The sequence below is a fragment of the Pyrgilauda ruficollis genome, unplaced genomic scaffold (genome assembly GCF_017590135.1).
Source record: "Pyrgilauda ruficollis isolate IOZ18807 unplaced genomic scaffold, ASM1759013v1 scaffold3, whole genome shotgun sequence".
NCBI classification, from domain to species: Eukaryota; Metazoa; Chordata; class Aves; order Passeriformes; family Passeridae; genus Pyrgilauda; species Pyrgilauda ruficollis.
In genome coordinates, this window is record NW_024524377.1 from 16,350,596 (window position 1) to 16,472,491 (window position 121,896).

The 121,896-nt window shown below is 36.6% G+C and overlaps 2 protein-coding genes across 5 annotated transcripts; both read right to left on the reverse strand.

The window, feature by feature from the left end:
- Positions 1–10,087: 10,087 nt before the first annotated feature.
- On the reverse strand, positions 10,088–44,244 carry TTC21B (tetratricopeptide repeat domain 21B). Of its 4 annotated transcripts, XM_041473320.1 has the most exons (29): positions 44,164–44,244; positions 43,851–43,980; positions 42,760–42,870; positions 41,416–41,582; positions 40,525–40,647; positions 38,934–39,091; positions 38,458–38,542; positions 36,889–36,987; positions 36,117–36,309; positions 35,105–35,202; positions 34,365–34,565; positions 32,421–32,550; positions 31,784–31,941; positions 30,653–30,877; positions 29,673–29,911; positions 29,306–29,378; positions 28,207–28,317; positions 27,672–27,810; positions 26,152–26,258; positions 24,653–24,841; positions 21,618–21,728; positions 20,356–20,437; positions 19,469–19,619; positions 18,911–19,072; positions 18,315–18,510; positions 16,433–16,657; positions 13,713–13,833; positions 11,354–11,421; positions 10,088–10,422 (listed from the first exon to the last, which is right to left on the reverse strand). In XM_041473320.1, exons 1-29 carry the CDS (start codon positions 44,242–44,244, stop codon positions 10,345–10,347), a joined length of 4,011 nt encoding a protein of 1,336 aa, XP_041329254.1. In that variant the 3' UTR covers positions 10,088–10,344. The 4 variants fall into 4 exon arrangements, with proteins under 4 accessions (XP_041329254.1, XP_041329255.1, XP_041329257.1 ...); XM_041473321.1 differs by lacking the exon at positions 13,713–13,833 and having other exon boundaries at positions 44,164–44,200; XM_041473323.1 differs by lacking the exon at positions 43,851–43,980 and having other exon boundaries at positions 41,416–41,617; positions 44,164–44,183.
- A 3,937-nt stretch (positions 44,245–48,181) lies between these two features.
- On the reverse strand, positions 48,182–109,291 carry LOC121356707 (sodium channel protein type 1 subunit alpha). The gene is made up of 26 exons (XM_041473403.1): positions 109,028–109,291; positions 102,225–102,343; positions 97,839–97,928; positions 97,190–97,318; positions 95,495–95,805; positions 91,145–91,208; positions 90,632–90,773; positions 90,278–90,484; positions 89,524–89,829; positions 88,386–88,766; positions 87,079–87,211; positions 85,994–86,232; positions 83,551–83,724; positions 82,565–82,921; positions 81,379–81,861; positions 78,421–78,538; positions 76,840–76,994; positions 73,896–74,069; positions 71,251–71,373; positions 58,800–59,081; positions 52,050–52,103; positions 51,583–51,720; positions 49,802–49,906; positions 49,182–49,452; positions 48,949–49,039; positions 48,182–48,866 (listed from the first exon to the last, which is right to left on the reverse strand). The coding sequence occupies exons 1-26, from the start codon at positions 109,289–109,291 to the stop codon at positions 48,182–48,184; spliced, it is 5,595 nt and encodes a 1,864-aa protein (XP_041329337.1).
- Between the last annotated feature and the right edge of the window lie 12,605 nt (positions 109,292–121,896).

Below are 121,896 nucleotides of genomic sequence, written 5' to 3' on the forward strand. Positions count from 1 at the left end.
CAGGCTGCAGAGTGCATACCTCCTCTGGGGTGGTCCTTCACGGGCTGCAGAGAAATTCTTTGCTACAGTCTTCTCCATGAACTGCAGGGGGAATATCTGCTCCAGTGCCTGCAATACCTCCTCCCCTCCTTCTTCACTGACCTTGGGTTCTGCAGAGTTTCACATTTTTCTCACTCCTATTTCTCACAGCTGCTGTGCAGTATTTTTTACCCTTTCTTAAATACCTCGTCACAGAGGCACCACCTGCTACAGTGGGTGGCTCAGCTTTGGCCAGCAGTGGGTCTATTCTACAGCTGGCTGGAACCAGCTGTATTCAGCCCTGGATGAGACTGGAGGTGGGGTCAGCCCCAGGTCTCTTAGCACAGAGGCCACCTGTGCAGTCATCCTCACCTCCTAACCTGGCCATGAAAATGCAATATACAATGTAAAACACCAACTATATGGACAGATCACCACTTAGCATTGCAGGGACTACTGTCTCTTCAGGTTGCTAACCAGGAATGATTTCCTAACACCATCAAAAAGAAAATCACATTACTGTTTTGCAGTGCACCATGCACAAGCATGTAAGATACTAATAAATCTGAAAGCTTAGAAATCAATAAGCAATATAAATATATCCTCCTCAAATGGAAAAAAACAAACCAAACAGCTGTATATATACCTCTATCTATCCATACATATATTTGAAATACATGATGTCATAAGAGGCATTCGAAACGAGACATGTGGAGAATGCTGCCACAACACTCGTATGAAATGTGTCTGTCCCCAGAAAAGAACCTTCCCTGGAGTTAGGTGGGTTGTAGAAGACAGCAACACAAGTTAACCCTTTCAGCGTGGATTAGAACACTCTACCAGCATGCCATGCACAGAAAGAAAAGACGTTTCTTTAGGAAAGGATCAAGTGACAGCCTTGGAATATTATGTGCAGCAAACACCAGGTGGACAGAGGCTTGATTGCCACAAGCATACAGCAAAACCTTTTGATATAGACAAATGCTGAGTGTAGCTTTGTTGACAAAATATCTGATAGGGATATTGCTTACAATAAGAGAAGAGTTCTTTGTCCCACAAAAGAGTAGCAGTTTCCAGAACAGAAGCTGCATTGTCCAAAGAACTTTTGCCATGAAAGCTGTATTTAACTTAGGGTTTTTACCAGGATAATTTTGTAGTCAGAAATACAATCTTTATTCCCCACAAATGCCTCTCACATTTTCATGGCATAGCAATGTGTCAGCAAACACAGACCAAGCTACTATTCAATGCTCCAGGACATGATGAAGAAATATGTCGCATGATTAAACTCCCTGGGGTGACTGTTTAGCAAAGTGTTTAATCTTCTATTCATTAGTGTTATTTTCACTAATAGTAGTCTGGATTCCTACAGCCCTTTGAAATAACTAGCCCTAAACATCTGCAGTTGGATTTTTTTTTTTTTAAGAAAATAACCAGAAAACTAAAATGTACTACTGAATTCTTCTAAAAGTGCCAAAAAGCAGCTGCCACACTACTTCAAACCACATCACATGGGCAGTGTGAGAATTCAATGCAGTCTATGTTACACTATGCCACCCACTGGTTCTGATGTCAGACTGCCTGCAAAAACTCTTACAAGAAAGCCTTGCTAATGCAGCCAACAAGTAGAAAACCCTGAAATTTTTGTTAGCTTGATCTAAACAACACTGTAGAGAATAATCTTTTATAAAAAAGTGAAGGTATCATAATCCTAAATCATCAGAAATTCTTTCCAATCATAAGAGACAAAATTCATTTGGGTTAGTATCAACAATATATTTGACCTCAGGTTGTTTTTTTTTTTTTTTAAAAGTATTTAAAAATCCACTTTTCTTCTACCCGAATGTTAAACAGGTTTCAAATGTTTCCTGACAATACTGCTTATAGAACATAAAAATCTAAAAGAATAAGTAAAAATACTAAAACCAAAACAAAAAAAAAATCCTAAAAAATTTGGAAAAATAGGGGAAAATGGTTCAGAATTATTCTAATCAAAATCAATTAACTACATAACTTGGCTTCAACTTGATCGAATTCTTCTATAATTCGAGAAGCACAGTCTCACAGAAAGTTTGTCTATTTCTCCTTGTTACCAAAGCATACAATCCCTTCCTCAAACCTTAGAGTCCCCTTAATCAAAGGTGGGTGTGAATAAAAACACTGACCAAATACTTTAGGAAAAAACCAAACAAACCTGACAATGATGATCAACTGCAAATTAGCAACCAAATTAGCAAAAGTCTGACAAAGATATTCAGGGTATTTTAACTGTAAGAAGTGGTACTTCCACTACTGGCATTTCTGAATTTAAAATTCTGAACAGGGTTTTTTGTTTTGTTTGCATGAGTATCAATGTAGGTGCTACTAAAACATTAGTTACTGAAATAATCAGTTTGGTAAATGATATTTTCATCTTCTACCACCATGGAAATTGATGCTTTTTTATACTGGCAAATAAATCTAAAAAAAAAATCACTGAACCAAACTGTACTTCCTAAAAGTTCATCTCAGAGGAACATCCATTCACATAAGCACATTTGGTGACAGACTAAGAAACATCCAATTCAGAGTGAACCCTTCATAAAGGTCTAGCTTTATTTGGAATACAAAGATTCTTCATAGAATAAAAACATTCAAAAGTACTTCAGAAACTTGGGATAATTGAATAAGTTGCTTAAGTTTAGCAAACTATGCTACTGTTTACAAGAATATTAGCTCATGAAATAAATAAAGGAAAAAATGATAAAATGAAATGTACAGAAGTTAAAAGATTAAAGACATGAAAATGAGAAACAGAATCAGCAGTTTAGTTTCTATCTCCACACTTGCTTATCTGTTTCAGTCAGAGCTCCTACTGAATGGACTCCTAAATAGGGTACACATACCTGAAAAAGAAATTCACAAACCCTACCCAGGTTCTGTTCCTCCAGGTACATTCTTTGAAGCTCAGCCAGTTAAAAAAAGTTGTTAGAGGAATTCTGCATGTTCTCAGTTCCTGAGCCTTCATTTTAGGAACACTAAGAGCACAGGTTTTTCTAGCAAATACTGGATGCAACCTGCCTCACTGATTAGGACAGAGAAAGCAGAAGCTGTATCTTTGGAGGAGCATACTGAAGAAGCTCTGAGCAACAGCAGCACAGAGCACCTTACTGAAACAAACTTGGTCAAGTATCTCCTTCAGCAGTTTCATTTAGATTAAAAAAAATACATGAGGAAAAACCCCAAACAAACCATCACCAAACCTCCTTCTACGTATTCTAATGGAAATGCTTCAAACTCAAACTGTCACATGCTCTTTCAAAATTAGCACTACTACCAGTTTTCCACAGCCAAGCTCTGCATGTGATAGGCAGAGATAGACAGTTCCCTTTGACAATTAATAGCATAGTAAAAATACACAGTAACCATATATTATAAAAAATATTTATGGTTTATTTTTACAGACCTGGGATATATAAATGACAAGCACTTATCTCAAATTTAAATTTCACTCAACTCTGTATTTTCCTTTTTTTCCTTGGTCAGATTGTTTTGGGCCTCTGTTAAAATTATTTTAGACTATTCCTAAAAATGCTATGATGAAAAGTGAGCATGATAGCAGCTGTGAAGTGCTGTTTTAACTTAGAAGGATTAGTGTATCATTTTCATTTAAGCACCAGAAGATAATGTCTGGACCATAACTAGAGGACTTTTGTTTGTTTTCCTGATTGTAGCAACATTTCTAAGATAACAAAAACATCCAAGTATCAAGTGCAGGTCTTAAAATCACAGTTTTCTAACTGGCCTTAAACTTTTGTTTAAGTGATAAGCATAAAGCAAAGAAAGTTACCTCATGGGAGATTTACTGAGATTTACTGGGTTAGTGACTGCTAAACTAATCTTTGTTGGAAGCTTCCAAAGCTGTCTTCACTTTCCTCCTCTCCCCACTTCAGCGTCTCTGTATCTTTTCCAGATACATTTCACTGCTGAATAATGTCAGTCCACTGTAGTTAGTCATTGATGCTAAAATTTAATTGCTGAATCACTGTCAGTGGTTTTGTGATATGATTCTCTGTAAGTAGAACTATTTCCTATGGTACATGATCTCAGCGAGTCTTAGGGAAAATCAGACAATAGTAAGACAGACAGCAAGTAAATAAATCCATGTTTTACATGACTGCAAAAAATCTAGCGCTTTATAGTTTAGAAACTTGAGGCACTTTCTGATTTTGTAGAAGACAGGCACAACAATGAGCAGATTAGGATGAGAAACTCGTAAGTGTTCATAGGCAACTGATCAACATTTCATATCATGAACATGATTCTCCACACGGATTCCAAAAGAGGGAAAACCTTGGACTAGGTAACAGCTCTTCGAACAGGCAAACCAGGCAGCAAACTTGGCAAAGCAAAAAATAATGATCTCAAAGCAACACAGTGTGTCACCTAGAACCACAGACACTGGGGAAATGTCACAGAGAGGGCAATTATAACCTTGTTCCTATTTTGACAGGGCTCAAGATATCCAGGCTGCTTCTGGTATCACCCCACCCCAAAAAAGACACAAGTTAAGTGGCAATAGCAGTTACAAGGAGGAGAAGGAGGAACGCTGCCCTTCTGCTCCTTCCCACAGTGCAACAAAAATAGCAATGCAGGCTCTCCGTAACTAACTTAATTTTTACTTTGCCCTGTTATTGAGAAGCCTCAAGATGACAGTAGCAGATGCCAAACTGACCAGGCCATGGAGCAAACCTGGCTAAAAAAGGAAACCAAACCCTGTAAGTTGGCTGCTTTGTTTCAGGCTCTGAGTCTGGCAGCTCAGCAGTGTACCACTGCCTTGAGTCAAAGCTGAATTGATCAATAGAATTGATAATCTTTTAAACAAAGGGGGTCTTTTTGTTACAGATGACTAACATATACAACACTACTGAGATGCATACATATTTGTATTTCCAGTAAGACTTTTTATTTAACCAACTAAAATTTTTATGAATAAATTCCTCCTTGTAAAAGAATATTTTATACAAAGTTTAAAAAAAATAAAAATCCATGACACTGAGGTTATAAAATTTAAAGTACACTTCTTCTGTCAGTTTCCAGACCTAAGCAAACATTGTCTAAGTATAGTCACCTGCTGTGCAGAAGACTAACAAACTGCCGGAGGGCAGAGACAATGCGGTAACTCTTGAAAAGCCCTCTGAGCAGGATGAAATACACCAGAGTTATCTGGCAATGTACACAACTGGTACCACCCTGCCGCCCCGAATCAATGCGGTACTGTGGGCAAACCCTTGGGCGGGATCCGTACGTGGCACAGACACCTCCCTCGGTCAATACCTTCGGTTTGGACAGTGCATCCGGCCGGCACTTCCCGGAGCCCTGTGTCAGCACAGGCGGCAGCCCGGGCTCCTCTGCCGCCCCCCGTTCCCCCGGAGCGGAGCTCGCAGGGCTGCGCTGGCCCGGCCCCGGGCAGGCCCCTGGCGCCGGCGGCCTCGCTGCGAGTGAGGGCACCGCGCGTGGGGCGTGCGCGCCAAGGGCAGGCTGAGGGGGACCCCCGGGGCAGCCCCGGCCCCGCGCCCCTCAGGGCCGCTCCCGGACCTCACGGCTCCCGCCCGCCTGCCGAGCCCCGCCGGGCGCGCCCGCAGGGGTGCGCCGAGCGGAGGAGAAGCGGCACCGGACGCTGCCCCGCCGCCGGCCACAGCCCTTGGACAGGCCAAGGAGGAGCGGAGCCGCGCGGCGCCTGCCGAGGCTCCACCACTCACCTCGTCCGGCGGGAGGACGGCGAAGGCGCTGCCGAGCGAGCGGCACCGGAGCCCCGGGAGGCCGGAGCCGGGCGGGCTCTGCGGCTTCCGCCCCGCGCCCGCCAGGTGCGCGCGGCCGGCTCCGCGCCTGCGCCCTGCCGATGTGCCCATCCCGCTGTGCCCATCCCGCTGTGCCCAATGCCGCTGTGCCCGTGCCGCTGCCGCCCGCGACACGGGGCTCCGGCTCTGCGCGCACCCAGCGCCGCACGGCCGAGCCAGGGCCGCACGACAGCGGCTGCGGGGATCGCTTCTACCGGCCAAGCGTTACGTTGTGCTAGATGGGATCGACCAAGCACTCCCAGTGCTGGGAAACAACACACAAATCCCTCTGAGGTGAGATCACAGACTGAGAGAAGGGATAGCACACTGAGCTCGCTCCCTCCACAATGCAGTTTCCCAGAGAGATAGGAACAAAATCACTTTTCTACAGAAGCATGGTTTGATGTGGGGCAGAAAAAACTCAAAGTAATATTTGCACTCCCTAAACAGAGTGTAGAGTCTCCCCTTTGTACACTCAAATATAGCACAATCAACTCAAATAGCAGCACAATCAACGCCTCACTCCAGCACTTCAAAACTTCTTTCTTTGAGCTGCTGAACCGCAGGTATCTAAACGTGCTCTGCAAGTAGAAGGGAACTTGGCAGTACTTGTACTGATTTGTGTCACAGCAGTGCCAAAAATGGTGATGCCAGTTCTTTTAGGAAATAATATTGCCCAGGAACACTTAATACAGATTCAGACTAGAATCTCTCACAATTCATGGTTCTGTTATTTCTAGAATGCTAAAATCCTTCCTTACGACTTTGACAGCTGATGCCTAAACCGTGCTAAGTACTACAGCACCTGAGACAGGCATAGCCAGTGTTCAACATTTGTAGCACAAAATTCAAGTAAGGCAAATTTCTAGAGCGAACTTTAAAAATCTGCTGCTTCCGAATAAAGTCTGCATTAACAGGCATACGGACTCCTTAAAAAACCCAAACACCCAACCCCAACCATCAAGAACAGTATCAAAGGAAACCCCACCTCAGAACAAGACTTAGACCACTCACACAGCTTCTCTTTTAGCAAGCACCATGACACATAATTAGCAACAACTTTTAGCAGAGACAGAAGCATGAGATTTTTGCAGTAATGGTCCAATTCTCTACATTTTATGGCAGGTCAATGTTGCAAAAACCAAAGAGTTCTAATTTCATTGCAAGATGACAGAATTAAAACCACAGAGCAAATGAAGCTAGAAGCACCGTTAAGATCTTTGAGAAGTGGCACAGTTATAAGCTGATGGAAAAGTACTTGCTAGTGAAATATTTTCTTATTTTCCTATTTTCCCCCTGTTCAGCACTGTATATGGAACACATTAATGAGTTCTTTATCATCAACTTCTGACGAGCCAGAATCCACTGCCACTGAGACTCCTGAAATGTCACCTTTCAAAAAAAAAAATCTTCAGCAAATTGTCTAACATTATAAGCTCTGTTTAAAGTATGTTTCTAAAACTACTCACTCATTTAATGAATAACAAGATTAGATTTTAGGTTACTAAACCAGAGCTGCCTGATTTTAGAAAGTCTACAGCCTTTCTAAAAATTGCTGTAGCCATATTTGAGAAATTATTTGCAATAGTCAAACCTAGTCGAGAAACAGGAAAAAACCCCTTCAAATTCCTTCCAGTCTATTTTTGTTAAGAATCTTACTAGATTATTTTTAGCTATTTACACTAATTATTTTTGCCTAATGATACTTCCTAGACCATCTTTTTAGCATTCTAAAAATCTAAAAAAATGGTTGCAAATTAAAACAGAAAATAGTATTTAGCACAGGGTTACCAAAAATAATTTCCTCCAGAAGATATTCTAGGCATTCTGTACCTGCAGATGAAAAGGGGGACAAGAGAGAAGAGGAAGAGACACCTATGGCTTATGTTGCTATAGCTACAAGATGCTTAGATTTTCAGTTCCAGTGAATGAATCAATAGAAAGCACAGCTTCACTCTCCTCTTTTATTCATCAAAGGCAAAACTGGAAGATGGGTTGCTAAGCAACATCACACTGAAGAGCGCAGGGCTTTGAAATTAGCATTACTGACTCCCTTCCATCCTAGAAGTCTGTTCCATTCAAGAACCACTTATTAAGGAGCTAAAACGCCTCACCAAATAGCAGAACATGCATTTTTAAAGTAAGAAACAGTGAGGTTTCTTACTTTAAAAAAAATAAGAAAAAAAAGCAGAGAGGTATGACACCAAATCATTTTTTCTGCAGATAAAGTAAAAAAAAAAGAAAATAGAAAATAAGCACAGGAAAACTTAAACTGTCTTATATAAACCAAAAGGGATATAGAAAGGATATTTATTTCTACTGAGAATATTATAGTAAAGCAAGATTTTTTCTGAAAGACTACTCAGAGCCTTTTTGAAAAAATTGAAATCCAAAGACGTCTCATTTCTACACCTATTTTAAAAACCTCGCACACAAAAAGACACCAGTGCCTAGATGGCTAATGGGAATTCAGAAATCTTACCGGTATGGTGTATACATAGAACTCTTTACCAAAAGTTAGCCACAGAAAGCCTGAAGTCTCAGTTCAATTTCTATCAACTCATTTCTGTATCCTACCATTGTCATGACTTAATCTGTCACACCAACTTATGAAAGGCTAATGTCCATCTTATGAGAAAAGCAAATCAGATGCAGGTATCTTGACATTTTTGAAGACATCTTGCACCTATTTTTATTCTGAACTTCAGCTAAATGTTATTCCTATGCTATCCAGGAAGTAACAACACATTGATACTGCATGAATAAGGCTGTGTACAAAGAAATGTTGTTTTACTAGAAGCCGCCTCAATAAGTACTTTTTAATAGCGAAAAAACCCCACCAACGAGCATAGTTTAAGAATTTATAACCTACTGACGCCCCCATCCTCAGCATTCCCCAGATCTTTCCATGTTCCTCATTCTACTCCAATACCATCAGTTTTTCCCTAGTATACTAAATCTTCCTCCTCTAAGCTCTGTCATGCTGCAAAACTTACATGCAAGAAACAGGGGGCAGCCACATAGACACTGGCTGATAGTGCTCACACACAAGGGACAAAGCCACACCGAAATTTTCAAGGACCCCTAGGGAAGAAGAGGCCACTTATTTGAGTCTCTTCTCCATTCTAATACCCACACGAATCTTGCAGAAGTGTTGTAGTCCCGAGACACATCTATTCATTTTAGTTTAGCTGACCAACAGCTCCAAAGTCACTGGAACGCAGGACCTAGCAACCACCAGCAGGCAGCGTCATTGTCAAAGCGATGCACCTCAACGTAGTCAGAAAACAGGGCTAAAAATTCCCCAAGATACAGCACTCAGTTATTGACAAGCAAGATTAGACACAACAGCAAACACCTTGCTGTTGTGTAGCTTTAACATTGAGTTGTCCTAAAAAGAAACCCAAAAATCAAACTGAAAGTGACTTTACACAATGTCAACAGGAAAAGCCAAAAACTCAAATTGCTTATAAAATATATAAACTTAATCACTACCATTAAGAATTCCCTTTTCATGCCAAAATATTACTTTTCTAGTAAGACACATACAACATCAGGTGCTGTTTGAAAACCAAATACAGCAGTGCAACAAGGTTTTTTCAAAAATTCTGCATCAGTGAAAAAAAACCTGATCTTTCTTCTTCCTTTCACTCATTCATGATACCCTACTGCTCCCCTAAAGATTCACAGGTGTATTCTGTATGTGAGACAAAACCATAATCCCCTGTAATAAAAGTTATTTCCCTAAAAAGATGTTTTATAGAGATCAAACAAAATGAGTGTCAATTTCTGCATATGACTATATTGTCTACACATACAGTGTTGAAAGACTATCCAATACAAATTAAGAACAGTTCTCTTCATGGAAATGTGACAGGCGGATAATAGCATGAGCAGAAAGTAAATTTTGTGTAAGAGCTGCAGGATCTATAAAAGTCTTTATTCAGCATTTACACAGAATCTGAATTTTAACTGTTACATTTTCATTAAAAATATAAATTTAATTGAGAACAATAACCACAGCAGTTTGTTTTCAAGATTTTTAAAAAATAAAGCACGTCTTTAATATATATAGAAAAAAAACCCCTTATAATTTAGAAATACACCTGTACTAATAAAGATTGCACAGTAATTATGAAGTAATGGTTTATATGAACTAAAACCCAGCATTTTAACAATACACCTCCAGTAGATAAGACAAGTTGTTTTTTTAGTGTTGTTTCAAATAAACACAAAAAAAGAATGAGTTATATGTTTAAAATGTTTTTATAATGCTGATAACAATTTACATAACACATGTGGAACGGTATTCTATCCTGAATGAGAACAAATACAATTTCTTTCAGGGTTGCAGATTTTTCATAAAAATAATCCAGATCTCTAATACAGTTAAATTCATCATATCCACAGTATTTTTTTGCTGATGTGGTCTCTGTCACTGCAGTATTTCATTCATAGCTTCCAAAGTCTGGTTAACAGAACTCCATGAATCATACAAAAAACAAATTCAGTTTCTTAGAGATGCTCGGGCCTTGTCCAGTATTTCCTTCCTGATCTTCGGATAGTTTGGATGTACTTTAAGGACCTGTCAAAAGACAATACAACCTGAAAGTTCTGAGTTGGTAGTCCCCCTCATCGCTGAGCTGACACATTTGAAAACGAAAATAACAACATAACAAGTTTGTTTTCACAATGCACAAACATTTGATTGTGGACAGAGACCACCACACATGCAAGTCAAAACCACCTCTATCAAAGACACTTTGCTTCATTTCCACTGTCCTTTCAGCTTGGTGCAAAAGACATGGGGATCAAGGGCTAAGGCCTCTGAGTGGCTTGAAATGCCATGAATCAGAAGGCACCTCTGGAGACATTTCTGAGGTTTTAAGCATACTTTTTGCCATGATGAACTGCCTCTTAATGTTTTCATTCCCTTGGCTCTTTCTTAGCATATTCTACCTACTTCATCTTCTCCCCTTCAATTCCCTCTTCTCTCTTACCCTTCCATTATTTTTGTCCTTCCTAATTTATTTCTCCCAAAATGAGCAAATTTAATTTATTTTAAGATGAATAATTATTCAGTCATAATATTTCCCCTACTTCTTTAATAGTAGCCCTTCCTCTTACTCTGCATTCGCTCTGCTGATATTTAGACCATAAAAGACAATACTTCAAGTTACTTTCTAACAGTGTCTTCTGATACTAATATTTGATTTGATAATTTTTTTCAGCTATACTTCTGTATGGATTCACCAAGTTGCAACGGCATGGCCAAAAAAAGGTGGTGCTACTTGAATATCCCTTGACAGATGACAGCCAGTCACCTTCATTTATCTGATTCCATGGATCTCAACACAGAGCAGATTATGAAGAAGATATTTAACTTTTTCAAGAGGGCACTTTTCTGACATGAAGCTATGTATTTTAGAAATGTAAACTCAACCAAAGAGAAGGGTCATTATGTAAAAGAATGTTGCTACAGGAGAGAGAGTATTAAACACATACAGAAATTCTACCTTATGGCAAACATCAACTGCATCAACATATCTCTTTCCTTTCAGGTAATTGAAGGCCAGCTTGTAGCCTGTAATTAAAGGGGTGAGGGGAGAAGGGGGAGAGGAAAAGCAACAATTTCAGTTTCTGTACTGAATAACAAAAATATCACATTTGAATTTATTTTGGGTCATCATGTGTTTCTAAAGCTAGTATTTTTTTCTTCTGTTGTCTCATATAAGCCTGGTAATGATAAAAATTTCTACTGAAAGTCACTTTAAGTAGTAAATAAAAGTCCTTTACACACTGATAGCCATGTCAGTCTCAAAAGGAGACACTATTCTGGAGAGCATGTGCTACTAGAGAGAATACATAATGGCTGAGTTCTTTCAATTACCATGGTATCCCACAGAGTTGCTCACTGTGGCCTGCACTACACTGTCCCTCTGTAAAGGTAATTCCATTATTAAAGGAAAAAAGTGAAAAAAAAAAAGGTCCAACGAACTAGGGCATTAAAATGCCATTCAGTACCAGTGTCAGCAGACCACTGATATAAAAAGTCACATGGAATAGCTAAGTTGCATAGCAACATGCCAGGCTGATACTTGCAACCTAAGAGGTAAAACTCAAGTATATCAGCCTGGACAGAGACTAGGCCTGAGAAAAAAAAAAAACATTATAAGCATGCAATTTCCAAAATTTGAAATTTTAAATCTTTCATTTGTAAACTTATCCTCACTGGCAAATACAAGATCTGACACCGGTTTGTATGGCTTTACTTGCCAGATGGAAATTTTCCGCTTTAACCATTTTGATTCTGCTGCATGACAATTCTCACAATGCCATAATGCAAAACTAGAAACAAGTGCACAAAGTACCTTCAATATCATGCTCTCTTTTGTATGCAAGATTATTTCACAGTTTAATTTCACTAAGGAACTCTCCTATCTAGATACCAAAAGGTTTTGTAATTTGTTGAATTACCACTCTCCAGAGGATTTCAAAATAAAAGAAATGAAAAGTCTTGATCTATGTTCTGTACAAACTTAAGAAATCACAACTCTTTACTATTGAAACTTCTTTCTGATATATTTAATTTGATTAACAACTGCAATATTTTAGCAACAACCACCATGGCTCAGTCTACAAGAACAGGAACATCTAGTAAAAATTACTGCACCCAAACTCAGATATATAGAGGTTTTTCCATTTAACCTATAGTCAGACTTCTATCATTTTTATTTCTGTTTTGATATAAGCCTTCCTCTGGTTTGACCCTCCTAATTTTTTGACTCACAGTACATATGACTCACAACACATTCAGTTTTGGTAATCCATTCATGTATATTGATTTTCAGAACTATGTAATAAAAGCAAGAGCTAACCCACAAACATTTAATCCCATTAATAAAAATACTACTTCAATCTACAGATTAGATAAAACCATGAACTGAACCACTGCAGTTACAGTTAAAGAAACAAAATGTTTGGCAGTCCATGCACATGACAGTTAAAATCTTTTTTTAAAAAGATTTAAAGATTTTCTTTAAAAATATTTTTTTCAGCTGACTGTCTCATCCTAACGCTAAAAAAAACCCACAGGGCACAAAGAGAGAGCACAGATGAAAGAACAGAAGTTGTATGTATTTCCAAGGGGCAATAAACACGTCCCAAAACCTGGAACAGAATTTGTCAACCACCAGCCTTGGGACCTATGGACAGATTCCAGGTGTTGAGTAAGAAAATGGCATTTTATCCTACATATCCTTTTCACAAAGCGTTTCCTACACTGAAACGGTGACGATTTAGTGCAGATTTTAATTTATTATCCAAAATAGAATTTTACTAGTGCCTCAAGTTTTCAGTTAGCCATCTTTTGTAAAATATATATATTTAAAGAAATTCTAAATAATTAATTTTTTAAATCCTCACTCATATACATAAAACCTGATCCATATAGATAATTTGAATCAAAAATGAAATAAACAAATCAGTGACCTGCCACCATCATACACATAGGTATGTAATTACAACAGACTCTCCACTAGAAACAGTATATAGTAGATTACTATAAATACATTATTAAAGTTCAAGCTGTACATACAGAGCAAGTTGTTCACAAACAGCCAAATGAAACTGTTTCAAATCTAACCTTGTACTAAAACAGTAAGCAGAAACTTCTAAAGTATCATAAAGCTGCTACCTCTTGCCATGAGGGCTTTCCATGTTCAGTACACCTTTAAACATTTGTGGTTTTATGTGAGGAAAACCAGTGATACTTTATTTCTATGGAAAATTAAAGGCAGTCTTTCCAGTAAATGGTAGTTGTTTCATTCCTACCATAGTGCCCAAAATCATACTTTATAGGTTATATATACGTGCCTACTGTGGGATTCGTCTGGTTTCCATATTTCCAGGCCATCTCATAATTTACTGCTGCATCCTTATATGCCTGTTCCTTTTCCATTATGTATCCCATGTATTCATAAGCCTTGCAGCATGACTGCAAAATATAAATATTCATTCAAAATTGTATTTAGGTAAGCTTGCATATAATAATATTGACAACTTAATTGCTAAAATACTCCAAATCCATACAACTGGAAAGCACAAGTGATACTTGTCCTAACTTTGATGACACAATAGTCTTGATTTGAAGTATCTGTGTTACAAATGAGTTATACAGAATTATGCTCTACTCCAGGTCAAGTACAGAGTTCATCACAGAGGCCACTGCCAACAACTCCTACAAAAGTAGATATCTCTCTCAGTTAATAGTAACCCCACACAGCTTCATTTCAAGTCTAGTGTTGTACCTTCCACAAATATTGTTTGTTTTTTTTCTTAAGAAAGTAGGTTCATAGCTTTGTTTTTGAAAATGTTTTAACATTATTATTTTCCAATTAAAGATTAAAGACAGTCACAAGTAACCTAAAGAGAAAAATAACCATTAAGTATTTCATTTCTTATGAATACAAGTGGCAAGTCACAAGCATCTGAAAAGCAGGTTCCAAAAAACTATTAAGCATTAGTTGAAAATATTAGCCTTACTTATATTATATACACATAGAAATCCATCTAACTCCATAATAAAACTTCATATAAAAGATATAGTAATTAATGCAGAAATCTTACATTTAGTACATAAAGCAGGAAAATATTTTATAAAAAAACCTAACCAGTGCATGTCCTTACCATGAACCATTTATATTATCACACTGCCAACAGGTAAAACATTTTCAAAAGAAAAACACATGCACCTTTTCTACAAAGACAGTGCAAAGCAATATTGGTATATAAATTACTTTCCATCTTTAAATTTACTACTTCCAATTAGGTTTTCAAGATCTATTGATAAAATGCTTTCAAATCACAGGATAGTGGGATCAGTATGGAAATGCTTGAAAGTTGAGGATAAAAATATACTTTCCTTCTCATTTGTGAAAAACAAAACAACAAGTTCAAAATCAAGAGGAGTAATCAGTAAGAAGCCCCAATTTCAGAGAAACAGTCTGCTCACTGGCATCTTACTAACCAATCCTAAGTCTTTTAAAATCCAAAAAAATCCTTATTGAATTACACTAGGCTTTTATGAAATTTTCACTCAACATATTTACTTAAATTGTATATATATGTCATTCAATTCTGTTAAACTAACAGAAAAACTAACAGAAAAACATGTTCTCTCAATCCAATCAAGCCTTCCAAATTGGAGAATACCATGTAAAATATTGTCTTGTGGATTGACATGATATGTGAAGATGTAAACTACTCAACATCTCTTTGTATAGCACAATTCCTGCTTACCATCTTTCCAGGCAAGCTGGAGAGAAGTCCCTCTCTTTCCTGTGCTACTTTGCAAGGAGCCAGATATACACACTTCTAATCTGCCATCCTCCTTGCTATAAGCAGAGCCTGTTTATCTAAGTCCCTCATGGGTCCCTAACTTTTTAGAAGAAAACAAATTACTTGGTAGGCTATGTTTTTAAGGAAATTACCTTTGGTAAATTTTAAGGAAATTACCTTTGGTAATTTCCACAACAAAGCAGCATTCATGGTATACACCTGCTCAACAGACCATTTCTTTCAAGATAAGTCTTGTTTTTGGAGATGACTCGTGTTTACCCTCCAACTTTATGGATTTTGAAACTGAGCACATCCTATTTTAAAGAGCCCTCTCCGCAGAAGTACATAATAGCATGATACCAAGAACTGTCATAGCTGTCTCTCAATTTTATGTTTAGAAATAAAGTGTTCAAAAAACATCTCTCTCAGAAGTTGCTAAAATGTGAATGAATAATGAACCTTACCTTCTATGCTAATGAATTAATAAAAAAGTATGGGCATTGTGTCCTTTTCTAAACCAAATCTGTGCTCTATAAACAGTACCCTGAACCTGCAGCACAGTGTGTATGGAACACCAGCCTAGTGGACTGCCTCACGTGAAGGAAAGTCAAGACAGAAAATCATGATCACTTTTTGCTGATCAAAATAAAAAATAAGCAGAAGCTAAGATCTCTGCTTGTTCCTGTAGGAAAAGCAGGGTATTGTACAGTTTGCCTGCTCAGGAACCTTGAGGTAAACAACGCATTAGACCTTGTCCCCTGACAATCTACTAGACAGTATTGCACAGAAAAATATTAATACCAGCATTAAAAAAATAATCCTGCACTGTAGCACGCTTATGAACATAAATGTTGAGAAACATAAAATATGAAGATAGCATGTCAGTAAATGGAGTAAGTCTCCAAAATTTACACAGCCACATCTTTCTTCATCAGTTTTGTGAGACTGTAAAATGCATCTCTGACATTTCACAAAAACTCCAAGCTTTTAGAGTCCCCTCAGCTGAAACTCGCAGAAGTTGCTACTGAACATGAACAAAAATGACTAAGCAGCGTTCACAGGTTTGTTTACCACCCTCCAGTGTGAAGTTGCTGGTTTCCTGTCTTGTTTTGGTCTACACTTCTCCTTAGTAAGTGAAATACCAGGCAGGTGAACAAATAAATACATTTCAAAATCCTGTTTCAGAGGAAGAGTAAACATTTTGATGAATTAAAATAGAAAGGTTCTAAGGTTACTTTCAATGTGCACTGACTTACCCTGTTATGACGAAGGCATCGTTTTAGAAGTTCACCTGCCATATCATATTTTGCAGATTGAATATATATATCTGCAAGCAGAAGCCAACTCTTTTCAAACTCCTCTGCATCAATGGGATTCCAGCTCATTTTTGAAATCCGTTTTAACTGGTTTCTGGCTCGTGGAGTCTGTTTCAAGATCATGTAGGCCGTGGCCATTCCCAAAAGTGCTGGTATATGATCCTTCTGCAGTAAAAAGTACAGTGACTGCTTGATGCTTTCTTAATTTTTAATTTTTTTTAAGTAGGACTTTGATCAGGTATCTAAAAACTAAACTAAAAGCTAAATCTCAGGAAATAAAGCATCTAATCTTACAGACGTGTTTTGCACCTAGTGCTATAATTATTTCTCTAATCATGAAAACCAGCAGGCACAAGGAATACTAAAAAAATCCACAGGTATTTCATCTCACAAAAAAAAAAAAAAAATCAGATACCACTAAGAGCTATACTTTTGATATACAAATAAACAGTTCACATAAAATCTGGAGTCACTTGGAAATTACAATAAAAGTGATATTTTTCACTTGCAGAAGCGCCTGTCAAATATTAGCAAAAGGGACTCTGATTCCTCTTGGGTGTACAGGTCCTAAAAATTTAATGTCTAAACTGTGTGCATCCAAGCTTTATACAAACAGGATTCTTAAAAGCCACCATTCTAGGCAAGAGCCTCAAAAGCAAGCAGTAAGAACTCCTGGCACAAGTGCAATTTTTGACATCTTGCCTTCATTAGTAAAGGATGAGAATGGGGGTCACATCTTGCAACTGCAACTCTTACATGCAGAGAGCAGCTGTATCAGGAGCCAACTGAAATGCTTCTTTCTCCTTCTCAGTGCTCCTGACTCACTGTTGGTATTCTGCCTTTACATCTCTTTCTAAGGTTGTGCTGTAAATACATTTGTCATAGTGCATTGAAAAAAAAAAGATCCCACAAAAAGCTCCTCTTCCACATAATAAGCTCATCTCCCTTCTCCCTCAATAGCCATACCTATCATGGATCAATAGGCTCAGAAATATGAAGAGATTAAAGCTATCTTTTTTTATACAACCCTAGAGGGAAGAATAAATAAACTGCAGCATTCTTCATGGTGGAACTGTCACCATGTGAAAGAGATGCCACATTCACAGAATCTCAGATCAATTCCAAGCAGGACTGGGAAGCCAATACTGGAGGCAGAGGGACACCTCGTTTGTGATTCCCAGAACTGCCTTACACGTGAGATCAGACTCAGTGTGCTCGCCTCAGACAAGGTGCAGTTCAGCACACAGTTAAAGAGTAGTAGCAACTTATATATTTTATAGCATTCTGGTGGACTACATCTTTCTACACCTGTTGAAATAAAATCTGTTGAAAGCTACTGGTAACAGGAATATCTATTATTAGTCATAAAACTAATAACTATAAATAGTTACAAAAACATTGAAGATTTCGATCCTAAGCTTGAATTTTAAGGCAATGGATAATCTTGTTCTGCAGTCTAAATTCTGTCAAATTGCCATGAAGCACTGCAATAGATTTACGTTATAAGACACGCTGTTGGCAAGCTTGGGAATTAAAAAACAAGCCCAGCAACAAAACAGCCTACTCACATTTCAGCAACTAGCAATATCAGCATTTAGTTGGTTTCTAAATTTGCAATTCAACCAAAAACTTCTAAAATATATTGTTATTTCAGAAATGCCTTTTTCAAATTTTGTATAAAATCTTCTTCGATAGGAGAATAATCCTTAGAGCAAATAGCACTAACATGCGCCACTGTTGCTGAATGTAAACTGCAAGACTAGTTAAAAAAAATGTAGCAACTATGAAAGGGAAGAGTGAGGAAATGAGACAGGTTACTAACCTCAGCCTCAACTATTTCTGTGAAAGTGCTCAGTGCTTGTTCAACACTTGATTTTTGTTTGGTTGCCATGAGACAATAATTCTCCATGATTCGCAGTTGAATGTGACCCTGAATGGTTTGAGGCTTGAGCTCCTTCAGCAGGTTTCCTGCTGTTCTTACAGCCAACTGCACAGACTCCTGCTTCTCTGTTGAATTACTATTATCAGAAAAAAAAATGTTCATAGAAGCTTATTTTTTTACTACACACCAAACCAATTACAAGTTAGAACTGCTTCTGTGCTAAAGACATGCCATTTTGTAGAAAAAATGGTTCTGGTACATAGGCATCCTACATTGATTCTCTTCAATAATAGCAATTCCAACCCAACAAGCTGATTGTAACACTGCAAGTGACCAGCATTCCACAGAAAATCTTTGACATTTTCTGCTTGAGACTCACTTATTACAGCATAGAATGGTCTCTCACAATAACACAGATACTCAAAGCACTAGATGATCTCAAAGTTCTAGCAATTTAAATTAAGGCACATTGTCAAGGGGCAGCAGAAGAAGGAGACAACAGAATAACCCAAGCAATATTTATTTAATTCACCTACCCTATGTCAGCATCGAGATTTTCAAAGACTTCTCCACCTACAGTTTCATTATCTGGGTTCAAACAAATTTCAATCATGTTGTACACTGCATTCTGTCCCCAGTCACTGTCCTTTCGAGCTTTATTAAAATGCCGCAATGCATCGTTTGGTTCACCTGTGTACCTACAGGGATAATTAAAATATTTAAAACTAGGCAAGTAAAATTGTCTGTTCCAAATTCCACCCAAATCCCAATAAACCCAAGTATTTAAAAACAGATGACTCATTTGCACACACTGATATTGCAAGGTTTGGGCAGCATGTATACTACTGCAAGGATCTTGTTTTCGCAAACTAAAAATAGTCTGACAAGTTATAAAATGTGAAGATAAACAGAATTACATTATTGAACCTGAAAGAAAACACTGAGATATTCAGAGAAACTGAGAATTTCCTTAAATCCTGACACCTTAATTAAATCAACATAGCACCTTTAAATGACAATGGATGACAAGAAAATTAATTTAAATCTATACTACATAGTCAAATAAATCTTATCTTAACAATAATTGCAAGTACCAAAGATACAGTCCTTTGCAGTAGTGAAATCCTGGTTCAAGCTTTGTTCGGGAAGAATGTTTTTCAGCCATTAAAAGAAATCTTGGGACTTCTTCTAATTTTCCAGCTCTTCTTAACAGGTCAATTAATCGAGAGAGGGTTGCATAGTTATCTAAATATACAAATAATTAGAAGACTGTAATTCTATTTACTGCTATATGAATAAGATTAAGAAATAATGAGCCTGCCTTCATTTTTTCACATATAAAAATTTAATACATAAGGCATATTACACAGTAATCTCAGATACAAGAATGCAGATGTCAAGTGATACTTGCAATATCAATTATAGAAGTATAATTGCACCTCACTTTCAAAAGCACTCAAAACCATTTGCTGCACTCACATGACTTCATTCAAAGTCCATTAGAAAGCTTTACATTCATTATAGTAAAATTTTAATAGATTTTAGTAGCTTTCTCTCTGGTCCCAACTTGAAAATTGCAAAAAAAAAAACCCCTACTGCTGTCCAAGACAAGTTTCCTTTATTAGTCTTCAAATAAAATATTACCTTTGTGCTCATGCACTTGACATTTTTAATGCAAAAGAAAGTGCTTTACAGTGAACAAGTAAATAACACTCTATTTGTATTTGGCTTGAGGTAAACTATGCACATTACATTGCAGCAAAGTAAATTACTCTATCTACAAGAAATACTTTTTATCATATTCCCTTAAAATATCTTTGTTTTTATATATGGTAATGGTCTTTGGCTTTAGTATCCATTACATTATAAATAAAACATTTCTTTTTAATCAAGCAAATAATTTTTCTTCAGCTATTTATTAATCTCTTTCGTTAGAACTATATATCAGAACAAATTGAAAGTATCACTGCTAAGCATTCACCTGGCTTGCGTTCCAGGAGCTGCTGGAAATGAAAAACAGCTTGTTCATAATCTTGCTTCCTGAACATGAGATCAGCCATCATCTACAGTATTGAACAATTTAGAGAAAACAAAACAAGGTATTATAAATTGTGAAAATGTTAAATAAAAGTTAAAAATAATTGTCTTGGTTTAGGGTAAATTTGGGAGAAAACATTAATGAACTCTGATTATCTGGAGAGATAAAACTATAGCTTTAAAGTGCTACAGGAGCTGCCCAAGAAGCAAAATCACTTGGACTTTTTATTACTCTCTGGAAAACAAACACAATACACAGCACACATGGGTAATAATGAACAAGTACATGAACACCTTTTCACATAAGGTGAAAGTGAAAACGTAATTAAGTAGTCTGCCATATCTTTCAAACATGTTTTTTTAGCATTGCATAGTTTTACTCCTAATTTTATTTCCAGTAATTGCGGATTATGCACATGGAAAGCTAAGTTAGTTTACAGTTAGGGAAAAAGAAAGATGATAGCTCACTTCAGCAGGGAAGGTAAAATGAGTTTTTTAATTTCAGTTTCTCTCCACTGACAGTTAGCTGATATAGAGTAGATTTAATAACATATTTCAAGAGTGCTATTACTTCTGTTCATGCACCATACTAGAACACATTTCAAATGCTGGATTGCTATGAGAAAACAAGTTACTCCCATCTTAAAATAACTTTTGCTCCTAGTGTGTTACATCAAAAGTTGCTCATCTATTGAGCTGTCTTTTAGGCCAAGAAGTATACAAGTCCTGGACAAGAACCTGCAGCTGTGATTAAAACTTGTTAAGTAGGAATATGAGTAACTAAGGTTGAATGAGGCTATAAAACTACCTTAAATAAACAGCTCTTATTTATTCTCGCACTTTAAAAAAAAAATATGTTTTCATATTACTGTGCTGGAAAAATAGCTTCTTCCTTGAATATTAGCCAATTATCAAGAACATGCACTGAGCCATACTTTATCCAATCTTACTTCAACTACTTTTTCCTTTATTTCTAAAGACTCATTTTATATTGAGATAGAACAATGGCTATGAGTGCCAGAAACTTCATGTTGAAACATCAGCTGGCATAAACAGAAAACCATTTTGTTGCCATGGACTTTTCACTTTCTTTTTGAAATCACAAAGCTGTAAGCTCTTTTAAAAGTAGTGCTTTATGAATATATCATATTGCAGGCACACAAACTTCAAAAAACATTGATGCAGGATTAGTGTAACAGCACATACCATCGTTGCTGCTTCATTATCTTGGTCGTTCTTCAGCAGTAAGGAACACTGATGTTGACAGGCATCGGTGTCGTCTTGTGCCAGATACAAACGTGCAAGTTCCAACATTGCCTGTATATTAAAATATTTAACTCTATGTAATTGAAAGATGAAGAAAGTTGGTTCAGTTCTGAGTATCAACCTGATTTTCTAGGGCTCCAGTGAAAAATTATAGCTCCACTGAAGAGAGGGCATTTTCTGTTTTTCCTGTGAGCTCTTGGTCAATTAATGTAATCCATTTTCATTCCCTCACCTTTTAAAACCGAGAAAACTGTCTTCTTCTGATGGATACTCTAAAGGTACACTGAAAACAGGACTGCTCACATAGTATTGCTCTGAAGACACCAGTATTTTGGTATGAATAATATTCTTGGGAAAATGTAAGTGAAAGTAGTTTTAAATATATTGAAAAAACAAATACCTTATTAACATTCACCAACTAATTCTGGAGTACAAGTAAGTTCCAGAAGAAACTATTTTCTTATTTGCATTTCCAACCTACCACATCAAAACTCCGTGTGAATCCACTTTTGAGAAGCCACCACAGAGTAAATATTGACAAATTGAAATGTACACTAGCATACATTCTTAAAGCTGAAGTCCATTCATAGACTCTTCTGAATAAAATGCCACAGAAAACTTTCTAAACACGAGTTACCACAGATTTAATCAAGTTTCTATTGAAGCAAACAGAAGGTAAATTGATCACCAAGCAGAATTAGCAGTATACAAACTGTAAGTCGCTTCTACTTAATTCTAAATGGTGTTTTGATTTTGTTTCCAAAAGGGAGACATTTTTAACTGCATCATAATTCTTTTGCTAGTTACACTTGTGAAAGGCACTTTTGAATCAGAACAGTGTTTGGAACATCCTGTTCAGAACATGCAGGCTTCTAGCACAGTTTTTAAACTGTTTTTTTTCTACTTCCTGTTCTGTTCATGCTCAAACATACACCATGTAATTCTGAAACAGGAAGGCAGGTGGGTAAGCACTGAAATGATACAGAGAATGCACGCATGTCAGAACTTTTAACTATGAAAGCTTTCCTTAAGCTGCTGCTCTTATGTGCACAACTCAGTGGAACACCAAAAGGGTGTCTTGGAATCAAGGAATAGCTCCTGCAGGAGAGAAAAATCCAGCTAAACTGGAGTTCTCCACTAGATTCTAGTGAGTGGAAGTGGTCTCTAAATTTTCAACTCCACCACAAACAACGATACTAGGAAATTATGTGCATGATGTAATCTTCAATACCCTTCAAGTCTCCTCCAGGAAGCTGCATTACCTCTTACCTGAGCAAGGAAACAAAGAGAGGGTACTACCTATTAGATTTCACCATGTAAAACAAAACAACAAAACTCCCCTGCGACATGGACTGCAATCTCTTCACATTTACCTGAATAAATGCAGTATTTCAATCCATCTGGTTAAAATACAGAAGATTTTGTTGTAACAAAACAAGGTACAGACAGTTTCAAAGGAATTCTCGTTATTTCCACATATAATTTTAAGGAAAGTAAACTCTGAAGGTGCCAAGAGACAGATGGACTTTTAACAGCTCAAAATAATGTTTTGTAATCTAAAACAATTCAATTCTAATCTCCTACTAGAAATGCTTTTAAAAATGAAGAAAACAAGTTCAAGTCTACTGAAACTATAAAAATAGATTGAGATAACTCCTTTATACTAGTTGTGGGTAACAAAACCTTTTTGCTTTAATTAATTTTGCTTTCATTACTCAATAAGTAGGCAGCAAGTTATTAATCAGAAATTCAGACTTATTTTCTAAGACGTCACTGTATTGTGTGTTGCTAGCAAAGCAGGATTAAAGCAAAAATCTTCAGTAATATCTAACAGATATTTAGTATACAAATGTCTACATCTTGTAACAATGGGAATCTCTTAGAAGTATGATTTTAGCAAGAACTGAAGAGAAATGCCATGCTGGTATTTCAGAACTGGTATGAAAGACAAAGTAAGGCTTTGATACTGACTAAAAAGCCTCAGCTGTACCTGTACCATGACAGGGAGTCTCCTTGCTCTTAATGGGGAAATCATCATTTTAAGGATGTTTTTATTCCCTTCCCAATTTATTTTTCTTCTCCACATCATTCTTAGAAGATGTCTTGAGAAAAGCCTGTCTCAAATACGCTGAAGTTGTAGCTTTGGGAAGGACATAGATTCTTGGAACCATAACACACGAGTTCAAAAATTAAAACTAAGATATATTTAGCAGCTTGTGCATGTGACAGCTGTTCAATTACAAGCATCAAAATAAGAAGTCTTCAAATACACCTAAGTACATAACATCATTATGATAGCAAATCATGGCAAATTAACAAAAATTGTATTTATTGATTTTTAATCTAAAATAAACCTCACTAAAGATAACACTTAATCTTTGTGCTCATTATAATTATAAATTTCTTAGATTTTTGCTTCTCCCTCTCTTATCTCCAAAGCCCAGGGTTACAAAATTATAAGGAAGAGTAGGATAAAAATAAATCCAAATTTACCTGTGCAGAGAAGAGAGAAGCAGTACAATAATCCTGCTCAAGATCAGCAACATTTTGTAACTAAAATCAATAAATTCTAAATTCCTACCAAGCCCAGATAAAAGTCTAAAACTCCTAAATTAGACACAGAAAAGACAGCAATTGTCTGTATTGACCAAAATCACTGGGAGTTCATTTCAGAGGACAAGCGCCAAGCAAGATTGTTTCCCTCTCCATCATTACTGTTACCTGAAGACAGGCTCACTGTGAGTGCATGCAGACACCACCTGAGTCAGGAGTTCTTGTAACGCACAGAAGTTAGCAGTGCATGCAACTATTCTACCATGATAAGCAACAAAAGGGAGAAAGTTCAAGGTTCTATGTATATAATGAAGCAGAAATAATTGCAAATTATTCTATTCTGTGGATAACTGGAAAAATGTTTTGCTACATCTAAAACCTGTCTGGAAAAACAATGCAAAACAGTCAGAGGTAGAACTGACCTTGTTATTGGTTTCACAGTGAACAAGGGCTTCTTTGTAAAATTTAATTGCTTTTTCATAGTTTCGCTGGGTTGTTGAATGTTTTGCAATCTCAGCACAAATCTCAGCTGCTAACTGCTTCTGTGCAGGAACTGCATCCAGCTGTTCAACTTGAGCCCGTTTTAGCACTCTGCCTTGTAATTCCCGAGCCTGGTGTGGGGAAAGCAGTGAGCAGTCAAGAATTGTCAAAGGAATTAATTTCATTTATCTACTATAAAATAGTTTACTTGTCTTTTTTTTTTAAGAAAAGGAAGCATTAGTACTATTCTGCTTCTTACAGCCCTACCACTTTGCCTAGCAGGAAATTAGAACTAAAACACAAAATAACATCTGGGGAGAACTTCCAGCATCTCTCTGAAAACCAAGGGAAGAGACCTGTTTAAGACATTTAAGTTAGTCCTGCTGAAATCAAAATGCAGGTATTTTTCTGTAAATGAACGTGGCAGCAAAAGAAAAGGAACAGGAAAATACTGCAAAGAGAATGGGTACAAGGAAGGACAGTTTTGAGGGCAGCAGAAAAAACAACATAAGAACCCCAAAAGGACAGGAAGTTTTTTGAAATGTGATATAGTGAGAAACCTGGAAGAACTAAAGAAGTAAAGAAAAGAGAAGGAGACCACTCAGGCGGAATCTTACTAAAAGAGAATTGGGGGGAAAAAAGTCGACTTTGAGAAAGAAAGAAGTACATTATAAGGGAAAAATAAGTAAGAATTTAACAAAGATACATCTTACCGATACTGGTATTTAAACCCTCACATACAATTACCTTTCTAACCAATCTGCAGACTTTTCTTGCTGGTCAGAAGATGCTACCACAGCTTACCATTTCTGTTACCTTCACTTTCACAGAGTGGAGGTATAATAGAACAGAAACTACTGACCACATCTCTTGCTAAACCTTTTTGTTGAGAAAGCATTTTCTAAGGGATTTAACCTCTAGCGTCCAACTTTATTCTTTCAAGCCTCAGTCTGAGGGATAATATTGAACTGCAGAATGAACAGAACTTATTATTGCTACTTAATAATAATACTGCTGTTCAGCAGTACAACAAAACAGCAAGTAGCCATTGAAAGCTGTTCCATTTTGCTCTGTGAATGGTTTTCAATGTTGAATGAAAGATATGTAATCTAGCTGCCCTCATGGCCAATTTAATTTTCACCTGATACACTAAAACTATGCTCCACACGCAAATGAAGACAAAGCAAGACTGCAAGCTTGCAGTAAAAATCTGCATTCTGATCTAAAATTCAGATAACACTGAATTTTGCAAAAAGCTCAGACTGTGCAACACCTTATGTACTTTACACTTCACAGCAGTCACTGGTGCTTTATCCCCAGCATACACCCATTTTCCACATTCACATGGATATTATGGTTCGAATATGGGACAAAAGTTAAACCAGAGGTAAACATGAGGATATTGCAAGTTTTCACAGGTATTTTTGGTTTTCCTCTTTACCTGCTGTAATGAAACTATAGCTCTGTCAATCTTCTCCATCTTGCTGTAAATTTTTGCCAGAAGTACCTGGTAACGTACATCTTCCATCAGAGAAGACAACTCATTAACTGTGAGAATGACATTAAACAAACATTATTCTTGAAGGAGCTGATCCCAGTAAAATCAAAGGAAGAAGAAACTCATCACATCCTCCAGGAAAGAGCTTACATGAAAAATGCACAGCTCCATCTTACTTATTTGGAATTGTGATCTGACTTGGTGCGTTGCTGGTGGGCAGAGTATGTTGGTAATAAGCAGAGTAAACATTACAGACTACAAACAAAGTGAGATTTCAAAGATACTGAAAGATGCAAACAGAATAAAAAAAATTGACTCTCTGGTCTATTAGCATTTTCAGAGACATGACAGAAAATATTTTGATGTAAGTGGACAGGAAATAAAACCATTCCTGACATTTCTTGTCTAAATCCTCCTAGAAGTCAACAAAAAACATCCAAATTGATATAATGTGCTCTCTACATGCAAAAAGTATGAGACTGTTCAATGAAATTTCTAGCCAGACCTCAAACTATGCTTCTTTTGCTAGAGTCTGGAATAGACATGAACACAATAAATATTTCAGTATCTACTTAAAAGCAGCAGGCTGCTTTTGAAAAATGGTTAAAATAAATATGCATCAATTAGTATTTGAAGAATTCAGGTGTTCCCTGGCTTAAATTTATTTTACTCTACTGACAAAGCAGTATCTTGAGCACAGTTCCACATTAAAATATAGACGCCACCAAAAATTTTGTTATATCTTTATTCAAATTAAGGAGTTTCTAGAGCTATATTCCAGAAAACTGGTCTCTAAGGTGCTGTGATTGTGACATGCTATTTTAAATCAGAAATTAGACTGCGTAACTTAGACCATATAGGATCATTCCCTTCAGTGTATTTCCTAAAATTCATTTTTTCCCCACAAAGGATATTCTAGCATTTCCATAAAAAATTATTACATCATTCAATAATTTTCCCAATCAGCCAAAAAAACAAATTTTCTCTTAGAGAATGTATATGTATCAAGACAAAAAAAAAAATATCAAAAAAATACTTTTTGCTTCATTTTAAGACAGAAGATTTTAAAGTACATGGGGCAAACTGTATTTACTGCTCATTATTTTTCCACACTAGAAAAATCAAGCTGCCTTGAGCATGACTGTTGAATTAGCCAGATCTCAAAGGCTTATCTAGGACAAGAATACAATGTTAAATCAGAGGACTTTTTCAGTAAGAAGTAAGCGAGGTGGAAAACCAACATGCCCCTAACACAACATCAAAGTGATACAGTGACATAAGAAAACCTTATAGAATGGACTACTAATAATACTGCTTCTCTACTCAGACAGCCACAAAGGTTAACAAATTAATTAAACCAGCAAAAAAAAAGTGCCCATGAACTCATTTATTCCCTAGTCATGCAGAAAACACAAATAACAGTAGAAATTGTATGTTTTCCTGTGAATTAATACCAGTCCTACCAGTCTCATGATTTAAAGCTTGCTGAAGTACTTTTTCTGCCTGTTCATACTGCTTCAGTTTCATTAAAAGCTCAGCCAAATCATAGCAAAGGAAGTTCTGTTGACCACTCCTCACTGCAGCCTCATAGTAACCAATTGCCTTGAAGAAAGAAGCAAAAATTTGTGCATAAATTAAAGGCAAATCTTAAAGACAACAACCTTGTTACTTAGGTATTCAATGGCATGTTGCTTTACTTTTTTTTCAATGGAGAAGTAATAAAATATGGGTTTCAGTGCAGGCCCAAACCCATTGCAAGTCACCAGAACTACAATTCAATTGGTACAGAACTACCGAACTATAATTCAATTGGATTAGAATCCACCAACGTGTGGATCTACCAACTGTGCTTTGTCCAGATGACCTGAAGGGAATTTAAGAACTTACTTTCAGGATAAAATGTCTATTTTAGCACTCTGAAATATAATACTTTTACCCAAGCAAAGCCCACATCCTGAAACAGTACTAAACTAACCTAATACATTAATTATAGAATACCTTTGAGTAGTTATGTGTTTTGATTAGGGCTTTTCCAATTTTACTTGCTAAAGATGGATCTTTCGGATTTTTCTTCAAGGCCTGCTCGTAGGCTTCTATGGCTTCATCAGGCTTCAACAGTAAAATATAAACACATACATAAGTCAAAGATTAAGATAAATGGTGTATGAAGAAAACAATATCTGGTAAAAACTCCAGGAATGACTGCCAAGCAGAACTGATTCATAAGCTACAATACTTCTGAGAGAAGAATACTATAAACCTGCAGGAAATGTAAAGCCCATGTAAATTAACATTGTCATGCTAAAACAAAATATGGCAAACAGACAAGTTTGAATAAACATTCTTTTTCACTGCAATTTCTCTACTACTATCTTCACTGGTTAACAAAGAGGTAGATGTAGTAGTGCTGTATCTGTTTTTCTCCTCTAGCCACATTAGAGCAGATTAAACAAATTCCACTTTGTGTGATAATTCTTCATTAAGGAGAGGACTACACACAAACATTAATATGAAAACAACCATTAATATCTACAGATCTCCAAACTAGTAATCTAAAGTATCAGTTGCATGTCCTAACTCAATCTATTTTTTAGATATGAATTTAAACATGTAGCCTTCATTTCCTATGTCCACTTGACTACTGCCAATACCAAACAGCACTTCCAGTTCATCAAGAAAGCAAAGGATGCAAAGAATGTATAGGAACTAGAAAATTATAACATTTATGTAGAGCCATCAGCATGAAAACTAAGTTACCTAGAATTATTCTAAGTTTCAGAACACTATTCTAAACATCTCCAGCTTCTTTGTGATTTCAGTTTAGCTCTCACTCTAGATATCTGTTCGTCTTATGAGACAGTGTTGCTCTAGAAAATATTCCCTCCTTGACTCTCACCAAGTAAGCTTTTAGAAGAAATGTATTTTCAACAGTTTTTAATTTAAACAGTTACTTGTAGTCAATATTTATTGTTTTATATCCTAAAGCAGTTTCTGTTTGACAAACATCAATCAATAAGAGTCAGCATGCCACAACGTTTCAACTAGATAAAGTCAACAAACTACTCAAATATTCCATTCATCTCTAGCAAGCACTCACCTCTTGAATATTCATGTATGCATCACCAAGAAGAAGAAAAGTATGAGCACTTGGCAGTTTTTCCACTAGGTCACTGGAAAAAGAAGACAAAATCTTGCTCAGTATTTAACATGCCAATATTAGTATCTAAACAAGAGAAGGGCACAACAATTTTGTCCTCTGCAGATTTTAGTTTTTTATTTCTGAAAATAAACCAAAAAAACCCTGAAATATCTTTTCAAAATAAGACTTCCAATTATCACTTTAATATTTGCTCAAATGAGTTCATGTCACTAAATATTTCTCATTTCTTGCAGTAGAAAGAAAAAATGAGTTCACCACGCTATCAGTAAACATCTAGAAAACTATGCACACCACAAACTTTTACCTATAGCAGGCGGCATACAACTTCTTATCTTTCCTATACTGAAGATAAATATCTGCCATTTTTTCTTTAGCTTGTACAAAGTAAGGCTGTTCAGGTGTAATATTGCGGAGCATAGTCAAGGCATGTTTCACATCTCCTTGAGCAATTGCCAGATCTGCATTTGCAATCACAACCCTTAGCTCCTCAGGTGTTCCAGAAAATTCATTCATGGCATCTTGGATGACTATAGCGGCTTCATGCTGCAAATAATAAAAAGAATAGAATTAATTTAGTTCCTGTCATTGAACAGCCAAAAATAAAGACATTATAATAATTTATGGGCATTATGCAAACCAACTCAAAAAACCCCACAAAAAACACAAACCATAGTATCCACTTATTTCACCATAGTGTTTTTGATTTTTTTTTAATAAAACTCCTGTGATATGGACTACTATAGAAAGTTTCAGTACAGAAATTTACATTTGTGTTGCATATAAACAAGTACATACTCAAACATCAGCTAGAGAAGGTCTTTAGCACCTTGTTCCAACAGGTCCTGCTTGGAGCAGGCTGGCCTCCAAACCACAGGACTGTATGGCTTCTCTTATATTCTTATACATAGGTAGTGTCCTATTTCTTATCCAGACACAGCTGATAGTAGGGATGATGCTACACAAATATAAGGACATGATCCAAAACTACTGCTAATAGCATTCTGACAACAAAACAGGGATCTACATCCGAGCAAATGAACATCAACAGTGTGAACTGGTTTTTGTAGTCTCAAAATCGAGCACCTGTCAACAGTTTGTTTTCCTTTGCTCTGTACAATTTAAGGTACTTAAGTTCTCAAATCAGATATTCACATGCTGGAAGATTTACTAAGCAAATCCTCTTGGTAAAAGAAGTGGTTTTCTATTCTGAACTAACAGAATGGGAATGGGAAGAGGGAATTGCTTTCAGGTGTGTTTTGCATTTTAGCAGGTTTGCCATCTTACCGGTTCTCCATTCAAGCGATGAGCTTCTACCAACTCTAGGAACACTGACACACGATCACTTGCATCAATTTGAATACTTCTTCCTTTTGTTTTTGACGAAGCTGTAGGTTTTCTCATTCCAGGCAAATTCCTTGCCATCTGTAAGGTTTTAATAGCTTCTGATATTTCTCCCACCTTCTTTTGGGTTTGGGCCTTAATTAAGTGATACATAGGATGTTCTCTCACCTAAAAAAAAGAATAATATAAAGAGTTTCCAAATTTTACTTGATGTAAAGTATTCAAACCCCTTGCAAGATTTTTTTTTTTAATAATGACTTTGGTTTCTTTTTTTCCTCCAATTATACACAAATTCAATTTCAGAAATTTACTTACAAAAATATAAGAATTGTCAGAGTATGCAAACTAGTAATTTAGTAAGCTTTTAATTACAAAGTAACTATTACAAGGGATGATAGAACAACATCAATCGCTGCTTTATTTTAAGCTAGACTGAATTTTAAGGTATTCTCCCACACTGCTGTGTGCACACTTCACCAGGCTATTAAGTAGAGGAAATATACAATCGTTATTTGGCACAAGTCCTCCATGCCATTCTTCATCTTCCTAAAACATACTTCACAGGAAACAAAAAGTCTGTAAGAGAAAAACAGCTCTGTGAAATGGCAAGGACCTCAATTAGGTAGCTAATTAAGATATTAAACTTCAGCTTTCTTGTATCACTTGGAGAAAGAAAGTAAGATGGGACATGCTTCCAAAGAAATGGTAGTTTCCAGCTAAGTGGTCTCAAGATGTTTGGGCACAACTCAGACCTAATGAATGGTGTGTGTGTGTGTGTGTACTGTGTTCCCAACTCTCTGCTAATCTTACATAAAGTTCCACTGAAGTCAACAAATCAAAAATCCCATACTGTAATGTTTAAGACCCATGAAATGTGACTTGTAAGGTGTTAGTTTTGTCTTCATGGTCATTTCTTTGATAAATATTCAGATATCACATTCATATAAACATTTAAATACTAAATTTGTAGTGGAAGAGTTATAAAAAGTTCAGTTGAAAATTATTATACACAAAAACTTACAACTTCAGATGACTGACTGAAATAAAATCATTTCATTCTTTTGTTAAACTCACCTCAAAATTATGGCTTAGACAAAGTTCCAAGGACTGAGAACACAGCTTGATATTGTTTTGAGCCAAATACACCTGGGCCATCAGTAAGTGTGCATCTGCATAAGAAGGGTTCCTTTCCAGACAGTAATGTAAATTACTGTGGGCTGCTTCAATATCCCCTAGGAAGTGGAGAAAGAGAGGGAAAGTGAAAAAGCAGCAGCTACGAAATACAGCTATATATATACATACATACATATATATATATATATATGTTATATACTTAACATTTTTATTTGTCAATTTTTTTAAAATAAATGTCAGCATCTAGTGAATAAATTCATATATAAAGTATTGTAAGGTTATGACATGAAATTAAAGGTGAAAGGTATGGTATTTTTCTCATTGCTCCCTCTGTAAATCATTCAATAAATTAACTTTCTGGGAAATAGTAGATAAAAAATACTGTATTTATAGGTCTGTACAATTAAGATCCTCTCATATAAAGGACAAAGAAGTGAAGAGCAAATGTTCTTCACTTAGTTGTAACACAGTATTCTGCAGTGAAAGAATAAATTCATTACTATTTACAAGTGTGAAATTAATTTTTTATATTAAATAAACTAAGTAGTTTATTGCATTTAATTCATATAACTATTACCCGACAAGTACTTCACTTTTGCAATTAAAAAGACAGCTTGTTGAAGACCAGGCACAGTTTTTACAACAGTTTCAAGAACTGAAGCACAGTGCTTAAGAAGTGGTGAAGGAGACTGCCCAGGACTTGCAGGCTAGGAGCAAAAAAACCAAGTAAGTAATACAAAAAGAATGCCAACAAACTAACAAAAACTAGCATTTGAGTCAAAAGATTTTAGATTTAGATTTATTTTTAAGTCTGAGCTTCACTTTAAACTCAAATGAACATTAGCAAAGCCTTGTTATTTCCTTCAGTCAAAGCAGCTGTAGTTGAGAAGAATTATAAAAACAAGTTTGAAATTTAAGGGGGCAACTTCTTGATATCAGCAGGAACACAAGACAGTCTCAGACTTCAAGGACAATGAAACACTTCAGACCTGACAGACACGGAAGAGTCAGGCCATGAACATTTGGTTACACATTCTGAATTACCAGGCCAACTCAGCCAACACAGCAGTACCGTGAATTACATTTCAATAAAGCTGAAGTTGGAACGAATGATGAGAAGTTTGAGAAGAAAAGGTTCTGGTGCTGTCATGCCTACCCTCATCCCACACCACAGAACACATCCATACTGCTAGTAACAAACTGAAAATAGAAGCTGAAAAATAGCTACTTTCATGCAAACTGCTACTACAATACATCACGTTTTATTACTCTTTATCAAAAACATTACTCCTTTCCCTCTATTACTTTAGCTAGTTGCTGGTTTATACATCAAAAAAGGAAAAGGCAACCTAAGCATCATTCTGTTCACAAAGAGTATTTTCACAGGACCCAAAAACAAAATGGAAGTCTCCCCCACCCAGCTAACTCCACATTTTCAAACACCATGCAATATTTTAATATTGCAATATGTACTTCAATAAAGAGATAAAGGGAACTTGAGCAAAAGCCTATCTTTTCTTCTGAAAACCCTTCTATGGAGAAAAATTCAGAAAAGCAGTTTAAACTCCAAATTAAAAACCATCATTGCTGTTCAATATTTCTGGAACGTATCCCAGGGAAATCTTCAGATAAGAGCAAAACCTCATAGAATGTCACTTCCTATCATTGCCATCTGTGACACGAAAATGTCACTGCTACTGATGTTTCAGACTTTCAAATATTGCCATTTTCTTACAGATGGTGAGGCGCTTCATAACAATGGAAAGCTACTTGTTTTCCTTTTAAGATTTCAAAACTCTACATAAACATACTCATGGAAAGGTTCTATAGTCAGGCTAGAAATAATGACAGGATAACAGAAGTCAGCTCCCAGTTATTTCAGAAGAATAATCTATTTAAGGAAGACACTATTTAAAGAAACTTGAAATGTGTTTCTTCTGCTTTAAAGATGTCAGGTCCCCATTCAATTTATTAAGTTTTACATGCCTTTGTTGCCAAAACTAGAGCACACAAATTCAGCCACAGAAAATTAAGCCACCTAAGGAAGTGAGATTTTTCACTGGAATGAACAATAATATAAAAAGGCAGTATTCCATTGAATTTTACCAACACACAAAAGAAAGAATTTATGTATATTGAAAAAATGTCCTAAGCCAACAAAAATATTTCATAAATAGTGTGGTCAGTGTGAACATCCTAGTTTCATAATGTGATAGCTCTATTCACTGTATCATTACAGCTTCCTAAGAGATACTAAGACAGTGCAACTACACACACAGAATGCATTGAATAAATATCCCAAGTTTCCTCAGGTGGCATTGCTGCCACTTGCTCACATCACAAAATGCATATTTTTATCATTACTTTGACTAAACAGTGGTGTAACATCCCAAAACATACTCTTACTTCAAATATGTTCACATTTTAAAAAGGAAAATTTTCCATTTTTTTGCCTCAGGATTAACTGTTCTCAAAATGAAAAATTCCCATTCTTAGACAGATGCAATCTACAGATGCTTACCTGTGCTGGACAAAAATTAAGATATTCTCTAATAATTTCTAGCAAGAAATCAGGGTTTAGTTTTTCAAAATATTCCACACCAAGAGGAAATCCATGCAAAGATGAAAAGTGAGTATCCAGAACATCATTCAATAAAGCAAAAACATCTTCTTGTCTCTTATGTTTTTTCATAGCTAGGACTGCATGCAAGAAAGATAATTCCTACAGAAAAGAAAAAACAAACACAAAGCCCTAAACATTCTTCATATTCTAGATACATTCATCTCTTAATCATACAATACTACATAATTATTAATGTTAGCCACTTCTTCTTTATATTTAGGGATACTCTAAGACATTTAGTATGTTGTAAAGGACACTTGATGATTATTCTACCAATTCATTCCTTTAATTTGTGCAAGAACCTTTACATTTGTCTGATCACAAAATCCTGGAAATAATTAATATTTGTCCCTCCCTGACATATCAAACTTACGTTCAGAGAAAAAACACAGCTAGAAAGTGATGATGTTTTTGCTCTGCAAGCAAACAGCCTGGTTGCCAAGTTAAACACCACACTGACTTAAATAGAAAGAAAAACTGAAACTTAGACTTAACAGTACTCCAGTAACAATGCTCTACTCTAGTGACTGAAATATAGAACGTGTAATAGTTAGAAGGCCACAGTTCAGATTCAACAAAAGCAATTCATCAAAGTATCAATTAATCAAAGTATCTCAGTAAAGAAAGATGCCTCCTACCCCAGATTTCCCAATGGACTGCTGAATTTCATTAAGAAACTCCAACTGATGCTCTGCATCTTCTATCTGCCCTTGTATTAGCTGGCAACGGATAATTCCTGAAACACACAGAAAGACTTTACTGCCAATTTATCTTCCTAGTCAAGTACATGCTTTCTTTTCCAGAACTAACTTTTCCTCTCCTCAACCTCTTCATGTGGCAGGAAAAGAAAATGCATCAAGACTTATGGTAATGCAAATTTTACATAGTCAGAAAAACCTAGGGTAGATGATACATGATTGATACATTAATATGCTATATAGCAGTTTGAAATGGTAAATCTTCAACTGGTTCTAGACTAAACAGAAGCACCATGAAGTCTGGCTTCTAAATTCAGAAAACGTACATGAAGGAAAACAACCTCAAGCACACACACAAACCACTCCTGCAATCTGAAGTTTTAATACTGTTTAAGGCCATGGCAGAGTGAAGGAGGAAAAAAACACAGGGAAAAATCGGACAGGCAAACATGACACATTTACACCTCATTTTCTTGATACAAATGGGACTTTATAGAAAGTGGGGTTTTTTTGGATGCAACACATGCATCCAAAGTATGATGTTTGACTTGATTATGGTTTTCAAGCTAATTTGGACAAAATGAGGACATGAAGAGCTTGTTCTCTCATGCCCTTGATTTTCTTATTTTTGTAATGCCTAAGAGTTCTCTAGTTCTTTGGTACTACAGAAAATAAATAATAAAGTAAGTTAAATACAGCAAAATGTCTGTTCCCAGTATTACTTTGAGAGCTCTAATTTAGAACAGAAAAGGTTAATTTTTCAATAGGGAAAACCAAAAGACATATTCAGTAAAGAGACATTGTAGCCACAAGGAAGAAAGCACACAATGAATCTGAAAAAACAACCCAGCGCTCCTGTAATAACAGTTCTAGATTTTCCTAGCATCAATAATAGAAAATTTGACCAAAAAACACTGTCTAGTAAAAATCAAGAGGAAGTGTAAGACCTTACCAGTTAGTGCAGAAACACTTGTTTCATCAAGTGTCATAGCAGTCTTGTACCATTTTTGAGCTTCTTTCACTTTCCCTTGTAAAATCATTTGGTAGCCAAGTTCAGTAGCAAATTCTGCATTGTCAGATGCCAAATCAAATGCTCTTTGTACTAAGGTTTGTGTATGCTGAAGGATGAGCTGGTTCCGGCCACACTAAAGGTAAGAACAATCTTTAAGCCTTAAGCTTTTCTTTGTTTTTGGATTCAGTCAGACAAACACACTGAATATAAATCAGATCAGCAGAGACAACAACATCTCATGGAAGAATAAATTAGCCTGCAGTAATTCTATAAAAGTTGTGACATTAATGTGGGATGGATTCAAACATAAATATACAATACCACACAATAATGAATAATTGCATTGAGTTCTTCTTTATAGCAATTTTACAGAGATTAAAGAAACCTTCACTTTCAAGGTTATGTGATTAACCTTGTCAGTTTCACACAGTAAGAAGATGGCTGGTGAACATTTGAGTGTATTTTCACTGTTTTTCACTTAAAAGCAAGGAGTAAAACAATTTTTAGAATGAGACGGCTTAAACATTGTAATTCATGCCAAATGTAAGTCTTGAAAAATGTGGTTACCAAGGCTACACGAGTTAATCTATTTCAATTGTCCACAATTTTCTACTTTTTAGTAGATATTTAATGTCTGCCTACCAAAAAATAGAAGAAAACCAGGATATACAGACAGCCGTATGCTGTTTAAGGGGAAAAAAAGCATACTCACTGTTCTACTGAAAGCTAAAGCCATTTTACAGAACAGCTCAGAATTTCGTGGTTCTAACCTATCCAGTGCTTTAATCAGGTCTCCCAGTCTTGCTGAAGCCTTGGAGAAAAAGGAATAATATAAAAAGCAATAGAAAGAATTAACAAATTAGGACAATCAAACAGTTTTCACTATAAACTGCTCACATTTTTACTAGGCACTAATATCCTGAAATGTAAATTCTGAGGTTTTCAGGCTGAGGAGTTAGACTTGAGAATTCCTGTGCCAATACTTTGGAAGTGACAATAAAGCAGACCATGCATCCTTTATCCATGCTCTAGAAAGGTGAAAGGCTGGAGCTAAGTCTGGTATAAGAAAGGAGTCCCACAGAGCAAGACAGTCTGAGGAATCTGATCTGTGAATCCTGTTTGGGCTTCATGTGATACAGACACACATGCTCAAAAGCAAAGCACTTCCAAGTGCTCAGAGCTTTAACATAAGTTTCTCAACACATCTAAGGGGATTTTCTGGACATACAATAATAAGGTACTCAGGGCTTTTTAATACAATTTTAAGTGCAGGCACCTGAAATGCATAAATCTAACAAGCCTTGAAATTTTTCCCTAGACATGACTCTTAGTTACATATGACATTTTACTCCAGAATCTTTGGTTAACACTCTGCTATGTCCAGCAAGGTTCCTTCATGGATGGATTCAACTGGAGGCATCAATTCTTACTACTTCTTTGTATTTCCCATGTGCACAAGACTTAAATTTGATTGTAAGGAGGTTAATGACTGAGTTCTTTGCAATAACTGAAAATGTGTTTGGCAACATAAATACCTTTTCTCCTACAACTGGAAAACACCCACAACACAATAAAAACACTATTTTTTTTGCTAACTTTCCACTTAAATTATACGAGTTTTTGCAAAATGAGAAAAAATAAAGAATGAATTTCTGGTGACAATTTAGATTGGCTATTTTAGAACTTCCTGAAAAATGGCACAAGCGCTGTACATACAAAATACATGCATATGAAAATGGATCTTAGGAGTAGAAGGCAAAATAGTGTAGAATGCTCAGAGCTGAAAAAACCCCACAGTAATTGTCAAAAAATGGTAAACAAAACACTGGTGTTAACAACTATGACCTGTTCCCAAAAATCTATCACTACAAGGCCTCATAATTTCCCTTATTTCAATTAATAAAATATTTAAAAATAATGAAAGGCTTACAATAACTTATGAATTTATCAAAAGAGCATTTATACAAAAAACATCACTTTGATGATTGAAATCATCATGATCCAGTCAGCTGTCCAGACCAGATTTCTGTTTGGCTTGACACCTGTTCTCTGGAAAGATGAAGGTTAAAAGTTATAATTTCCTTCTCATCCAGAGAACACCTCAGCAATAAGCCAGAGCAGCCACTCAAATCAGAACAGGTGAATATATCTCCTGCAGATTAGTGCAGCACAGGACCAGCCAAAGTGTATGACAAGAATCCATAAAGAAGACAACCTTTGAAGGGACTAGATGCCACATGCACTATGTTGTGCTCAACACTCTGCCAAGAAAAAGACTCACCTCAGATATATTTCCTCCCCTGCACAGATGATGCAGAGCCTCCATTCTTATGGCTTCTAAATTGAGGGGATCTTTCTGCAATAGCCTAGAGCCAAACAACTGGTGAATGTAAAGAAACTAAACCAAACACTTGTTCAATCATCTATTTTATCCTAAAAGAGGAATAGAATTACTTGTATTTTACAGTCATTTTACATCATGGATCTCAACTGAAAGCACAGGTCTTTTATCTCAAGAAAGATCCTCTTCCATCCAAAATGGAGTCATGTATATATGTAGCATCCTCATACAACTGAAAGCCTGGTTTCTAATAAAACTTTATTTACTTGAAATTTATTTAAAAAAAAAACAAACTGATGCAACTAATTCAGATTCATTAACAATGAATGGAAACCTATTTACTTTTGTTTCAAAGTGTCCTTTGGTTGTAAACACGGCAAGAAAAGAACTTAGTGGTGTGCTACTTCATACTCAACCTATGTGCTGTTTCAATTGTCTGCTCCCAGTCCTGCAAGGCGAGTTGTAGCTTCATTTTCTTTACGAAAGCAGGAATGAAATTTGGGAAGTTTGCAATTATCTGGTTCACAATTTCCAGAGCTCCTGAATAATTCTGTCGGACCTCAAAATACTGCGCCTAATGGAAGGAAGAGAAGCTGTATCAAGAGCCTGTACACTCACACAGGATTCAGAAATTCTTTCATACAGAAACCAGGAAAAAGAGCTAGAGAGAAAGAACTCTTTCCTGAAGTAATAGTTTCACCTGAATATCAACCACAACTAGACATATTGCAACAATCAAATAGCAAAGGATCATGTGGAAAGCCTGTGTGTGTGGCAAGTGCTCTGTAACAAAGGTAACCACAATTTGGCCAAATTACTACTCAGTTGCAAGCAAGACAAAGAGAGACGTAGCTGAAGAGTAAAACTGTTTTATTAGGTTTCAAATACCTTTGTATGCAGTATCCCACAATTTTAGGATATTTAACACAACCCACTGATGAAACATTTGTTCAAGCTCTGAGGCACATACCATTCAAAAACCCACACTCACCAAGTAACTATTGTTGTTGCCAAAATTAACAATTTTCTAACTGTAATGCAATTTACAGGGTATTCCAAATACAAAACTTTCAGAAGTCAAGGATCAGAAGTTTAAATTAATTCAAGTAGAAATAAACTTAGGAGTTAAACCCGGTTTTGCTTTGATGCTTTGAATTTACTTACCATATTCCAGGTGACTGTACGTGTGCTGTTTTATTTCATCTTTTTAAGACAGAAATTATGCATACACAGTAGATTTTTGAGACTTCATTTTTTAAGCCCTAGTGAGATTCATGTCTGTCTAAATACTAAGTAACTACATTTGACATATACTCTTAATCTAATTCAATGGTCCAGATGGAGCCAAGTATACACACCTAACCAAATACCATTGTGCACACTCTCCTGAACTTCAGTCTTCTAATATTCATTGAAAACACATTTAGCTACATTTAGCCTTGGAATACTAAACAAACATCATGTTAATGAGTAACAGTGTCTGTGATATACAGAAATATGCTCTGAAACAGAAAATGTGCAAAGAAAAGAATTCATGCCACTCCTTTACTGAAATATAATCATTGATGATTATATGAACACAAATGAACACACGATCTAGACTAACGACAACTTAAAAAGAGTGCTAACAATATCAAAAAAATCACACTACAGTGTTTAACTATTGCATTTTGGCACACAGCAATTCTGTAATGTGCATAGGTGTCCCATGCAAAAAGGAATTTTTACGTTTCCAAGTGATTTGAAACTCAGTTTATACATATAAATAGAAAGGTTTTCTTGTGTGCATAGCAAAATTCTAACAACAGTACACATTTAGATTGAATTTAAACTATACCTTTCTTTTCACATTGGTGTCTAAAGAACCCAGAAGTACCTACAGAGTCCGAGCTGTATCTCTGTTCCTTGGACAAGCTCATTACACACTACTCTTATCAGCATCTCTCCAATCACTCTACAAGACTAAGATGACATTTAGGAAGAGTTAAAATAGTGAAGTAAACTTACTTTACCAAGCAGTGCAAAAACATCATTGCCTTCCTGCAGTGCTTCATCAAAGTATTTCAGAGCTTTTTTAATGTGAGTTTCTTTCCCACAGGTGAGATCAAGCCATGCTTTCAAAATTAACCCCTATTAACAAAACACAAATTGAAATTCTTTGCTAACTAGGTAATAGAAAATTACACTACATACAATAAGCAGAAATAACCTAAATAGAGGACTTAGAGTATCTATTTTAACTGCTTCAGAGGCATAATTATAACCAGTATTTAGCACAACCTAACACTTGGGTAATTTATTCCAGAGTTAAATTAACCAAATAGTATATTTACTTACAGAATTAGAAAAAAACACTAGTGGCACCTAACAAGTCTAACACGCTCAGTAGTCAGAACAAAACCTCACAAATGTGACCACATTAGACAGAATATTTTCTGCAAGCATTTCAGCACAATGTTTTCTTAAGATTTTGTTCATATGAGACACTGAGAAACATACTGGTGCTGCAGTATGTTTCTCAGTGTCTCATATCAACAAAATCTTAAGAAAGATTTTGACTATGATGTTTATTTTTTTTGCTAAGAATTATGAGGCTTGGCATCAAGTAGCAATAGTGGCTTAACTGAGTATTATTTCCATTTATTGATTTATTTTCATTTATTAAGCCATTATTTATTATTTACTAAGTGAAAATTAATATTAGTCAACAAAAACAACTATGGAAATTTACTCAGCTGTGTCGAATGAATTTACGACAGTTAAGAAGGAACGTACTAAAACACAAAATAGATCAGGACAACTTCCCAACAGCATTAATGCCATAAGTCTAGCTTCAGAGAATGCCCTATTAATTGTCCTATTAATCTTTTACATTACTGAAAGGTAAGTACCAGTTACCTCTTTACCACCACCAGAAACTTTGATCATTCTATCAACATATTCACGGGCTTTGTCCTCACGACCAAGATGCCACAAAAACAAGCCAGCATAGTACAGGGCCTGCTGTCCTGCTGTTTTACGTTGTTCCTTCAATCTTGCATCCAACTCCAGAATAGCATCTCGATCTGAAAAGGTTTTGTTCAGAGCTCTTGTTCACAGCCTCTCAAAATATTATGAAAGAACAGCATATAAGCCAAGGGCTTCCAGAGCAAACACTGTTTTTGTACTGTACATTGATAAACATGCAGACAATCCCACCCAATCAGTTATATTTATCAGGTACAGATGGAAAAGGCAGAAGAGGGTTCCCAACAACACGGTGATGGGGAGATCCCAGAAGTGGGGAAGTCCTGGATGACTGGTGGTTAGCCAAGCTGATGTTCATCTAGAAGGGCAGGAAGATTTGAGAAACTACAGGCCTCTTAACCTGACCCTGGTGTCAGGGAAGGTCATGGGTCAGGTCACTGAGTGCCGTCACACAGCACCGACAGACACCAGGGGATCAGACCCAGCCAGGCACTGGGAAAGGCAGAAGCTGCCTGGCCAACCTGATCTCCTGCTATGACAACGGTGACCCACCTAGTGAATGAGGGAAAGGCTCTCACTCTCAGAAAGTCTTGAGATCCACAATAATTTTGCTGTCCTGCAATATTAATCCTCAGGGATTTGAATCAGAGTAATGTCATTAGTCAGAGCTGTTTCACATCAAATTGTTTAACAAACTGTTAGCAGCAGCTATAAACCTCCATAGTGAGAAAGATACTGCAGCAACAGTTTAACAACCACTCAATGCACCTGATAAATCAACTCTTATTTTGAGAATGTAATTCCTAACAAAATTGTTCCAGCTTTTAGGCTGGAGAAGGGAATACCAAAACTCACAAAATTCTTTTCTCCATTTGTATGGCCAGGATAATTTAAAAGACAGAAGGCATGGCTTTAAAGACTTTTCAAGGTGCAGTTCTACTCAAAAGTACAAATATCAGACATGAGTGAACAACAATCACCAGAAGCTGGATTCAATTTTTTTTTCCTTCAAAGATTCTTCATCAGAGCAGATAAGTCAGATTTTGCGTGTGAGTGTGTGTGCTTTATTTTAACATTCACTCTTATGCTTCAGAGTTTCGTGATTTGGTGTTTCTGTTTACAATCTTGGTAAGCATCACTCAATTCAGTAATAGATCCTATGTCAAATGCAAAACCACAGTAAACCTTTTTAACTTAGGCAGAATTAGCCTACCACTCCCAGGCCTTCACAGAGAGCTCTTTAAAACATGACCCAGAATTTCTTAATAGGCATACCTGGATTAGGGCTCTTTTTATGGGCATAAATCAGAGCCATCATTGTACAAAGTGACACCTCTGGTTTGTTTTTAATTGACTCCAACTGTCGAATACTTTCTTGGACATCACCTAGTTAAAAAAAAAGCACAGAATAAGCTATCACACTTTTCAAGACAAAGAATATAAACATCAAACTTCAATCTGACTTAAATTTTCCCTTATATTTTTTCTTCTGTGCTTTTGTTCCTTATGCATATACCCACTTTCATTTGTTTGTGCAAGTCTTTCCAACAGACACAGGAAAGAAATTAGCATCTCAATGCAAAGGATTTGAATTATGTGCTAATTCTGCCAACTGTCAGAAAGCTGAAAAATCATATTTATTGTTTTATACAGGGCATTGAGCAGCTCTTTTTGCTCCTGTTTCTTTATATAACCAGTGTTTTTGCCTTATTTGTGTGAATATTTTAAATATTAGCAAAATAGCCAGTATCTTGAAAAACAACAGGATTCTTACATAAGAACATCTGGGTGTTTGGGAATAGACACACTCTCCCAAAACCAGCACACCTTCCTAGACTTGTCTCAGCCCTTCCCTTGTTGGGTTACTTGTTACTTGTTAATATTTCTGACATCCCTGGAATATACATGCTGCTAAATAAACTTCTCAGAACAGTGTAATTTACACAAAGATCCCCCCACTAGGTATTAGCTGCTAGTTTCCCTGAGAGAGAGGATTCAACAAAACTAACACAGCTGCTTTGAAGGGAAGAGCTGTTAGCTGGGAAGCACTAGTGAGTTTCCGATCAAATGCAACATGCGTCTGGGCAGGGCTCAAATTCCCTCCAAGGAACCCATTCACCAGACCCATGGTCGTGAAACCACGAAAAATACTTGCTATTTCTCACTTTGGTAGGAGCTATCCAGCTCACTTTCACTCAAACTGGGGAGGAGCGGTGACGGACGATAACACACCGGTAATGCACTCAACACGGAGCACATCCAGACTCGCCAGCACCGCTCCTCCCTGCGCAGCGGCCTAAGGGCTGAGCTCCGGGAGGCGAGGCAGGGAAGCCCGGCGCTCGGGGAGGAGCGGCCCCGCCCGTTACCTGCCCTCAGCGCGCCGTAGGCCCGGTAGAAGAGCAGCACGGGCTCCGCGCCCAGCCGCGCCAGCGCCTCGTCCGCCGCGGCCCGGGCGTGCTGGAAGAGCCCCTCCTGGCAGTAGTAATTGAGCAGCGCCTGCGGGGAAGCGGCCGCGGGTCACCCGTAGCCAACGCTGCGCCCCGGGACGGCCCCGGGGACACCGCGCCCACCGCCCCGTCCCGCCCCAGCCCGGCCAGCCGCCGCCTCGGCCGCTCCCATCCCTCCCTCCTTCCCAGCCGCTCCCTCCCTCCGCCGGGACGCGACGGCGGTAGAGCCCACCTGCTGCACCTCGGCGTCCATCGTCGCTACCCGACGCCACTGCGGGGGGGCTCCGGAAGGGTGAGGACGGCGCCCTGCCATTGGCTCGGGCGGGAAGGAGGCGGGAGAGACACGGGAAGAGAAACTCCTGGAAGGCGGCGGGCGGGAGCCGCGGGCCGAGCCCGAGGGAGCGGGCGGGAGGCTGCCGCTGCTTTGGCGCCCCCTGCCGGCGGGCAGCCGGCCGTGCCTCGGGAGCGCTCGCCGCCGGAATGGCCAATGGAAGCTTTGGGAATGTGTTTGTTTCCTTGCTTTTCTTGGCTGAATTTACGACTAAGTGGCTCACATTCCATACGTTTCATAATGTGACTGAGCACTTACAGTTATGTGGCACTTCTCTTAGAAATGCAATAGCAATAGGGTCAAATCAGATAGAGGAATTTCAGTTTTCCGCTCTCCTTCTTTCCTCCTGGAGAATTAGAGTAGCAAAGACTAGTAAAATTAGAGTTTTCCTATGGAGGCGAAAGCACCCTCAGCCATAATTTCTAGACACCAGAAACAAAGGTTGCTAAAGAGCATTCCTTTGGAATGGGAGCGCAGTCTGCCCACCAGGAAAGCCAGCAGTGATGCCACCAAAGACAAGGAGCAGAACCCAACCTGCACGGAGTTTGTAGAAGCTGCTTGACTCTTCTTGCAGAGAGTGCTCAAAGTGACCTTTCCTAGTCCATTACACGTGCAGCTCCTTTGTCACAAGTTCTCGTCCCAGCATCAGGAAGGTGCTAAAGAAGCACTGTGCAATAAGCATTCTTGGGTTTCCTTGTTGGCCAAGACAATCCTCTGCTTTTCCTGCTGTGTTTATGTTCTGCTTGTCTTGTTCTGAAGCAACATTGAGGCTTCTGTAAAATTTAAAAACTATTAGAGGTATGAGAAACAAGTTGGGGTTTTTTACATACTTTTTAAGGTAACCATTGAAGACATATTCTGTCCACATATTGATCTGAAAATACTTATCGTTTCATTTTGATACTAGGCATTTTGAATCAAATTGTAGACCTCTTTGTTCATAATGTATTTGACAACAATTTTACAGAGAAAAATTTCCCTCTCTTGAAAAATTGTTGATGAATTTCAGGGACAATGCTATGAAATTTTATTTCTCAATTAGCCACTAAGCAAGCTTACAGACTACAGCTGCTCATCAACTGGTTTCAGTATTCACCGATGATTGTTTTCATTGTAAGTTTAGGGAAATGCAATATAAAATTATGTAAACATGTAAAATTAATACTTTTGGAAATTCACTGAAGCAGTTGATAAAGAATAAGGAACAGGCCCACTTTCCAGATGCATTTGCTTTTTCCCCCTATTGGTATCCACAAATGGTTGCTGCTAGGAATGGGGTGCTTTCAGAGAGATTTTGAAAAATTCTTGAGGAAAAACCAATGATTTATTTATTCCAGCACCATTCACCTTTTTCAGACATGCACCCACATATGAGATGCTCTGTAGCCTATTTGTGAGCAGCACCCAGCAAGAATTAACTGGCTCTCAACCCAAGCTGGGGAATGTCATGGATCTAGTGCTATTTTCTGCCCTCATTTTGTCTTTGTAAACCCTTGAACACTCAGTTCTCATTGCTGTGACTGCTCTGAGCCTCCTGGGACACACTCAGGGCAGCTCTGGTATTCGATGGCTGTGCACCCCCTGCATGGGGCTGCTGCATGCAGTCGCTCGGGGCAGAACTCCTGATACGTGCAGAAGCGTCATGCTCACTGTGTAACACACATCAAGTGAGAAATTCCTAATTAGTGACTAACAAGCAAATCCCAAGAATTTTCTTAAGTGGAAGAACAGTATAGCTGCTGTAGAGGTTTTCAGTATCCTCTCATTCTGTGGTTTAAAAGCATACCCTTCTTTATATTACTGTCAGATAATAAACACAAAAGGAACGTACAATAAAAAATGTAATCTTTATTATTTTGACGCATTAATAATGTTCTTTAGCATCAGTTAGGGTAATAGCATTTTTCTGCATGCAGTTCACTAATACAGATTTAGTCAATAATTTTAATAAAAGTAATCTATATTTAATTTTCCTGTGTAAGAAACATAAAATGTCCTGATGGATTGGCTTATTCAATTTTGCTACTTTCTCTTTGTGAAAAAATATCGTGGACCCTAGATAATATTTAGAACTGTTCTAGTGCAGCATGATTGGAAAAAAAAATCTGTGAGTAAACATGAGAAAAGATTCAGGATTCTCTGAAAGAAAGGTTGTATCTGAAAACTGATGATGCAGGCACTGCTTAGACATTCAATTTGAACTTTAGACCATTTTCCCATCTGCAAAAATAAAAAAAACAACTTAGCTTTTTAGAAGCAAATTATGAACTTATTTCGCAGAAATTATTTATATGTTGGCAAATACTGTAAAAAATAAGATCCTACAGTTATCCATTCATTTAGTTGTATCTTGTTCTCTGGAGTTCTTCTGTGAAAAAGTGCTATGGACTGAAAGTAACAAAAATGCTGTGACATCAACCTGAAGATAAAATCCAGCTCTTGTTTTATGTACATAATGCTGAAAAATAAAATAAAATGATTTTTACAGTATTTATATTTGCTTATAAAATCCTAACATTATTTTCAACAGGTTTAGTAGTTTTCAACATCTGTACAGTTTGGATATACACTATATGCTTTTCACTGAAAATTCAGAAATGTAAAACAAATAAGCTCCTAAATAGCTGCAAAGTATTGCTTAATGGTATGGAGGAATGAGGTCTTTTTGAGTAGTTTATTTCATTTAGCTCTGATGTATGGCTTCCCATGTTTAAGAATCCTGGACAGTCAAAGGAATAGCAGCATAGGCAATATAAACATGCACTGATTGCATCCAAACTATCTATAATGGTAGATAATACATAATTTTACCTGTTGAATGCTTGCACACTACACTTATTGTGGTACATATTTGATGCAATAAATGTGCTAAAGTCATTATCTGTTTGCTCAAACATGCACCACAGGTTAAAAATTATTTACATAGCAGAGGGCTTTTCATTAATGTGTACAACATCAACCTTACTGAGAGCTGAAGATGGCTAAACAATACTGCAGGATAAAGCAGAACAACTTTATAGAGGGCTCTTTTTGATCAATTTGGTGGGCTGAGGCAGATTCATTTAGTATTTGTATGCAGAAAGACATTTGACAAAGACAAAATCTGTGACTCCAGACCTAGGGAGAAGTTTGCACCTTCTGAAACTTAATGGTCTGTGCAAAAAGTAAACCATATTTACTGTTCTTGTGACTTGTAGAGGACTTTACAGGCATACTAAGACTTGTTTGAACATGATACAAAATGAATACATTAATTAAGCACCTCAAAATCTGTTATTCCTTTCCAGAAACACTGTGCTAAAAAAAAAATCTGTTGTTCTTTGTGACTTAATGTTATTTTCATGCATGATCTATAAGTGCAGCATGCCTTCATGCAAATAATTTCTGTGTGTATATTAGTTGTATAATAGAACACCTGGCCCTTGTACCTGTAAAGGTGTACTTAATTCCCTTCCCCAACAGAAGCCCCATTTACAAAAATAGTCACATATAATAAACAACATATGAATAAAAACAAGATGAATCCACCAACACAGATTTTGTAAAAATATGAAGTATGTGGCAGTTGAAATGCAAACAGTGGATAGAGTTACTGTATTGTTTTATGCTAAACACACAAATACTTGGTTTCACACCCCTTTAACTGGTCCCTACAGTCTGTGTAGCCATTTTTCTCTCCTCTTCAGCAGTGTCAGCTGGTAGTGAGAACAGTAACCTCCTGTCAAGGTTGTTTCTTCTTATCACAGTCACAGTCACTGACAAGGGGTCACTGTCTTTTAATAGGCACTGACCTTTAATGTATTTGTAAAAATTGTCAGTTTGGCATAGACCTCCTTCAGGAGTCCTGTTGACACAAACACATGATCCTTACAGGCTATGAACTACTTTGCACATATATGATTTTTCTTGCTATTTGCTCTTATTTCTGACCATCTTTATCTTCCTTTTCATGCTTTTCTTTGACTGGCCTTATTACACGATCATAAGAAGGCGGACAAACTGCTGTTGATGCGGTTATATCTGTTTTCTCTGTAAATGAGTTTTCATTTAACTTGTCAATAAGAATTTCATCTTTCATACCCTGACCAGCCCCACCTTCAGTTTTATTTTTGTTATAGATAAAGGAAGCTTGTTTTACTGTTCGTTTTAAAAGGTGACGTCTGTAAGCACGCTGAATGATGACAGCAGACACCTCCTCCTGCTTTCGCTTCAGTGTGGTTGTAATTGGTTCATAGGAGACTTTAGAAGGATTGGCTGCCATAAACCGATCTTCCATCTGTATTCTGAGGGCGTCCATCTCCCCACTTTCCCCCAAAACACGCTTTGTGAAAGCAAACAAGATGTCAAGGCAGTGAATTCTGTCACCGCTCACCATGGGCAGATCCATTGCAATAAGCTGGACTTTGTTAGGTTTGGGTAGATGAAGAGGAGGCTCAAGTGCTGCTGCAAAATCAGACAATTTCTCAAATTCCATGAACTGTGTTGCATCGGGATCAAACTTCTCCCAGACTGGAGATACAAAGTACTTCTCAATCATCTCAGCCAAAAACATTCCTAAAAAAGAAAGAAAAAGAAAAGAAAACGAAGGTACATTATCACTTAATCTTTGTATCACAATAGAAATTTAGAAACACAGTTTTAAAACTGGCAATTTTATGTAGCAATTGAAGATATTCTGTAGATTACACTGGCATAATTTCTGTTACAGCAGTTATATGTAATATTTGCAGATGCAGTAAGTATTGGATGATTATAACAATTTTGATGGTTGTTTTAGCTAAATTACGAATTAAAATGTCAAGCTGAATGACTTGGCAGTAAATCTCATGGTGGCAAAAGCTCACCATACAGCTCTATTCAAGTAAAAGTTTACCTCCTATTCATTTTACCTTCCTTTAAGTTTAATTAACAAGACTTACCTACTATAGAGAGAATGACAACCACAAAATCAAAAATGTTCCAGCCTATAGTGAAGTAGTAATGGCGAAGTGAAATTAATTTCAGGACAAATTCTCCAGTGAAAAGGACAATGAATACCAGGTTTATCCAGTATAAAATATTTTCCATTTCTTTGCTCTGGTCATCTGTTTCTACCATCATGGTAACCATGTTAAGACAAATAAGAATCATGATGCTGATATCAAATACTTGCTGTGTCACAAAATCAAAGACCATTCCTTGGAATTTATTCTGAGGAAGAAAGAGAGAAGAAACATCCAATACAAACTGTAATTTATTTACATTTCCTGTTAGAAGAAAGTAGAAAAAACACATGCAGTAAGCCTTATGAGACTTCAATAAAATTTTAACTAGCGTACACTAGTTGCTAATTGAGTACTCAAATACAACAACTTAGTTCAGCCTCCTTTGTTGCATATCAATATATAAAATAGTTGTAAGTGAAAAATTTTTTTTCTTTTATTTTTGTTTTCCATTTCTGCTGACTAAAGCCCCAGTTACTGATAACTTTCTGCTCTCCCTGTATCAATAAAAACTCTTTGTAAATAGCTATTTGTCTGATGTGTATAAATAATGTTACCCCTGGTCTTGGTATGGGTTTTTGTGGTTTTTTGGATCCCAGCTTTTTCATTGCATTGTAGTATTTCTTCTGCTCTTCTGTCATGAATATGTCTTGACCTCCAAAGTAAAAACATGAAATCAGAACTGGTTATAATCACATTTATATGCAGTGCTGAAAAAACTGAGTGATTCAAAAATCAAGAAGACTAAATCGGGAAAAATCTCTTAGCTATCAACTGGATCTGTCTACATTCTAAGTATTTTTTCTAGAAATCTGGACATCCAGTACTGTATCTCTCAAAAAAAATAAAATGCAATCAACATCTTTTTACAGTTCTTTTCCTGGAACTCCAAGATATCATTTCTCTTACCTCTTTTCTTTTATAGTAAGAGATACAGTAAAGAGTATTTGAGATAAATTCAGATAGTCTGGGCTGATCAATACTGTCACTTCTGAACTGTGATTTTAGTACAACAAAGGAAAAAGACAAAGTCAGGTTTTCAGTACAGAAATGTGCTTTAGGTATCTCTAGTTTAGCAGTCACATTAGTTAGCAATCACATTAGCATTTGGGCCCAAAGTCTTCAAGGTTCTTGAGAAGATGGATTATCAGACTTTGGAGAAACTGCTGAAGATTGAAGCACCCTTGGTGCTATTAACAGCAAAATGTTCTCTTTAAAATCTTTGATTTTGATTAGTTCTGTATTCAGTGAAGTATTTAGCAAAAGCATGAACCTGCCTTTGAAGTCGGACTGAAGATAAAGAAGGAATTATGGGTCTTTCATATTTCTAATCAAAATCCATAGTAACCTTGTGTTAGAGACAGCCTGAATAAAAAACTATGACACTTCCCATACCCCTTGAAGAAATTTTTTCCTAGATAAGAGATACTCATAGACATCTAATTCCAGGAATGCCAATGCACACATAGGACTGGATGCAGCCCTTTGTGGATGACTGTGTGGGAAGCCTGAAGATGTGGGAATGCAAGGACCATAAGCTGGACGGGCTCCCTGACCATGTACCTCTACATTTCTACATCTACAACGCCCAAAAATCTTGCTTAGTATTTCTCATTATTAACATAAACCCAAAGAAAGTGATGCAGTCCAGCAAAGTAAAAATGAAATAGTAGCTCATAGCTGTTTTGGTCCTTGAACTTTCATTGCTTTATCTATTTACAGAAAATAATTTTAAAGGTGACCATCTCCTACTCAGACCATCTATACCAGTGAGATTATCTACATCTGCACTGTGAAACAATAAAAAAGGTCCTGAAATAGTTACAAACCACTCCTGCTCTATATAGTTTCAGATTGTTCAGTGCCACAAAATAGAACTTGAATACTTGGGATCATCTTTAATTGCATGATGAAATGATTTTTTGTATTTCATAACCAGCTAGCTATTTTTTTGTGTTATCATAGAATAACGTAAAATCAAGAAGGGAAAAACCCTAAGAAATTATGAGTGCTCTAATGGGGGGATGTAATTAAGGGGTTGGATCATACAGGAAGACTTCATAAAGTTTAGTGAAATTTCATGAAGTTTAGTGAAACTTCATGAAAAAGCAGATGACTTGAGGAAGACTAAACTGGGAATTGACAAAAGAAGGATCTGTCCCATTCACTACATGAAAAATTTTATGACTTCAATGAATACTGCAGATATGATTTTGTCATAACACACTGCAGCTTTTTCAATTTTGAACAAGTCATGGGTGTACTTTCCATATATCATGCACTTACAAAAATTCATTATTTTAGAATATCTTTAGAAGAGAAATGAAACAATACTTATCTTCTTTTTTTGCTGATTGAAGTTGTCAATAATGACACCAATGAACAAATTCAGGGTGAAAAAAGACCCAAAAATTATAAAGATGACAAAATATAAGTACATATACAAGTTGTCTTCATACTTGGGTTGCTGTAACACCTAAGGGGAAAAAAAAAGAGAAATATGATTCCTAAGACTTCGTGTGAAAATTTCAACCAAACAAATGGCAGCCTTGCACAAAGTGCCACCAATATTTTGTATTTGGACAATATTCCTATCACTTATATCAATATATTTTTTATATTCTGCCTCTTGCTGATAGCATCTGGCAGTTTGCATTCAGTTGCCCACATTTTGTTACCATAGAATCTCATACTCATTTTTCATTCTATTGTATGGATATAATTGCATATTTAGGATAAATACACACTTGTAGATAGACAGACCTCAGGAAAAAAAAGATAATTTAAAATATTTGCAATACTTACATCTCTTGAGTCAATAGCTGCATACATAATATCCATCCAGCCTTTAAATGTAGCCTGTAAACAGTACACACCTGTTTAAGCATTCTAAAGACAATTCATTTAATAATTTCCAGTAACTCAGTACAGAACCAGGAATAATTAATAGCATTAGATTTCCAAAGTGTTTTGCCTCTTGGCTCTCCATTCAGCTGCTCATCGGATATACTGCTGTGTATCCCGTTACTTTGTATTAGATAGGAACATTTTAAACAGTAAGTATGATTAACTTATTTCTAATTAACAAAAATTATAGAAGGCATTTTAGTTCATCAAATCATGTCAAGTGCAAGAGCTATGTACAGCTGGCTGTATAGCCTTATGTAACTGAGTTGCCACCAATTAGGACTAATATGTAGTTCCTCCATCCCAAGTCAGAAAGGTGGCAACAAAATGGAACCAACAATTTGATCATCTATAAAAAGGTATTTTCCTATAATTGGAATATACATTAAAAGATTTTACCTGGTTTAGTAATTCTATGTTCACTTTAAAGATAATATATTGTGCTTTACAGAGCCTAGATGTCACATACATTAAGAGACAAAGTAGTAGGAAGTGTTTCATGTGCATTGAATATTTAATATGCCTCATAAATGACAGCATTTATTGAAATTTTGGAGGTATTTCCTCTGCCCAAAATCTGTACATTTTTATATTTGACAGTGAGGTGTAGATTGCTTCATCAGAATGTTCAAAACAGAAAGTAATTTACTCTGTTGTGGCAATTAGTTCTCTTTTAACTAGGCAACATCTCCAAGTAGAAATCACTTGGTTTTTAATCCAGTTGTGCCCAAAAATAGAGCAAAAAAAGGAAATAATTCTATGTTGTTTAATCCTCATTACAATTTTGCAAAACAAGACTACAGATCATTGGTTCCTTCATTTTCCTTGCCACAGAAACCAGTTGCAGGATAGAATCAGGAATGGAACACTCTTCATCCATTTTATTTACTGTATCACCATCATCTTCAGGTGTCATTTCTAGTGGAAGTTTCAAAAAACCTTTTTTTTTTTTTTATGCAGGACACAGAGCAATTTGGCATCATCCTGAAGTGAACTTAAAATAAGAATTATTTTAAAATAATTTAAAATAAAATTAAAATAATTTAAAATAAAATTATTTTCTTAAAGGAAAGGTCCTTTACACTGTTGGAACTGTGGAATACTGAAAAGAGCATGATGATCCTTAGATGTGAATCCAATGTGCAGCAACTTTCACTTTTTGGGGTAAACACAGGAAATATAAAACTGAGGTAACTAACAGTATGATGGTGAAATCAAAAAGTAGTATCAGAGGAACAATAAACCAAGAATAAACCTGAAACAAGTAGCAGTCAGCTGAAGAATTTAAAGTCCTCGCGGAATACTTGGACTGCAAGGGATTAGGAGAGGTAGATAAAGTGTATTTATGTAATTACTAATATATGCTTAACTTGTTCTCAAAGGCTTTTAATGGTGAATACACCACAACCTTATAAAATTATGTATTCTGGCACGTCCTTTTATTATTTCCTAATGCTTACATCCTTCTGTTGCCATTTAAGACTCACTTGTCATAGCCATTGCATATCTGGAGAACTGCAGGAATCACCTTCATGCAGCATCTCTTACTTTTTGCAAATTGATTGTTGCTGTCTTTCTTTTTTAGGTAGTGATCACTGTTCCTTCAATCTTCCCATGCAACTCTTGTTTTCCAGAACTCTGATCACTCTCTTTATTTTCCTCTGAGGCTATTACACTGGTTCATCTCTTGCAATGGCAACCAAAACAGGATTCAGTATTTCATCTAACAACGTCTAAATAGGGCAAGATTATTACACCATGTCTTACAGTGCTGCTTTTGTTTCTGTCTTGGTACACTATTTGCATTTTTTGGAATATCATGACTTGAAATGAGCACTTCAGTCTGAAACACCATGGGAAAATAATGGGCACACTTTTACTTCAGAAAGATGATGTGAATGATGGGGTGGCACTTGTGCAAAATGTCTGCTGTTGCCTCAGATTCATGATGTTCAACAAGATCAACAAGACTCATGATGATCTTTGCATATCATCCTCCAGGCAAAACAGAATAATTATTGTGTTTTTTGCAAATGTATTGGCATAGCCTAGACTAAGTAGAGTCAATGAAAAAAGATAGACTAACTTTAAAATATTAAGCTTCACCATCATCACTAAAGTACTGCACTATAAACAAACAGTACCCATTAACTAGTGATAGGAAATAGAGCTGAAGAACTGAGCTGTATTATTATTATTGTTTTTGTTGTTGTTGTTAAAAAGGAAACTTGAAAAGAGTGTGGGGGTGGAAAAATAGAAATATAACATATTGCTGTTTTGTGATTTCCACAATGAGGTTCATAAAACTCTAAGATATTAAAAATTTTGAAGAAATTAAGAGAGTCAAGATATCCCATTCAGTGAAAGCATTATTTCTACTATAGATGCATAGACCTGCTTATCTTTATCTGCAATGATATCTATTTAAGAGAAATAAGGTATTGTTTGTGTATTTTTGTATCCTGAAAGAAAATAACACAGAAAATGACCAAGAGATCAAATTATTAGTTTCCATTTTGCATATTACCATATAAAATATATTGTATATCCTCAGTGACACTAAATCAGGAGTAATTAATTGATTTCAAAGATTACAGCAGTATAACTGAAGTCAGCATCTGTTCCAAAGGTGGGTTGTTTTTTTTTTTCTACCAAGGAGATTTTAATGACACACATTCAAATGCAGATCCAAATGTAGTTATAAAAAAGAACAGAACAAAAGTCCCCCATCTCCTTTACTATGGGTAAAAAATAATAGATTTTTTTCCCCTTGATAAATAATTTCTAATGAAGTTGTAAGTCATGCTGGAGTTTTACCACACAATTTCTTTACCAGAAGAAATCACCACAAAGATTCACATTCCCTTTTGGAGATACAATAGCTTCTTGTTTTTAAAATACTAACCTGTTGGAACTTTGAAAGTACCCTAAAGTTTTAGCCTTAGAATTCAGCTTCTGATTTTTTTACCATACACTTCAAGAGATGTGTTGTCTTACTGACATTAGTAACAGTAGAGTATAATATTGTGCTTTGTGACCCACTGGTTTGCCACATTTTATCCTGGTGAGCAGGATAAAAGCAGGCCTCTAGGAGATTTACTTACCAAGGAATCCAAATACTAGGTTCAAGTTAAAAGGCATAAGGCCATAAAATTATCAAGGCAGATGCCACATCTCTTTGTGTACACCAACCTCTTCCTCTTCACTCACTGGTGCATGACAATTGTGAAATGAATTTCTCCAGCAGATCTGTCTCTGCTTTGATGCTTCTCTTTAGGAACAGAGAAATACTCAAGCAAGTTCAGACCAAGAAATGAAAAAAAGAAACTTGAAGATCCACATAAAACCGTATGATCTATGCTATATTATAGAAGAAAAAGATTCTTATAGAAGAAATGTGTACTTATATGACTGATGGCATGAATAATGATACTCCAACTTCAAATTATGTAAGAGTTCTGCAAAACAGTTTGATCAACAAAGTCCATAAACTCAGTTTTATCAATGACATGTATTGTTAGGCTGTATTTTTGGGCAGAAAGAATTGTAACATTGCTATAATACTAAAGATTTTCCACACAAAAATGCCTCCCATAACAGAAAAAAAAAACAAACCAAAAAACCAGGAAATGTCAACTAAAAATTAGGTAATGTTCTTTTCATAGGCCCCTCATTCAAGAAAGTCATTCACCAGCACTGCAAGTAAACTCAAGAAAGAGCTTGTTAGAGAGTTCCTTTTGCTTAAAGTCACTAGCATTTTTTGAGCCCAGAATACTTCTTTCTGAAATTATCTCCCTGCTTTTGAGGTTTTTTGTGTGAAATATATGTGTTCTTTTCCATATCACTCTTAAAAAAAGAAGAGTTTTCTGTGATGAACAGACCCATATACTGCTGGAGACATTAAAAAAAAAGTTTTTCAGAGGTCTCATTTATGTCTTTCCCAGAATAATGAAGCCTTCAATGCCTTGGTTTGAAGTTCTTTTGGCTTGTTTTCATTTTGATTTTTTGTCATAAAAATGGTTCTAACTTCCATTATTATTCACTCCAATTAGTGATACAGACAGTAAGGTTATGGTTCTTGTAACCCAGAAAAGCTGAAGGGATTTACAGCGTTCTTTGGCTGACTCAGAGGGCATGAGCCAGAGGGCAGAATGGAGATAATGGGGAATAAGAGGAAGCTTTCTGTATTTACTTTCTGGCCTCCTGGCCTTGTATCAGTAATTCATGCATTGATACTCTTCACAGAAACTGTTTTTAGAAAAATGACATTGACCTCCCAGGGGTTATTTTCTCAGGTCCAGCGCTAGTAAAAGTCTGTGCCTGAGGTTGTTGAGGTGCAGAACCAAATGAAGTCAGTAGAAATGCCATTAATGTTCACTTAGGGCAAACAGAAAGCATATCCACTTGCAACCATGGTTTTATAGTCAAAATTTTCAGGCTCAGTATATACTTTTAGGCCAACTGCTAACTTTCAATAGCTTTATCTTTGTTTCTGACACAGTAATGTGTACCTCTAACTGAGTCATATTTGAGCATTTAGTCTTCTTGCTATTGCTGCAAGCTGTTTAGGAAGGGTAGGAAAATCTAGAGCTATGACATACCTATTCAAGTCTCATGTTTGTTTTGACATGATGGCTTTGGAGTCCTGTTCTAGAGTTTGATCCAAAGTACTTTATATGTCAAATAGAAAATCACCGTATCAGTCTTTTTTGATTGAGAAATCAATGTAAGAATCTCAAACAGTTATGAATTGTGGCCTTGTTTTCTTGAAGGTGAAAAAACATAAGACTCTCTACATTTTGATGCAATAACTGAAAATCAAGCTGATATTATTCTTTCTCAATCCTAGGGCTCTTATAATTCCATAACTGCAAAATCACTACTACTGGCTACTTACCAAACCCTAAAAGATGCAGGGATGATATTTTGTTCAATGACAGAAATGCCCCTGCTTTTTCTGCTATGTCAAACAAAAAAGTCTTGATGATTTCACAAGCATTTTAGCAATATAGAAAAATTAAGTGCTGTCATGAACATTCTACTCACACAAAAAAATCCTCCATCATTACATAAGTCTCATGTTCTTGTAAGTTCTCTACATTGTAGATACTGTACAAACAAACAGGCTCATTCTGCATGAGAGCAAGGTCCCTCTCTGGTAGATGTAGATGAATTTTTCCTTTGGAATTGTGGGAATCAATGGCAAATTTCTCTTAATTTGCCTCCTGAAAAGTCCAATAATTTAAGAATCTAAGTCTTAATGTAAGGAAATATTTGTGTCTTTTCAATAAATAGAAGATGAAATAATCTATGCATAGCCAGGACACTGAAATAGCAAGTAGCTTTGTGATTGCAGCCACAAAGCCAGGAAAGAAATGAACCTGGAATAATGACTTGTGTCCCAGAGCAAAATAGGTTACTACTAGAAAGAGAGTTGCAAACTACTTGGAAAGAGTTCTGTTCATGTCTTGTTTCTCCTAAACACCTGTAATGAAGCATTCTGACTCCCTGGGTGAGTAGACTTCATAAGTAAGGCAAAGAAAGTAAGTACTTAAACTCTTTAGTTATCAAAATGAAATTGTATTCAGTTCAGTGTTTTATTTCTTTAATACTATTGGTCCCTCTCCACTCTTTCCTGATGTGACAGTAAAGTGAGGAATCATAATGAAATTTAAATGTACAGACTTATCAGTCACACAGGTAAGATGCTGTATTAGCTGGGAGAGGCAGTTCACATTGCTCAGAACTATTGTTTTAGACCTTGTGCAGGACAATGTCCATAACACTGCATCATGTTAATGATTTGGTTTACTGAGATTTTGTATAAACAACAGAAAATCTGGGAACTTATGTAAAAGCAATAAAAATGAAGCATAAGATACTGCAGATTTAGACAGTAACCTCAATAAACCAAAAAAAAAAAAAAAAAAAAAAAGAAGTTGCTGAAGGTACACGACATAGGTAAAAGTCCAGCATTGTCTTGATTAAAGCTGGGTCAGATTGGTAGCTGCTTCAAAATACAAAGATAGACAGTGTTGTGACACCATTTTTGATATTGAAGGTGTAATCTTCTAGTATCTCTCCGCATATATTTTCTTTCTTCTTCCCTCAGATTTTGCTAAAAATCTCTGAGGTCCTTTTGCACAGAAGTATCAGGAAAATATTTCAAAGATTATAGTATCAAATGCTATTTTTCTTTTCTTATTTCTCTTCTAAATGAGAAATTGCTTTTTAGATTAGATCTGCCCTGGTGGCAGCCACAAACCTGAGATGAGATTTATTACCCGGAATTCTTTGTGACTTTATCACACCAATAGAGATTTTTTTTTTCAGCAACTGGAAAACTTAAAATATTTAGATACCTGAATACCATTCCCAGGTAATTCTAATTTAAAAGTTAGAAGTGGCTAAAGGACTAAGGGAGCCATAATTAGGAAGTTGTGTCATTAGATGTCCTAAAGATTCTTTATTCATCATAGCAGACTCTACTTGCTGCTTATGATGAAAAGAGTAATCAGTTACCCATGTAGCAGGACTACTAAGTCACAGATAAAAGTCATCAGGTAAATGTTTTGTCTCTTTGTTGCTAGAATTGCTTTTCACTACTGGATATAAACAGGAAAAGGTATATAAAGAGTGATCACTTACTACTTGAAGTAAAGAAAGATACCCAAATCCTACATTATCAAAGTTTACTTTCACGTTTTTCCATCGGGCACTTTGATTGTTTTTTATGAGCTCCTCGCACTGACTAAAATTGTTGATTTGGTCGACTTCAAACCTTTCATCAGTTGTGGTGTTAACACAGTAGTAGAACTTCCCAGCAAACAGATTTACTCCCATGATGCTGAAAATTAGCCAGAATATAAGACAAACGAGAAGCACGTTCATGATGGATGGAATTGCTCCTAAAAGGGCATTCACAACCACCTAGTACACAAATACAGGGGGAAAGAGAAAAGAGTATAAGCATATTTACAGCAATACATTTTTGTATACTGTTTCACCATTCCTTAATAAATTCAGAAACTAATATTATAAATTTTAAAGCTGTACATTAATAACTGTAGCATTGCATCATTCCTTTAAATTATTAACATTAGTACATGTAATGAAAAGAAAATAAGGGAGATAATGAAAATAATTAATAGAAAAACAAAAGAGAAGACTTGGCAGTAGTACAATGATGCCTGACACTGACTTGTTCTAGATAAAAAAAAAAAAAACAAACGTGCTAAATGAAAAATGTAGACATAATAGAATTCTAAAAATGAATGAAATTATAGCTTAAACAATGTTTAAAGCAAAATGGCAACCTGTAGATTTGATCAACATAGTTTTGAAATTTAAGCTGAAAATACAAATGCCATGAATCTAGAAACTAAGCTCTACATAAAAGAATTATGCGCGAATTAAAGACATAACTTTATTGCCTTATTGTTCCATGCAAGATTATAACAAAGATTAATTTCTTTGTATACGAAAGCAAGACAGGTTTGCAATATGTGTCTACTTGAATCAACATAATTTATTTCAAGCTCCAGTCTTGTTGTTTCATTAATTAAGTTAGCAATACCCTTCATGTATCTAGACAAGGATATATTTAGGACTTCTGATTTTGCATTTTGAATTACTTTTGGGGGGGGTTACCTTCTCAGATATTTGCAGACAAGATGTCAATATATCTTATTTAGATAAAAGGTGCATTTTTCTGATATATACAGAAATTAATCACATGTGTCTGTCAGACCTAGCAAAACTTTTGTGATGAACAATTATTTTTCCTTAAGTATTCCAGCTTCTCATTTACAAGTTATATTTTATTTAAAAGTTTACAGTTTTTCTTTTGTAAACTTTTGGGACCTGGTAGGAAGGTAAAATAAAATATGAAGTAGGGTTCTGACTTTCAGTAATCTAAGTCCTGCAGCGAGGCAGGAAAGGATTGGCATGGATATTGGAGTACATTAAGTTGTCTTAGTCCATCTCTGTTTCCTGCAATATAGACACATTCTCCCCACTACCAACATAGTTGTGAGCAAGCTCAGAACTGCTCAGTCTCACTACCTGTATTTCACAGCCTCTAGAAGGCCTTTGGAAGAGGAATATTGTGTTTGTGTTATTTGTCACTCAGCACCCTCCTCCCCTCTTCCTCCCAAGTGTTATGGCCAGCAATTAGGACCTGTTTAGACATCTTAGGTAGAAATGTTGTTTTTGGGGCATATTTTCTTTTCATTTAGAACGGTCTCCTCCATTGCCAGACAGTAGAAATGGGACCTTTCTGTAGCAGAATAATCCTTATCTTCTATAAAACCACAATTTTACTTTTTAAATTTAGCACTTTTTAATTTTATTTTTTTTACATTGCTAGTATTTTTGGTGATAAAAAGATACCAGTAATAAATCTGTTGCTATTTAGCTTCATGGAATTGAGAACAACATGAAAATTAGAAATGGAATTAGAAATTCTGAAATTTGTTCCAAGTCTGACCTGATCTATGACACTGCATTAGGCTATTGCTGCTTTGAAATTCTAGGCCAGCTAGTGTTTGTCTTTTTTTTCCCCCACTCATAAAAATGTTCCAGATGTGTTACACTGATTGAATTCCTCTGTATAGTCTTGATGAAAAACCTGAAAATAAAGATGTCAGGAAAGAAAGATGGGGATTTAGTTCTGCAACTCAAATGAATTAAGGTTACCTCTGCTCACACAAAGAATGGTTTTGCAAAAACTGAGTGCTTGTAGCAGTTACCTTTATAACAACCCTGGTCCATTGAACCACAGCACAGATCCAGAACAGGCAGAAGAATACTAACAGCAACAATAACTGTTACAACAATTATTGATAATTGATAATAGTTGTAGAAAAAAAGATTTCTACAAAATGCATCAGTGCGTCTTGCACTTGATAATCTTTAGATGAACAGATAATGCAGTCTCACCACTGAGACTAAGGAAAGATCAGACACATCTTCTTGGAAAAAAAGAGAACAGCTTCCAGCAACTGTTCCAACAATGCTTCCAACAACTTAATTCATAGAGGTCACTGAAAACTCATCAAATGGTAACAATTTTTGGTCACTACTGACCTGGCCTGGATGCGAACTGGTGACCTAGAGATGAAAGGCTCTGTATCCTATTACCAACCCCTTGAGCTATCCAGTCCCCCTGGAAGGTTTTTTAAGGAAAGAAGAAAAGAAAATTAAAACTTTTAGAAGTTGTTTTCTCTTTGCATTTTTTTTCTGTTTGATTTTTCTTCCTCCGCAGTGTTGAGCCTTATCCCTATCATATTTATAATGTAAAACTGTATTGTTACACATTGTCAGATGCACAGCTGACTGTAAAGTCCTCCTTAGCAAGAGGTCTTTAATTGCTTCAACACATACACTTGGAGGTAATTGCCTTAACAATGTTTTTCTGTTTTACTTTTTTTTTTTTTTTTTAATTTATATTTGCTTTGGGAATTAGCTGAGGTATCTCAGGGATAACCAGGACATTAGCTTAATATATATCCGAGATTGCACCCATACATACACAGACAACACATAAATTACAGCAAATGGGCAGAAGAAAGGGAGAACCAATTGAAAAATGAACTGAATGCAGAAAAGAGGTCAATTAGCATTTCTTAATTAGTTAATTTAGCAAATAAAAATTGCCATTCTCGTCTTGTTGGAAAGAGTCTGTAGAAGGTTAAAAGAATGTTGGCAACTACAAGTCTTATTTTTTGTTTGGTCTTTAAATGTAGATCAAATATACATGATTCAAAATGCTTTTTTTTCTTTTAAAAGGGGCTGTTCTCTTGGGCCTTTTTTCTGTTATTTCTTGATACAGAATATAATGCCAGTAAATTGGAAAAAGATACTTGCATAGTTGTTTCTTTGGTTTTATAAATTACCTATGCATTTCCTCAAGGCTGAGATGTTGCTGGTCAGGCTGATTCCAGTGAGCAAAGCTGCAAAAGCCCAAGTTGATTCTGCTTGTTCACCTTCCTATAGCTTCAGGTAGGTGGAACCAGCAATAAGAACAACTGATGCCTAAAAAGACAAAGGAGCTCTAGACTATTTTACATTTCAGTCAACATTCATCCAGGGGGAAAAAAAATCATTGTGGGAAACCACATCTCATCTAGAAGAAAGCAGTATTTCATATATATACACCATTTTTCATGTTTAAATTTGTGTAACGTTTATCTTCCAATATCAGTTTTATATATAAGATAATTACTGCAATACTAATTGTATGTCCTATCTTCTGGCCAATATGACTTTCTTTTCAAGGCAAATTAGTAATCCAGATGTTTTTCATGGCTGCTGTTTGTATCTTCTTTTGAAAAAATATCCAAAGAAAACAGTAAAAACTGGACAAAAAAAGATCAGTTTTGCTGTCAGAACTGTTCATATGTGTATAATGAGAATTGTACAAAACACCAGCTTATCCCTGCTGTATGAATAGAACATAAGGAAGCTTTACTAGACTGACCCCTGCTGTGGGAGACATAGCTGAACACATAGTGAGATACAAATATATTTTAGTTGCCAGGGGAACGTATTTCCCATGGATCCTGATACCTCAGCTGCCACAGACTTTCCAGGACTTCCTACATTGGAGCTGAGTAATGGATATATCAGGGCCTCCTGAAATCTGTGAACAAACAAGGAAAAGTCTTTAGTAGTACTTATCCACTTTCCCCATAACTTTTGCAGATTCTGTGAAGTTCCTAACTTTCTTCCTGGTGCAAATGAGGAGGAAGTTACCATCTTTGGGATGGAAAGGGAGATTATAGGACTGTGTGTGGAACATTCTTTCTACTCAAAATTAAGAAGTACTTTATTTGCCTCCACTTGGAAGGTATCAGCTTTGTAATTTATGCTTAAATAGGACAAGTTGACAAAGAGCTGCCCGAGACAACATTTGCAGTGAGAGATGGAGAAGTGAACAAGTAGACATTGGTTTGGAATCTTGGTGCAGCACATAGGTAAGACTGCTGGAATGGCAGGAGGTACACCACGAGTGGACACAGATGCAGGCACAGGTGACAATGGGATCTGCATTTACCACGTGCTCATAGGGAAGCACCTGGAGGACAACACACAAGGAAGTCTAGAACACTCTGAAACCACGCTGATTGACCAAGTGGGTATCAAGTAACAAACAAGTGTATTCTCTCTTAAACTGCGGAAGAGCAGAGGCAGGGGAAGAAAGGACAGAGTAACTGTATGTAAACATACAGCAACTATCCCAGGCAGGGGATCAAAGGAGCATCTGAGGCAGATGATGAAGAAACTCCACCCCTTAATCAAAAAGATTAACTATCTGATGCTGTAATAATGGCTTTCTGTTCTCCCTGGTACTGTAAAATCAATGATGGAAACTGCCTTTTTCTGAAGTTAGAGGAGCCTCTTCTACAAGTCATAACACAGTAGAAAGTCAGTGGGATTGGAGGAAACGGTTATGCGGCTTAATTTAGGAGCAGCTAAGTCAGTTGTAAATGTTTGTAGCAAAAGCAGTGGAGGTAGTGGACCTGAGGGCCAGCAGACAGAATAAAAACATGGCCTAGTGCTGAGGATTAAGACAGACCCTCAGCAGAGGCTCTGGGATTTCTGTCACGGTTGTGTAATGTGAGGTTCAGAGGTGCCCATGAAGGAAAATAACAGGCAGTGCACTACAGGAAAAATATTCCCGCATAAGATACCCTGTCTCATCTGAGTGCATATGTGGAGTTGGATTGAAGATGCTGTTGGGAGGGAAAGGTTAAAACTGGAAAATTTGGGGAAGAGGGAATAGTTTCTCTCAAAGTGAACTTGCAGCTGGGAATGCTAAGCATGTCAGTGTGGGAAAATTCCACTTACTATGCCTAGTCTTGTTTATCCTCTGCCTGTTTTGAGAAGTAGAATTCCTGTGTAGACACAATACGCTCTCACAGACATGCTTGAGCCTCCTCTGGGAGACAGCTCAAAAAAGCACAGACTTGTGATAAGCTGTGCATGCACAAAGCCCTTTCATATACTGGGGCAGGCTGTGTTCCCAGGAAGATGAAGTAACCCTAAGGGAGCTTGTGTCCCCGTGTGTCTCTGCCTCCCAGCATTGCTGGCAAGGTAATGAAATGAATTTAGTCTTTGCATTTGAGCTGTGTTTTGCTGGTCACCCTGGTTACCTGTCAATTCCTACAATGGCTGTCTAAGGATAGAAGTTCTTTATAGTGAAAGGATAAAGTATATGTACTTTGTCACAGCACTGTTGGAGATGGGAATTTTATTCACAGATAATAATGAAAATTCATCCCATTTTATCAATGTTTATATCAGGTGATAAACATATGTGATATTCCAGTCTAGCAGATGAGGACAGAACAGGAAAGGAAGTAAGAGAGAGAAGGAATTGAGAGAGAGAGATTGCAATAATTCTTTTACCTCAAAACTAGAAACTGTCATAGAATAGCTTAGAGTGGTACCCTGGGAAGAAGCATGCTGCATGTGCTTGGTGATCAGCTATGAACTGGCTGTAGAGGCAACAGTGAATGAAAATTAGGCATATCTGTGAGAGAAACTGCAACCTACTTGACATGATCCAAGTAATGGCTACGGAGGAACTAGGACAAATTTTAGATTCTAGGAACCTAAAAATGTAGAATAATCTAAGTAATTAAAACTTTCTCATTTTCAATTAATTACTCCTATTTTGTCTCATTGGATTTTTTGCAAGAAACTAATTTTCATAAGTTTGTCCCACAAATGGAAATCAGAGTGGTACACCATGCACCATGTTGGAAGGAATGTATCATCTATAATCCACTAACTACATGCTATTGTTCCAGTATTTACCTGACTACGAAAAGAGAAAATAATCCCAACCCAAACAACCCCCTCCTATCAAAACGAAAATCAAACCCATTCCCCAAATGAAATTCCCCAAATGAAAAAAATTAAAACACAAACCTTCCTAAAACCCTTCCTATCAACTAAGAATTTTCCTTAACTCAACTTAAATCTGTTGTCCTGTTGCCATTTTTGCACATCTAAGAAGAGTCTGGCTCTGTCTCTTATCTATCTTCCAAGCCAAACTACAGGTAATTAATGGCTTTTGCCATTAATAGTGTATAGTAAAAATCCAGTTTCTACTTTTGCTACAGTTTGCCTGAATTCTGTATATATTCTATTCTACTCTGTGTACATATACATTTTATTTTTAATGACATGATCTAGGATTATGTAAGGTCAGAATTAAATAACATTTGGAAAAATGTTTAGAAAACTTATAAGAAGTTTGAAAAAAATAAAATCCCTGTTATTTTTGCAAACTATGTTTATCTATAAGTCATGATCACTAAAAAATTAGTAAACCAAAAGTTTGGAGAAGTAAATTATGATGGGACTATACTATTATTTAAATCAATTTTTAAAAAAAGCAAAAAACATTGTTTCCTGAAAGAAACAATGAATACATTTTATCAGTGTTAGGCATGAGAAGCACCTTGTGTGAAACAATTGAAAAAAATTATCTATGACAATGGCTTCAATTTTTTGTGTACAAAGAAGACTGTATTGGGAATATACAGTGAAGATTATTAGAAAGGTACCATTTGAAACAGTGATTGTAAAAGAAGTTGGACTTAGCTGAGAGTATGCAAAGTCAGGCAGGTGGAAAGAACCAAAGAGACCTGTCAAGGAGTGACAAGGAAATCTTAATCTGAACAATAATGAACAAATAAAGCTGAAGAGATAAAAGGTCTCAGAGGATAAGAAAAGCACTCCCTGAACAAGACAATTGCAGTATTTTCTACTTTTGTGTAACTGTTACTATACAAGTGCACCTGACTGGAAAATGCTTCTCATAGTGAATTTTGTCTTCAACGAAAGCAAAATAATTTCTCAAACAATGCACCAACTACCTTTATAATACTCGATGTTGGAGAAATTTCATACTCCTGGGTGGTGAGTTTATATCTTGGAATGGCACAATTGTTAGCAGAGAGGTTCAACTAGGTGATTCTGAAGTTCTGGTCTATCTTCAATAAGAAAATTTAACTTGTTTAAAGTAGCAACACTAGCACTTGTTGTTCACGTAACAGTCTATTAAAAGCAAGCTACACTGCTGGATTTAACAGAAGATGAGGTTCTGGAGCAGCCTGATTCTGTTCCTCACCAGAAATCAAGAATGCAAAAAGTACTTTTGAAGACAATATAGAAGAAAAGACATAATTTTACATAATGTATTATAAAATAAAATAATTATCTGCCAAGCAATAAATCACAGGGCTCCATTAGTTTGAGAAGGCCTGGTAAATATTGTAAAGAGACATGAGCATGAAAACAGAGCAGTTACTTGATATGGGAAGAGTATCTTTGTATTTCGCTGGATGCAGCAAAAAACCCCAACTTCTTGCCCTCCTTGTTGCATTAATGAAATGTTATCAACTTTTATGTGCCCTGTAACATTTTCAATTAAAATGCAAACTATATTATGTATCCCATTCAAATTGGTTTGAATTTTGATCCTAACAGTAAGGGTTTTCTGTAAGATACAACAATAAAAAACTGGAAAAACATTGCATAATTTTCAATCATATAGGGTAACTCTTCAAAAGTTCTCACCTTATTGTAGAATTACAGTCTAAAAAAATACTAAGATGTGTTCTGTATGATTTATGAACATCTATATAGAGAGACTTCAAAGTTTATACATTTTTTCATTGCCTTTCAGGAGACACAAAACATCTAATAGACTTTCCTCAAAACTCAAAGTTAATGAATAAGGTCACAGTGCTCAAAAAGTCCTTCTGAGTGCATGGTGTTTAGATCAACAAATTATATTCCTCCATTTTTAAGAGAAATTTGCAGAAAATGTTCACTCAATTCATTGAGAGTGAATACATAATTCTTAAGTGGGAGATGAGATGCTAAATTTACACTGAATGTGGTTGCTACTGATGCATCATTGACAGTGCAGCTATAAAAACCCCTGCATCAGTGACACCCTCCTGCAGTTTGTGCTTGCATAGGGCTGTAGTTCCAACAAGTGGATTTTGCTAACGATTCTAGTGAATGCAAAATTTTTAGATCACTGACATGTCTCTGCAGGACATTTTTAAACCCTAAGAAAGATAATACTCTTTGTTCTATATTAAGAAAATATTTTTATATAAAATTTTTTATAACTTTTATAAAAAAATTATGAAAATTAGCTTCCAACACAGGCCAAAGAAGACTGAATTCAGATTCCAAGAAGGGATTTTATATGTTATATATTGTGTGTATACACTTGGAATGCTTTACTAAATATAAAATATGAGATGTTTTAAATTACACAAAAAACTTAGACTGTAATTATATAACTGTCTGTAGTTGTGACTATTCAGATCACAGTATTTTGGAGTGTGTTTAATGTATTAAGAGTAATATAAAAAAATTTAAGGTTATTTTAAGTATATTTGGTATAAATTGAGTAACAGGGTAAAGCATAGGTCTTTCCAAAATAATATAAAAGTCAGATTCAAATTTTTAAAGAAAGCCAATTTTTATCTCAGTTAAAAAAGCAAGAAAATAATCTTAAAATAGCTGAGAAAAATACTCGTTTGCTCATTCTCATGCTTTTTCTTTAATATTGAAATTTCAAAGAATTCTTTCCAAAGATTTAAAGCAATTGAGAAGCAGTGGAGGATGAACATATAGAATCTACTTTTCCTGGTACTGGGATTTGCAGATGAGGTTTTCTCTCCTCCTAACCCTTGATATGCATGTAGTGATTAGTCAGACTGTACTCATTAAGGGTAGAAAAGGGGGAAATACTGTACCCACAATAGAGGTAAGGGGAGGAACCAGTGGTCCACCCCATCCAAGCTGAAACGTATCCTATATGAAATAGAAATATACAGCCTGTTATTAGTTGTGAATCTGTAATGACAGACACTTGATGCTATGTTTTATAACTCAATTATATGAGAAATCTTTCTTTCATACTAATGAAGTTTTGAGTACTCTTGAAAATGCCTCATTGCCACTTTCCTGGTAAGGGAATCTAAGGAATAGCCATTGAATTTTAGAGGAGATTTAAAACATCAAATAGTCTAATTTAGATTTAAAAAGTTATTAAATTGGACTGGAAATTTGAAATACAGTAAATGTTTAAAGCCATCAGCCAGAAATATGCATAAGGCATGCAAAACTGAAAGTGCAAGTGGATTTCAGATTGTTTGCTGCCTTCTACTATTTCTCTAATAAATCAAGCACGGCATGACATGCTTTATTTTGTGAAGTCAGACACAAATGCATGCTTTATTGTCACTTAATTCTCTAACTCAGCAAAGCAAATGTACTCCATATTCTACATTTTCAAGTAGCATACCAGTTCAGAACTAGCGCAAAAGCATTATACTGCAAGTACTAAAAAGCTAAACAAAAAGCAATGGGTATATTCAAATCTCAGTTTGCAGCTACTTCTGCTTAGTACATACACTAATTGAGATGAGAATATAAACCCTAAGACAGAAATTTAAATTAAATTAAAGCAATCCTTTACTTTGCCTTCCAGCATCTGGGTGGAGTTAGTTTTGAGATTCAATATAGAAAGTATTCAAATTTCTCAAAATTCAGTATACTAGCAGATATTCTAAATGCCTTTAATATGGCAGAATTCACTTCTGTGCTTAAGGCAAGCTATAGATCACCTGTACCCTATTTTGGTGCAAGTGATTCATATATCTTATACTCACTTTGGAAAGAGAATTATGAAACAGCACAATTATAAAATTAATTGTAACTAAAGAGTATAGCTGAAGACTTCTAAGAATGTAACTTAAAATCTGAAGTGTGTTTCATATTTAGGCATAACAGAATATTCATTAGTTTGTACTGACTGTGTAAAATGCTGCACTCTTCCAATTCACCAGAATGAGAAACTTGTTTAAGAGAAATATTGATTGAATTGAAGTAGTTAAGTACTTGGCAAACTGTTTTACAAAATGATGCAGAGCTTCTTATATCCACAGCCTCTTGTGGAATACTTCAGATATTTTACATTTTCAGTGCATAATTTGCAGTTTTGAGCATGGGTAAACATTAAAATTTAAATACGTGCTGAATAAAAACTCTGTTTTATCACAGCTCAGTGCAGGTATGGGCAATACAAGAAAGCCAAGAGGGCTGCTTTATCTTTGCTTTCTGCTGACAGAATAAAGAGTCTCTTTTTATGAATTCTTATGACATGAACTCGGTTTCTGAGAATACTTTAATTTGACTATAGTCTTATGAGCTGGTCAGTTATTTATTATTTGAATCTTTTTACTGTTTGTGAGTCATTCATAAAGTAATGCCAACAACAGTCAGTGAGCTGTTTTGAATACTTGCCAAGTGCTTTGGAAAAAACCCACTATTTCAGAAGTGCAAGTAGTAACTATAAGGCCTCCATATATTTGGCCAGTCAAACCTGCTAAGTGACTGGAATCAGGTACTCCATTGACTGCCATTAATATTGGAGGATAGAGCTGAAGCCTATTTGCTTCTCCAAGCTTCTCTGTGATTCCTAACCAGTAAATTGCTCATGAATTATTCATGTTGTGTAGCTGAAATTCTATCATATGATTGGGGTCCTGGCAAAGTTTCATAGTTATTCAGCAAGCAGTAGGGGAAAGCAGTAAATAGATTTCAAATAACAGGTACCTTAATAACAGCTTCTTTATGCATCAATATCCTAAATCTTGTAAGTGGAAAATTTACTAAGGTGACCATGTAAAGATACAGAAAAAATGAATAAAACATTTAGCAATCAATTTTAACATCTTTTTAGAAATCTTTTTTCTTCCAATATAATTTTAATAGCTGCATTTTTTTTTCCTTCCTGCATAATATCTGTACTGGTCTCCCAGTCCTCCTGCAGCTGACCAGAACATCATTAAAAACATAAAGCTGACAGCAGTTTCCCAACATTTCTCTGCACAAAACCACATACATTTATCTGAATGTTCATGAACGGTATGTACAAAGAAAGACAAAGAGAAAATGGCTAAATCATATGGTTGCATGTTCTGTGGTACTTGACCAGCTCTTACCCTGCTGAATGTCACTTCGTGAGTTTCATATAAGGAGAAAACTGTTAAAAGTCAATTTGCTGCATGAAGCTGAAATTTATTCATTCAGTAATTGGTTAGCAATGTATTTTCTGCTGCATTCTGAGTGGAGATAGGTAGTCTGCTGAATACAATTTCAGGAAAAGAATCTGAAGCCTCAGTTTCACTTCATTAATCTTATATTTTTTCTAAAGATTTTGCATTGTTTCCTCTTATGTTTCCATGATGCAGGAAAAAGCATTCTCTTAAAGCATATTTAATTGACATGCATATAGAGTTAGTTTGTATTCAGTGGCTTTAAGGAACAGAAGGTATAAACAAATGAAAAAATAAGTCAAAATGCCTTCTTGAGTGAGATGAATAGTAAGCAGGGCCTCTAAATTACTCAGAGTAACAAGAAATAACTTTATATACATTGTATTGAATATTGAATAGAGATTAGTTGAAATAAAAGAAGCATTTGCCTTACAAAAAGAATAACTTCATAGAGGAATCAAATAACTTGATTTGCTTTTTAAGTCAGCCAAACTCAGAAATAGATTTAAACCACTAGTGGATATGAATGTATCTGTAGTATCATTTAATGAAATTCAATGGGGTTAGATTAAAGGGGGTTTATAAAATACAATGAAAAATGAAGAATTTCTAGGAGAAAATACCTTTGTTAACTAATGCTAAATTAGATTCCTGTATACATATTTTGACATATTTATCAGTAAAGAACTCAGTAAAATTGTGTTACATTTTATTTATTATTAGGACTCTGTTAAGAGAGTTCATAGTTGGCAATTTCAAACACTCATATGAAAAACTCCTGAGATTGGCTAGAAAGTAAAGTAACCTTAATGAATATAAGTTCTATGTGATAACTGCACATGGATTTAGGTGAATGGATGAAGCTTTTTGCTTATCTGTTAGTAAAAGATATGCGAGAAAAAGATAGTGCAGCCTTTCTGCATGGACTTGTCATTCCTTGTTGTGCATGCATGTATTCTTTATATGCATGCATAGTTCCAGACACTTTCACGTTGTCTTACCCTCATGCCTTCAAATCGTGACAAAGCTCTTAGAGGTCTCAAAGCTCTTAGTGTCCTAAGGGACTTAATGGCACCAAGTTCAGAGTAACCCAATGCATTTGCTGTTAAGCTAACCAAAGAGACCTATACGAAAACAGGAAAGTAAAAATTATTATATGGTACATTCTACTTTACATACCATAGATGTGAGATATACACTTCGTTAGAAGAGTCTAATTTTGGACCACTTTCTTCAGGAATAGGGAGTCTTTCAAGTTAAAAAAAAAAAAAGAAGAAGAAATAAGCAATATGAAAGGTGAATAGGTAAACAAACAAACAAAAATAACATAAGACAACTAATATCTGGAAACATTAGTACTTCTGAATTTCATCCTTTGCTACTCATCTGAGGACATTTAAAACCACAAAACCGGAATTATATTAATTTCTCCTTTTTACCAATTTAGGTATTGTTCTTATTGTTTCTTTATTTTACAATACTGTTGGGATCAGTAATTGTGGTTGATAATGTCATTTGATTGCTCACAACTGAAAGGGAAGTGATTGAAGTTTGTGTTGAGCTACACGTGGGTCACAGAACAACATTGCTCCTTTGAAAATTGGTAAAAAGGACTATTTTTGTTATAGGCAGTTATACTGACTACTCCTTTTGCCTGAATGCTGAAATTATGAGCTTTACAAGCTGAAATTGACCTGGACTGTGCTGTTTCTAAGACCGTAGTAGAACAGTTCCATAGGTGGAAGAATTTGACAGGCCTTTAAATGTTCCATGTCCCTACATTACCTCAGTGCAAAATACCACAATTCTCCACATTTGCTATGGCTCCTGTCCAAAATATTACTTTCTGTTTGTTTCCCATTTCCCCTAAATGTTCCCTCATTATGCTGTTCTAATTCCTTAACTATTTATTGAGCCAAAAATAGCATAATGTTCTCATATACTCTTTCATTATAAAGAACAACGTATCAGGTAAAGAGAATTCTAGGACTGTGCTCATATTTAAAAACAAGCATTATATTTGCAATTTTTAGCTTTTAAAAGTTAATAGCTTTTCTGAACTTTTCAGCAGCTCTAGCAACCACAAAACTTGATTCTTTTGAAATCTAAGTTTCTTTTCTCCAGCACATTCATCATATTACTGAAAACTTTCAAGTTGTCATAGTCTAAAGGAAAATTAAAGAAAATACCCACGTGTGTAAATTCAGCATATATCATGAACTAATTCAGATACTTGAATACGTACTATACCTTTACATAATGATGTATTCACATTTTCACATTCACAAGATAGCTTGTGTTTGGGATAGTACAATTTAAATAAGGTCAAATATTAGAGAAAATGAGTTAAAAAAATTAACAGCTGCTTCTGCTTGCATGCTTGTTCAAGATTTTTTGTTGTAGGTATCACTTAGGTACCCATTTTGAGAATTTCAATACTAAAGAGCAAAGCGTTTTCCAAGAGAGGGTACTTTCTTTTTATGAAACATGGCCATCTGTAGCTGTACATGTGGAGTTGAATCCTCAATATATTTAAACCACAATGTACACAGATAAAAAATGTGTAAACACCTATAAATAAACAAGGAAAAAAAACAAATTGAAGAAAATTAATTATTCTGATGCTCTAATTTGCCCTTGTGTGATGGGAACATATTGAGAAAATGTTGGATTTTTGGCAATACTTTGGCACAATAAATTCTTGTAATGGTCTCTTTTTGTCTGTTCAGTGTACATTTCTCAGTCATTGAAACCAGGACAAAAGGAATCTTAACTTTAAAACTGAGCTTGTTTTTTGTATATGTTTTACCAGAAATTACTGTCTTGAAAATATAGTGACTGGTTCTGGTTTTGCAGCTCTGTAGAACATAGTATTTGATGTTCACCCAGGGAAATTAATGAGCTGCAGAAACAGTATGCATTCCTACACACTGCAGGTTTTTCCCCCAGGGGGTATACTTAAGATATTCTTCAATGCTCCATAACTGTATCAATGCATCAAGAAATGTTCTCTCCCATTTCACAGCACAGTACCATAGAGCTAGAACTATGAGATACAGCAAAGATTTCAAACATGCCCGTGAAGTCTGCAAGCTCAGTAGTACTTATTGGACTTCAATACTAATTAATCCACACTTCCAGTGCTAGAGGTATATCTTGCTTTCCTTGTGGAGCCCTAATTTTCCATATGCTGAAGTTTGTGGGCATGATGTTCGTTTTCTTGCCAGAGGAGTTTTGATTCAGATGGTTGTCTGGTGGATCAGACACACATCTAAATTCTGGGTTCAACCTAGACCACAGCAGGAGGAATGATGGGTCTGAAGGTGGGAATGAGCATCCCAGGCCAGAATGCAAGGCAGGATGACCTCTTTCAACAGCAGTGTTGGGATAAACTCCCCAGCTGCCTGGGGGCTCCGTGTGAGGTCCTTCTGTCCAGCAGGAGAACTTCCAGTCTCTCTGAACACAGCAAGGCAGTGCCACAAGCATGAAGTGAAAGACAGAGAAACATGGAATTTTTCCAGCTACCTTGCTTTTCAAATTGAAAAGTAAACTAGTTGGCATTAATAGATATTATGGCTGCAGAGAAAGTAAGTTTAAAAATTATCAGAAAATTATAAAAGTGTCACCTAGGAAATGCACTACTTACATCGACAATGAGGAAGTCCAGCCAGCACCAGGCATTAGTAAAATATGTTTGGTAGCCATAGGCCACCCACTTCAGCAGCATTTCCAGAATGAAGATGTAAGTGAAGACCTTGTCAGCATATTCCAGCATGGTCTTGATAGTTTTACGTTGTTCAATATATATGTCTTCAAAAGCCTGTGAGTATAAACATTCAAAGATAGGTTATTTTTTATTACTGCACATGCTTTGGGTTTTAACACAACAAACAAAAAAAGACAACAAAAATATTCAAGAAATGGCAAGGATATGTCATTTCTATCTAATGCTTCTTTTTCTGGTAACTCAGAATATACCTGTTTTTTCCCTATGAAAATACATTTTCCAGCTCACAGGAGGAAGAAGAAGATATTACACAGTAACCACTACACTGGTCAGAGATTTTTTAAAATGTATTTATTTATTTATTGCTGATAGTTAATTATTCTTCTCAGATCATATTGCATATTGACAAAGAGAACTGATTCTGCCAAGTGTTGTGCCTGAACTGAATTCTACTGAGATCATTGGCTTGTATGTAGGTAGACCCAAATACAAAATCCAGGGCCATAGCTGTAAAATTTTGAGGACAATGACAATACAAGCTACCTTTTTTTTTTTTTTTTTAAGTCCTCTGGCTTCCTGAAAATTTAAAGTTCTAAATCTTAAAATAAGTTCTTCCTTTCTTAAAAAAAAAAAAAAAAGTCTTAAATCAATTACCTGCTTTATTATTCACATTTTATGAAATACATAAAATTTCTGAGCTCCTTGCAACGTTATTTACACTTTTTGTGTTCTCATTTTTAGGCAATTGGACAAACAAATAGCTCCTGCTTTTCATAAATTCTTCTTCTTTTTTTTTTCTTTTTCCCTTTAATTGCTTTCATTTTTTTTTTATGGAGACTGACTGATTTTATAAAGCTGAAAAAACTGGAATGATCTGCTAGCTTGCAAAGATTTGGATATTTTTTTATACTAACATTAATTTATACTCAGCCTGCTTTTGAACCACTTGACATCTGTCAGTTCATATGATTAGTGTTTGTATATCAGACATCAAGCTAAGATCTGTGTAATTCTGGTTACTTGCATCAGGCACTGTGGAACCTGGCACTCCTGTGTCGGCTAAAACTGGGAAGTCAGCACTTGCCATGTGCTTTGTACAGGTGGGGGGTGCCAGAGGCTGAGCGAGGAGTGCTCCTGGCAGGGAAGTGTGCCTGCTCCCTGCCCCAGAGCCTGCGGAGTGCTCCTGGCAGGGAAGTGTGCCTGCTCCCTGCCCCAGAGCCTGCGGAGTGCTCCTGGCAGGGAAGTGTGCCTGCTCCCTGCCCCAGAGCCTGCGGAGTGCTCCTGGCAGGGAAATGTGCCTGCTCCCTGCCCCAGAGCCTGCGGAGGGCTGAGCAGGCACCTGCCCCTGCCTGCTGCGTTTCCTGGCTGGGATGACAGTGAGACTTGTCTGGAGCATGGCCTTGGGGTGAATATGGGATGCAGAGCTGGTAGGCACAAAGAGACCTTTTCACTGTCACAAAGGGCTTTAAAGGGAGAGCAGAGTCTCACATCTCCAGAGGCTTGGGCTAATCCATGGTCTTTGAAACGTTTTCACGAAATAAAGGTTCTTTGCATGACACACCTTAGGCTCACAAGCACAAGGTACTAACACTGTGCTATCTTGTCTCAAATTTCCTCTAACTAAAGTTATAAAAATGCACGTTTTTCAGATCTCCTTCCACTACGTTTCTCATTTAAATTTCTTGTCACTGAAGATTTTCTCCACTTAGTTGTATGAACCAAAATTCAATGGTGTAAACTTGATCTTTTTTTGTTATTTGGAGGATTTTAAATGACAGGGAAGGTGTCACACGGCATTGCATAAAGGTTGTTTTTCTAATGGTTGTGTCAATATTAGACCAAAAAAAACCAGAATAATTCTTAGAGATGTAGCTGAAACTAGTGATAGGTATTATCATAAACTGCTAACAGTATTAACAGCATTTTAAAATGTTGGCAGCAGTCTAATTATCTTATAATACCTTTTTGAAACACAATTTTGTTTATTATGTAGGAAGTTAAGTAATTTGCCGAAGGGTAAGTAAATCTGTCAGGGTAGATTCTAGACATACTCTGCATTATCTTACAGCAAATAGTTTGCCTAAGAAACATCACCTCAGTGTATTTATACAGTCTCACTTTGATTTAAAAACTCATCTACAATTTCTTTTTTCTTCATCATTATTTAAATTTTTGAAAAAACATGTTATCATTAGGGTTTATTTAATTTATTGTTATAGATTTTTATTATGGTTGGCTTCTCTTTATTCTGCCCTTGCATGGTTGTTAGAGCAAATTCATGTTTTTGCAGATGTCCCTTCAGTCTACATGAGTATGAGTCAGTAGAAGCTGAATTGTAAATCTAAATAATAAATCCTTATTCTTGGAAAGGAATTAAAACCCCCACGCAGGCTTAGCTTTTTTTGCTGTTGTAGCACACAGCATTTCTAGGACGGCATAAGCCAGCCCTGGCCCTTGCAAGGTGTTTTGAACTGTTTATGCTATTATAATTCCAAACTCTCCACAGTGACAATCCTTTTCCCTGAGCTACATCAGTAAACAGCAGAGAAAGGAGGGAGCACACTCAAATAAGAAAGTTTAGCATGTTCTCTTCTTCACATGTGGTTTCTCTCTGCCTGAGGCGTATCACTGCCACTTCCAGCAATGGAGGTAGGCTCTCTCTAATCACTTATGTCTGTTCTTTTTTCCACATGTTGTTAAGAAGAGACTGGTTTTGCTGTTTTTCCCAAGGCCTGAATAAAATTTAAAATTTAGTCCCACCATTTGAAGCCTTGGAATTGTGTTAAGTTAAAGCAGTGTTAGAAGAGACAATTTTAAGGAGTTTTCTGAAAACATGGAAACATTCTGTTCATGTTTTACTTACCAGAGCTCCGCTACTGAGGAGAATCATAAAGACAATGAAAGTCTCAAACCAGTTGTGTTCAACAATCCTGAAGCAGGTTTTTCTAAGGTTCCACCACTGCTTTCCTCTCCCTTCTTCTATACTTACTTGACAGCACTTGAACCTTCTTACACAGCCTTTAGAACATTGTATGTAATGAGAGGAGGAAAAAAAGGAGAGATTTTGTTGAGTTAATTTTGGTTATGCATTCTGTTAATGATACAATGCTATGTTACTATGCTATTTAGTAAAAAACCACTAGATTTTCACCTAGATAATCTTTTTCTTCAAAGAAAACAATAACATTGAGACAATTGGAATTTTCAGTTAAATGAACAAGTGAGAAGAATTAATTTCTCATTTATCAAGAAGTGCTCAATACAGTGCACACGAAAAGATAAAAGTCCATCAAACACAAAGCCAAATTACAGAATAAAAAATAAGAGTTAAAATATACAAACTCATCCAAATGTCAGGTAGGTTGATGTAGTAAGATATGGGTAAATGATATTAAACCCACCTTCTTTTGTTCAGGATACTCAATTCAGACAATGTTGCATTCATTGCATGAAAAAAAAATCTAAGGCTCTTGTCTGAGTTCTGAGCTTTTCAGTACCAGCTAATTTCTCTAACTTCTGTCCCTAATTTATTTTACACTTTTATGATTTAGCTGCTGATTTTTATGTAGAAAAATATTAGAAATAAATAATGGTATTTTCCATGATAAATCCTAGACTGTTACAGTACTGTCTCTTACAAGTTCAATGTAAATTTCTAAAGAATGATCTGTTTATCATGTCCAGAAGTAATCAAACCTGACAATAGCATTTATTCTCCAATGCCTAAATCTAATTTTTGTTTACAGATACCAAAAATGGCATTTATATCCTTATATTACTGTTTTAAAAAGCATTTCTCTCTCCACCTCCTTCACATGCACACATCCATAAGGTTTCTCCCAAGGAAATGCCATTGGAAAAACATTTATGATCAGATTGGAGTTTAATTGAATTGTGGGCCATTAGAAGGAAGAATGAAAGATGAAGGAGTCCACCAGGTTAGACTGTTTATTCCCCAGGTGGGACACAAGGCTCTTTCTTCTCCTTTTGCCAATTTGTAGAAGATTCATTTAGCATTTTTCACAAGACCATCTAGGTGCAGTTTTTATTTATCACTAAACAGCTATTGTAGCAATGTATACTTTATAAAGCACTTAGATATCTGTGAAGACTATTTTTTAAACTGTGTGTTTACTATCTGTAACTAAACTCTGAAAGTACAGTAACATACTAAAACAAAACTTTCAATACCATATTTTTCTTATTTTAAAAATTGAGATATATTTCCAATAAAATGTTTTCTTAACTGTTTATCCAATACATAGTATAATTATGCTATCAGTTTCCATGTAATATATTATGGACTAAAAGTCCTATTGCTAATAATCAGAGCTTAAACACTAACAAAAGGGCAATGTGATTCATAAATCTTAATACTTAACTTCCATAGAAAATGGCTCTGAATTCTATTAATAATTATTACTAGTGTTTCTCTTCCAAATACCTTCTGTGAAGCAGGCCTCTGGCTCCTGGGCTTCTTCAGGTTCAGCTTCTGGTTGTTCTTCTGCAGGAAGTCCAATATCAACTGTGCTGCCTTCAGATGAACTAGATGAATTTAACTTCTGTAAAGAAAAGAAGCATCACAAATGAACAGTAAATAATTTAAAGGCAAATATTATTTAGTTCTGGAATAAGTAAATTAGACAATGTTTTTGAATGTTCTAGAGTTCAACGTAAGTAAGTTGTTGATAAACATTTGAGAAATTTATACAGGCTGGTTTTCCTTCTGTACTGTATGAATCTATTAAATAGAAGGTGTATCAGTAACAGATCAGACTTCAAATAAAATTGTGCTTTAAACTGAAAAATGTGGGTTATGATAAATCTGAGAAGATTTATGACCACAACAAGCCATAAGTCATAATGATCTCTTGACCTACATAGAAATAATGCAGCTTAAAAAACATACAGGAATTTGTAGTGTCTACATAAAATCAGGTGAGAGGCTAAAAATAACTACATAAATGAGGTGGGAGCTCAGAGGAATGAGGAAAAAAAGCAGAGAAGGCCATACTTCAGGAGTTAGTAAATCCAAATTAAAATTGCTGAAAGTCTAGCTCAAAGTGAGGCAGAATCTGCATACAATAAGGCTGAGGTAGTTTAAGCCTGTAAAAAAAATCAGATTGTGTTTTATCAACAAATTTTCAACAACATGATGAGCATAAAGAGACTGAGGCATAGGTTGGAAACCAAATTAAAAAAAAAATGCACTTAAGCTAATTCTCATCCTAAAAATCCAAAAACTTGTAGGACGTAATGTACAGCTGGAACCTGGTTGCAATCTATGTCTTTGGTATTTTGGCTAAAACTTGGGCAAAATTGTGAAGGAAATATATTTAAACATGTATGGCTAAACAAAATCAGGAAACAACAGCAATATGGATCACTGAGTCTAACTATTATATTCAGCACTGCCAAGACTACTACTAAACCATTTAAAAGATGTGGCACCATGTCCCCAGGTGCCACATCTTTTAAATACCTTCAGGTATGACAATCCAACCACTTCCTTGGGCAGCCTATTCCAGTGCTTGACAATCCTCTCAGGGGAGACATTTCCCCCAATATCCAATCTAAACCTCCCCTAGTGCAACTTGAGGCCATTTCCTCATCCTGTCTCTTCTTGCTTGGGAAGGAGCCTGACCCCCACCTCGCTACAGCCTCCTCCCGGGTTCATCAGTGCCAGGTGGCAGCAGGCCTTTTGGTACTGAGGACAAAAAACCCCAAACACTAACAATAAAACTCTTATTAAAGCAGTGGCAGCAGTAAGTCAGAAGTGTCACGCTTCAATGGGATAAAAGGTAACCCTCTTCCTACAGGTAGCAGCACATCGGCAGACAACTTTCCTAAGCTTTCCTAAACTGAGTCTGTGTCTAAAGAGGATCAATTCTCCCTTGGTCAGTCAGACCAGCTGGTGCCTCTCTGTTTGACTGTGAGCTCTGTGATGGGTTGGAAGACTGGACTGGACAGCACGAAGGTAGTTATGGAGAGTAGATGATATGTCATTGTTTTCTTCTAAAGGTTCTTTGTTTAAATGTTTTATTTTGAAATTCTTCATGCTGTGGGTGGTTCATAATGTGCTGAAAGAAATTTTAAGAATCTTTATTGTAGCGGTGGTTCATAAGCATAAGTCAAATTAATGATAGACATTTTAGCTAATATTTAACAGGAAAATAATTATTAATGCTGCAGATATTAATAAGGAAGTGGGAACAAGAATGTCTCTGAAATAAGTTGCTGTGGGGAGAGGCTGTTTTGTACAGGTCTTCTTTCTTGGAGGAGGATCCAAAAATTGCACTTAGCTAAACACTGAGTTTTTGCTGAGAGCACTAGAGTGCTTTTATACACACTGAAAGGATAGTGATAAGGAGTTCAGCTACCCTAAAATTTGGTGTCTGAAGCACTGGTAGCAATACAACAGGTGGATAGAAGGGGGAAGATGAGCTATCCTGTAAAAAAAAAAAAAATGCATTGCAACGAAAATGGGAACTAGCTGGTTACGACTGAGGTTTCTCAAGTGAGAAAATTAATGTTGTTAAGTGTCTGGAAAGGCAATTTTCTAATTTGTCTAAAATGGCAACAAAGTAAGTCATTGAGGGTGTAGTTGTTTTGCAAATTCTGTCATCGAATCAATTTAAATTATTTTGCTAAAATAGCCACATACAAAAAGTTATGTAATGGAACAGTTATAGCTTTAATATGCTTTTAAAAATTACAGTTCTCAAAAAGGCTTTATATCAATAGTCTGCTTTAGCAGTCCTTTAGCAACAGTTGATGTTTTCATCTGTTGGTACTTTTCAATTTTCACAGCCAAGTGAATTTGAAGTGTTTGGGAGAGTCTATGGTTAAGACTTCTTTTTATGAGAATCTAGGTGTAGAAGAGCTGACAGTTTCAAAATCTAAAAGAATTCATATGTCCAAAGCAATGTCTAAAGGAGTTACATAAACTATTTATACATTTTCTGGTTTATATATGCTTTTTCAAGAGGCAGAGAGAAGATGTATCACACTCCTCATAGGACCCTTTTCACAGAAGGCAAACAAAAATTTCTGGCGGAATAACACTGCAGCTAAGACATTGTCCCCTACAAGCTGTTATAACTACCATGTGGACCATACATAGTTTTTATGGATTGGCTGTCTCCCATTACATGGCCTCTTATCCCCTCGAGGAGGATATAATTTTTTTAACTCTTTCTCACACTTCTGTTCATCAAGAATTAAGTCCTCCTTTATACATTCATTTATGCCTATCTACAAAGAAATGTCAAAATAAATGATTAATAATTGAATACACTGGCTTATGAGAAGTAAAACAAAAAAAACCTAAACAATCAAACAAAATCCCACATAACAAAGACCATCAAAAGATCAGAGAGAAATGCTAAAAATATCTAAATACCTCTTTGCTTTCTTCCAGGTCTGATTCACTACTAAATTCTTCTGTGTTTAGATTTTCAAAGTCGGATTCACCCACAGCAATGGGTACTGTCACAGTGAGGCTTGGGTTGTTTATGAATGACATGTAATCACTCTCATCAATTATGTATTTTTCCACACTGCTGCCTGTGCCTATACCACTGGTGGTTCCATTTGCATCTTTAATATAGTCATGGTCCTTGCTTAGTTCCACGGTTGTATGGTTAGAAATACAGCTATTTTTGTTGTTTAAATCTTCAAGTGGCTTGATTTCATCTAAAGCTTTCTGTTTTTTAACAAAAGCTTTTTGGATGAATTCACGTGCTTTTCTCTTCACATAATCAATGCCTTTCTGCATTCTTGCCACAGCAATCTGGAGATTGTTCATTTCATTATCATCATCTGTCACAGCGAGGTTGTCTGCACTAAATGAGCTCAAGAGCAAGGCCAAAAATAGGTTTAGTACCTGCAGAAAGATGTAGAAAATACGTTCTAGACTTTATTTTAAAAATAACATTTATTTTATTTAAAAATATCTATTATTGACATCAAAGACTGAAATCCCAGTAATTCACCATAACCAAAAAAGTACCCCCAAAAATTTTTCTCTTTTCCACAAAAACCAAGTTTATTTCCCTTAGCTTAGGTCCTGCTCACCATTCAAAAATATTTGTACAACTGACTAATATCTGTAAATGTGCCTTTAAATCCCCATGGTATGTAAATAGTTTGGTGTCAAAGTTTATAATCTAAAAATGGAGCTATCAGATTTGCTGTTCAGCATCATTAAAAAGTTTAACTTATCCCATCACAAAACAGAAATTAGATTATTCAGGTGACTAATCGTATGGTATAAATAATAAAAAAATCCACAGCAAATGGTTTGTAAAGAGCCCATAAACTAAAAGTATTTGGAGCACCAAATATTTTCAAAGGGCCAAAAGAGAAATTAGTCACATTCTTAAGTACCCACTCTGACATTCTCAGGATTTTGACATGGCAGAATATTTTGCTCTCTATCCAAAAAAGCTCTTAAGCTTAACTTTAAACATTTCTTGAAAACACCTGCTTAAGTGCTTTGTTGAAACAGAGCCAGAGCACTTAGTTCACTTCAGGACTGAGACTGCTCTCTTGCCAAATCATTTTTTGTTAACACTTTGATTACTTACCACTAGGTTTCCAATCACCATGACCATCATGAAGACTGTAAGGCACATGGTTTGGCCTGCAACCTCCATGCAGTCCCACATGGTTTCTATCCATTCTCCACACAGCACTCGGAATACAATCAGGAAAGAGTGGAAAAAGTCGTGCATGTGCCAGCGAGGGAGCACACAGTCACTTGCAATTTTGCAGACACATTCCTTGTAGTTTTTCCCAAAGAGCTGCATCCCAACCACAGCGAAAATGAACACGATGATGGCCAGCACCAGGGTCAGATTCCCCAGAGCTCCCACGGAATTACCAATGATTTTTATCAACATATTTAGTGTTGGCCACGATTTTGCCAATTTGAAAACTCGTAACTGGAAGGAAAGAAAAATATTGTTAGGAGAACCAGAAAGATACAAGGATATTTTAAAGTTAATTTGTGGAAGGATATTGCTGCAAAATATGCCTTTAGTTGGAGGGTATGATACCCTCTGGTAGTTGTCCAGAGGGTATCATCTTGTCTAAAAGCATGAAGATGGAAGTTTCCTTCAAGAAAAATTTGTAAAATTGTAATTTGATATTCTCAAAGCATAGCTTTTACTGAAGGCCAAAGAAGCTACTGATTTGAACTTAAAATCTAGGGTTCATCTTTAAAATAATCTGGACAACTTTTCAACTAGTGTTTGTAGAGATCTGTTCCTGTGATGCCAATTGGAGCATAATACCTGTAAAGAGTCAATTTATTTCTGCAGAGTGGGATGTTTAAAGTGTGTATATACAATGGATACATTGGAAATAGGCCCAGGGCACCCACTGCTATCTGTTCGGATCTCTGTCAATTCCCACTGAAGACTGTAAGACACCACAATTAGTAAGGATTTGTGCTAATGAAACTGTCCTCAGGATCGGTATCATGGCAAACATCAAGCAAATTTTTAAGACAAAAATAAAATTATTTTAATGGAGCCACATTGAAAAATCAGTACAATTCAAGTATATTTACCAATCTGAATGACCGAAGAACAGATAGTCCTTCCACATCTGCAAGACCAAGTTCAACCAAGCTAAGGGTTACAATAAAGCCATCAAAAATATTCCAGCCTTCCTGGAAATAATAGTAAGGATCCATTGCAATTATCTTGAGAAACATTTCTGCTGTGAAGATTCCAGTGAAGACCTGAGTTCAAAGGGCAGTTTGTTATTTCAAGGTGAAAGATAATACTCCAGATCTAGTTTAATTCAAGCTATGTCTTATCCAAAAGCAATATTTAAAAATAGTTACATTTACTGCAGTGATTTATCATGCCCACCTTCCCTTAACAAATGTCAGAAAACCAGGTAATTTTTCTATTAATTAAATGTATTACATAAACTTCTGGTTTATGGCATTTAAAGTCCTATTTCAACTTTCTAAGGATGTGGACTTTCTCGCATGCTGTACAAACAATGCCCCAAATTTGATTTTCGGGACACAAACCAGAATGCTTTCCAAGAAATTATATGGTATAGCTCTTTCTTGGTATACAAATTACAAATTAGGCCAAATCTAAAGACTACAGGGGGGCAGCTTCTTGCCTACTATGACCTGCTTATAATTCAGTTTAACAGAGCTGTGATTATTTATGCCAGATTAATAAATGGTGTATTATAATGTACCTTAGTTGATACAGCAACTGAGATACATTATGATGTGCTGAGATGTAACAATTTCCTGAAGCTGAGTAACTTCTACCTGGGTGTGCCCAGAAGCAGCAGCAAAGTTGGTTGGCTCAAACACTTCGATGCCAGGAATAAATAACAGAGTATTTAAGAATGCATTTTAAACAAAGTGCTGCTGGTAGTGGTTTCTCGTCATGAGTTTCTATGCTGAATGAAGTAGGAATTATATTTAAGACCCACCAAAGTAATAACCCTGAGTAGCTTTGAGAGAAGACTTGGGAGAATTTGTTCCAGGATAGGAAGGTACTAAAATCACTGTTAAAAACTGCTCAAGCCCTGCTCTGACAGGTTTTCTGGTTTTGGTTTGGGGTTTTTTTTCTGGTTTTGATAACCCATTTTTCAGCAAGCTGAAAAGAAAATAGGACAGCTAAAGAGAATAATCTAAGTGGGATAATCAGGAGAAAGGAAAGAAGTCTGACTTGCTCTGCCTAGGAACACCAATACTCAAGATAGATTATTACAGTCTTTAAATACACTCTAGATACAAACACCAGAGAGGGAAAGGTTACCAATTTTTAAGATGCAGGATTGGAATCCCTGAAAAAGACATAGCATTGAAATGCTGACAGGTTCCTAACAATCAGAACAGAACAAGAAGCTTTAAAGAGGAGCTACTGGAGCAGAAAACCTCTGAGATCCTCTCTATTGCAGAAGGGGTTTATGCCAGGGAGCCTAAAACTGGAAGAATGTGGTGCTTATAGACAGGTTATCTCACACTCCCTATGTAGTCAGAGGTACACTAAGATTTATATAGAATTTTCTTGGTTGGAAAACAAACCTATAAAATGCTACAATACAAGATTTTAGACTTTATTAGGAAACACAGGTTCAGCATTTCCCTTATATTATTTGAAAATCAGCTGTACAATTTTCTATTCATTCTCCCCCCTAAATTCTATAGTTATTTACATGATCTATTTGTTCCTCATTACAAAACAAGGATTATTAAAAAATCACATTATAAGAAATTAATTCTTAAGGAAGGAGATAAAGTAGGACTGTAGCTGCAGATACTTCTATGTGATCAAACCTGTCAGTTCAAAAGCAGGAGAGCTACAAAAAGTTAACTCATGAAATCTTTAATAATTTATATTCTTGAAGCAGAGAGAAAGGGAGAAAATACAGCTGACAAGACGAGGAAAATATATCTTACTAATTTTCAGAGGATAAAAACAATAAAAAATAGGAGAGGAAAAAGTACGGTGGGATATTTTTTTACATAAAGCATAGAAAGAAAATCCACTTATCCACATAAAAAGAATTTGCACAAGAAAATTCTAGAAATGCTTTTAAAGGGATCTTTTCACTATTGTAAGTTTCTGCTCAGGAAACAGCAATTAAAAACACATTCATAAATTAAAGATTTGTGTTGTATTGATTGAGAAATTAACACTGCATTTATTTGCACAGTGTCTGTTTCATGGAAACAATGAATTTCCTGGTTTAGCAGTTACACAAATCAAACTCTGCTTAAGATGGACTTTACTTAATGTAGCATTGGAGCCAATTTTTAAATTTTTAATTTGATTTTGCAGAACACAGCAGTATATTGATTTTACAGTATCCTAAGCTACATGAGTCAGGGTTGACAGTCAAATTTCCAAAAATGTTCTGATACTCATATCTGAAGGCAAATAAATATCCAAAAAGCTGTTAAAACCTTTTCTTTCTGTTATTACAGGCATATTTCCTTCCAAATAATGAATGTAAAGCCCCAACAAACTTACCAGATTTCCAACTGAAAGTACATTATTGAATTCGTCGGTCATTGGATAATGTTCCATAGCCATAAAGAGTGTATTTAAAACAATGCAAATTGTAATAGCCAGGTCAACAAATGGGTCCATTACCACTAAGTTGACAATATGCTTAACTTTTAACCAATGTGGACTGCAGTCCCAGATCAAGAAAATATTTGCAAATTTATACCAACATGGTGGGCATTTCTGTCTTGATTCTTCAAGTTCTGTGGGGAAAAGAAAGTTTATATATGTAACTATGTGATTTCTCTAACATTCCTCATTCCAATATGAATTGGAATGAGGAATGTTAGAGAAGAATGAAAACAGTCAAGTTTTCAGTCTGTAGTGTCACTGATTAACCTCCTTTAAGCCCCCATTCCACAGGGCTTTTAAGGAAAGCCTTTAAAAATTGCTGTTGGAATATATTTGCTATGTTCAAAGCTTATCTGTCAAGCACAACTTCTTTGTATTACAATCACTATGCCAATAAGTATCAATTTATGAATCAATTTGTATTATGCATTTAATTTTTCCTTGATTACACCTCAGCTTGCTTTTCCCACCTACTGTTCAAGTATGTAAATATTTTTATTCTGAAATTTGTAGCATTTAAGTGAAAATGTTCATTCTGAATTCAAGAAAAAAAACATTTTGATCACCTAGAATAGCTTTACAGAACAATTTAATAAATATAACTCCAAAAATGCACATATATTTTTAAAATAATTCCACATGTTTGAAAAATGTGGAATTATTCAGTGGCTTTTTTGTGTCCAATAATACATTTTAAATTACTGTGCATAAGCATCCACTAAGTTATGACCATGCACATGAGTTAGATGGAGACAAAACAATGAGATAGAAATGCTTCCTTATGTAATAACTTTAATGCTTAGTTATGTAATAACCTTAATAAATAAAGAGCTTTGAATTTACTGATAAATATATGTCAGTTTGTTGGATGTTATCTGTACTTAATCTATTTTAAATCTGTTTTCAAGTTTCAGCTCAAACTTTCAGAAGTCCGCAGGAAAAACAGGATTAAATATTAAGCTGTGCACAGCACACACCTTCCACAGTGTTTGTGAGGATGCTAGCAATACTCATGGCTCTTTCCCTTAAAGCTGGATCCTCCAGGAAGTCCATAGAAACGTGAAAAGAACCTGATATTCTCTTCCTCATTTCTGGTTCTGTCGTGGTGCCCTATAGAGAGAACGACAGTAGGTGAGACCACGTTGAAGATACAATCAGATAAGCAAATACTACATGAGCCTGTTAGTAGTGTCTTAGCTTGGACACGTGCTCCGTGCACTTCATATTTTATCATGTCGGACTTTTATTACTTTTTAGTACCTTTTAAATAATTTTAGAATTCCATTAGGTCAGAGGTCAAGATTGACAGAGAGTTTATTTACTCAATTTTTGCATTTTTTTCTTTAAGATATGAAAGGTCTTTAAACATTTAAACAAATTTAAACAAATGGAAAAGTGTTGAGTTCAAAATACTGCACAAAATTTTGCAAACTGTAATTTTTTTCCTTGCTCCTGTTGACAGCATATTCTACGGTTTGCAACATTATAGTATTTTCTCCTAATCAAACTGTAGCAAGTAAGAAAAGTCTGACTTCCCCATGCTTCCTCATGCTAGTCTTTTTTAGCAGTCTGAGTAGACAAATTTGAACTAAGCAAGAAATTTTTTGGAGACATTTTCTCTTACCTTTGTATGGTAAGAGAATGGCAGCAATATGTGCTGCCAATATGTTCACACAGGCATTTGCATTTTTAGAACTATGTATTGAACTTTGATCTTCCAATGAACTATTTGTTGTCTATCCTAAAATACTCCATCAGTAATGGATGGAAAATATATAAGAATTAGAAATAAATTGTAATAAGGAATTGACAACTTCCTTACATTTTTAACCAGGCGGATAAGGAAGAGTGATATCAAAATTAACTAATAATGCTAATTTTGATAGTGGTAATACAGCATCATATTTATTGCAGTTATATAACATTTTTGTATAATATTTTCCATTGTATGTCAACTACTATAGCTAGACGGACCTTTAGATCAGCTAAAGAAAAGCATGGCACACTAATACAGTGAAGCATAGCATTTTTATGAATGTGTAGGTTATTATTCTATTACTTGGTAACTGTGACTTGCATTTGTTAGTTATGTGAATCTTTGTAAGTAAATGCTTAGCTTGCAAACCTATCTTAGCTGTTTTATTTACTAAAGAGTTAACAAGATGCAGGAGCATTCATAGCTTGACCAACCAGGAAGCATTGCCAAGGGTTCCATTCTGTAGAAAACACTGGCTGGTGCAGTAAGAAAATGCCACCATGCCTGAGCTATTTAAAACTTTCTTACATTGTCATCAGTAGCTGGTTTATCTATTATCACCTCTGGCAGAAGCTGTCCAACAGGCGATGTAGGAACAGATGGTCCACCAACCAGGGAAACCACCCCATTGCAATCCACGGTGCTGTGCATCTTCCCATTCACTGGAAACACTGCCAGCATCCTGGATGACCTACTGGCCTGGCTGATGTTGCTGTTGCGCCGTTCTCCATGCCTGCGCGGCACAAAGAGAGAATCTCTTCTGCTGTCATTGTCTTCAAAAGTGCTGTGCTCATCATCAGCAAAGTCATTTTCTGATCCTACGTCCTTTGCTCGACCTCTGAAGCTGAAAAGACTTGTTCTGCTGTTGCGCCTTGGGGAAAACAGGGAGCCACGAATGCTCAGCAAAGACTGCAGGTAAATAAAATAGTGATTATTAGCTGAAATTCTCAAACTTAGCGCTGTTATTAGATTAGCATTGGTTTTCTTTCTTTCTTAAATAAGAATAACCATATTACCCAGAAGATACACGCTGCTGTGAAATTTTTGCATGTATTTCATTAGAGATATATCTTGCAGATAGAAGTATCACTGTTCATGGATTCTTAAGACAAAACCAGTACTGAACACTCCTTTGTCAGCTGAAGCTGCCAAATAGATTAGTTGCATAGTTCCCACCAAGAAAAAAAAGAAGTCCATACATGCACTTTGTTTCATGTATGAAGGATCTTGCCCATAGTGAACAAACATCATTGTTTGTTCATTGCTCAAACATTGGCTCAAACATCATTGAAACAAGAGGAAAATGTGAGGCTATCATAGCAGAAAAATACTGTAGCATTTTAACAAGTAATATATAATCATGCTGAAAGGAACCCTACATAATCAATCAGAGAATATTTTAATATGATTTCTAAATAATCCCATTAAAAGAACAGAGATATGAGGTTTCATTTAATTCTGAAGGTTTTTTTTACAAAGCAATCTAGCAGCTAGAACACTTCCTCTCAAGCCCTAGCAACACTAATTAAGGTAATAAAAGTATCAGTATTTCATTTGTTTATGCAGTAGCATCATATTACTGTACTTCAGGAAGACTAAAGTAGTTTTGCAACAGCCTATGATGCTTTAAATATATGCTTTTACTAAAAAAAACTATAGGCAATACCTGATGTGGAGAAGAATACTTCTTTTCGTATGTCAGTCTGTTGCCTTCAATAGACAATCGGAAACCTTTCCTTCTGATGCTGTCTTCTGATTCAGACTTGTGAAATTCGTCTTCATCTTTTTCCTCTCCTCCAGACTGTTCTTTCTGTTTCCTTTTTTTCCTTCTATTTCTCCTCTCTTTTGCACTCTTTGAGCTCAATTTTGATGCGTCTGAAGAGCTTTCTGAGAGCCCTCCTGCTTCTCCTGCAGCACTGGGCTCCCTGGACTCTGCAGATGCTGTTACTGCTGCTGCTGCCACCGCTGCTGCCTGCCATGATGCAGAAGGAATTGAGCAAACCATGACCTAACATTTTCCTTTCTTTAATTTACTTATACATACTTTCTACTCCATAAGTCCCAGTTCTTAACACTTTCTATAGGGTATCCTCTCACTAGGTTTTTCTTTTAATTATTATTAATCAGTTGACTCAAGATATGTGTTGGTCATAGACTTCTCTCATCCTTCATGAGTAAATTTTAAATGCAGAAATCTACCAGACTGCACTAATGGCACTAGACTAGAAAAACATAGTGAATAACCTATACCAAGTTTTGAATATACTCTTCTTCAGTGCAGAATAGAAAACCTCTGAGCTAATTCAGTCATTGAAAGACCAACAGGGTGCTTTATATTTCCAGTTTCAGACAGCAGAAGTTGAATATCTCTAGTAAACTCACTTCCTTACAGTCCTGCATTACTACACCATAAACGATACCTGTGCTGCTTCTTGTTGCTTCTTCAGCTGTTCCAGCATCTGTTGAAATTCTGCCTCCTTCTGCTCTGCTTCTTCAAGGGTTGCTTGGTTCTGTTCTTCATAGGCCATGGCAACCACAGCCAGGATCAGGTTGATCAGATAGAAAGAGCCCAGAAAAATCACCAGAACAAAAAATATCATGTATGTCTTCCCAGCAGCACGAAGAGTCTGGAAATAAGAATACATTTATAAGCAAATATATGTTAACAGTTCTGGTTTTCATACTGTTAAAATTCAGATAAGAAAATAGACTCTAGTCCTTTTGCATCACTGATACAAACATATTTGGTCTATTTTTCCTTAAAAATTTCTCACCAATTGATAAAGGTTTTCCCAGAAGTCCTGAGTCATTAGCCGAAACAGGGACAAGAAAGCCCAGCTGAAGGTGTCAAAACTTGTGTAGCCATAGTTGGGGTTTCTGCCAGCTTTCACACAAGTATATCCTTCTGGGCACTGCCTACAAAGACAAACTGGACATTACCTATTTAGTCATTTTAATATTATCAGCTGGATGTCAGTATATTCATATGTGCAGCCAGAACTGCAAAATAACACGTTTTGCCAGGTTTTGTCATCAGGTATTGCTCTTCCTTTACTTATCAGCCAGGCAGGAGCTATACTGATACTAAATTACTCATTCATCATGCAAACACTCGGTTTACCAGTCCACTGAGCTCTGATCAAGAATGCAGGTCTTAAGCCCAGTATAAAAGCCTTTCTTATGTGAAAGGAAGTGGTCACTCAAAATAAGTCCCACGCAAATTGCATATCTATGGAATGTGGATCTAATTTATACACAGTGCAATAACATGATGAAATAGTTCTTACCCAGCATCAGAGCTATTTCCACAAAGCAGAGCATCGTTTTGCCCTTCCAGAAAATAAAAGTGACCTGTTTCAAAAAGAATTTTAAAAAATATAAAATTCAAAACATAGCCATTATCTCTAAAAGTTTTAAGGTGATTTCTGATCCTATTTTAAACAAACAGTGCTATTTTCGCAGGACAACAGCTATAGAGTAAATGACATTATGAATTTCATTAGGCACTATTGCTTACAGCACTCAATGTTAAAATGCCAAAATTTACTAAAAATTCTGTCAAGTGCTTCTCCCTTCTGTGGATTCTCCCTTCTGTCTGATCACTGAACTAAACAATACTTTGTGAAACAACGTACAGTTATTTATTAGAATAATTACAACTGATCTGAAAAAATGATCCCATAATTTCTTCAAAACTTTCTGATCAGTATTGCCAGGGGTTTCAGTTTGTTGCTCACAAGCACTTATCACAGTTATCTAATATGCAAGCCCAAAAACCCACCCAGTTGCCACCTGTGGCTCTGATGGCCATGGGTGTGCACACACTGCAATTGTAGCTCACTGACTGTATGAAGCCCCTGACATACACTTAAATTCAACTCAGACATAATTACTGCAGCAGTCACAGCTTAAGATTTTTAAGAGTACATGACAAAATTTTTGAACACCTTAGTAAAATAAATTGGTTAAGTTCCACCAAATTACCCTGTAACCAATCATACCAATGTCTATACAGTAATGCCGTAGTTAAAGGACATTTTAGATGGTTTAAATAACAAAGACATTGACCTATCTCTTCTTACAAGAACAAAGAGATGAGCAAAACTTTGTGCTTATTAAGATTCATCTTGACTGTATCCTTGAGAAGTGTTTTTCTTTTCTGCTTCAAAGCAGATACCTACAGTCTTGATTGCTGAAGTCTTGATTTTTGGAAGAATTATCACAGGACAAGCTTCTCCTGTAATAACCATCTCGCATTTGGTCACAGGCATAAGGATGTTTTTTATACAGGGTCAGACCATGTGTCACATTTCTGATGGAATCCAAAAGTATTGCCTCAGGTTGTCTGCAAGGACAGGGCAGGGACAATGGCAACGCTCCTCTGAGCACCCCCCTAGCTCCAACACTTCTGAACCATAGCAGCTTGAGGATCAAGGTGGTACCTTTTTTGCTCCCTGAGACCATTTAAACCGCACGTTGGATTTCTTTTCCATTTAACTGTCCTGTTAGATTCCCTTAAAATTGTCTCATTTGAAAATGAGAGCAGGAGAGTTTCATCTTGACTCTGCCTGTGCTGCACAAGCCAGGCTACTAAAGGCACTAATGAATTCTGGGTCTGAGGAGGTGTCACAAGCTGCTGGCTCAGCACGTATTGATTTGCTGCAAGAAGAGACACAGTACCTGGGCCAGCTGCATCACTCCATCCTGTGAGCAAAATTCACCGTTTGGAAAAATGAGTCTTTAAGCTGTATGTAGACCTTGTTCTGACACTTTGCAAAGGATTAATTTTCAGTGTCTAATGATGTATCCACATCTCACAGGGAACAATCTCCTGTGCTGTGCCAATTGCACAGCCCTGTGTGTGGCTGCTGTCCCTCTGGGCTGGTGTGCATTGCAGAGCTGCTCTCTGCTGAAACACAGCTGTAAACAGAAAGTTGACAGGACGCTGGCCAAGCTGACCCTTAGGAAGCAAATTTTATTCTGCCTTATGTCAGCTAATCACGACTAAAACATGCTGGAACATAGCAGCTTGTTGGGAAGAATTCCAACCTGCCTTGATGTGGTTTACATGGAGAAGTCAGTCCTGATCAGCACTGCACCAGCTGAGCTGAGCTGCTACAGCAGGTCTGCATTCAGGTTCTGTGCTTCAGACAAGATGTGCCCTGCAAGGCTGCTGTACTTGCCAGCTCCACAGAAACTAGAGCCACACAGGTTTTCTGAGTGCACTGATACAGTTGGGCAAGTGCTCAAAATATTATCATGATAGGAAATTTTTTATAACACACAAGCTGAGCAGTATAAGCAGGTACACCAACCAAAGAGAAGCGAAAAATCCCTCATTACACCAGTGGTGTAAGTTTGGCTCCTCTTTAATTGATTGGGAAATGGGAAAAGCTCCTGGTAGGTGAGCATCTAACTTCAAGCAAGATTAAAGCTGTTTGAGTAAGCATAGGGTATAATATGAGAAGAACAGAGAATAATTGTTATTTCATAAAATAGATTGTGAGACGATTTTTCTCAGAAAAAAAATTGTTTATGGAAAGATTTTTAAGACAAACCTCAGCTTATCTGGAGCTAAGTTTATCAGAATTCTTATCTTGGAAAAATAAAAAGGAGTGGGGGGAAAGAAAGTGCTTGACTCATTAATGACAGGAATGCTTATGTAAAGACTCTCTAAATGGTGCCTCCAAAAATGAGCTCAGTGGTAAAATTAGGGTTTACATGCCTTTTTCTGCATAGTATGCACAAATAACGGCATAATAACTTCCATAATTCCTACAAAAGACGCTTCCATTGCACTGCTCGGAGCTGCAGGTAAAGAACATCTTATTGCCCTGTGAAGCAGCTGGTTTTTGCATCCTGTCTGCCCACCCACATGAAAAAGAGAGCAGGAAGCTGTGAGAAGAAGTCTCTTTGAAACTGCTGGTAAGCAAGGCCAACCTTATTAGTTCTAATAAGACTTCTAATTTCATTATAAATTTCATAATACATATGAAATTCTGTAAATATACCAAAGGCAGATGTAGCCATTCAACAAAGTACTTCCTGGAACCAATTCAATTGAACTTTATTTTCAGGGGGCTTCAGGTCTTCTTTAAATCAAATAAAATCAGAACTTAAGCTTATAAATTCTTTGTTAAAAAGTCAGGAAATTAAGTTTGGCCTTGAAGTCTAGGCCTTCAGTAGGAGACTACTTAGACTGTCATAACCCATGGCATGGGATCTCCATGTATTCACCTGTTCAAGTAAATTGAGTTTCACAGAAAGATTGGTTTAAGAAATTCAAATGGAAATCCACCATAGTCATTGATTAGCTGTGTGATTATAGTTAGAAGCTGTCTCACTTCTATTCAAAATTTGTCTGGCTTTGACTTGCAGCTATTGAACCTGTTATAGCTCTGCCTGCTAGATCAAAGATATGTCTACGATGAAAATTCTGTTCCCTGTGGATTTTTTTTCCTAACTGTGATCAAATCACCCCTTAAACCTTCTCTTTGATATGCTAAGTAGGCTGGGCTCCTGGTCTATCTTGGTATAAAGCATGTTTTCCAACCCTTTAATCATTCTGCTCTTTTTTGAACTTCCTCCATTTTTTTTCAACTTTCTATCTAAATTGAACTTTATATAGTATTCCAGTAGCAACTGCAGTAATGCTAAATACAGGGGTAATTATGTCTTCCTGGTCAATAATTTATTTATGTGAACAGGATATTATTTAGCTTTTTGGCTGCAGACTTTTAGCCTTAATTAGTCAGTCCTGGCTGCCCTGGAGTGCCTTAGGTGCCTCAGCCTCTATATTGTTCCCACTGCACTTCTCTATCCTGCCTTTCAGTTTCCCTGCAGCCTTACACATAAACTGCTGTGGCAATGTTTTCCAGAGCCTCTGTGGCACTATTTTCCCTGTGTCCTCATGTTGTTCTTTGTGTCACTTCTATTCTCATGACATGACACTGGCAAACACACAATTGCCACAGCAGGTGCTCACAGGAAGCAATTGTCTCTGGTGTGAGATTCATCTCTTTTTCTCCTCCTTTTTTCTATTCTTTGCTTGTGGCTTTATATTAAGAGACCTAAAAACATGCATGTACAAGCTTAAAAACCAAGCAGCTGTGCAGCACCCACTCTGATCAAAGGGCACTCCAATTAGTGCTAATAGCACTGTGAGAAGGAGCAAGCTCTAGGGAATTTGAGGAGATGCTAATGAAAACCACAGAAATGCTGTGGAAAAGTGTTGTAATCACTGCTGCGCTGGAAAGGATACCCAAGTGAGGAGATTCACCTGGAGACCCCACACTTGTCTTTGCAGCTGGTCACTGTAATCTCTTTTCTATCTCTCTCCCCTTTAGTTCTAAACATCTACAGTCTCTATGCAAACCTGTCTCACAACAAGAATTGTAAGCATTGAATTCTAAGACTTTTCTGTCTCAGGGGAGATGTGAACAAAAAGAGCTATTCCAAGTAGAAAGACCATGTTTCCTTGTTCCCTCTTCCATGCAGGCATTTAGAGCAGACGTATGAGAGAGAAAAGATTTCTGCTACTGTGTCTTAACAAAATGTATTGTCCTTTCCCTTCCTTCCTTCTAAGAACTGGGTCAGCCACAAACCAATTCAGTGAGAATTCTGCAGACAATACTTACTTTCATCTTCAATGTACCCCTTCCAGTCAAACGGAGTCACTGTTGAATTAAGCAATGTACCATTTTCACCTATGGTGCTGTTTAGCTGGGAAGTAATATTTGTTTCCAAAGTAAAATTTTCTGGAGGCCACTGCAGGCATTTATTCCTCAGGTTGCCCATGAACAGCTGCAGCCCTATCAGTGCAAATACACTCAGACAAAACACAGTCAGGATCATCACATCCGAGAGCTTCTTCACAGACTGAATCAGGGCTCCTACAATAGTCTTCAGGCCTGCAAATGGAAAGGAGTTTTTATTCTGATGTTGGAAACTTTTTCAAAGCATAAAAATTACAATGTCTCCCAGTAAAGTTACAGATTTCATGCAAAGCCCAAAAACATGATTGTAATGTCTGTGAAACAACATTTTTGTGAAGAGCTTTTTCACTTGTGAAAATGAATAAACAGCTGAAATTTATGTCCACTTGAAACTGTGAATGGAATGAGTTGCATATATTTCAAAACAACTTGTTTCAATGATAAAACAAGCAACTATTTTTTATTCATGCTGTACACTGATCTCACATAAATATCTTCCTTCTTTTCGTTTGTCAATACATCTTGCTCCAAACCTTTACTACTATCAGTTTTATAACATACTAGATTTAGAAGACAGTAGTAAAAAGCCTGTTCAGCAATAAATAGGATTGAAATTTAATGCTATAAAACTGGAAATGGTTTGGAAAATTATAGCATTTTAAGATAATAAATCCCCCATGCAACACCCATGCTATTCTTTATTATCTTATTCCTTCATCTTCTTAGTAAGTCAACATTTCAAACAGTTTTCTTTTTTAGACATAGATATTCACAAAAAATACCACATAACATCATGTAGGTAGGATACACATGGGTAAGAAGAGTTTAGGGTTACTAATACTCATTGAACGTGGAGAAGAAAGCTTGACGTCATACGATGCAAACCACACACACTGTGTACTGCAATGTCTCATGCAAGAATCTGTTAAACTCAAAGGCTGATTTCAAAAGGAAAGTGCTCATTTTCAAAAGCAATGAATCAGAGATCTCAATGAATCCTGATATCTTCTGATTCCTGCTTTTTTTGTGGAAAGAAATAAGAATTATATTTAAAAAAATATGAATTCTGGTTCATTGAATTAATACATACCTGTAGGATTAAATCACAGTTATTCAGAATTTAGGCAAAGTTTATGCTACTTGCTTGGGTCTTTCATCAAGACCGCTTTGGTGTTTTTAGCAAAAATTTAAACAGCAACAGTCAGAGGTTTACCTTTCACTGCAGTTTGCCTTGCATTAATATACTTTCAGAGCCTTCAGCTAAATTAAATGTCTCTGAAGTGAATCGCACTGATTTTACTTTGAAAGCCTAAAATTTATCTAGACTAGATTGGTAAGTTTGGAGAATGAAGTCAAAGGGAAGCTCCTTTTCTGCTCAGAAAAAAAAAATAAAAAAAAGCAGGACATGAAATTAGCCTCTCTAATACTAGCTGTACTAATGGCTTCTGCAGTATTTATGTTTACATCAAAATACGCATTTTTGAAAGTGAAAATTGTTTTAGACAAAAGTAAGTCCATAAAAGAATTTCCATTTAACAAAATTGGTATGTATCGATACTAATTTCATGCCCTTTTTGCCCTTCTCTTTCCAAGAAAAAGCAAAAAACAAGAACTTACGCAAAGGTAATGACAGTGAAATCAAGCCAGTTCCACGGATCTCGAAGAAAAGTAAAATCTTCTAAGCAAAAGCCCCTTGCAATGATTTTTATTAGTGACTCAAATGTGTAAATCCCAGTGAAAGTATACCTGAAAAATATAGGAAAATTTAATCAAAATAAGTAGCAATATTTTACATTGGTATTCTGACAGAAATGTTATGATCAAATGAAACTTTTATATTTCACAGCTGGAGAAGAAATACAGTGAATAAGCAAGGCTGCAAGCACGCACTGAATTCTCATTCTCACTTCAGTAATACTTTTGCTGTATGCTGCTCTTAACTGACATGAACATTGAAGTGCCCATGGTTCTGCTACTAATGCAGTGGTGTAAGGAAGGGTAAAAACAATGGGTAGATGCTAAACCATGGCAAAAATGAGTGGAATCTCAGTAGAATACTATCTGTAAACTATTTTCATGGTTTTTCTACCCAATTGTTCTACTAAAATGAGATTCAAATCATTATTCAACATTTCTGCATAGTTCAGAGAGGAAACAGTCATAGTGCCTCATGATAGCTCCTGTTAGCACATCTTGCACTGCAGTTACTGGCATGGTAACTCCTAGAGGAAAAGACAAAGATACATTGAAATAATGTTTAACTTACTCTACATTCTTTGTCCAGTCTGGAGGGTTACTCATGGTCATAAATACGCAGTTGGTCAAAATAGTGCACATGATAAGCATGCTGAATAATGTAGGTGCAGTTAAGGAAAACACAGTAGCTATTCACACAATATCACATCAGTCATGGCTTAAGTACAGGAAAATACTGCCACTTAAACAAAACCTTTAGACTTTGGAAAACACTGACATATGCTTTGCTTTACCTCATATTTTTCACTTTAGTACATTAGACTTTAATACTGGTCTGGATTTGTTGACACTCTGATGTTGCTTTGCTGGTGTCCTGATGTTTTGTTTTCAGCTGGTCCTGAAAGGAGATGGCTCTCACACCCTGGGAGGTAACCAAAATAATTTGCAGGAGTATACAGTTTGCCTTCAGTACCTGGCATGACTGAATAAGCGTTAGTCTTTCACTTCTACAGGCTTGGTACTAAAATTAAGAGTTGGCATATGCAAGTGAAAAAAAGTTTTCTCTATTTACCCAGAGTCAGAACTGAGCGAGTCAGTACCCAGCACAGCCAGTCTGTTGAAAACACAGAATAAAACATAAAGTTTTTAATTGCTGAAGTGAGTGCATTGCATGTTTCCCTAACACCAGCTTAATGCTTCAATCAGTGAAGCAGAAATCCATAGAGAGCTCAGAGATTAATGTGAATAGTTTTCCAGTATCACTTTTGGTCTCTCTCAAAACCCAGCAAAATCAGTGTATCTGTTTCTACTAATGCTATAATTTGAAAAGGTTTCAATATTTACGTCAATTGCATGAAAAGCACAGAAAACTGGTGAAGATTAGAATGAAATTAATTTTTATTTGATGTTCCAGCAAGGAACATTTAGGTACTTTGGGACTATGAAACCCAGGCCCACAGCTCAGAGGGGCTGGTTCTAGGGAGGTGGGACAATCCACTGGGGCTTCATGACATTCAATGCAATGTTCTTTGTCCACCAGATCACTGCCTCTTCAGACTGTGCAGTTCTTCCCTTTTTGTGGCAATAACTTCAAACATTTGGAAATACTGAAGTAACCAAACTAGATGAAAACCTGACTCAAAATGGCCACATGATGGCAGCAAAAAATAAGCGCTGCTACACATTTATACCAAATGGTTAATTTATTTTTCCTCCACTCATCTCTCTAAATTATGTATTCCTTAGAAGTCCTTGCATCACCACAACTGGCAAAGAAAATGGTTTAAACTAAAGAAAGCTGTTTACAGCTAAACTTGTATCTGAGAGCCCAGGATTTAATTTTTTTTTTAATCAAGTAGATAGCATTTGGTTGTTTCGGGTATATTTTTATACCACTGACGAAAAATGAAACAAGAAAAGTAGTATCACGATCTAAACTTCTCAGAAAATGGCTACAATTATTAAGATTTTTGCTTAGAGCAGCTGAAAAATTAGATCTTTAGCATAACTTTTCAATAAACACTCAAATCACAGGGAAGGAATTAGCTGCCTGATTCCCACAGACAGGTGTGTGCCTTTTCTCTAAATGGCTGATCCAGCAGCGGACATTTTGGCATATTTCAGTAAGTGACTTAACTAGTTTTGAAGATCATGTTGCCATACAAACTCTGTAGAGTAAACATTGTTCAGTGCCTTAGAATAAATTATTAGAATGCCTTACAGTGTTTGTCACCACAATCCACAGACAGGTCTAAAGAGCCTGCTTTAATTTAATTAGGAAACTCCTTTAAATATAGAGAATCCATTCTGAATCCAAGTCGGAGATGTGTGGCTGCAGTTTCAGTCATCTCATGAAAGAGTTAGAGAAGTGCAATGTGCTCTTAGGAGAGCTGGGGTTTTACCCTGTGCAGTGTGTTGTGAGATTTCAGCTCCAGGTACCATTCATATCAAGGGCCACAGGTAGGTCCTTGCACATTGCTCACTCTTTACAAAACCTGGCACATCTGGGAGCCAAAAGTTGCCAAAGTGCTGTTCGCTCTGAAAGGGAGCAGATGCTCATTAAGGGCTAAAATACTTAGAAATATAGACTGCCATTTCTCTTAACTGGCACATTCAATGTCTATGCATCTCTTCTGTCCTATCACACATTTTGAGTGATTGATTTACAAGCTCAATATTCCCTTAATTTACTATTTTATGTTCTATAACAATTCAACTATACACATAGACAAAAAAAAAAATCTGATCTATGATGACTGCCTTTTTCATGCTCTTCCCATACAGTCATGCAGAGGCACCACACAGCCTCAAGCTAATCGATTAAAGGAGCAGCTGAAGTCTCTTATCACCTGTGTGGATTGGTGGAAGATGAAACAATTGGGAAAAAAAACAAATATTGCCAAGTGGTTTCACAGATACCGTCTGGCAGTCAGGCCACACTGAGGAATACTGTAATTTAAGCTTCCAGAGCCTTGCACAGGAGCACTTGCACATTTTCCCTAGAGCACCTCCTCAATCCTTTCTAACAGAAATCTCTAACATTGCAGCTCCAGCCACTGCCACCTCCCTTTTTTTTGAGTGCTCAACACTCTACTTATTCTCACCTTTTCATTCTTTCCTATAAATTGCTAAACCCTGGCTATCTCCCATCACTCTTGTGCTGCCTCCTCAGTTCTATGTTCTACCTTAAGTCTAGTCAGGCAGGCAAAAGAGAAGAGGGAAAAAAATAAAAAAGCAGACTACCAGGAGATGAGTCAGCAGAGAGAAACTCATGCTGTTACCAGTTTCTGCATTCAGTATTACAGTGGTACTGGCAGTGAGAATAATTGCAGAGAAAGTCTGGGAGCACTGGAAAGAGACACACTCTGTTTCTCTGCAGGGCAGCAATATCTGCTCACGTGTCTGGGCACATGTGATCAGATCACCCTGTACAGAGGTTCAGAGAATCTGGAGGACAGACAGATGAAGGTTTTCTAACCAATGTGCTAGTTTCATTGTGCTCAACACTAGACTTTAATCACACTGAAGGCACATTTCTGTGACAAAGGCCAAAATGCCAAACACCTGCCACAAAATGGGGAGGAAATAGTTTGTCTATAAAAATCAGAGGATTGTTAAAAATAATAATGAATTTTACCCCTCATCTTTTTTATGTAGGTAGCTAATCTTGTATAGGCAGCTGAGATTTGAATTGTAAAACGGAACATATTTTATGGTTCTTAGTTAAAACACTTCAATATTTGAAGTGTTTGTACTATAATGAATAATACTAAAAAATTAGAAAATTGCAGAACCTGCACATCTATTCTTATGTTTTAGATTAAATAAAACCAATCCTATGCCTATATCTAAGACAAAAATAGCCCCTGCAATAGTTAGCTGGCTGTAAGAAGAAATCAGTCCATATACTGAAAGAAAATTTCTTCCTATGATAGAGTTAAATTGCACAATCAGTTCATAGGTGGAAGGAAAAATACTGAAATTACATATTGTCTGTTGGAATTTCTTTTGTTCTTACTGTCATCAAGACCAGCTGGATACTCTTTGAAGACAATTAGCAGAAACTTAAAACCAAGACCAAACTCAGCAACCAATATGCCAGTGAAAAGCATTACCCACAGCTGAGGCAGATGCAGTGTTGGAAGGTACTGCAAACCAGTGTCATGTGAAGGAATGAGCTTTCATTGGAGGCTGCAATCTGACAGAATTTGGCTGTGTTTTCTCACCATCACCACCACTGTGTCTGTAGGTCTCTGTCTCCTCTTAGCTACTGTCCCCAAATGCTCCCTAACTCCTCTCCAGCCTGACACCTTCCTTTTCTCCCACACTGTTTTAACTTCCCAGGAGTTCAGAGTAAAAGGTGTTCTGAGCCAGCAACCATCAGCCTTGTTTCTTACTTTTTCCAAAGACCTAGAAAATTCTGCCAGCAGTCTCTATTAATAAGGCTTCTGCCTTTCACTACTTGTTCACTGTTAAAAGTCTTACTGTCACACTGAAATTTTCATTTGATAACTACATTTCTCAGTCCTGAGGTTCTGCAAAAAACCCGAACTGCACCAAAACCTCACCCACTAGAAATTCCCATCAACCTGTTAGGACCATCAGGCAGCAATCCCCCATGTCAGTCTAGAACTTTACCACGTGCACCATCCCATCAGTGATGGTCCCCCAATCTGTCCACCATCTGCAGGATGTACAGATGCTTTGCAAGCCGCCTGCAGGAATGCTGCCTATGCTTTCTGGCAATGTGTTACATTTGGCAGAGGCTTATGGTGCAACTGGGAGGGTTTGGGAATGTGAGAACCAGTCTGCACCAGCCAGGCTTCAGGCACACTGCTGCAGCAGGCTACAAAGCTGATCTTGAGGATAGCCCCACAAGGGTCCTGAACCTTTATTTGTGATGAAATCATTATCTGTTTTCTTCATTTCATTTTGAACAACCACTAAAAAAGGATATGAATGTACCAAAATTTTAATAGCTATTTTTCTAAGAGGGTTGAAGGGTGTTAAAATGTACAGGGCAGAGGTGGCACTGAATCGGAAGATTGCCTTCCCTTTATTCAATACTATAAAGGTCTGAAAAAGAGAAAGAAAAGACATTTTATCAGAGTTTATTCACTGTAGATTCTCATTTAAAAATGGTGACAAGTAAGCAATCACCAAAATTGTAAATTTTTGAACAGTTAATACAAAAATCACAAATAATTTTTCAAATAAAGATTATTTCCAGTACTTACCTGATGAATCTAACATATGAAAATGCAATAAATTCAATTCATTAATGTTTTTGTTTTACATCTTAATTAAACAAACTCAATAAAGTAATATCCCTTTTCATGTGTTTCTTGTAAATAAAGATGTATAAATTATTAACTGAAATTTTAATTTTATTTATGTTTTCCCCCAGGAAACTCTCCCTGTTTGAAATAGCACAAGCAGGGTGTGGTGGTGCATTCCCTCCCACTCTTTTCCACACTACTTGTGGACTTTATTGATATATTAGTCTTACTAACTGGAAATCCTTCTGGAAACTGATTTATTAGACTATACACTTGTGTAATTTTTGGGATTTTGTGCTAAGGAGAGAGGGAAATAGCAGTAACATATACAGCCGTATTTAGGTAGGTCTCTGAGTACTGGAAATCTGAATATACCTTACTGGAGAAGAGCAAAAGACAATCCCAAATTATCCTCCTGCACAACTGTGGTTTCTAGATGTGAAAATTTCCCAGAAAGCACATTCTTTTAAAATTTAACTTTTAATATCTATGGAGCTAATCAAATTTAGAGAAACTTGCAGGCATTCAAGCCTTACTTCAGAGGATTGTAGAAGACCTTGTAGGTTAAATGTCTCAACTAAATCCATGAGCCAAAGACAAACAGTATGAGAGCAAACCCTGCAAACACTGCTTTGCTCCACTGCAGGATATCACGGCTGCACCTGCCCTCGCACTACAGCACACAAAATGTGGGATGTCGGGTTCTTTTGTGTCACTAAGGTGCTCTTCAACTGCAAGATCAATCAGAAGAGAATGAAAAACAGCACAGAAGGAAAAAAAGGCTCAGTAACTCAGAAAAAATCTGCACGTGAAAGGGACGATGCAAGAATAATAACCTAAATTCAAGTGAAATTAAAGGAAAATTTCCTAAATTTCTTTTCTCATTTTTTGTTTTTTCCATTGTCAGAGTTGTATATTTTGTGCATAAGCAATGAGAAAGCCTCCCTGATTTTTGTAAAAAAGATCCCTGATGTTTGCTGATGAGATGAGCTGTAAGCTAGAATTCCAGTGGTATCGTGGGTGAGGGTATGCTGGTTTCATCTGGTGTCCATGACATCAAGTATTGCTTCAAGACTGTAAGCAGTGAACTACATGACTATTTCCAGGAAGGCTGGCAGACAGGGAAAATGTGCCAAGGAGGTTCAAGGAGGACAATGCTTCAGTCTGGTGTGATTTGCAAAGTTTAGAATGTATGGACCGTGAGGTACAGCTACCAATGTCTAGAAGGATGCAGAACGTGGAGAGAGATGTGGAGATGGGGCTTTACTGAAGACAGAGGAGAAGCAAGGATTAAACTGTGAGCAAAAGCTGCTTCAGTCCCAGTGGCTTCTTCCCTGAGCTGTCCCTCCATCACAGCTCTACACAGAACACCTTCTCCTTCAAACCAAACCCCCTAGGAGTAAGGGACACTACCAGGCAGACTTTACTCTGTCTTGAGTACAAATTCAACATGTGTAGGAGTGTATAATATATGTATATGATTTCCCAATTCTGCACAGGAATGGAGAAACTGCATGTGAAGCTGAGGACGGCCTCAGCTAATGTTTCAAATTACACATCCAGTTTGGGCTTACAGGTAACAGCCTGCAGATGACCTGACCTTACATGAAGCCTTCATTTCAACTCCTGAACCAACCAACCAGAAGAAAGACTTTCTGGCACAATGTTTTAAAACCTCACACGCCAAGGGGGAAGGTGAATTTCCTCTGCCAGGTCTGTCCCCAGCCCCCAGGACTCACATCTCAGACGCCTCCAACTCATGCTCTTTTTTGTAGTTATGAGGTAGTTGACGAAATGCATTAAAAATCACACTTCCTACTAACTCTGTATTTAAGACTACTGCACCTTCATTTAGTCAACCTACATTTTTTAAAAAATCTTTGAACACAAGCATATTAAACATACATCTATTTTCTTACATGCCTTATGGAAAATAACAGCATGCTGGCACAGTTCCAGTTGGAAGCTGCTGCTATTTTAGCTGTTCTACTTTCTGCTGCCCTGCATAAGCAGAACGAACAAGACATAAATTCCCTACCTCAGTTTTAATTTTTCACTCAAAGCATCTTTGTGACTTGAGCTTTCAGAATGACTTTGTTGGTCCTGTAACATCTAGCCTTAAATATGAATTAAAACTGTACCTTATTTCTGAAGGAAAATTTTAATTAGAAAGTACAGGTAAGAGCTGATATGCCCTGTGTAAGCTCCCTGCTATGCCTGCTAAATCTCACTCCACTCTCAACCCAGATGCAAGCCAATGTGTAGGCAGTGTGGATGAACATGAAGAATTGTACCCAAAACTGTCAGCACAAAGTAGACATACACTAAGAAAAGCTAGATAAATTCTAAATAAATTTTTATATGAAGGATTATGTATAGACTTCAGGCCTTATGTTTTATTCATTTTTATAAAGGCACAAAACCGACTCACACTCAAAGTGTTTGATTGCAAATATAAATTCAGAGTTCCCTGAAAGGAAGTCCCTCATTTGCTGCTTTTGTATCTGTAACCTAAAACCTAATCCATCTTCTGCCATATTGAAATAAAGCCAAAAGCTGAATTCTTAGCAGGGAAAAGGAGGAGGAGTGTTTTGAGAAGATGTAGCTAAGAGAGAAGAGTCAACACTGAATAAAGATAAGGTCTCTGAGAACCTCTTGGGATAAGGAGTTCCCAAAACCTTATTTCTCCTCTCCTTCCTCCTAGTTAGATTTAAATGTAGTTTCTGGAAGGCTAGATTTAGTGCACTTTGTGCTACTCCACTGCATTTCCACCTTCTGAAAGACAGGAGCAGGATACAACATTGAGCTGGGTCCTCAGCTTCTCTGGAAAAGCTCCTGCAGCACCTGGAACAGGACACTCATGGCATATGAGAAGTTTCAGTTTCTTGGGCTTGTGGTTATCTTTTGAAACAATGTTTTCTAGCAAGTCCTTTTTTGCTTTGCTAAAGCTTTTAACTTAAAAATTATTTCACAACTATGAAAATATCCAAAATCACTACTGTATGGAACTTTGCTGGTGTAATAAATTGAAGCAATTTTACAGAATCTTTTTGGGTTTTTTTGCAATCCAAGACACATCTGGGAAATCCAGGAGTTAGTGATTTGATCAGATTAGGGACTGATATGGAATGCCAGGAGACAAGGAGGCATCTTTGCTGACAGACATCATTCAGATGGCAAGAGGCAGGGCATGGAGTGGCAATAAACAATGTTATGTCTCTATCACAGCAGGAGGAAAGTGAAGTTTTACCCACTTAGTTCCATTTTTTCTGTCCCTCCTCTTTAATGTAGCAGCCTGGGTTCAGAGGAAAAGAGCCAGCCCTAAAGTATGAAACCAAGTGGACCAGATTTTGATTCATGCCCGCAGGTCAGGATCTTAGGGGATTCCAGCTGCTCTGTTCTCTACAGACAATGAAGTGAACATCACTGATCCTTTGTGATGGCAGCCTGAGCATGAGCAGGCAGGCACTATTATACAGGGAACACACAGGTTTGCACTTATACAGAAGCAGAACACAAAACATGAGTGAACTTCCTGCTCACTTTTAATCAATTTTGGATTAAAAAAAAAAAATAAAAGAAAAAAGACTGTTGCAACCCTTTAGGATGCTAAATCTCATGGTTCTAAAGACCAGCATTATTGGCCACCACAGTCAGCAGCATTTCATATAATGAAATTGTAATATGAATCGTATAGGACAACATTATTCTATTCTTTTACAATAAAATAATTATGTTTCAAGGGTACAATTGCTGGCTTTCAAGCTATTTGTGATACAGTGTAAATCAAAAATATGATCAAGTGTGTAAACCTGCTGTAATGGGCTGTCCTACTGTCAAACAGCAGTTGTCAATATTTTCCTTTTCCTTTCAACTTCAGATTAGTATTGATATACTAATATGTATGTATGTATACATATGGATATGTATGAATATGTATGTATACATATGGATATGTCCTCTTTCATGGTAGGTTTTACATAGAAACACACTTACAAAACCATAAAACTATTATACCTATTTGGGTTTTCTTCTCTTAAAATATGTTTTATTTTAACTTTTCATCTCAAGCCTACTTCAGGCACAAATTAAGGCTCTCAAACCAGCTCAAAATATGTATTTATTTCTGTCTTATTCTCTATTAAACTGCATCAAATAATGGCATGCACAAACCTTTTGCTTAGAAAAAGTAGTCCCAAGGATGGAACATAAAACACTCTAGATGACATTTAAACATTCACTGCATGAAAAATACAGTGAGTTTGATCAATCTTGATGTAAAGAATGGGGGGGGGGGAACCCAAGAGAGATGCAATGTTTGCATATAAGGCAAATAATGGATGACTTCATTCATGACCCAAGCTTGTAATAAAAAAATATTCCTAAAATTCCTACACAGATTTTCCAAATAAACACCAGTTCTGTGAGCAACCATTTGTGTTCCTTATTTGAAAGTTTGAAAGCCAAATTGTTTGGTGGTTTCTGTCAACAAATCAGCTACAGTTTATGCAGAGATCTTAACAGAGCTCTGAAAAAAACAGTGGCATCTGGTAATCCTCTACATTTGCCCTAACCCTTTTTGCAAATAAGCATTTTCCTTTATTCTGGTGTTTTTCATTAGATCCATGACATTTCAGGCAGATGCCTCACCAGGGAGAAGCACAACATCTCTAATGATTGTGCAGCAGTTTGGGGAGGGTGTGCTGATGGACTTCTTGGCTTTACAAGATGAAATTCAGAGAGGGGTAAAGAAGAAGCTGAAATGTTAAGCATTACAGAGATAAATACATTGAGCATTCCTGTGTGTCTTCCTAGAGATGTTTACTCCTGCTACAAGCTTTTCTCAAATTATTTCTCCTTCTGAGACTTGCAGTAGCATCAACTGCTGCCAATAGTTTCAAGATAAAAGTGAAACAAGACATAAGTACTTCCAGAATTCACATACATAGATAATACAATTTAGAAATTAGATATTTTAAAGGAGAATTATAGGTGAAAAATTGAAACAGGTGTTGATTTTCTGTTAGGAACATCTATTTTCCTCTTACTGAGGGAAGAAAAAGCAGAGAGAATTGAAGCATTTGAGAAATTTTTGCCTTGTCTTAGACTGACAGGGCTGTTTCTATTTCCGTCCTGTAGAAGACTAAAGCACGTGCATAGAGAGAATATGTGGACTTCAGCAGAAAGAGGAGAATCCCGGGGAGGGGGGGATGTGTTTAAACCATACATATTTAGTGTGCAAGTAAAAAGATTCTTCCTTTCAAATAGTACAGAAATTTGACTGAATACGCTCAGATGGTTTCTCTCCATTTCTTGCAATTCTATCACCAGACCTGGCTGATTTAGTAAGTTTTTGTGAGAAGGGACTAAAGGGACTGAAAGAGTCTTCCATTCCCAAGGGCTTGAGAGGCATATCTATCATAGGTCATATGTGTCATGTATCTGTTTTCACTGCCAGAAACATAAGACACACTGATTTGGCTATAAAGGTCCAGGATGAGCTGTGGGCAGGTAGGGATAAAATTATATGGAATACTGTATCATAAACAGACACAATTAGTACAGAACTCTACAAGGCCTGCTTTTATAGAAACACATCTTTTATCTTTGTAAAAGTAGAACTGTGATTTAAAGATAAATCTTCATATGCTGTGAATGGCAGATAAAGGCCCTTTCAGAGGCACCAGATAATAGAGATAAAAAAAATTTGTTCGTTCACACAGTATTTTCTCTCTTGTCAAAATAGGACTCATAAATCACATGAAATTTAGCAAGCTGAGACACTTAGAACACAGTAGGTTGTGAAAGTCAAAATAACTCTTATCTTAATATTGACATTTTTACAATCAGAATGCAGTGAAGTATCACCCAATCTAGCTACAGCTATAGAGCATGAACTTTTTCTGCCACTTATAGGCTGTGCAACAGGATCATTCTGAAAGGATTCCAGGCCTGCCCAAAGCCAGTTTCACTAAAACTTTAAACTCAGTTTCTATACTCTTTTGTTACATTCACTGTTTATCTATTTGTTTCCCTACTGATTCCATAAATTTTCTAAGCATTTGCTGTCAAAGCAGATTGCTGTGAACAAAACGTTCTATGGATCAGTTCATCCTGTCAGTTTTAAGTTTGAAGAACCTTAGAGAATTTTGGTGTCCTCAGTATGAATGTATGTTCATTTTTAAGAAGTTTATAGAGTATATATGTATTACATATCCACATGTTTGTATAGGTATTACATATTGCTTGTAATCAAAGATCATATATTATGCTTCAGCTTTGATATAAGTGTTTCTTTGATATAAAGTCAGTTATATCAAGAAAATAAATGTGGCGGTAAATTAAAATAAATGTGTAAGGCAAATGGCTGGAAATTAACATACTGAAGTAACAAGCTCTATGATCCACTCCAAGAAAACAAAATCAGCTTGATAATGCACTGTAAACACTGGCACATGAACAGGATTGATATTAGACTCACTTTTTTATTGATGTAATATGGGTCCATGTCTTCCAAGGGCTCAGACACCATTCCTGGAGGTATGTCACCATATATAAAGGGGAGTGTCTTTCCTGCCTCCAAGTCACTGTTTGGTTTTGGCCCATTTTCATCATCGTCTTTGCGATCTTGTTTAGGGTTCTTGGCTTTTTCTGCAGCAATGCGCTGTTCAATAGCTGCAAGAGACTCTCTAGTGAAGTATTGGAAGCTGTCTGGTCCTGGTGGTACAAGCACTGACTGCTCCATCTTTTCATCCTGCACATTTTAATTACCATTTATTCTTCTGCATAGGAAAATACTACAAGAAAGCAGAAAATAAAATTCAAATAAACATGTTGAAATCACCAAGTAAGAAAGATGTAGTAGTTATTTTCAAGTGCAATTGTTTTTGCTATGCTGAATTGTTAAAATACACAATTTGAAAATTATGTAAAGAAAGAAAAAGTAAGCAGTTTAGTCAGTGATTTGGCAATTGTAAGAAGCACTTATGTTGTTCTTACACTAGTTACTAAAACTGTAAAAATTTCTCAGCTTCAGGATATGCTAGTCATTTCCTCCAAATAAGGAAAAGTATGATAGTTAAGAATAATCAAATACATTCTTTCCTCATAACTCTAGTTATATTATTATCACACTCCTCTGGAATCAATCAGGATTACATTGGTAACTATAAATAGAACAGTTCAATGGAGCTAAAACAGAAAATTTCACTGAGATCAGCAAAAGTGTCAGAAAACAAGCACTGTAAAACCAGAACTTCCATTTTAAAAAAATCAAGTCTGTATATTATGAAGTATTAATGATTCCAAACAAATGTTTGTATGGGAAATTATTTTAGATAAGAAGAAGAGTAATTGCCCAGTATTATTTCAGTTTAGCTGTTACTGTGTCTGGTTCTTTATAAAACAGCTGTAACTGGAAAATTCTGGAAGTATTTTAATATACATATTTATTTATACATTGCAATTGCAAAAATAAACCTGTTGGGAAGAAAAACAAACAAAAAACCAAACCAAACCAAACCAAAACAAAAAACAAAAAACAAACAAACAAAAAAAAAAAAGAAGAACAAAGAAGTGGTGTTAAGACTACAGATTTGGCATCTTCCATGCTGCTGAATAAATTTCTGATGACACCAGACATACAGATGAAATGCATATTTGGGCTCACAGTGGTGCACATATCCCTCATGCCTGAATGCAAAGAGATAAATGCAGTCTCCACCCATTGCAGAGTTCCTTATGAAATGATCAGTCAGTCTATCAAGAGACTCAAGGGCCAAGGCAGGTCAGCAGTCACTGAAATAAGCCAGGGATACGGAATGAAAGAGAAGTAAGGATACTGCAGTAGGTAGAGGGTTGGGGGAAAACACATGAAAACAAATTAAAAAGTGACAAAAAACCCTGGGAACTGAAGAAAGATGCTGGAAATTAGGAAGGAAATAGATACAAAAAGTGGCTCAAGAGGTTTCTTCAGACGACTGAAGAATTAAGGAAGAAAAAGAAGAATGCAAAAAGTTTTTTTTTTAAAAAAGGAACTATGGAAGATTAGCAATATAAAAATGACATGAAAACAAAGAAAAATAAAACATGGGTGGAAGAACAGATTACTGGCAAAGGAGCAGAAAGGTAAGCAAATACAGACAGGGCTAACTTTCTAAGTAAAAGTCAATATGGAAAATAAGCAACTAGATGACAAATAAAGGGAGAAGAAAGAAAAAATAAAGCTGGGAAATAAAGAAGAAGGTCACCAGATTATATCTAGTAGTAAAACTAAATTCTCTTGATCAGTAATGCCAGGGTGAGCACAACATCTAAATCACATATTTGTAGTGAGTACTAGAATATAATGAATAAAACACGAAAGAAGGGTGAAGTGCTTATGGTCTTCACAAACCTAAATGCTTTGATTTTTAAAAAATGTTACCCCCCCCCACCCCCCATATTTCACACAGGTACATAAGATCATCACCCACAATTGCAGGAATGACTTTCAAACAATCAAGATGCAAGTTTCTCACTGTAAAAAAATTAAAGTGAGCTGATCTCACACCAAACACTAAGTATTTACCCATGTAAACACTCATGCCAAACCAGTTCTGTACTGCTTCCCTTCTTTCCCAGGGAAAAGGAATTATACTGTTCTGTTCCCATTTGTAGGAGTGGGGAGGATATAAGAAAATGTACCTCAGCCTAAAAGAGATTTAAAATCTTGCCTTTCTCCACATAGAGAGTATCCCCTAGACAGTCCTCAGCTCCCTATGTCATGGTTCTGTTTACTTCTGCAAATTGCCGCTTCAGTCACTTAACTATTGAAGTTACAAACTCAATATTTGTACGCTTTGACACTGTTTCTTAATGTTCAACTGCACCTTGTGGGTACTGGGAAAGGAGAAAAACTATCAGCCACATCACTGAATTTTCTGATCTCAAACTGATCCCCATGAGGGAGACCACAGTTTGGAAGACAGATCTTGTACTAAGCTGTTATCCAAATGTTATGGGGAACACAGCTGTAGGTGGATACCACTTGCTCTGTGGGCTTCAGGTAGATACAAACTCAAGCGGGACAATCAAGCCCTCTTCTCTGCTCAGCTTATTTGGCAAAAGAAGGGACGTCTCCCTCTCCTCTCCACATAGGCATGTCTGCCTTTCCCTCTCCTCCTCCTGCTCGTGAGACCCAGGAGGGCCCTTTCCCCTTTGCCTTTTCGCTGTGAATCCTCCATTCACGGTCCCAAGCAGCAGCGCCCGGTGCTCCCGGCCGAAGGGGCCAGGCGCAGCGGGAGGAGGCACCGGGCAGCAGCAAGGGCGATCCCGTGGGCTGCAAGGAAATGGGCAGCCAGGAGCAGTCAGCAAAGATGAGACCTGAAACCACAGGGTGCTGTGTCAGGATCACCTTTTAGCTCACTGAACGTCCCCACCTGGAATGCAGGACAAGGATTACCTCAGGATTTGCCCGCAGGTGCACAGAAACAAATGGCTACACAGCCATTAGTTATGTTGCAAAAACACTTGATTCAGCTACTGTGTTTATATACCAAGCTTAAAATCAGCAAATGCTGCGGGCTTTTCTAATAATATGTGTATTTCTTTATATAGAAAGGAGCTCCATGTTATTTTTCTATAATTAATCCTAGAATGTTCTCTGGTCTGTCAAATGTACATGGAGCTAGCTAGCTACACCTTTAGATGTAACTAAATCTAAGTAGGCTGCACTTAACAACATCTTTCAGGAGGCTTTATGAAGATTATCTACTTTTTATCCTCTACTTAACAGATTAGAGGATGATATCCCAGATACATTTTCCCCTTCTTCATACATTTCAATGACTATAAGTCTTCAGAATTGCAAATAGAAATCTTTTATAAATTTAAAAGTCAATACTAAATACATACAGAATTTACTACAGTCTTAATCCCAAATCACTTTCATTGCTCATACGCCAGTGCTTAACTACTAGGTTTGTATTTCCTTTACTAGAGTGAATTGATCTATTCTCACTTATATGTGATGGAGATGGATAAAAATTGATACCAGATCAATTAATCTACTGCTAGCCTTCTGATTTCCACCAAGTGATTTATTAAATATTGATTGAATAAGTACAGATTGTTTACATGATCCAAATGGGCTTCTTTTTTTTCTTCTTTAGCATAGCATTAGTAATTAAACACAGGAAAGAATATAAGAATACCCAAAATATTAATTTCTTACTAAGTTCTTTCCTAATCTCCTATAAGGAATGTGGGGCTTTTCCTTCTACATTTCCATGTCTGTTTGAGTGACCTTCATATGAGCAATGGGAAACATTTTAAATTTTGGAAAATAAGGTGCTCAGAACATTTGAGAATAGAATCATTGTTTCTTCTGACATTTCCCAGGCAAAATATATTCACATACACTTCGTAGTATACGCTGTTGTAAACCAGATAACTTCAGAGCACACTCAGTGTGCAGGGATGGGACCATGTGCAGACCATGAGCAGAATAAGCCAGAAGCTGTTCAGCTGCATGTGTGTAAGTGCACAAAGCACAGCTGATCTGCCCACGTGTACCAAGAGTGAGGCAGCCAGAACTAGCCTGGGTTAGCTGTGCACACACAGACCAGATGGGTGGTACACACACCATCACTGCCCTGCTGGATGTGAGCTACTGTACACAGAGTCATTTTGAGCTATACATTCTTTGAGAATAGCTAAACTATCAAACACCCATAGAACATCTGTGTATTTTTACAGTCTTCAAATTTCATCTAAATAATTTTTCAAGGCAAAGTAAAGGGACATATTGGAAATAGATGAAGAGATGGTGCCTTGTCAAACAACGATTTCAAATCAGTTACACACTGCTTCTTGAAAAAGTCAATTAAACAATACGTAACTCTCAGAAATAGAGACAAGCTTGAACAAGATTATTTCCTAATCTGATATAATCTAGTACTGTCAGTTTTCATATCCTTCATACCTTCATAACAAGAGTTTCTGGACCATTTGGTCAGGAGGACCTTAGTCTACACATAGAACTACAGTGCTGCAAATTAAACTTCAGCAAGTGAATTTCTTTATATTATCCACACACTTAAATCTGAAACTGAAATATGTTTTGATGTTTGATCTTCTGGTATAACAGTCATGAATTAAAATGTAACTGCTGCTGCAAAAAAAGATAAACTAATGAATCTACATGTAAACTCACAGAGCCCAGATCTCCATGTTATAATAATTTGCATCATTTATTGGCACAGATTCTCATCACTTTTGATTTATCAATGAGTCATTAGGATTCTCGTCTTCAGCATACCGAATAAATATAATTTACCTTCCTCACAGTGTGGATCTGTGGGAGGAGAGAAACAAAGTTGTGGGAAGCCACTACAGTTTTGTATGTGCAGCCTCAGAACCAAGCCTGCGTCTTTCCTGTCTGTCTCAATTATAGAGTTACTGCAGGCAGCAAAGGTAGGTAGGATATCCAAAGCAACAAGCTTGGCAGAAGGGCAGGAATTAGATTGGAATATTGGAAATATACAAGTTTTTATGACTCCCTGTAGCTCACATATAAAATTAAATTTAATTCCCATAGACAGCTTTATAAGGGAAACTTGCATATTACCAGACTGATAATAGGATTCTCCCATATCTTTTTTTACCATCTTCTTGATGTTCCCTCTCAGCATGGATAATGCAGATCTGGCACAAGGGCTTGCTTGCATTACATTACTTAGACTTGGATAACTGCATTCATTTAATGCATATTAATTTTAAATAAATGGTAGGTGCAGTAATACTGCAGACATCAGAATGAGGTACATAGATATGCACTGAGCTATATAAATAAATTATCTGAAATATTGGAAGCAATCAAACAGCATATACCAGTTTAAGTGGAAGTTTATGCTTGGCAGCTGGATATTTCCATTACTTAACCTGAAACACAGAGAGGGTTGCAGAAGGGGAGGATGGGGGGAGAGGATGACTATTTAATTTGCCACAGAGTTGCAAACAGCCACGGGTAGCTGTGTGGTTCAAGAAGGCAGTTCAGTGCTCAGTCTGGGCTGCCCAACAGCCAGAAAGCAGAACAGACAGGGATAGGAAATGCTGCTCGTGTCTCTGATATCCACACTGTTGTGCCATTTCTTAGCTTACTGTGCAGGAATTAAATCAAGATTAATGGGATAGACAGAAGGTGTGTAAGAAAACACGGACTTGGCATCTTAAAGGTAAGCTTTCATTTGGGAAGGTGATCATGGCTTCTGATCCCTGCTCCTAGAGCTACTTCTCTATTATACCTAGTAAATTCACTTGAGAAAACTCATTTGAAAATCACCAGAGGTATATTAGCTGAGAAGAAAAAAGGTAACACTAACTATGGGAAAAGAGGGTTTAGTTCTAGTGTTCACTCATAACTAACTTCTTTAACTCAGGAAGAAAATACAAGCATAAGTTTTGAAAAATAAAGCAAAGTAAAGTAAGCCAGCCTTCCCCAACAAGATAACTAGCCAGCAAAACCCCCATGCTGGTAAAATCAGGATGCTCCCTGTGAGCTGTTTGCTGCTACCTTTTCTCCCACTAACACCTAAATTTTCAGTCCTGTCCTTGTGTCTTGTTTAGAGGAAATCAGAAAACCATATGATGTAGACACAGTATATCATCTATCTCTATTAGTTATATATATGTATGCATTGTTGAAATGGCTATTCTCAGTATATTTTTTAATTCAACTAATCTATCTCTAAACCAAGATATAGGTAGTATATAGGCTTGGCTTTAGATTAAAAAGAAATAGCTTGCTTCAGCTTACTGCTTTACTAGTCTACTTCCAAGTCTAATCAGCTGCAAAAAAGTCTCTTCTGTTTTAGCTGAAAAAACCAAAATTAGTTATGCAGTTTCATAGAAAGAAAGAAAGAAAATATTTTAATGGGACAAGTCACAATGCAGCTGCATTAGTACTCCATCTGAGCAAATGCATTTAATAGCTTAGAACTACTGGACTGCTACCAAGCTGAATGGATTCTCTGCTTACTCTGCTCCTGCAGCATATCTTGTGCAGCAAATGACTGCAGTACAGAGAAGCAATCTTTCTGCTTTCCTTCATTTGAGCAGAGCACTGACCCTTTTTACTGGCAATCTACATTACTAACTCAAGTTTAATTTTCTTAAACATCTGTTTATATTTACCTTAGCAAACATAACCACCTCTTTCTTCAGTTAAAAAAACAAACAAAGCCATGTAGGCTATGCAGTGTACATTACATAATGCTACTGATTCATTTGACGTTAAGCTAAAATTGAATTTTAGACAAGATTTAAGTTCTGATCTTGGCATATTGCCACGCTTGGGAAAGAAATAAAAGTTGATGGAAAACAGATTGCTCCATACCCTGAAATGATGCAAAATTTGCAGAGATAACAAACCTAAAGACATTGCCATACTCAAATTAGTGGGTTGCCTGACCCCATTAACAGCATTCAGGACTTGCTATTTCATATGGTTAGTGGAAAGGCCAGAGGCCTGAAAGACATAATGACAAAAATTATTTACTTTCTAATGAATTTAGCAAGGACAGATTTAATTCTTGAGGTTTTCCTGAGTCAAAGAAGCAGATGCAGGAACAACAGCAACATGTTTAACACACAAGACCACAGGGAAAAAATCAATCATGATTAAGGAAACAAAAAGAGTTTCTACTTTTCATGCACAATGACAGGGTCACTGTGAAGTAAAAAATGCCTCAAATTGTAGAAACTTTTACTTTTTATACAGCACAGAAGTCCAGACACCATATGAAAGCAACCTTTGAAACTTTATCCCCTTGCTTTTACACCCTTTGCACTGAAAGGATGCCCCAGGACATGCCTGTGCAGAGAGGAGGCAGAAGCAGCCCCAGCAGCCTGTGTCAGGAGCTGCAGCACCTGCTAAGTTACTGCAGTGCAGCACCAAAGGCAGATCCATCTCACAGACTGTCTGGGAAAGCAGAGGGTGCTCAAGGAATGGGAGATGCTTAAACCACAAAGGAGCTCTGCAGCCTAGGAAGCTCTACTGCCCCTGCAGACTTTGGGATGGTTCTGTGGCCTCAATCCCTTCTGCAGCCCTCAGCCTGGCTCAGGTTTTACAAGATGCAACAAAAACATGGGCTACGTGCGAATTAAGCGTTTTCCAAATGAATTGGTACTCTATATGCTAATGCCGTGCAGCAGGTAACACAAGTTGTAAACACCTGACATTTGCATTTCTGTTTATGCAGGCAAGGCACTGCACCTTGGTCACTGCCACCTTCTGATCCTGCTAAGGCAGCTCCTCTGCAGTTCTCCCTGTATGTCCCTCTGCATTTTGTGATTCTGAAGACACAAACCACTTTTACCAACAATAAGAGCATTCTGGTGTTTCTTAGTAAGCTTCTTTAAACTTAATAATTACCTAATAATATGTGGGAAATGACTTATTCCCAGATTGGCAATTTCACTTTACAGTGCAGGAACTTCAAATGTTTAGCAGCCCAGAACACTTGAAAATGAATGAACTTAATGCTATAAAGAGTACTGAGAAAACAGGCAAGATGTAAAACTAAGATAATATCACAAGATACCATCTGTTATTCAAAAATGGAAAACCATTCATTGTAAATATCTGAAATATTCATATATGCTTTAAAAGAGCATAAATGATAACAAATTTTGAAGCAAAACATCCAGTCATTCAAATTCTAAACCACTGTCTGGTAGTTTTCTGAGGATCAGATAATCTGCTAAAAGCAAGCAACATTTACTTTATCAAATACAGCATTAAGCTATGTGGTTAAACATGGAATTGTAGTGCACACCTAGTGATTATTTTGCAAAGAAGCTATTCTCAAGTACAGGTACAGAAATATAAAAAAGAAAAGAGGCTTGAGATCTACAGTTTTTATAAATATCATTTGGTGCACAAACTCCATTAATGAAGATAATGAAGCAATAAAGTATTTAATAAAGTTTTCTATCCTGTATTCCACCTTGAATTCAAACTGATAGATTACAAGGTCTGTAAAATGTGAACTTGTTCATGTGGCTCCACCTGTAAGATGAGAAATCTAATAGGAGAATCAACAGGGTACACTGAAAAATAAGCAGTAAACAATATCAGCAAGTAAACAATATCAGCAAATAATACCTCTTTCAGTCTCAACTTTTCTGATTGAAAAATGCCAGATTTCCCATTTTGTAGGATTTGTGCATGGTGATTAAAATGCTTTCAGCTTTCTCATTCAAACCCACACTTTTGTCTTTTCATTAATTGAAAATACTTTTGCATTTGTGATTGAAACTGTTTATCGCTGTTCTAAATTGCTGTTTTGAATGTTTTATTAGAGATTAAAGTGCTTTGCAATGCTTTTTCTAATTAATAATTTTTGGTTTATAAGAGTGAGTCGTAATGCCTTCTGGTATTTTGGCCTCGGGTGTCCAGGACAATATCTTAAATAGTTTAAGGATAAAATACAAATCAGTAATAGTTTCCTATAACTCTTTACTCCACTAATAGCAAACCAGTATGAAAGTTAGTTCTAGCCCTACCAGATGAGAGAAAGCTTCAGCCACTCAACCTCCCAGAGTTAGGTATTGATTTACAATGCACCCAGCTGAGAAAAATGAGGAGAGGCGTTCCTCAGCACGTCATGTTTCTTGTCTGATCAATGCCTCTGAAAACAGGACACCATTTCCTACCACACTCAGAGCTGAACAATGTTTCTGCAGGTAGTGTATGTAGAGTCTAGAAGCATTTGGATAAATAAGCTTACAGTGAGAAACCAAAGTAGGAAATTTCCTTTTTCAAAAACCATTTCTCAATGCACTTGAGCACAATGGAAGATACATAAAGATGAGAATATCCAGTTATGAAAAACTAGTCTTTAGTATGTCAACAGGGAACATTGTCAGAGAAGAGATCAATGCAATTTGTGAGGTCATGGCTCTAATGAATTGAAGGACATTTAAGTCTGAGGGAAACATGCACAGTTAAGAAGCTTAAAAATATTCATGTTTCATTCATTGTGAGTCAAGGACAAATTGGGGACTTAATATCATAGGTGGAAATGACATCAAACAGATTTTAATTTGACTTTGAGGAAAAAGCCTATGAAAAGTCTAAATACAGAATAAATTTCAGTACTTAGCAATTTTGAGTAGCAGTTGGTTTGTTACACCCATTTATGTAGTTTTCCACACTTATTACTCTTAAAATTCCTTGCTTTCTCTATATTTAAAATTTCATCAGGAAGTATGAAAATGTCATGAAATTTTTTTTTTCTCCATTCCTCTCTTACTTTTCTTGCTCAGACTTTTTTCCCTCCATGACATCTTTATGCCTTTCTGGCAAACCCATGGGGAACATGATCTTAACATGGTCCTTGAGTGGATCCTAGAGAGTGAGATGCAAGCCCCCTCCTTCCATGCCTGTTTGAGCCTTCCCAGGCAGCCAGCCTTGCTGGAAGCTGAGTGCTTTGGGAGTGTTTTGGGCTTGATGGCATCAAGGCTGGGTTTGCAGGTAATGTGGTGGCGAAATTGGGCTTGCTGTGGCTCAGTGAGGAGGGAATTCTTGGGTGAATTACATGTTGACCACAGAAGCTTGAAGCAAGCTGGCAAGTGGGAAGAGGTGCATGTATCTAAAATATTCCAAACTCCACTAAGGGCAAGATAAAAATTGTTACCACTGCAAAAGAGTTAAAGACAAGTAGGAGTGCAAAGCAAAAGGCAATTTTTCAGTGGAAACACCATGATGTGATTCATAACAGGTGGCCAAAGCATAAGATTAGGCACCTTAAAAAGACTATTCCCTTATTGACATTGTCCGCTAAGAAGAAAGGACCTCAGTGAAAAAGTGCGACATGTTACATTATCAAATCTAAAGATCTTTGATTTGAAATATGAACACATAGATTTAGCAGCAGCAATATGAAATGTTAAAATTCTGTTTTACTACCTATTTTGCTCAGGCTACATCTATACTATGACAGAGTGCAGCCAAAATTGTATTCTGTCACAAGCAGCTCTTGAGGCAACATGAACCTGCCTGTACTGCCTTTTACAGGCAGTTCTTCTGGGCTTGGGAGACAGTATGCTTTCAGACCTCCAAATCTGCAGATATCTGAGCTTTTCTAGCAAAGCCTCTCCTGAGTTACTCTTGATTTTGTGCCCTGAACAGCAGACAGCCATGTTCACAATGCAGGTAAATGGGTTTACACACCTGTGAAGTTTACCTTTTCAGAACAGCATCAAAGCTGTCCAAACCACATGAACCCTGCTGGAAGTGGGAAGAATGGATTGCTGTAGCTATTTTAGTCTTCAAACTTCTTTCAGAGTCATCCTATTTATCCCATATGTAGTCCAATTGACCCAAGTTTTAATTACTTCAGACTTCATGGCCATTGCTGGTGTAAATGTCTTGAGTTTTTAGATGGAGTGATTCACCCCAGACTATGAGTGCTTACCACAGCAGCTCAGCACATGAAAGGCAACAAAGCCTAAGGGCTGCTGAGGTTAGTGGAGCCTGTGCTACTAGCAGTCACAACGAATCTGACTCTCATATGTGTCAAATGTCCTTGCCTAAGTTTTGGAGCCAAACTATAAATCATTCTACACTCCTCTTGCTGCCATACATACCTAAGGTCTGTTTTCCATCATTCTTACAAAAAACCAAGAAAGTTTCTTTGCCCTTATCAAAAAACACTGCCCTCATTCAGAATTATTTTCTAACTAGTTTCTTGGGCTCCATCCTGCTGTATAAATTCTCAGAAAGCAAATTACTGATTCCCTCTCAGAGGCCCTTAGCAGCCTTTCTTCATTGTCTCAAATTTAATTTTTTAGATGTTAACTCCATTGTTTAAATTTCCAATTTTACATCAACACTGTAATTTTGAAGATTTCCAGTCATATGTAGGAGATACAAATATCAGCAAAGATTCCTCATTTTGCCTATGCTCCTTTTAACCTCTTCTTTTCAAAGACACCTTCCAAAACTGTTCAGTGGTTTGGCTGCTCAGCTACCAAAACTACTTCATCACCTTAAAGGTCTTCTTTCCCTCTATGACATCTGAGCATTTTTTCCTTATACTTAGGTTGGGAGACAGTATACTTCCAAATCTCATTCAAATATCTGGGATGGAGCAATTCCCTCCCTCTCTGAGTTTGAATAGCACATTCAGACTGGGATCCTACATTCCAGGTCTGAACTCCTGCCTATTGCAGACATCCAAAGGTTCCCATACGTCATTCCAAGGCAACCCACAATGCTGACCACAAATCAAAATAGAATCATTTACAGGTAAGAATCTGCATGTTAAGAAGTGTTAAAATTCAAGAGTGTGTACTTCAGATGAGCAATATGAAGGAATGGGCTCGGAATTGAGTCTGGCACAGCCAGAGAGCAGGAGGTTTTTAATAACAAAGTTCCTGAAATTTCCAGAAGTAAAATATACCCTACAACACTGCAATATGGAATTTAACAGGGATGACACAAGAATGTCTCAGAAAATCTGAAACCTGTCTTGTTGTAATCCCCCAAAGCAGTTAACAAATGCTGCTTCAGTAAAGCCACTTGAATTAAAAGCATTACACAGAGAAGCACAGACCTGCAGACCTCTAAAGAGAAACAGCTTACTTTGTGGACTTCACTTCAGAGTACTGCTAATCACAGTTGCACTGCCCCCAGCCATTATTTAGCCATCTCCACAATCTTTTCTCACATGAAAGAGAGAAAATGGCTCATATTTCCTATCCGAAACTTATCTGAACAGACAGCTAAAGGCATAAGCCATCCTTTTCCAAAGTGCTAAGTAATCAAGAATTCACACAAAAGTCTATATAAAGTTATTGTCACTCTGTACAGAAGCATTGTATTTTTTGCCTCAGCACTAAAATACAGACTTATATATTTAAGCTTAGACACATCATATGAAATTTCAGCCTTAATATCATAGTCAAGCTTACTTTAATCACATGAGGGAAAAAAACCTCTTCCTAAAATGGACCAGTTTCCTGCATTTCAGAATTCTGCGAAGCATATAACCCTGAGAAATACTTGTCACTGCTGAGGCCTTCAGAGAAACATCATGTGCAAGGCAGTCAAAGGAAAAGGGAGAAAAAATGTTGAATAAAACACTATTAGAGAGTTAAATAGAGCTTAATGTCCTGAAGACTGATTGCTTTGGAACAAAGAAATAGCTTTTAAAAATAAAATTTGGTGTTTACTACTTCCCTGCATTTTAAAAAATTGATTAATTTGCATTTCCTCAGCCTTTGTTTTTTTTTCCTCTTCCTCCAAAACTCATTGCCTAGGAATTAGGCATGCAGACATAAGAGAGCAAGTATTGTACCATCTAC

Bases quoted from the DNA above. Each gene is read 5' to 3' on its own strand.
- TTC21B (XM_041473320.1), bottom strand. From the start codon at position 44,244: ATGGCAGGGCGCCGTCCTCACCCTTCCGGAGCCCCCCCGCAGTGGCGT. The intron at 40,648-41,415 runs GTAACTGGTACT...TTTTGTTAATAG, and splicing joins TTTCTGGTGGTGGTAAAGAG to GGGTTAATTTTGAAAGCATG. The intron at 27,811-28,206 runs GTATTCTATAAT...TCTTTCTTCAAG, and splicing joins AAACACATAACTACTCAAAG to GCAATTGGTTACTATGAGGC.
- LOC121356707 (XM_041473403.1), bottom strand. From the start codon at position 109,291: ATGGAGCAGTCAGTGCTTGTACCACCAGGACCAGACAGCTTCCAATAC. The intron at 82,922-83,550 runs GTAAATATACTT...CTTTCCTTCCAG, and splicing joins TTCTTCGGTCATTCAGATTG to TTACGAGTTTTCAAATTGGC. The intron at 78,539-81,378 runs GTATTTAGATAT...TTTTCTTTACAG, and splicing joins ACCTGGAAGAAAGCAAAGAG to AAGTTAAATTCATCTAGTTC.